We start from the raw sequence: 143271 nt of genomic DNA on the forward strand, positions 1-143271 counted from the left end.
CAGTTCAGTTCCTGCCCAAGGAGGGACGCTGCCCGAGGAAAATCGCCTGCAGCCTGGGAGCCCTTCCTTTCAAGTGCACTTGCGGATTTTGTCTAATTGGAACTCTCATAATGGCGCTCATGATTCTAGGCTGTATGTAGTAAGACCCTGCCATTTCCGTACATATCTACAGCTTCCAGGACCACAGTTCTTAGACACAAAATAAGCAGGTGTGATGAAAGGTGGTGACTCAACTCTTTAGATTTTAAGGACTTTTTTTTTAGCCAAGCTTTTGAGTCTTTCAGAGTCAAACACCGAAGGGAACGTGCCAGTGGGCTGGGTGGGGTAGCACGGTGCTTTACAGTGTACCCCACTGCACAGAAATTGAGGCTGGCATGTGACCTACTGTCAATCTGACATGCTCCATGACCAACTCATCCTCACATGGGAGCCCTGGCATTAGGTGGCAAGGGCTTACCAGCTTTTAAGTATTTGCCCCCTGCTCATCCATTCTGGGGCTTTGGGTTTCCAAGATATTCCCCTGAGCAAGAGCCTTTCCTAGAAAACACACTGGACCCGCCCCCGCCCCCCCGCCCCTGGCCAGTAACCACCTGGGACTGGAGACCACAGGGGCCAAACAAACAGGGAAGCAGGGACTCAGTCACCAGTAGTTCCCAGCAAGGAACTAGGGATTCCAACAGGGAAACTATGGGAAGTCAGTCAGACTGGGAGGCTCAAGGCAGAGAGCACATGGCTCAGGACCCAGAGGAACTCACCAACAGCCCTGAGATGGCGAGAAAGGCAGAGAACTCAGGGGCTCTGTGGGTAGCAAGCCTGTGTTTCCCGTTGTCCCTGAAGCCATCAGAAGTTTCCTTTGGATCCCATCACTGCCATCAAATCTGTGAAAAAAAAACCAATTCATCGAAAAAAAATTTTGAAGATAGTATTGGCTTTATTCAGTAATTTGTGAATTAGGCATCATCCCATTTGCAAATAGGGGCTTCAGAGAGGGATACAAAAAGGAAGGCTTTTATAAGCGAAAGGAAGTGGACAAGGAAGTTATTCTAGCAAAGAGCTGACTGTTTCAGGCAAGGTCATGTTCTTTTGGGGGACCAAGGAGTCCAGCAGGTGGATTACCATCCTTCTAGCACTAACCAGGTGATTCCAGGCTGACTAGTGTCCAGATTCCACTCCCAGGAGAGGCTGAAACTGCAATTAGATCAGGCATTAAGTCTGGGTTTGGTGAATGAGGCTTAGCACGAGTGACTCCATTTTGAGCCCGTTGCCTCTTTTTTACAGTCTGCAGTAATAACACCTTTCCAGTCCTCTTTAGTTACTCCTAAAGAACTCCACTGCCCCTTAGGCAGCATGCCAATGAGGACTTGCTGTCACAGGCTAACTGCAAGATCCTCAATTTGTGCTCACAAATTAAGCAATCAACTTTCCCTTATAGTACACAGATTTTGCCCCTGGATGAGGAATTTTTTAAACTTTAGAACCTACATACATGAGAATCAATTGGGAAGATTTTTAAGCTGAGAGAAGGGTCATGATATCCTCTCATGGTTCATGGGTTTTTACGGTGCCGGTATTTTTTTTAATCAAAGGTGAGATGGAGTCTCACTGGTCCTCCAGGCCACTTTCTATCTATTCCAAGTAGAACAATTGTTAGAAATCTTTAATTTCTGGACCTCCATTTCCTTGAAATAGAAACATTAGAAATGTGCAGCACTGGGGGATTCTATTCGGTCTGAAGCAGCACAGCAGAGAGCCGAGGAGGCTCCCCTCCCACGGCACATGGGCTATGTAGGTCTGAACAATTAGCTCACTAAGTAACTGTTAGATAATCTGGTTCTAAATGTTAATGACAATGATATACCAAATTGGCAAACATGGTACATTTTAAAAGCCAGATATATTTTTAAAAGATCATGCCTACAGTAAGTAAATCATGTAGTGACGGAACATCAGAACAAAGCTGATGAATAAGATGGCAAAAGTTCAGGAGTAAAAAGAACAGGACAGTTCTTTTTGTTTCTAATGTGGGAGGAAAGGGAAACAGGTATATGAAAATTTTTTTTCAGATGAAGGTTTCTGTCCGTTGGAACAGTTGACACTGGCTTCTTTCTCCCTGGTCCAAAGCAGTCTTTTCTTTCTCTGGCTCCCGAGGATGTATTTAGTCTTCTGCCATGTAGAGGCGATACATCAGAGCTACGGCCAGTGCGGAGATGGCTGGGATCATCCAGTTGGTCCACCAGCTGGAAAAAAAAACAATGCTTACATGGTAGTAGAGGCAGGGGACTTAAAACTTTCAGTCTTTTTAATCATAAAAATCACTATGGCATGTTTTATACCTATTTGGAAGAAAATAGCAACTCTCATTTTGGGAGAGCCATCAGCCAGCTCTACAGCCAAGGACCAACCACATCCCCTGAGCTGCAGAGTAAGGGTTCAAAGCACATGGTTACTAAGGTTGCTGCTAGAACCACAGTTGTACATTCTGTGATTCTGTTCTGAAAATCTTATCTTTACATGTGTATAGTAGGTTTACTGTGTTAAGAAACAGTACATCCGAACTACTTAATCCATGGTCCACTGGCATAAATTCAGGGAACAGCCCTAATTTATACATTATTCAGTTCTGATGCATAGGAATAAGTGACAGATTACAGATCAAATCAGGGACAGAGCCAGGAAGATCCTCAATTTAGATTTGAACCTATAATTTCTTAGCAAAGAGAAATTAATGTATAGGTTGTAGACTCTGAATAAAGCCAGATAACACCTCTGTATATATATATTTTCTGTCAAACTTTCTATCCTTTAGATATTCACACATCAACCCGTTCAAGGATCAACTCAACAGAAGGATTTCAATTGCGAAAGGATCACACGCACCCCTTTCATCTTGGCGGGGTTCTCAGTTTCCAGTCAGGAGACTGGCCTGTCAGTGAGAAGGCGAGTACAGTCCGAAGGCAAGAATGTGCCAGAACACCAACAGACCGGGGCAGGAGGCAATGAAAGAGACATACATGTGTGGGTTTGAGCTCAAGCCCGAAGAAAAAATACATAGGATAGTAATTATACAAGTCAACATGGCAGAGCTGCCAGAAGTGTCCGTGTGATCCTGGGACTGTACCAAAGGAATGTGGTCCCGAGAATGAGCGAGTCCTGCTGCGCTTGGATCACTGGGTCCAGTTCTAGGGCCAGCTCACGGAAAGGGACAAAGGAACACTGAGCAATGCTTAGGGAGATGGAATCACTGCAGGGTAAGAAACCAATCATGTTTCAAACATATCAAACAAGGAAGGAAAAGTTTGCCTGGAGAGTAAGATTACACAGGCCACGGGGCTACCACGAGGCAGAGGAGGGCCCGATGTACTTCGTAGGTTCCCTGGGCAGGTGCAGCTGGAGGGCAAGATCCGGGGTCACTCTAAAGAGCGCCCACTGAGCTCAGGCCACACTGAGTTGGCAGGGAATGCCCAGAGCAGCCTAGAGCAAAGGGGAGATGACCCCCGGCTGTCCCACGGGAGGGGGCACGGTGGGAGCCTGAGCATCAGAGAGGCGCCCCAGCGGGGAGAGGCCCCTAGTCCAACTCTGACCCCATGAGCCTTCTGATGACAATACTGTTTTAGAATAAAACTAACACATACCTGTAATTAGACTCAACAGTAGTAATAAGAGTCTCCTGAAACACAAGAGGAAAAAAAGTTGAAGGGAACATCTGACCTTAATTGTCTAAAAACCTGTTTTAAAATAAGCTCACAGTATTTTATTGAATGCCTTCTTCAAAACGCATTGAAAGGGAAACTTACATCAAGCTTTCCACTAAAATGCCTAATTTCACCATTTTTTCAGATTTTAATGATCTGTATCTAAATTACAAACATAACCTAGATAATTTGAAAGAAAATGCTAAAAATTAATAGACCACATAAAATATCCTCCATACAATACACATCTAAATACTTCATGTAGAAACTGAAATCAGATCTCATTTATTATCTGTACACACGACCTCATCCTTACCTTTAGGAAGAGCAGTTTAATTCTTCAAAAGCATGAATGAAACATTCCATGAAAACATTGGCTACTGCATTCAAATCTTATAGGCAGTAAAAACGGATCCACATTAAAAGGGCACGACCTCTGACAAGGACCTGACACTGCCACCTGCCAAGAACCTCCATGTCAGGATGCCCTCAGCGCCAGGCCCTTTCAGTCTAGGCCCACCTGACCTTCCAGCACCTGTTGACAGGCTTTCCCGCCAGCGCCATGAAAGGGGACTGACACCACCTCTGTAAAATGTGTACTTCCCCAAACAGCAAAATAACTGAGGTCTCAGGATATATGAACTTTTGTGCTTGATAACGTGTTAAGAAGCATTTTTTTGAAATTCCACACCAGCCAAAGTATTAGTGCCTCAGAGGAAGAAAGCCATAAATAAGGCAGCTCTATGCGGTCAACCTCTGCAGTTTCCCAAAGCACAGGTAAGACCCATGGCAATACACTCAGCGGTCTGCAGGGAAGCAAAGCTACCCCCAGCTGGGCATGTCAGGAAAGCCCCACGAAAAGGCAGAAACGTTTAGGGAAGAGCAAGCAAAGCAGTTAGGAGACCCACCAACCTGGAAACATGGCCTTCAAGATTCCTGACACGGTAGGGGGAAAAACAAATCATTTAAGAAGAAAATCTCACATTTATTATATTTTTAAGCAATGTTAAATATTAGACACAACATAAAGTATTCATAGCTCCTGCAAGCAAATAAGCTTGCGTATGTGAATAAGATTAACAAGGATTGCTAGTAATGACTGGGATATGCAAAAATAGTATTTAGCTGTTAGAGGAAACAGTTCTGAAACTGAAGCACAACAGTTCATTCAAAGCATTATCATTACACTAGAAAGTTAAGCCTGAACTGGTAAAAAGGCACAGATCTGTTATTTTGTTACACACCGAGCGGGAGCATTTCACCACACTTGCGGAGGGCTCTGTGCAGACAGCTGGCCTGCCCCTCCACCCCCACCCCACGGCCCTGAGTGCAGGTGCTGCTCGGGCAGCACACCACCACCAGCCAGGGAGCCGAGCACCTTCCAGAGCTGAACTTTCAGAGGCGTATACAGTTTGACTGCTTAGTATCTGTTACACATTCAACCAGGTCATCTCATTTCTAAGTTTGTGCAACTAAGCCCATTTCTTAATGGGAAGGCTTTTCTATCATACTGACAGCGATGCCTTTCCTGTGACATGCAGAGCCTTCATAGGAAGCTGGGGACTGCCACTGCCAGACCTGAAATGGGTGCGAGCGTGGGTGTGTGACCTTGAACAAGGTCAGATATGGAACAAGGTCTCAGCTTCATTGTTTTCACCTTCAGGATCCCTTCAGGACATCGTGAGGGTCAAATAAGGTCATTTACACAGCAATGCTTCAAAAACACCAACCAGGGAAAGGTGCCTCCATTAATATCCTCCATGTAAGCTAATCAGATACAGATTTGTTTAATTAAAAAATGCATCATTTCTATGCCCACAAAAACCTTAATTCAGCAACTTACCATGCTTTCCTTGGGCAGGTTCAAGCTAATAATCTTTGATGCATCTCATTTCACAATTCAACTAGGTATTTTAGGCAGAAAACATTTAAGAAATTCACACCAGGGCACACATTTATCAGTGTGGAGAAAGATGGACAGATATACAGATCGACAAGCAAATACAACGAAACAAGTATCTAAGGACACTCTCCTCTGGTAAACGAGAGGCACAAGAAAGATAAATCTACAAAAGTTGCCATGCGTTTTCTTTCAATGTATTTGCCTCTGGCCTCTAAGAAAAACACCAAGTTCTTATTCTATGTTCCTCCAGCTCATTCCTAATGAAAGCAAAGTCACATATGTCCTCATGGAGGAAAAGTCTGTCTTCCAGAAGGAAAGCAGTATTTCAGGAGGCAATCAGAACTGCCATCTGAGCCCTAACTAATGCTCTCTCCTCATAGGCACTGGAATCCAGGCCATGACTGGCCTTACCTTAGACCTAATTTTCACATGCTGACCCTTATCGGATTCTTGTTTTACTATAGTTGAATGATTTGCACCAAGATTATTAACACACTGAACACGTAACAGGAAGAAACACTTTTCCTGACAGACTTTGGAGAAAAAGCAGAACCCACGTGCATCACAGAACTACACTGTCCAGAGAGGAGCCTCAAGAAAGGTGAAACTGTATGAACAGCATGGATTCTAAGCAATGGTTAAAAAGGCAATACAACTACTAAAGTCCATTTTTTATCTCCCCAAAGTCCTCAGATCACCAACATTGAACTTAAGCCTTTGAATAGGGAAAGGAGTATAAATGAAATTGCTCCATACTAAAGCATGAAACAGGACTTTATTCTACCATCTGGGGCGCAGAGGAAATGTGGCCTTTATGCTCTATTGGATTGACTGCTTTGATTATGTGTGAAGACAATGCCTTGTCAGCAACAGCTAGTAAATGAGTTCCCAGTTCTTAAAACAAGGCTGTGGAGTCTTCCGTGTGCTCTAAGAAAACCAAGAGTATAACCCCAAACAAAGATATTTTCTTTCTCTCATTCGTTTTTAAGTAAAACTTTTCCCCTCGGTTATTTAATTACAGGCCAAGACCTATTGTTTACTTGTACTTTTCATCAATTTCTACTACGGATTTATCCTCATATGTAAGTGAGATCAGCTCAGAGAGGAGGCCTAGTGAACCAGGGTGTAAAATTAGTAGTACTAGATTTTCCTTTCCTAAGGAAAAGTGCATCAAACACTTATAAACATTAAATTCATCCAACAAATATTTGTGTAACACCATGTCCCAGAGAAGTGTAAAGGGAGACAACATAGAAAGTATCCTCAAAGGTTTCAGTATGAAAACTGCTGCTCAGATTTTAAATTCTCTGAAAATAAGGCTTGTCTCAAATCTTTCAGATCAGAAGCACAGTGCTACTTACAAAAAGGGGCTTTTCAAAAGGCATCTATTGATAATTGTGATGGAAAAGTTATCTTAGGTATGTGTCTTGCAAAGAGAACAAGCAAGCCATCCTAATGAAACATCATGACTGGTCTGTACAGATATTGCTGCATGAAGGTTACATACTCATCCAACCCAGAAAGACTTGTGTGGGTCACAGTCAAGCAAGACCTTTGCCCTCCAGCCTGCGAGGTACAAAACACAGTGATAACCACAGCCCGATACACAAGATGGTCACACTTACCGAAGGCTTAGTTAGCTTTGCTCTGTCATCCTGCAATAAAAAAATAAGGCGGGTTACAGAATGCAAACACACCTGCTGCCAAAGGGTCAAGTCCAAAGGGCTCACTTTCACTGAACTACTTTTTTAAAAACCACAGTCCAAAATAGAGTACATCTGAGAGCTGAGCCCAGGGGAGCCCAGGAGGCAGGTAAGGCAGGAATGCTGCAGGCACACCTGAAACCCACAGCCTGGCACCCAGCAGCTGAGGGTGGGAGGACTCAGGGCAGGAGGGCAGGTTCTAAGGGCCGGCCTCTGTGATTCCAACATAGCTCTACCGTGGTGAAGGTGAGTACAGGAATACAGGTGGGCAAGTAAACTTTGCAGCGCACCATCTCCTAGCACCACACACACACGTCCCCACGCACAGGAATTTCTCTAAGCAGGCCTTCCTGCTCTGTCTCATCAGTATGGCCATTAGGAGCAGCCGCTGACACCGCACCCCACCCTGCGCACAGCCACCCTCGGTGTTTCTCAGCGCACAGGTGGAGGCCGAGCGCCTGGTCTTCTGGTTGGAGCTCACCCCTCTGGCAGCGCCCCAACCCCCTGGAACTGTGAGCAGCGGAGGCAGGGCACTGCAAGAGGCCCGGTGCGCCCTGGAGGCAGGGGGCAGCCCCCTGCCCAGCACTTGCCTGGCTCGCCAGCCCCCGTTGCCCTCCCCATTCAGCGGCGCACCGGTGGCAGACTGCAAAGTCACAGGGTCATTTAAAATGGCCTCAGTACAGCCCTGGGCTTACAGAAAAGCTGAACTGGGCTGGTGTTTCCCCACAGTCAGCCCATGGATTGGTACCAAAGGCGACAGTCCCAAAGGTCGGGGAGAAAGTGCCAAGAATGAGGAAATTGTGTGGATTTTACAAAAAGGTTTTACATCCTTTGGGAATGTTCTCTCTGCTTCTCCATGAATTCTTGTAACAGAAATTTTTAAAAAATTTTAAGTCATCACTTAAAATGAAAACATCCCCAAGTCAACGAAAACAGGAGGGAGTTTATGAAAAAGACTTTGGTGAAAATATAAAAAAAAGTATGCTGGGCCAATACCCCATCCCTACCTGCTAAATTGTGTTGCTCTGTGACATTTCAGGGTCTGAGAGGCGCTGTGCCCTGGACATGACCCCAGGTTAGAGGGTTCTAAGTGCAAGTAAAAATGCAGACAGGGAAATGCAAAGAAGTCTCAGGTCAATTTGTTCACAAAAATGGTGCCCCACAATCAGGAGAAATTATTTTACTCCTTTGTTAACTTTTATTATATGCAGGTCTACAGATCTGAGTAAGGTCTACCACAGCCTCAAAGAGAAATAAGCAAAGGCCCGCAGAACGGCACTTACTGGGTGAAGCTCCCCAATGATGTACGTTTTGGACAATTCTCGAGCATCGGTAGAGTGCCCGATATCCTCGAAGTTTTCAGTAGCATCCCCTCCGGCTTGTTCTCGGAGGACCTCTTCCCCACCAGGATGCTGTTCAAAAGATGAATACAAGAAATACATATTTTTCTAGGCAATTGAGTTAAAAGGAAGTGGCCAGTTTAACCAAACAGGCTGCTTCAGAAGTCATGACGATAATGTGTGCATATAGCTCATTCACATTGTGGATGAAAACAACATATACCTTTGTATTCAGTTTCCTTCTTCAAGGTGCAGTAGAATCCTTCTCAAAAAAAAAAAAGATGTTATTTATATGGCATTAAAAGCATTAGGCACATATTATTCATCCTTTGGGAATGTTCTCTTTACTTTCCATGAATTCAGCTCTCCCAGTTGTTCTAAATCGTTACCATTTTTGAGTCCTGGACCTGGACCTTTGACTTTCAGTCTAAGTGTGGAGTCGGCCATTATTAGATGATGATAATGTTAGGATGATTATTCACCTTTGAAAAGACTAACAGCCTGTTAGGCAAGCAAGCCTCTTGCAGGACTTATTTTCTAGCAGGAAGAAAAAGAAAAGCAGGAAGAAGGGGGACTTGCTCAAGATGCTGCCATGGTCATATCTGATTGACAGGAAACAATGGAGGCAAAGAAGGAAGAGATCAGTTCCACACCGGGGAAGGGCAGGGAGCCTTCTGTGGAACAAAAGCACTTTACAGCTCTTAGCTGCTTTAATTAGCAAAACAAAGGATGATCACAAAGCAGGGAGTGAGGCTGACAGCAGGCCCAGTTAGGGACAGACAGGAAGACTTCCAGGTATTCTCAAGACAAGGGTAGGAGTTCTCAGTCAAGTAAGAAGAAAGTGTGTGGTTATATCCCCCAAACACTTCTGTAGGGGAAAAGACTTCAGTTCATCTTAGATCAAATTCACGCTGCCCTTGAACAAATCACCTTTAAGGGTCCAATAACTGAACAGAATTCTCCCTTGCATAACAGACTGCAGTCTATTAATTTTTCCCAATAATGGAAGGCACAGCCATGGGGCATTTCAGAAGAGTACACAAGTATTCCGTGTTGAAACCTATTTCTCCTCCTCCTGTTTAAACATACCTAGTGCTGAAGTCACTTTCTCTACTCCTTTCTCTACTGTTTGTAAAAGTTACCCATCTACATTACAGAAAAACTGGAAAGCACAAATTAAAAAAATCACCTAAATCACCCATGATCTGCCATCTAGGGAGAGCTGGATATACATATATGTGTATTTTATGTGTGAATGATTTTGAAAGAAAATTGTGTTCATTACCTTATGCATGCCGTTAGACACAAACTAGATTACAACACATGGTACAGAGACATCGCCTAGTGGTTACTACTGCAGGAACTTTGGAAAGTGGTATTTGCCTCAGTTTTTGATGCATTAGTATATGTCCAGCATATAACATGATCAGTAAGTTTTATCCAGAATTTTCATTAAATATTTTCCAATGTCATTAAGTATCTTTCCTCAATATGACTTTTTAAATGACTACATAATGCTACATCCTTCAGGCATTTCCAAATGTAAGATTTCACTTTAATCTGAAGAGTACTCAGGGCAGGTGGAGTTCAAGGGCTCTCGGGATTGCTTCCTTCAGCTGGGCGACCAACCACCTTGTCAAGGCCTGTCAGGGTCACCCCCCCTACTCAGCCGCCCCTCGGAGACCACACACACTCACTCATAAGTTCCAAGAACCTCACTGATAAGATGTGGCCTGTGACACTACAGAAGCTCGAGGGTTTGACCTCTGTCACTGCAAAGAAGAACATGTCCCAAATCTGATGGGCAAGACTCCCAAGGCCACTGCTGTCACAGAACTGCAGCAACATTCAAGCGGTGGCAGCCAGTCCTCAGAGGGCTTCCAGCAGCCCTGGCCCCCAGAGGGTCTCTGCTCCAGGAGTAACGAGCGGAGAGAAACCACCTACCACACACAGTGCCCCCTACAGCACAACTCTACTCAAACTCCACTAGTTCCCATACACAGGGGGGAAAAAAAAAGGTACAATAGCAGAGAGGCTTTATACCAGGGCAAACAGCAAATGCAGAGCCAGGTTCGGGTGACGGCAGTCAGCGAAGGAAAGGCCTTGGGTTACCTGTGTATGTTCAGAGGCCAAGAACGAGAAATCATACTGAAAGTGATGCCGCAAATCCTTTTCATTTAGAATGAGGCCACAGAGAAATGCTGACTAAAGGAATAAATACATTACTAGAGATGCCGTGGTATCCAGGGTTTTTTTTTTAGTTTCAGGAAAATTCTATTTCACAAATAAAGTGTATCACTACACATTAAAAATGGATCTATAAAAACTGGCAAGAGAAAACTCAGATACGACTCGATACAGATGTTCAGTAAATAGGAAGGCAATAATCTTAATGAGAAAAATATTTTAAGTAAAATCAAAGTCACTCCAGATGCAGATGCACAATGCACAACTACTAGTAATTCAGAAATGGATTATCAAGTAAAAACTCTTCAGCCCTATTCTTCACTCCTTTTTGTTTCCATCTCTAACCAGAAAAAGGTAATTCCAAAAATGTAATTTCTACTTATCTTTGCTAGTTAATACAAATAACAAATGAAATAGTCTTAGGCGTGACCCAACAGTTTTGCGTAGTCTTTGACCTTAACATTCTGTACTTTAATAAAATTTCTAGATTTTAGTGGCTTTGGAAGAACAAGTTATAAAATTGCAGTCAGAGGTTGAGAGTCTTGTTCACGTGACAGAAAAGCCTCCCGCTCTTGTAAATAAAACCGAAGCGCTTCTTGAGTTCATGGTTCCAGCCATCAGGCTGGTCTTCCCCTGTCCAGCCCCTCCCCCATGCTAAACCATCTTAAAAACTACTAGAATATTCATCCTTAAGTACCATTTTGACCATTGCATGTACCCTACTCAAAATCTACAATGAAATTTCTGCAGGCAAATCAAATGCCTCCTGAATATCTCAACAAAGTTTCAACCTCCGCACAGCATAGAAAGGGCCCTCAGCGACAGGACACAGCCGCTGGGGAAAAGACTGCTCACCGATCCTTTCCCCACTTACTTTCATCTGGGAAACAGCTACTTAGAAGAGATATTCCCAGCCTCTCTTGCAGCTGGTACCCCACATGATTAAATCCCAACTAACGGAATATAGGTGTCTGGAGTAGCTTCCAGAAGCCTTCACTGTGGAGTGGTGTGCTCCCTTTGCCCTCCTCATCCTGCCGTCTGCAGTGGGGATGGTGCCTTTGAACCTGAGGGTGAGGACCACACTGGGGGAGACTGAGAACAGCCTGCACACCAGACCTGGGCTATGAAGCTCATTACTTCTTGACAGCTGAGTACACCTCCATGCTGTTGGAGCAGTTATTTGGAGTTCTTCTGAGCTTAATTCTGATTACTACAGAGATCATTTTGCCAAGAAATACCACCCTCTGGCACTACCCAAATCCTGACGCACAAAAAGGATATGACCACAGTTCTGGGTGTCAAAAAACTTGAACCAAATTAGGACAATGGTTGGCACAGACATTAAACAGAGACATTTTAAGGAACCAGCCTGATTGTTGACCTGAACAGAGAAGTCTAAAAAGGTAGAAGCTTTTAAAAAGCAGTTTAGGCCCCTCTAGTAGGGTGAGAATTTGAGTGAACAGAGTCGATGCAGCAGCCCGAGAAAGCATGAGCACCGAGGGGGGCTCCGGGCCGAAGTGCGCATGGCAAGCTGGCCGAGGGCGGGCGCAGGTCTGAGTAAAGCAAACTACGTGAGCTGTCTGAGGGGCCCCGGGTGCCCCGCCTGACCAGGCCCAGGGAGCCGGGGTAACACCCTATTCCCGGGCATGTCCTGGGAGGGTGTTTCTGCATGAGAGGAGCATTCCAACAGGTGGACTCAAGACTGCCTTCCGCAGTGTGGCTGGGCATCGTCCAGCCCACCGAGGGCTTGAACAGGACAAGAGGCGGAGCAGGGAGAGATCTGCCCCTTCCCTCTGCGTCGTCACTGGGTTTGGGGGTGTCCTCTCCTCCTGCCCTCAGACTGGGATTCACAGCCCCTGCTCTCAGGCCCACCAGCCAGGACTGAGTCACTCCAGCCGCTCTCCGGGGCCTCTGGCCTGGAGACAGCAGATGTTGGTACTCCTCGGGTTTCCTCACCATAAATCTCTATCTATATACACAGGTGTATCCAGTGTATTAGGTCTCCTGATGGTTCCATTTCTCTGGAGAACCTGGATACAGGCCAGTGGTCAGAATGGACCCAGTCATGTAGGGCTTGAATCGGTGGGAAGGTCATGGCGTTCCTGCGGAACCAAAGGACGACAGAATGTTGCCCGAACCTGTCAGGGTCAGCACAGAGGGGCGCAGAGCAGCCACGGGCATGCTGGGAGGGGGCTGGCCTACAGGGACGTCACAGCCATGCAGGCCTCCCGAAGCCCTCCACCTATCCCATGCTCCATTCTCAGTAACGAACTGCCCTCAGCTTCCTGAAAAGTCCAGCCTCCCCCACACCTAATCTGTGAGCCTGGCATCAAAAGCATAAAACTGAGCTGGAAATCTCACTTCAAAAGGGCAGACTGAAAAGCCCAGAAGGTCAGAGTTTAAAAGAACTTCAGAGCCTGACATTAATTCACAGATGGAGAAACTGAGGCCCAACATCACACTGACCATCATCAGAGAAGGCAGGACAAGAGCTGGTCTGGGACTTCTAGGTCAGCCCGCCTTCCTGCCTCCTGAGAACACACAAATTAAATGATGATTTTTATGTTTCTGAGCAAAGCAACTTCAGATATGATACCTTCAAAATAAGGTTTCTTTGGAAATTTCCCTTTCTGGAGTCTGAGGGGATATCCTTCTAGACCCCAAGAAATGTTGTCATTTGTCCTGCATTCCTGGACTTTACCAAACAAGATTCAAAGGCCACACGCACATACTACCTCAGGGCTTCATACGGCTACAAAGCTGCCCCTATAAAAACCCCAGACGGACATGCAGACCTATACTAAAGCATCATAAGTCAAAGTCACTTCCCCCGAGGGCTTAACCAGGCAAAACAATGAAAACCCCCAAGCCGCTTAAATGTAACCTTCTGTGAACCTGAAGTCTACCAGTTCTGGAGTTTTAAGATCTCCGAATCCAAACACTTAACACTGCCAAAAAAGGTGGAGGTAAACAGACTGTCCACAAAAAGTTTTCACAAACAATGACTAGGCAAAAAAAAAACGATTACCTGCAATAGTTAAACAAAAAGATTTCAAAGAGACCAATTTATACAAGGTTTAGAAAAAATGACATAGACAACTAAATGTTTTCTATCATTTCTAGATTTCTGAGAAGGTGAAGGGTGATGGCCTGAAAACGGACTGTGTCCCTGACTTCCAGCCCACCCTGCCGGGGCCCCACGAGGAAACTGACGTCCACACACCCAGGCCTACACGCACACTAGCGCTGGACCTTCAAAAGCCAAGGGACCAGAGGGCCACAGGCATCAGAATTACTTCTCCGTTCCACTCTGAGGATTGTGGGATGAAACTTAAAACAAGGCCCATCCACGCATTCACCCAGCTGGCCTGAGTTCACACATCTGCTAAAGGCCATGCTATGCTTTGCTGTTTCCAAGACGGGTAGGTAGGTGATGTCCCCGGCATCAGGAAATGACTACTAGACAGTGGACGGACCAGGAGACAAGAGCCGAGCACAGTAAGCAGAGGTATAGGAGCCATGGCCCAGCAGAGGGAGGGGTCCGCTCCCCGGGAGCTGGAGGCGAAGCAGGGGCCAGGGAGTTGTCACTAAGGACAGGATGCTCGGACCTGCGTGAGAGGTTCAAGAGTCGCTCCCCAAGTAAGGGGACTGACCGTTCGATGCGGAGGAAACGGACACCCGAAGGCCCAGAGGCAGAAACACGGTGGCGCCCCGGAACAGCAGCATGTCAACGATGGCTTCATGGGTATACAGATGCACTGCCTGATCAGCTTTCCACTTGTTTTTGTTACTGGGATGGGGGAGGCAATTAGAACTAAGCACATATCACCTCCCAACTACCTGATCAATAATCCGTTCCCGTCTGTCTCATCAGACCTTCCACTAGAGCCCCCAGGAGCCACGGGTTCAGCCCACACTCCCTGCAAGCCCTCCATGTGAGGCGCCTCCCTGACCTCAGCAGGCTCCAACATCTGCCCTACACTCCTCAGGACTTAGCATTCCAGAAGCCACGTCTTGCTCTCTGCTGTCAGAGCTTCTGTGTCCAGGAAGGACGGTGCTATGAAGCACAGTTTGGAAGAAACCTGAATTCAAGATCCAGCTCTGCCCGTCTTAGTGCAGAGACCCAAGGTGGTACTGGATCTTCGAGCCTCCCTTTCCCCATCACCAAACACCTCCCCATCCCCGTCTTAAACTACAGAGAAGACTAGCTGACGTAATTAGTAAACTGCCTGGCACATGATAGGCAATTGAGTAACATCAACTGAGTTCCCTTTCTTCACTGCTCCGATCTGATCTTGCCACAAGGACCCTGGTAAAACGCCAAGGCCAGTCCTGGCCCATGTAAACTTAAGGCCAAGTCCGGCACTAAACCCCAAGAGACCCCCTTCTTTCGGCCCCACATTTCATCTTCAAGAGATTTCTGTGGATCATCTACCCTGATTCTACTAAACTACAGAACAAATTAAAAGAGTTCACAGAAACAGAGTGCAGCCCAGGAACATTTCCTAAGTGAGACGTTCTGAAAGGGTGCTGGGCTGACGACAGAACGGTAGTACGGCTGTGAGCCTGTGTTCTCCCTGCAGAATGCCGTTACAGTTTCCTGTCATTGCAAAAGTAGTAACATGATTTTAAGAGTTGAGATAAATGTTTGGCGTGAAAGGTACCATGAATCAAAGAGTGATTCTGCATTTAATTTTACGCCCTGACCAGTGTTTTTAAGTCTTACCATTACTAAAGAGATCTCTTTAGGTAAAGGAAATGAGGTAACTAGGGACAGAACTATTCCCCTGCTCTCTGATGAGAACATTAAGTCCCTGATCCTGAGGTCACGACCTTGGGTAGAGGGAAGAGACAGGGACAGGCCCGCTTCTGAGGGACAAAAGCAGGGAACACGGAGCAGAACGGAGTTAGAAAGCACACCACCTGCCCTGAGACCCGGCTCAACCTCACATCCTCATGAGGAGGCGCCGAGCCGCCTGAATCAAGGACCTGGCGGCCAAGAGGTTATGTTGTAAGAGGGCTTCTTCCTTCTAACAACCCATCTGGAGTCAGAAGGCCAGACAGTGGGATGGCAGGACAGCCCATGTGCAGGACAAGGGCACATGACGAGGACTGGTGGGGGCAGTTCTGCCGCCTTCTGCCAAGTCACTGGGCCTATTTTCCCTTTTACATCTCGTGTGAAGAATAATAAATTTGGATAAAACATGCACCTGAGAAATAGCAGAAGCTGTCAGGAAATCATTCAAGATAGTCCAAAAGTCATTCTGCATCAATTTCTAATATTTTATAGGCATAAATTACCCATTTGATAAGGATTCACTGAGTCCTTTCCATGTGTTAAACACTGTTTCACTTACTGGATGTATCGAGGAATAAAGTAGAAAAAGATGCCTGCACACAGAGCACACAGTCCGGCAGACGCAGACAGAACAAGGAAATTATACAGTATATTAAGTGGTGACATGTGTACAGTAAAAGAAAAATGGAGCAGGGTAGTGGGGTCAGGGGTGGTCAGGACAGGCCTCATTGAGGAGTGGGCCATGCAGGTATCTGGGAGGAAGAGCCTTCCAGGGCACAAGAGTAAGGTGGGTACATTCCTGGCACATTAGCAGAAGAGCAGGGCCATCAGTGCAACTGAGGCAGACATGCCGGAGAAAGGCAGTGGGGATCCAGTAGCAGACGGAAGACCCTGCAGCCACTACACAGGCTTTGGCTTTAACCATCAAAGAGATGGGCAGCCACTGGAGGTGTTTTAACCCTATCAACATAGTTACACTCAAGTAGTTGTATGACATCTTTTGTAACCACACTGTGTAATCAAAACCACTGGCACGATTCAGTTCTGCATCCTGGTTTAGGCAGCTGTTGTGTGCACTCGCTTTGTGCATCTGAGTCCTGGCCGAGGCCCTGTACATGTAGATTCACATAATGCAGAACCGATTCGCCCCGACAAAGGGCTCCTCCTCCCACACCCCAGCCTCCCTCACCTGCCCTTCACCGCTGCAGCCTTGCCGATCCGTGGAACCACACTGTCTGTGATCTGAGATCGCCTTTCTCACTTAGCATAATGGTCCTGAGGTCAGAGCTGTAGTTCATGCTATACATGCACCACCCAAGCCCTAACTCACTGTTAGAGATGAGCCATTTCCAGTTTGGGGCTATTAGAAAAACAAAACTGCTAGCCCAACAGCCATTCTATATCAACTTTCTAACATTTTACACTTTTAAACTTTTAATTACTCATTCAATAAATAAAATCCTATGTGCCAGCATTGTTCCACTTGCTGGGATTTGTGTGCAAGCTTTTATGTGGACCTAGGTTTTCATTTCTTGGAGACGGCCAGGAGTGCAATTGCTGGGTCACATGGTAAACATTTAACTTTTAAAAAAAGGGATAGGTTGATTCCCAGATGAAACATTCTACCTTCGCACCAGCAACACGTCACAGACTTGACGTGTCCACATCCTCACCGGCATCTGAGTTACCTTTTCCCAGCAGAGCCATTCCAACCAGTACCCTCACTGTGGTTTTAATTTGCAGTCCCCTAGTAGCTAATGTTGGACATACTTCATGTGTTTACTTGCCACACAAATGTCTTTTTGGAAGAAAAATCTGCTCAAGTCTTTGCCCATTTTCAATTTGGATTATTTCCTCATTTAGAGAATTCTTTATATATTCTGGATATAAACCCTTTGTCAAGATAGTCCTTTAAAAGAATTTTGCTCCCAGTGGCATTTATCCTCCTCTTAAGGTTTTAAAGAAGTTTTTACTTCTCACAAAGTCAAATTTAGCCACTTTTTCCCTGAGACATGACAGCAAAAGCAGGGATCCATGTGAACTCCTTGGCTAATAGTAAGACTCTTCAAAGAAGTTAAGATTTTATATTTAGATTTATGACCCACTATGGGTTAATTTTTGTACAAAGTAGGAGGTTCAGGTCAAGATTTGACTACTGACATCCACTTGTTGCAGAACCACCTGTTGAAAAGGCTTCCCTCCCTCCATTATAGTACTTTTTCATCTCGGTCAGGTATCAGTTGGAAGAACCTGCCTGGGTCTATTTCTGGGTTGTCTGGTCCACTGAGTTAAGTATGTGATTACTGTAGCTACAGCCCAAGTCTTAGACAGTGTAATTACCCACTGGAGGGCCTGGGGAGGAAAGTGAGGCTCTCTTACGTCTTAAAATGTGCTCTACCATGGTGACAGTTCCATCAGGGCTAAGGACACCAGTGAGAGGTGACAGCACCCAGGCCAGGAAGATAGCAGTAAAGGTGGGCAGAACCAGTCAGGTGCTGACTATATTACAAGCTGAGCTCACAGGAGGTCCTGGTGGATTCAGAGTGGCGTCTGAGGGAAAGAGGCCAGGTATGACCCCAGGGCTTCCTACCTGAGTGAATAAGGGGAACTGTCATCAACTGAGATGGGGAAGGAGGACAGCGGAGCAGATTCTGCAAGGGAAGGTCAGTTCAGTTAACACGCTGGGTGCTGGGTCTGAGAAGCCCGTTAGACTCCTAAGGGAGAAGTGAAACAGACTGTGGATTCAAGGATGCCAAGTTTAGGAGAGGTCTGTTTACCCTGGAGATTAAAGCTCAGGAGCTGTCAGCACACAAATCCCTATGCTAGGTGAGAATGCCAAATGAAAGGGGGCACTTGGTGGGCACTCCAACACTGAGGCCAGAGGACACGGAACACATGAGCAGGGAGGCAGGAAGGAAATCAGGAGAGAACGGCAGCTAGAAGCCAAGTAAAAAAAGCATTCTGCCTGGTGCCAGGTACAGGGGCACGGGTTGGGAACCTAGAAGCAGAGCGCTGGAGACCTGCTCAGGAGCCGCCTGGTGAGCCAGCATGCTTCCTGCACACAGAGCCACAGAGGGCCTCAGAGAGCCAGAGCAATCCTGAGAAAGACCAAAGCTGGGAGGATTATGCTCCCTGACTTCAAGCTCTACTACAAAGCCACAGTAATCAGAACAGTACAGTACCAACACATGAGCAGACCCAGAGAGCCCAGACAGAAACACACACACACACGGTCAAAATTTACAACAAAGGAGCCATGAACATACAATGGGGAAAGGAGAGTCTCTTGAATAACTGGCATTGGGAAAACTGGACAGCTACATGCAAGAGAATGAAATTGGATTACTAACTCCATACTAAAAAGTAAACTTGAAATGGATTAAAGACCTAAATGCAAGACATGAAACCATAAAACTCCTAGAAGAAAACATAGGCAAAAATCTCTTGAAAATAAGCATGAGCAATCTTTTTCTGGACACATCTCCTTAGGCAAAGGAAACAAAAAAAATGAACAAGTGGGACTACATCAAACCAAAAAGCTTCTATACAGCCAAGGACACCAAGTAAACGAAAAGCATCTTATAGTATGGGAGAATATATTCATAAATGATTTATCCAATAAGGGGTTAACATCTAAAAATATATAAAGAACTCATATGCCTCAACATCAAAAATAATCTGATTAAAAAGGGGCTGAGGACCTGAACATTCTTCCAAAGATGACATACAGATGGCCAACAGGCACATGAAAAGATGCTCCACACAGCTAATCATCAGGGAAATGCACATCAAAACCACAATGAGATATCATGTCACACCAATCACTATCCAAAAGACAAGAAGTGTTGGCAAGGAAGTGGAGAAAAGGGAACCCTCCCACACTGTCGGTGGGAATGTCAACTGGTGCAGCCTGAAAATAGAACTACCAAACAACCCAGTAATCGTACTTCTAGGAATTTACCCAGAGAAAACAAAATCCCTGATTTGGAAAGATATATGCACCCCTATGTTTATTACTGCACTATTTACAATAGCCAAGATATGGAAGCAACCAGTGTCCATCAGTACATGAATGGATGAAGATGTGGTACATATACACAATGGAATATTATTCAGCCATAAAAAAGAAACCCTGTCATTTGTGACAACATGGATGGACCCAGATGGTATGCTAAGTGAAATAAGCCAGGCAGAAAAAGACAAACACACACCCTATTATTTTACTTATTCGTGCAATCTAAGAACAAAACAAAATGAACTCAGACTGATGGTTACCATGCAGGAGGGGTTGGGGTGGGCAGGGAGTGTGAGGAGAATGAAGGGGCACAAAAATTCTCAACCATAAGTTGGTCACAGGGATGGAAGTGCAGCATGGAGAATACAGCCAATGATTCTGTGACATCTATTTCGACAGTAACTGCACTAGTGGGGGTGAGGATTTAACAATATGGGTAACTGTTGAACCACTGTATCATCTACTTGAAACCAATATAAGACTGTAAATCAATAATACTTCAAAAAATTAAACTGGCAGAATTTAAAACAGAATAGAGATGATGCATGAAGGCAGCAAGTTCAACAGCCACTTCTGTGGGCTTTCCCACACACAGGAGCAGAAATCAGGCGGCCCAGAGGGCGAGTCTGGAGGCTGTGTGAGCGTGCGGGTTAAGGAGGGAGAAAACAGCAAACGAACACTGAGAACCATCCGGCGGGGGCCTTGTTCATGTAGAAGAACCGCAGGAGGCTGAAGACAGGCCCCTAAGTGAGAGAGGACAGGACCCCACATACAAGCAGAGGCCCTGGCTTCCGGCAGGACTACACGGCAAGGTGCAATCAGGAGTCCTCCCCGCCTCTTGTACTTACATCAATGAACCTTGCTCTCTGCCATTCCTGTGTGCTGTGCTCTGAGGCTGTTATAATCCAAATGGTCATAATAAATTCTGCTAGTTTGAGTGGTGAATTCTCTGGAACAGAATTCTAGGCAAATTTCTATAGACCGAGAAGAGATCACATGCTTCAGCTACTATATGCCATTTGTGTGGAAAAAGGAAAATAGAGGACAGGTTTGTGTCTGCGTTCCTCCCATGGACTCGCTCCTCGTCCACCCACTTAAGGAACACGGGGCATGGAAGATGTGCCAGGGCACGGAGCAGCGAGCCGGCTGCATGAGGGCCCGCTGCGTGGCGGAGAAAGGCAGCAAAGAGGTGGGGAACACAGCAGAGATCCACACAAGGATTAGAGGCGTAAGGCAGGACAAGGCGGGGAGGTCCTCCCTCTAGGAAAAGACCCTCAGCTGTGATGTGACCAGGTGACCAAGGCTGTACTAGGCAGAGGAGAAACTACTACAAAGGTTTTAAGGCAGAAACAGGTCTGACTTGAGAAACAGGGCCCAGTGGCAGGCCCGGAAGGCTGAGATGGGAGAGGGAGGCAGGGGCCAGCCACACAGAACTCACGGAGCAGGACAGAGATGTGCTTTTATTCTAAATGCAAAAGGGGAAGCTGCTGAAAGGAAGCAGAGAAATGACGATCTGTTTCCACAAAATGAACCTTTGTTTTCTCCTAGAAATTACATCCTTTAATGTAATAACAGCACACATTAGTTAAATTGAAAACTCATGCAGCAGTTGCCACTTGATAGGACCAGTGGAATCACACAGGACATGCGCTCTGACGAGCCCAGGACAGAACCACTGTGGTTGTGACAGGTGCATGGCAGGTGCTGAGATGAGACAGCAGCGTGAAAACGGGGTGTGAGGGTGAAGGAGGGAGGCTCCACAGGGGCACCCCTGGGACGACTTTTAAGTAGAATGGTGACCCGGGCAGATGAGGGCAGACAGGGTGTGTGGCCCACAGCTCAGAGGATGAGGAGCGAATCAGCAAGGGGTGGGAAGGGGCTGGCAGGGAGCTAGCAGACCCCGTGGCGGGACTACCAGAGCAGTGACCTCATCAGAGGTCCATACAGAACAATCCTCCCAGCAGTTAAGAGACCTTTCCAAAACATCTGACCTCTTCACACAACATATCTTGGTTAGACACTGATTCTTATGACCATCCAGATGTCACCTGTGTTAGGAACAGTCCTTGAAGACCCCATCAGGACTCTTAAAAAACTTGCCTATGAGACTCCGGCACTCCCTTCACCTTCCAGAAGGCAACAGTACAATGAAAACAGGTGGAAGGAAAGGCACATTCTCACCATTTAACCTTCCAAGGGCTCCCTTGTGTTCAGATCTGTCCATTCACAACTTTCCTTTGCTTTCTCCCAGGTTCCCAGAGATCAGGGAAGGGGGGTGGTGGTTGGGGTTGGAGGGGCAGTTTTGGAGCAAATAATATCCACTGTACCAACTGGGCAGCTTTTCAAGTGCTCCTGGGTATCTCGGGTCTCATGCCCTAGTCACAGAGTGACAGGACGGGGGGTCCTGAGTCCTAGACTCAACCCTGGCATCGTTCCTCACTGGCTATAGTGACTCAAGTCCGGACCTCCTAAGCCACATTTCTCTTACCTTTAAAAAGACCACCACCATCCCGAGAGGGCTGATAATTAAAAGTACAAACCAAAGGGTTTCGTGCATGAAAAGCATTTAGCTTGCTGTCTGGCACATATTCAGTAAGTGTCCACTACCACCTTTATGAGTAGCCCACTGGGGACTTCTACTGGGGGTAAGATGGAAAGGGGACAGCAAGCTGGATATATTTTGCGTCCCGGCCACATTTTGACACAGTGCGAAAAGCCTGCCAGTGATAAGCAAGAAAACAGGTAGAAGCTGACACTCCGAAGGCCTGCCCCTCGGGAGAGGGCCCTTCCCCTCCTCCCAGCGTCCACCCGGCTCCAGGTCCTCCCCAGCGCCAGCTCAAGCCGTCGTTCTGGACATGATGGACTCATGGGCCTGAGTGGGACTCAATTCTATGGATGTAAGCAGGTGACCCCATGCCATCATCATCCATGTGAAACATAAGGTCTCACTAGCAACCAGACGCCACTGACCTACGGGCTGTGCAGACCAAATTCTAGTCACCCTTCATGAACGGAGCTCCACATCTGCTCACTCTCCTGGTCCCCCATGGGATAAAAGACACAAGAAGCCAGTCAGTAAATGCAAGTGGGCGTACCCAGGAGAGCCAAGTTCTAAGATAAGGGAGAAGAAAAGCAGTTTATTAAGACAGAGAATGGCTTTGAGCCCCCGTTATTAAAAACCTCACTCAGTTTGCCGCCACCTCTAGCCCCTCTGAGCGCTTCGAAAACTACTGCTGATAACTGGCAATTTTAGGGGAAAACAGGTAATATTTACTGCAGCTGCACTTTTAAGAGAATTTAAACACTAAAGGGGCTAAAAAATGTCTCCAAATATTTTTCCCTTCTGAGAGAAATGTACACCCAAGGAATTCAGGGGAGGAGGTGGATCATCAACCAAGTCTCTCAGTTAACTAAAAAGAACTAAGACCTGAGGAAAACAGAGTCGCTGGTGTGGTTGGGGGTGGGGGCACCTCAACGGCAGGTCTCCCACTGGCTCTGGCTTTCCCAAGCCCCACCCAGGACTTTCCCAGGAGTGTCTAGTGGGACCAGGGTTGTTCAGACTCCATTACGTTAAAAGGTACTTATCGGTGGTCTTCTGTATTTCGGAGACTTGCAGGATAGATATCTGCACTACATAGATGTGAGCAGGACTTATTCCTTGGTTTACTCAAGCTGGCCTGCATAATCTGTTCTCTTATTTAGAATGTCCACTTATCTTAAAGATAAACAAAAAGCCAAACTTAATCCCAAGGTTTGTTTTGAACTAGCAAAAAAAAAAACTTGGAACTTCTTCTCAAAAGGGAAAAAACTGCCAAAAAAAAAAAAAGTAGGATGTGGCTCAGCCACGTTTATCCAAAACGCCCATACGACCTTTACCACCAAAAATCCCAGAGTTTCCTCCTATGGATTTCATACTTATTTACCAAATTACGTGTTAATAACATTCCCATTTCACACTCATCAAAGACATACTACTAAAAAGCTATGGTTGCAAACATGAGATTACGAACCTCTCTGAAAAAAGCAAAGGGATTTAGGGTTTTAGCCCTAAATATGGTGGCCCTATCAAGCATAAAGATAGTGTCCTTAACTGTGAAAAACACAGGACTGTGTAAGTGAAAGCATGTGCACTCTTGTCAGATGCCGGGGCACTTAGGTCCCCAGGCTCAGAACCACCCATCTCCGCTAAGCAGGCGGCTGTGTACAAGGAAAATAAAAGGTCAGCCCCTACGGCAAAACCTGCGGTGAACAACACTGCCTAAGCCTCCAAAAGGAAAAGTGAGTCGGCAGCCACCAACTCTGCAGGCGGAACGCTGTTAGGGACACCCCCAATGCACACAGGGAGCACCGGAATCCCAGGCTCGCCAGAAAATGTCCTACACAAACAGGTGCCCATTTGGACTAGGTAGAGGGGGCAACTTGGCACAAAGGCATGCTGCTTCACGTTTTTCAGGAAGAGGTCTCTTTCACAAATTAAACATCTACTAACATGAACTGAAAGCAACTTAACGTAAAGGTCATCAATTACACGATACTTTCTAAAACTGAATAAAGGCTGCTGCTCAAATCACAGAAGGGGAAGAGCAAATCATTTCTTTTCCTGGCCTCAAATGCCGACATTTTCATTTCAAATAACTGTTTCTCAAAGTTCTATCATCTTTAACCCTAATAATAAAATCAAGTATGACAAGACCCAACTGAGGAATAGAAATTCAAAAACTAACTCAGAATAGGGGGAAAGGGCTCAAAATATGTAGGCAACAAAGCTCATAATCTTACAGGTATTAGGTGGTAACTAAACACCTGCAGCTATTTAGCTAGCCATTAATGAGCTAGTCTCCCTCTCAGGTGTCTACCCTTTCCCTGAACAAAACAGCTTTAAAAGGCCTTTATTTCAGGAGACAGAGCTCACCACACAACTTAGAAATTTCACCTGTGTTCTTGACTGGAAGGATGTAATTTTTACAAAACTCCACATCACCTGCTAGATTTTCACCCTTACCTACAGTCTGTTAGCACTCAGCTGTATATGAGGCTACAGAAAGCCACCTCCCCACCCTGACCCACAGTTTACATTCACTGCACATGGACCACATGCCTGCTACAGTGCTATGTTTAACCAGCACCACTTTGCACAGTTCTTTACCTCATGAAGAAGGCACTATGTCATCTTCCCATTTAGCCTTAAAATAAGGCATCTAAGGCATAGAGTATAGGTAACAGACCAGGACCCCCCTTCCACCCATCACACTATTTTCTCAATATGAATGCAGACATGCACATAAATGTTCTGGAAAAGAGACAATACTCAACCATGAAAAAGACTTGCTGTCCATAAGGATGGGTGAATTCTTAGTATAAAAAGATCTAGCCCATAATGATTGAAAACTCATTTTAGAGGTAAGAAGGCCCTCACAAACCAACCTTTCCATACTTTGGTAAATTAGGGAAAACCATATTCTTTAACATGTAAAGGCTTCGTGAATTTCTGGAGCTTTCAAATGGTAGAAGGGGACAGGGCAAAGGGGGAAGAAAAAAAATTCCAGGCTCCTATTCCCAAGGATAGAAGAAAAACAGCATGGCCTATAAAAGTAAGGGAAACAAAGGATCTAGGAAAAGTAAAACATCTAGCCGAGTCTCCAACAGCAGCTCTCTGAATGAGATGTGTTTAAGATGCCAGAAGCCACTGACAGGCATCCTAGGATGGGGCATGTCCCAGGGAAGCCCGGTCATCCCTCTAGTCCATTCCATTTCAAAGCACCAGCCACCTTCCTCGTCTACCTTAACCCAGACCCGGCTCCGCGAGCCCATCTGTTCTCTCCACTCCTGCCCCGCCATTCAGTCCCCAGTGCTAGAGCCAGGACCAGCCACCTCTGCACTCTGCAGCCCAGCTTTCTGTGCCATGATCGTGTCCACGGCATTGTTTCCTGTGTTATTCCTGCTCTGAGAACAAAAATGTCTCCTCTCGGAGCCCAGTCTCTTGAGGGAGTTGACCGACAAGAGCTCACTCATACTGGACGGGTGATCAACGGGCGGGCGTGAACACCAGAGAGAACGCTGGCACCCCAAACGCGCATCACAGATCGGCTGTAAGGGGAGCATTTTACCAAGTACTGATTGAGAAAAGTGGATAGGAACCTGTAAACTTGTTTTAGCTCAGGGTTAGTTATCAAACATTACTGATAAACTCATAGCATTCACTTGAGGCACTTCCTCAAGCTACTTTGAGACGACTGAAAGCCCAGTGAGAAGGGAAAGGCATTTACTGTCAGCTAATCTACCCTCTGAAAAGCCTGTTTGCTTCTCTTTCAGTTTTATTCAAAAACATTGTGAAATGCCTTCTCCTGCTTGGTAAGAATGACCCGTAAAACTGCATAAAGTTTTAATAATCTTCCTTAAGTTTACCCTTAAAAGTTATGCAAAATATATTTTAGGGCAGTGATTCCTGACTAGGGGTGATTTTTGTCCCCATGGGGACACTGGCAGTATCTGTAGAGTTTAGGTTGCTACAGCTGGGCAAAGGGGTGCCGACACCTGGTTTGGGGGAGGTGGGGGACAGGGCACTCACAACACAATACAGGACAGAGCCCACAAAAAATAAAAAGTGGAGGCAAATGCTTCATAAAATACCCTATTCTTTTATAACTGCTTTTCTTTAATAGACAAAGCACAACTGAAACTCCCATCACTTATCACGGCAAGGGGAAGGAAAAGTAAGTAGACATTCGGATAGTTAGATGAAATTATTACGAGACAGTATTGCTAGTTCAAGGAGCTCTCGTGGCAAATAAGGTCAAAGCTCAGCAGAAGGGAAAGGTCAGGCCTATCACAAACCACTCCTAACTAAATCAGGACGCTGTTTTATCTTCCGGCACACCACCAAATGACACGAGGAAAATATCTTACTAATAACGCCAGTACTTTTTTTTTTAATGCTCTGCCAAAGTCCCATGATGTAAATGTGCTCCAGCTAAAACCGGCCCAGATTTTCCTTTTCTCCTCCAACTATGTAAACAATTCCCGCCACAAAACACACTCATTTAGTGTCTGGGGGACTGAAGGGTAAATGTTGCTTTGAGATTAATGATTCAAACTCCCCCAGTGATAAAACACATCCAAAGATAGCAAAGGAAGCCCCTTAGACTTTACTGCAAAAATTATAATCTAATGCAAAGAATCTTATCAAACGTTTTCCTTTAAGTTACGCAATTTTACCAACTCCGAAGTAAGGCTTAAGGATCAAGCACAACTGGCAGCGTGATTACTAGTCTGTCCGTCTCCTTCCTTCCCACCTCACGGAAGCCTCACACACCGCGGGGTTAACTTCTCAGCCCCAAAAGGCCAGCGCTGTACCTTAGTGCAAAGTCCGTGCTGGATACGCTTAGCAACCACCGTGCTCGGTCTAGACGGGCCTCTGGGTGCGAACCACCCCGACCTTGTAGCTCAGGGTCCCTTCTCATGGGATCCTACAGCTCTCCGGAATCCACTCCCGAAATAACAGAAGCGGGCTAGCCTATACAAACTCAAGGATAAAAGTTATCTTTCAAAACCCTTTCATAGCTGCGCCAACTCCTACGAAGGCAGCTCTGAATCCACTTTTGCTTCCCCCTAAGCTGGGGGCGATGCTCTTCTAACACGCCCGATAGCCAAGCAGCTCCAGCCCTGCAAGGGCACCGCAAGCTGCGAAAAAGGCTCGCCCACCCGCCGCTGGCCACGCGCCCGGGAGCGCTCCCTCGTGCGCACGCACAGGTACACACTCCGAGGGCGCACACGAGGGAAGCGCCGCCAGATGTGGACGCACAAGTGTTTGTAGAGGCGGGACTATTCCCAAGTGTGCAGATACAAGCGTGCACACTGAGGCGTGCGGCGCCGCGTAAGCACACTCGGGTGCGCGGACTGCCGCTCTGCGAACAGAGAATCCCAGCAGCGCCGCACCTCACCGACTCACCTCCTCCAAAAATGAGGTCAAATCGTACACCTTGTGGTGCAGAATCAGCCAGGTGCTCTTGCTGTGGTTGTGCTTCCGAATCTCTTCCAGGGTGTAGTACTTGATATTCTTATCCGACTGCTGGGCCATTTCGGAACACCGTGAGCCTCAGACACCGGGCGAGCTGGACGGAATCACGCTGCGCCTCTGAGACCCGGCCGGAACATTCCCGGCGTCCAGACCCGGCGCGAGACAGGGCCCCCAGCTCCGCTGAGGGGGCGGCCGCGCTGCACGGCTTCTGATGATTGGACAGAATTTGTGCCAGTCAAGGGGCCGGCCCTCAGCCGGCACCTCCCGCCAGCCCCGCGGGTCCCTGCCTAGCGCGTGTCTTTTGATTGGCTGAAGAAGGTGTCTTTCCTGATCATCATTATCGGAGCGCGCGGTGGGAGGGGCTGCGGGGCGGGGCTTTCCTGTATCTGCGTAGAAGACGGTAGGGCGTGGGGCGCGTGGGCCGTGGAGCCGGGCGGGGCCTCGGGGCACGGGGGGGGCGTGGAGCCGGGCGGGGGCACGGGGCACGGGGGGTGGCGTGGAACCGGGCGGGGGTCTCGGGGCACGGGGGGTAGCGTGGAAACGGGCGGGGGCGTGGGGCACGGGGGGGGGGGCGTGGAACCGGGCGGGGCCTCGGGGCACGGGGGACGTGGAACCGGGCGGGGCCCTCGGGGCACGGGGGGGCGTGGAACCGGGCGGGGCCCTCGGGGCACGGGGGGGGCGTGGAACCGGGCGGGGGTCTCGGGGCACGGGGGGGCGTGGAACCGGGCGGGGGTCTCGGGGCACGGGGGGGCGTGGAACCGGGCGGGGGGTCTCGGGGCACGGGGGTCGTGGAACCGGGCGGGGGGTCTCGGGGCACGGGGGTCGTGGAACCGGGCGGGGGGTCTCGGGGCACGGGGGTCGTGGAACCGGGCGGGGGGTCTCGGGGCACGGGGGTCGTGGAACCGGGCGGGGGGTCTCGGGGCACGGGGGGTCGTGGAACCGGGCGGGGGGTCTCGGGGTACGGGGGGTCGTGGAACCGGGCGGGGGGTCTCGGGGCACGGGGGGTCGTGGAGCCGGGCGGGGGCTCGGGGCTGGGGCGTGTGGAGCCGGGCGGGGGCGCTGGTGCGTCCACCGAAGCTCTCCCACCAGTTTCGCCGTGATTTCCCAGTCAGGTCAGATCAGTTAAACCTGGCCGTTAATTTGTAACAGTCATTCCGCTGTGGGTCTCAGGGGTAAACTGTTTACGTGGCAGGAGACAACCTAGCCTCGTGGGCATCAGAACAGGCAGCCCCATCACTCAGGACAGACAGCTGTGTGCCCAGGACTGCCTCTCGTAATTTGCTTGACAAGTCTCCCTCACCCGCCATCGCCCAGCTCTCCTAGGAAAGAAACTCAGGGAGATTTTTGTATGAAAAGCAAAAACGCCCTAATTATGCCTGTAACTCTGAAGTTACTTCCCCACTGACCACTGACTAGACGAGTCCTTGTATTAGTGTCCTCCTGGTTTTGTCCCAACAGTATATTGTTTAAGGTGAATCCTGAATGATTGATGGCACGTGTAAGTCTCAACAGTACCTCCCCAGCTGGGCACTCAGAGGAAGATTTACAAATGTTTGAGGGAAAAACAAACAGAAACAAAACGGTAAAACCCCAGCATATTAAAAAGCCATCTGGTATTTGTCTAGGCCCTTTTCAGCAATGATAAATTCCATAAACTACACATTTGGTACATGTAGGTTATCGTCTGAGGGACTCAGCACAGTTCTTAGACATTAGGAGCCTCATGGATGTTAATTCCCTCCTCCAGCTCACAGCCCTGTAGGAGTGCATGCCATTGAGAAGAAAACATTTTTCCAAGCATTCCAAATATTGTTTAGCCTTTATGTATGATGGAATATGTTGATTTTTCAAATACTGAACCAACCGTGTATCTTTGGAATAAACCACGCTTGTTCATGGTGTATAATTCTTTTTATGTATTGCCAAATTGTATTTTGTTAAAAATGTTTCATATGAGAGATACTGGTGTGTAGTTTTCTTTTTATGCATTGTGTATGTCTGGTTGAGGTACTAGAGTAATACTGGCTTCATAAAATGAGTTGGAAGTACTCACTTTTCTTCAATTTTCCTGAAAGAGATTGTGTAGAATTGGTGTTACTCTTTAAAAGTTTGGTAGAATTTCCCAGTGAAACCATATGGAATGACAGATTTCTTTTTCAGTAGTTTGTAACTATGAATTTAATTTCTGTAACAATTACAGAATTATTCAAGTTACCTGTTTCATACTGGGTAAGTTGTGATAGTTTGTGCTTTTTGAGGAATTGGTCCGTTTCATGTAAATTGGCAAAAAGAAATCTATGAAGAGATCTTCACAGCAGTCCTTCATTATCCTTTTGATGTCTGTAAGTTCTGCAGTGATATCCTCTTTAATTCCTGAGACCTGTTTAATAGTTTTATGACCTCTCATTTTTTTGTTGTCAGTCTTGCTAGAAATTTGTCAGTTTTATCTTTTCAAAGAGCCAGTATTGTCTCTTATTTTCTCTGCTTTTAAATGTCATTGGTTTGGTTTTTGTTAGTTCCTTCTGCTTGCTTTCTATTTATTTTTCCTTTTATCCCCCCTTATTTCTTGAGGTAGGGGTTTAGATTATTGATTTGAGACTTTTCCTCTCTTCAAATGTATATATATATATAATGTCATAACTTTCTTCTACTCTTTAAAAATAGTAAACCAGATCATACTGTTTCCCTAACAGTTTCCACGAGTGCTGACTCTCCCAGGGAAGAGCAATGAGTCTCTTGAATGCATGGCTGCTTCTATACTACAATGTCGATTGTTTCAGGTTTCATTCCCAGTTCCAAATAACTCCAGAGGTGGTTAGAAACAAAACTTAGGCACCAGTGACTAGAATCTGTCACTGGTTTAGGGACATCAGATGCATCACCATAAGCTACTCAGCTGTCCTAAGCCACTGCTTATAAAATGCTTAGCACAGGTTCTGGCACATAAAAAGCAATAAAATTTTAGCTAACGCTATTATTATTCAACAAGACTTCTTGTTCTAAAACACAGGTATGAGGAAACAGTATCTGGCAGGTGCTCTAAGGTGAAGTAATTCTAGGCAGATTTTTTACCTGTGTATATGTATAACACTAGAATATCAATGGGATTGCAGAGGCAGAAATAAGCAGAGTGCAATGGATATTATGTGATCACTAAGCTAATGCAAACATCTTAAGTTCATTGCTAAGGTAGGGCAATTTTCCTCAGTAAGCTGACAACAAATTAGATGTAGAACATTTTATTGTAAATATAGACTTAGGCATATTTTCACTGTATGTCCATCTTTAAGTAGGAGCAAGGAAATGAGAGTGATTGTAGAACATGGTTGCAATATTAATTTAGAATCTGTTTCAAGTAAATAGAACAATAGTAAAATGGTATGGATAAGGGAAATTCCAGATACCTATCTAACTTTGTTATCCTTATTAACTTTCAAGGTTCCAGGCAGTTTTAAGAAATGCAGCTGCTGGTGTTATCAAGTCACCCAAGTCAGAAGCTTGGGAATATCTACATCCTCAAAACTGAGTCTATCACCAAGTAAGTTCAACCAATTTTTCCTCCTAAGTCCCTAATCAGTGCTTTCCTCTTTATGCCCAGTACTATTGCCCCAGATCTATCTGCCTTTCATGATTACCTGCCTACCTGGTTTCAGTAACTTCCTAACAGGTTCTTCTGCCTCTAGTCTTGAACTTATCAGACCCATCTTCCCCAGGAGAGTCCAGTTAAAATCTGATCACATCACTACCTGCCTAAGACTTTCCAATGTTTCCCAGTAACTAAAGTTCAAATCCCTTACCAGATCCAAGATCATTTAAAATCTGCCCCTCTACCTTCATCCTTTGTCATTTTGGCCTCAAACCCTGTAGCTTAGCAACAGTGAGCTATTTTTGGATGGGAAACACAATGACCTTTTCTCACTTCCATGCCCTTGCTCAAGCCCTCTCCACCACATACCTGCCTTTTTCCCACTTTATCCTGGCCAAATACTATGGGCCCTTTTGGACTCAGCTCTAGAGGAGGCATATGCTAACCACTCCCTCTCCCCCACTAGTGCCCTTGGTACTCCATCATTCCCAGATCAAGGCATACAAAGTCATCAGTCCACATGTCTGTCTTTCTCACTGGACCAAGTGTTCTGCAAGAGCAGGGACACATCTGTATCCCCACCACTTAGCACAGTGTCTGACACTCAGCGCGCACCAATAAATGTTGAGTAAGGATATATATGTGATACAGACTAGTGTCTAAGTGCTTAGAAAAATAATTTTACTCTCTCATACTAAGAAATTTAGATTAATTTATCAGAGCCCACATCAATCCATATCCAAAGCCTATTAGATTTAATTCAAAGTATCTTCATTGTCCAATCCCATTTCATCACCTTTCCTATCACTACCCAGACCCAAACCAAACCCTCTGTCCTGGGTCATTGCCATGCCTCCTCACCGCTCTCCTTCCTGTGCCTGTCTCCTTCAGTCCCCTTCTCAGCAGAGAAGCCTGGGTGCACCTGTTAACAGCATACAGGCTTGTCAGGCCCAGTACTATTCCTCCCACTTTAACTGCTCTGGCCTCAAGTCGCTACTTCTCTTTCCAGCTCCACTGCAGCCAAGTGGTTGCCCTCCGGCCTTTGCAGTTAATTCACTTTTTAAATGTTTTCCCCTGACATCCATATGGTCACCCCCTCCCATTTCCTTCATGTCTCACAAACATGTCACCCTCTCCATGAGGCCTTCTCACCTCTCCAACGACCTCTCCCAATGCTCCCTGTCTCCCTGGTCGGCCTAATTTTTTCCAACTCACCTATCACCAACTACCACACTAATACTTTGCTCATTTGCCTCCCTGTCCCGCAACCCCCAAGTAAAGTGTTAGCTCCATAAGGGCAGATAATGTTTGCTTAATGTTCCATCACTAAGTCCTAGAAAAGCGCCAGGCACACAGCACATGCTTAACCAGTTGCTAAATGCACGAGAGATGCCTGGCGTGCACTTGCATCAGGCTTTACTCCACACTCCGTTGCAGGACGTTCCAGTCCTGGGTGAACAGGCCACCGCAGGTCTTAGGGGGCGCAGTAGGCGGCCTTGTGTGATACCCAGCTGAGGCCACACGGCGGGTTCAGAGCGGAGCTTCGACGCCCGCGGCTCCCCACCAGCCACACTACACTGCACAGATGCAGTTTTCCCCTCCCCGGACGATGGCACGGGCTTGGTGCCAGGCCCAGCTCTTAAGGAGACGCCCGCCTGCCCAACCGTATCAGCGTTAGCGGGAAAGCAGGGCACCCAAGGCGTTCGGGGGTGCAAGGGCATGCCGGGCTGGGGGCGAGCTGGGCGCATGGTGCGCGGGGCATGCCGGGCTGGCGGGGAGCCGGGGCGCAAGGTGCGCGGGGCATGCTGGGGGCAGCATCCGGGGACCGCCTGAGCGCTCTAGGAGCTCGGCCCCGCGCGGCCGGCGGAGGGTCCCTGAGAGGCAGCGGGCCTGACGGGGACACTGCCCGGGGGGCCAGCGGGACCGCCGCGGGCCCGGCCGCCCACCGCTCCGCCTCCTCAGCCTGAGGGGCGGGCGCCAGCCGCAGCCTCGGGAGGTGACAGGTTTGAAGGCGTTGTTTTTAGGTTTTAGAAGCCCGCAGGGGTCCCGCGTGGCGGGACGCGGGTGAGCGCGGGAGGGGCGCGCCCGGAGGCGGCTCCGGAGCTCCCAGCGCCACCGTCCCCTCGAGGTGCGCTCGCCGAGTAAAGGCCTCGGGGGTCTCCCCGAGCCCCACGCTGCGCGGAGCCGAGGAGGCGCCGACCCGGGCCCCCCAGGACCCCGGGCCCCCCGGCCCCGCCGGGTGCGGTCGCCGCCCGGACACGTGGTGGCGCTGCCGTCCGGGCAGCCGCCAGGCTTGGCGCTCCGCGGCCCAGCTCGCGCGCGGTGTAGGAACCGACAGCAAACTCTTCATCTGCGGCCTTACCAGTTGTACCTACTGAAATTTTAAACGTATTGTAAATAATAAAAATAAATCCTTGCCTATTCCCGAATGGACCAATGATGCTTGCGTGCACTGTTCTAATCTGTTTTTGAAGATTTGCCAAAGGAGCGGAGAAGGGCCCAGGGGACTCTGTTCGTGGCTCTGCTGAAAGATATTTAAAGGGAAAACGAGGCAGAAGGGAATTTCAGTGGTAAATGTTTTAGAAATGAAAGTAACACGTGGCAAACCTTGCTTATGTCCTTGACCTATTTTCTTTAGAATACGCACACTTGTACCTCTGAGCCCAAGCCGTAATTAATTCTTTGAGTTATATTTTCATTATTGATGCCCTTTACTAGAGTGCCTCAGAGGAAGTGAATTTTAGGCAAAATCGTGAAGTAAGGCGTGTCTGCCCTGGAGCTTTGTACTTTTTTAATTTTTCACAACAGTATGCACTGAAACAAAGGAGAAAAGCAGAAGAAAGTGATGTTTTTATTTTTAATATCCTAAGTCATCTCAATTCGGTCACTAACACCCTGTGTGAATTTGTGTTAACCATTCTAAAAATATTTCCACTTTAAAATATTTAGAGAACCAAGTGGTTCTCTAAAAGATGAGCATTTCAAACACTGTAGTCCTTGAGTAACAGATTCATGAGAGGCCATGGCATCCCCCGCATTCCTCAAATGACACAGGCGTTTGGTTCCTGAGATCAGATTTAGGAACAGTCACACTCTAGATTACTGGGCTGAGAGGTGAGTACTTTTCTTCTTGCAGAAAATAGGTTGAGAAGTCTGAAGTACTGGAATCTGTTGCCTTTCCCTGCCTTATGTGCACATTAAAGTTGAGCTTTAATCAGCTGCTTTACTTTTACATTCCAGTATTTTTTCTGATACATAAGACTTCAAAGGTATGTCCTGTGAGTTATCAACAGTAAATGTGTCCCAAATGGAAGTTTTAAAGCCAGATAATTAGTGGAAATGGAAACTAGGTAACAATTGGAAATCTCAGAAAACCTTTGTTTCCGTGTGAAATGATGAAAAATATATTCCTCACCTTTAAAGGGCTTTACAGAGATAACTTGAAACAAAAGACTTTGCTATACTTTTTTAAGAAATTATTATTGTCAAAGGAAAGATTTTGCTTTTCTGAAAACAAAATGAATCTTAACAATAGCCAGGAACTTATAATTTATTAAATGCAATATGGCAGAGATGTATCTAGTATCTAGAGCAGAGTAGGCATTTAATCAAGTAGCTGATTTTCTGTATTTGTACTCAAATTAATTCTATTTATGATACAGACTGCAGGCTTAAAATTCTAGATTATCTTTTTAGGCTGATGAAACTGTCTAAAATGTGTTATGGTTGCATAACTGAATATAGTAAAACCCATTGAATTATACAATTTAAATAGGTGAATTGTATGTTATTGGAATTACATCTTAATAGAACTTGTATCAAAATATTCTAGATTATAATTAGAAGACCTTAAAGGTAAAACATTAATGATATTTAACTACTGAAGACTACTAGTTTGTTTTATCTTATTCCAACATAATATCAAATATATTCTATAGTGGGTTGGTATTAAAACCCTATTAGTAAGATAATTTGCTACCATTATATCGCTGTTTGTTTTTAAAGGCCTGATTGCTGAGATATTCAGTCGACAGGAAAATATGAATGATTCTAGGCAGCAGTCACTGTTCTTCATCACACTTCCAGATTTACACAAACTCTGTGCTGTCAGGATAATATTGAGTAATGGGATGGCAGATACTGAGATTCGGAGTACACAAATGAAGATGTGCAGGTAAAAAATACATTTTGTAACTAACATTTTTGAGCCTTATAAGAGCTGTTTTAGAAGTATCACCCTTAAAGAACTTTAAGGTAAAACTTCCTTTAAAGTAAAAGATGAGTATTCACTCAATCTGTATATGATTTTAAATTAAAGGAATTCAGTTTTGTTCTTCCCAGGTATATTTAGGGAGGAACTTAAAATACTTGAGATTGAATATATCACTATCGAATTTTTACATTTGTGATTTCTTGTGTGAGCTTTTTAACTTAAAATTTTTAGATATTGATGAATTAAATCAGGATCTCAAAATCTTAGAGATAATAAGTATTTGAGTACCAGTTGTTTATGGGGCACTTTGAGATATTGTATACATTTTAGATTAATATAGTTTGATTTTCATGTCAATACAAGAGTATTTCTCTAAAAGCTATCTTGAAATGTCTGACTGTTTCAAAGATAGACTTTGATTACATTGTTTTTCAAAGACTAACACATAACTCATTGTTATGGAGGATCCACTATTAGTCCCTTAAATTGTTTGAGGTATTCAACAAAGGACTCATACATGGCAAGATTATATCCATAACTGAATCTCTTGGAGAGAAACACTATGACTCCTTTTGGAAACAAATAGGTAGGAAACCTTAAGTGAGATTTTCTGCTGTTTGCCCCCAAATTGAAGGTGGCTGTGCCCACAGAGCCTTGGGTGTGTTGGCTCACTACACTAGTATCTGGCAGAGGCTGGAATAGATTGAGCGGACACCTGGCTATGTCAGAAAAAAGGCCTTGCAAAACCAAGGACCTGCTGCACCAAGGTTCCGACAAACATGAGGCCACCAGGAACAGGCTGGCCCATCGTTTTGAGGTCACACCCCGCACCACCACCACCACCACCACACACACACAATCACTCATGGGGTTTTTTTGTTTCCTTGATGCTTATTACTTTTGAAAATTTTCATATTTCTGGTTCTGTTCTCTTTTGCGCTTCTCCCACCTTTTCCTTGACCTTTGAAGCAAAATTATTGGTAGTGATTTGAATTGCGGTGATTTGGCAAAATCATCACACTTTGTTTAATTAAACTAAAACTACTACCCATTTCATTCTCACTTGGAAAGGGAATTTCCATTTTGAAGGAAAAGAATATAGTCAAAATTTCTAAGTCGAAACAATTGATGACTTCACTGATAGATGAATTCTTAAGACTCTAGCCTGCAGGAACCCCTGACCACCACTTAAAAAAAGGAAAATGGAAGAAACAGGAGTTAAAAGAACTGAATTCTTTACAGTGTTTTGACTTCAGGTATATATGTAGGGCAGAGATGGAATTTTAAGAGGGATTCGCAGATCAAACAGGTTGGAAAGTTCAGATGCAGGAGCAAGTTTTCATATTAATATCAATATGTAAAACTTTTGTAATTATCTTAATTGAAATTTTGGATCTGTGCCTACAGTGTTGAAAATACCATAGTAATTGTGGGGAGACATATAGAAGAAATCTAGTATAATACTTTCCTAGAAGAACCTTAAACTTTTTAAAATTTTCTGATAGAGTAAAATCAGACAATGGGAAAGTCCACTTTAAAATGAATGTATTTCATCTCTACAGACAGTTGCTGTTTTTGCACCAAGATATTCTTGCATCACCTGTACCAGGAATATTAAGCCAAATTTGGGTAGTGATGGCGGTTAGTATTCAAACATTTTATGAAGTATTATTACTAGTTATTGGGAACAAGATTGATAATTATTCAGGTATCATAGCACAAATAAAGATGGTTTATGAAGACAAATTAGACTTACAGTTTGACTTAACCATTTTCAGATGTTAACTTTGATAGACCATGTTTAAAATCTTTGTGGTTCCAATTTAATACTTGTTTTCTCTGTCATAAATGCTAAGATAAAGACTATTAATAAAATGTTGTAGAATAAATTTTTAAGAAAGTATGGGCTTAATTCTTATGTTTATTCTTTGGAATTAACACTTGATATAAAGAACTTACCATTTCTCCAGTTTTTAAAGAACTTAGATCAACATTTTTTTATTTGGAAATTTTATTTTAAAACATTTTCTACACTCAATAAAATTAGAATGAGAAACATATTTCCCAGTGCTTTATGTAACTGGAAATGGTAATAAAGTGCCAAAAAGCTTTATAAAAATTACATTATCCTGAGTTTTTTTGTCAAAAAATTTTCTGAAAATCCTCTGATTCTGAGATATTAATTCCTCAGGATCCAGTGGAATGAACATTTATTAGCAGTGCTAATTATCCACCCCAAACTGTCAGTTTTTATTTTTCGTCTAAGTTCTATGATTATATGCCCATCTTTTATCTTCTTGTTCTTAGTACAGTTTTTAAGAAAGACGGGTTAACAAGTAGATCCTAATACCTCTTATTTTCTTTTCTGCTGGAGAATCTTTATGGAACAAGTAGGACATTGTTTTAGAGTTCTCATAAATTCAAGTATCCTAATCTTACTAGGCATAATAAGAGGAAAGTAGCTGTCTAAAAATACGTTTTGCTTTCTTACAAAGATTCTACATGCTGTACGAAAATTTATAAAAATACTTAAATAGAAAATGGGATTATTATACATACTATTTTGAAACTTGCCTTTCATTTCCCCTTGAATGGCCTCTCGTGGATATTGTTCTTCATCAGTATATTTATTTTTAGGGCTGTGAAATATTTCATTGTATGGGTGTTTAACACTTTCTAATGCACATCTGAGTTTCTAGTGCTATTAAAACAGTGCTTCAGAAAGCATTGCTGAAATTATTTTTATTTGGTAGTTTCTATGGGTTAAATTCCTAGAAATGGGATTACAGTTCATTTTAAACTGTAAAGTAATTATTGCTTAAATTGCTCTCTGAAAAGCTTGTACTAGGTTACATTGTAATAAATGGTGTATGAGAAAACCTGTATTTCTACATCCTAATAAAACTGGATATTAGCAAACTTCACATATCTACCAATCTGTTAGGTAAAAATACTATATTTTAATTTGTTTCTCATTGGTAAAGTGGAGCACCTTGGCCTTTTGAACTTTCCCTTAATCTCCCATTCTTGTTCATTTTCCTTATTCGTGTCTAGGACCTTGTATATTAAGAAAGGTATTAACTATTTATATATGACATTTATTGGCCTTTTCCTTTGTATGGTTTCTGTGTTCACATTAGTCCCAGAAAGGCTTTCCTCACCCTGAGAATGTACCCACAGATGATATTTCGGGGCAGGAATGATCAGTCATTTGCTTCTCTAAGGCATAGAAGCTGTTAGGGTGATGGCTTGATTGCTGTGCCCTTTACTGTGGTATGTTTAAATTCTTTATGTACTGCAGTATTTAATAGCATATTTGTCATTTTAATAAATGGATTTTTGTTATAGATACCATTTTATACAGCTGGAAAACTTAATTCCTATATTGAAAAATATGGAGCTAAGGTAAGTTTAAAAAAATAATTCCAGATGCTGCTTATATTGATTTTGTTTTGTCAGCTAACAAAATCAGAGTGTCTTTCTTATAAAATATTGCTACGCATGTGAAAGAACCCAACAATTTTTTCCCAAATAATTATTTTGTGCACATTTAGTAGATAAAGAGAGTAAGAGACTTAATTTTTGTCAAGTACTTAATTGCAGGCATTTTATGTGGCATAATCTCATTTACCATGTGTATCTTCCAAGAAGTGAATATCCCCATTTTTACAGATGAAGAAAACGAAACCTAGAGAGATATTAATATTGTTCACCATCATATAGGTAACAAGTGGAGGAGCAAAACAGTATAGACTGCATTCTCCATGATGCTGAATGTCTGATCTTGGTGAGGAAAATGAATAAGTGGGGCTGAGTACCTCTCCCTTCCTCAGGTCGTGGAGGCGTTGCTGGAGCTCCCTTTGTGTCTCTGCATGTACCTGAGTCACTGTATCCTTGGTTTTCTAGCAGCCTGTGCAGGCGTCACTGTTGACTTCCATTCCAAGATCTAGTGGGGTTCAGGATAATGAGGTTTCTGGTCATCTCCAAGATGAGATGCTTTCTTTTGGTTCTAGGAGGATGATGAGGCTCAGCAATGCCTAGGGCTGTTTTGCAGTTCCCTAAGAAATCTTTGAATAACCTGGTTTGAAAGCTGGTGTCAACCATCATTCATAATCTGTGGGAAAGCAGTATTCTTTAGGAGCAAAGAAGAAGTATTTTAGTTAAATCTTTTTGCTGGGAGGAGTCTGTGGCCACCTAAAGAATCTAGGTGTCCTGAGAAGGCCATGTGTGAACTGGGAGAATCAAATTTATAGTATATTATTTATTGAGAACTAGAATCTAGGTCTTCTAGACATTCCTACAAAATTTTGTCCTCTATTATGGAAAGTATCTTATGGTTTAGCAGAGACCCCTTTGCTGGCTTTTGAACTTCTTTGGAGAATTTAATCTTATTAATATATTGACTTAAAGGTCAAAATTGTTTTTTGAAAAAAATACAGTATAATTTTAGAAATGAATTCAAAAGATTCAGTTATTTTCTGAACATAGCAATAGATATTTATCCCAAGTACCATTTTATATATATATATCTTAAGATTATAAGAAATAATGAAAAATTAAGAAAGATATCACCCATAGTCCTTATGCATTAATAAAAAACACTTGGTGATGTAATTACTTCTAGATTTTTCATTTTCACATTTTGTTTCACTACAAGGTATCTCATACTCAAAATATTAGCAGTCCTTTTGTTTACAATCTTATCCTTTTCCCACTTCTCCCAGTTCCTCATTCCTACTAAATAAACAGATTTTGTCCCTTTCACCAGACTTCCAAATCCTGAGTTCTTTGTTGGTCATGAGCTTTCTTCCACCTAATTTGCTTTCCTACCCCAGTTGAACCTTCATGATCATGCTCAATTTTTCTTTGTCTTGATACTTTGCATGTAATAGTAATCACAGCAGGTATTTATTGAACATCTGCAATACATTGAGCACTCTGCTTGTTTCTGGAGAGAAACCTCTGAACCAAATAAACTCCCTGCCTCAGGAATCATATATTAGGAAAAAAATCCCTCCTTTTTAAGGTTTTGGAGTTTGTGTAGAATTTTTATTAGTTCTTCCATAAAATTCAAATTATCTGGGCCTGGAGTTTTACGTATGAGAAGTTTTTAAACTACAATTTAAATTTCTTTAATGGATAATAGTCATTCAAGTTGTCTTTTTCAAGGAATATATCCATTTCATCTAAGTCGTCATATTTATTGTCAAAATTATAATATTCCCTATTTCCCCTTGTGGACTGTGTAGTGATGTCACCTCTCTCATTCCTGATATTGGTAATGCATGTCTTTTTTTCCCCTCTCCCTAGTCTTGCTAGATATTTAGCAGTCTTACTGATTTCAAAGAACAGGTTTTGGGTTTTGTTGATTTTTCTCTTACTTTACTGTTTTGTGTCTTACTGATTTTCATTTGGACCTTCTTATGCTTTTTTGGGTTGCTTTGCTTTTTTTCTAGTTTCTTAAGGTGGGAGCTGAGTTTGTTGATTTGAGTATTTCTTTTCTAGTATAGAGACAGTGCTATAAATTTCCTCCTAAGTATATGTTTTGTTATGTTTTCCTCAGTTCAAAATATTTTCTAATTCTCCTTTGATTTCTCCTTAGATCTATGGGTTGAAATTGTGTTATGTAGCTTCCACATATTTGGGGATTTTCCAGGGATCTTTCTGTTACTGCTTTCTAATTTATAGAGAAGATGTTTAAACAACTTCATCTTTTTAAATTTGAGACTTGTTTTATGACGCAGAATATGGTCTTACTAAATGTTTCGTGTCCACTTGAGAAGAACGTGTATTCTATTGTTGTATCAAGTAGTCTATCAATGTTCATTGGGTCACATGTTCAATAGCTTTGTTAAACTACTATATTTTTAGGTTCTGTCAACCTATTATATCAATTGAGAAATAATTTGTACTGAACTTGTCCCTGAGTTTAGCTGTAGTGACTAATGATGCCATCTTTGCCCTGGAAGGAATCCAAGTCACCAGTCAGGATAGTTATGGATGGTGAGATTGGGGCAGTCTTCCAGTCTGCGTGGCAAGGCTGAGTGCGTGCTGATATGTCCTGCTGTATCTGAGTTAATCCCCTGGGCCAGTGGGAAAGGCAATAGAGAATCAAGGGAAAGCCAGCTGGTTTCTAAGGTAGATTCTGATCGTTTGTGGGATTTGTTCAGTTGGATGGGGCCGAGACCCTGAAAGGGATGGTTGAGGTAAACATTGCAGGTTGACCTCATTCTGTTGCTTGAAGTTCTATTGACAGTAGCCTTAATTAAATTCTCCATGAGACAAATTGAACAAATCTGGTCTTGTGCCCTGCCAACAGACTAATTACTTGTATCTTGGGAAAATTTACCAGAAGCCAAAATGGTCCAAAATCGATGGATGGGTAATGTTGCAAGAGAATCCCCCTTGGTGCTCTCACTTCTGTGTATCTTGCTAGCAGAAGCAATGACAAAGTTTTCTTTACTGTATCTGCAAGGATGTTTATGTACAGTTTTTTTCCCCAGCTCTGGGCAGTTTCTTGACATGTGTGTGCTAATTCATACTTAGCTAAGCACTTGAGAAGTACTCTTCTGACATCATAGTTTGCTTTCTGTGTACTGTCTCCTCTCTAGCACTTTACCTCTGAAACTGTAGCTTCCTTGGCCTCCCTGGACTTGTAGCTCTGTCTTCCCACCCCAGGAACCCACTGGCTCTTCCAGGATTCCTCCTCTCTAATCAGTAGGCTGGGGTAATCATACATTTCTAATCACTTAGGGATTGCTCTTTGTTGCTTGATGTCCAACATCTTGTGAACTACTGTTGCATAAAACTTGATGAGTTTTTTAGTTATTTCAAGTGAGAGGATAAAGATGGATCCTATTATTTCTTACTGGTCATAGGTAAATGTCCTGGTTTTTTAAAATTCTATACAAGTAGAAATACTCTGCTGGTTGCATGTGTGCCATGTAAGTATTTAATTTTTCTTTGGTGTTGAACTAGAGTAAAACTAATGAAAAATATTACAATACAGTCTGGTCAGATTTCCTCTGTAGAGCAGAATACAAAATAAATTTAAGATTCTACAGAAGCTCTAAAAGTTTAGGCTTATTGGGTCAGGATAAGCAAGTAGAATCTGGCCAATATAGCACGACAGTAGTCATGATTTCAAAGTAAATATTTCAACACTTCTTTAACATTAGAACGAAATAGGATTAGCTATAGGGATGACTAGAACATATCCAGAATAACCCAGTTTGTTGGGTGGTGATCTAAACACACATTTTCTGTGAGTTTACAGGGACATGCCAACTGCTATATATTTGCCCATGTTTTGTCCTTTTAATATTTTTAGGTGGAGGCTCCACAAAGAGTAATTCCTGTAATTCTTCAAAACTGCCTTTCATATTCACTCACAGCTAGACTTGCTCCAGCCTGGAATAAAACTGGCCATGTCTTAGTGAAAGGTGACTTTACCTCTTTCAGTCATTGGGGCTTTCTCAACTAGATTACTTCTATTAGGCGCATCTGTTTTTACAGTACAGCCTGAACCAAGCACTCTCCAGTAAGCCCACAACAACATAAATGGCATCTCCCTACTTTAGGATTATGTCCAGAGGCTTGCTGATGTTTCTTTAAAGAAAAAAAATTTTTATATAAAATTTGATGCTTAGAAGGGAATAAATGTAAATTATTGAGCATTATAATACAATGAACATAGATTATCGATATTGTTGTAACCAAAGGCTATTCTGAATTTTCTGTTGAGGTCTGACCCTTTTGTAAATACTTTATGCTAGGAAGAAAGTATTCAAATTAAGAATTGGGTATTTCTGTCCCTTTAATTGAAGAAGTATTTTTTGAATGATTATATTTTTTCTCTGAGCTGTCATCAGACATTCCTATATATAAAACTGCATTTTAAAGCATTTTCCTTAGCTTTGATAATTTGATATAAAAATTGTAATTATCAAGCATTATTTGAGATAATAATATGTCATATCTTATGACTTTTTTAAGGAAGAGAGTTTCTTTCTCAGATGGGAAAGCAAAGTGCTATTGGTAAGTAAAAATGCATAAGTCAATAGATAAAATATTAAGTTTAAAAAACAGTGCTATCAGTTGTTGGAGTGTTACAATTTTGATGATGAGGTTCTAGAAGAATTTAATCAGATACTACTATAATTACAATTTCACCCAGGAAATCACCTCTGGTTCAGAATACACTAGCCCTATGAGAAAACATCCACTTACCTTCATTGGAATAAAAGCTGTATTTTTCATTTCTCTACTTAAGGAAAATTATGAGTGTGAAAGATTTTAATCCTGCAGGCATTTATAATGTATAGCTTCCAGAATCATATCATCAAATCTTTTTTATTAAAAGATTTATAAGTAAGATTTATAAAGATGTCTAAAGAGACAAAGATCTAACATAGTTTGACATCATGTAAGCATTTCATTGATGTGCATGGCAATATTGTAGGTATTCATATTCCTAAACATTAGTGCAGAGAGAGCAGACAGGTGGAAATCATGAGCCCAACTAGACTTTATTGATCGTGGCAGCTTTCAGCACTATTTGCGCATAGCCTTCAATCCTGGGCTAGCATCTGCACTCCACAGCTATTCCGTCTGAGTTTATTTTCAAGCTGAAGCCTATTTGCCCTCCTTGCACTAGTTTTATGTTTAAATTGGTCAGTGGCAGTCACTGTGCTCTAACTCTGGATGAATGGATTCATTACTGAAATTCAGTTTCATCCCAAGCACCGTCAGACTACAACTGTTGGAGATTAAAGATAACAGTTTGAGGAGAACAAATTTCCCCATTCCTGTTAGTTTTACCTTTAGTTTTACCAAATATTCCACAGCAAAACTGGATATATACTTCAAATATATAGTTCATTGGATTTTCACAAACTAAACATATCCTTATAACCAATTCTGAGATCAAAAACAACATTGCCAGTACCTCCGAAGCCCCCTTATCCTTTCTTCCAGGTACCTCCCCTTCCCAAGATAACCACTAGCTGCCTTGTGTTAAGTAATTTTAATTATGAGAAAGCGAGGTGCAAGCCTTGAAGCTCTATGAGATCTGGAACAAATCAGTATATTTGAGGACGTTTGTTAGTGAAAGACTGCTGATGTCAGAAGCATGTCATGATTACTTCTCCTGATTTAGGAAGAAGGCAGCCTCAATTTTTCACGTGTAATAGATGTCAGACTTGTACAAGGTGTTAGTTGAGTTTTCCTCATTAGAAAAATGTCTCATGTTTCTTATTGCAACCCTATCCTATGAACCCCTGACCACATGCATATCCATGTGGTTTCTATCCTCACCATCTTTTATCCATGTCTCCTTTTCAGGCTGTCAGATATTATATAGTGTTATTTGAATTTTACCATGTGTGAAAAAAGTGTTCTTAACTGAGTTTCTCACTTGAATAAATTAATATCTTTTGTTACTAAAATATTCAATTTGTTAAGATGGAGTAATAATTCCAGACTGTTGACAGTTAAATATTTTATTTTCAGTATTAGACATCAATGTAACAGAAACTCAAGTTTGTCTAAGCATAGAAGCTTACACAGTCAGACTGCCACCACCTGAGGTACCTCATATTTTGATTTCTATAGTTAACTTTACTACATTTACTATATACTTATGACATTTATTATTATTGCCAATATGCTAGTAAGTTTTAATATTTAACAAGAAGAATGATAAGGTTTTTTAAGATCCATATTATTAAATGTTTGATACATTAATATTCTAAATCTGTTTAACTAATCTAAATATCCTATCAGTTTAACACAGATCTAATCATGTTATTCCTTGCTCAAAAATCCTTTTATGTGACACTCAAGGCTCCAAAACCCTCCTCTGCCTCAGCACCCCCTTTTTGCCTCTTTTTCTACCAAATACTGAAAGCACTATGTCAGCTCACACTAAATGTAATATTGCCCCTTTAGCATTCTGTTAACATTGTTTTTACATCAATTTTTTACATAATATCTAAGAAGGCCAAAAGGTTATCTTTTATTTTGCTAGTTTTCATGGCACCCAGAATAGACTTACGGATTAATGGTAACCCAATAAATATTTTTCTTCTATGTCAGTGGTTCTCAGTAGAGTGAATGGAAGGGAAAATGAGTGATTTTGTCCCCCACAAGACATTTTTTAATGTCTGGAGAAAATTTTGGTTATTGTAAAGGGGAAGGGGGTGAATTGCTACTGGCATGTAGTGGATGGAAGCCAAGTTTTAAGATATTCATCATAATTCATGATGAGAAATGTGATTTTAGTCCTTTGGAATTTAAATGGGCATCAAAATGAAGTATTTGAAAGAAAATTTACTTATCAAATTGTAGACTGTATTAAACTTTAATACTTTCTTAGAAATCCAGTTGTTTAGAAAGGAATTTATATGCATAAACCCATTTTGTTGGTTGATGCATTAAGATTATAACTGAATTCACAGTTACAAGAGGGATATATTGTACCAAAAATGTTATATAATCTTAAAACTATATGCCTTGAAGATTTAATTACATGGCATATCTGGGAAATGGACACCTTGAAACAAACTTGTTTTTATTGCATAAATAGCTATGCACTGAGTTGTCATTACATATATGTAGAAGTTGCTGGTAGAAAACTTACAGAAGTTTTATTTTTGTCAGAAAAGAAGGCATGTACACAAAACTTACCAGGAGAAAGAAACATTTACTGAGCACGGGTTAAATACAGACCCAAAAAATTCAGTGTAGGCTTAGAATCACATTAAAATCCCCAGTTCTGCACTTATTAGCAGTGCCTCTTTGGGCATGATATTTAATCTTCCTGGATCTCAATTGGTATTGTAAACTTGGGATAATGGTACCTATCTCATAATGTTGGGGGGTTAATGGGATAGAGTACAGTAGGTGTTCAAACAGGATAGCTGCTATTTTGTAAGTAAACTGAGACAGAGTTTAAGTAATTTCCTCTGGGTCACAAAGGTAGTGAGAGATTCAGAATTTAAAGTTTGGCCATCAATGCTGTTCATTCTGCTACATTACTTATTCCTCCTTCACCTGGCCTTAGGTTCTTTGGCTCAGATTTGTATGTCTCATAGCACCTTACAGAAGTGGATACCTAATATGTCTGGGAAAAACAGAGCAACCAATGGGGTTTGGCAATATAGTGTTCAAAATAAGTGTTATAGGAACTTTATTACTTTAGATGTTCAGAGAAAAAGATGTCTGAGGTAATTCACATTTGAAACCTTTGGAATTTTGACACCGCTTTCTGCCCTTTCCGTGAAATCATTTTTTTGGATTTCTCTGAAACTGCTTTTCTCAGAATCTCCTTTCCTTCAGTCATGGTCGTCACTGTTCTTCTTTCTCTTACTATTCTTCTAATGTTGCTGTTCCCTCTGGTTCCATTTTCAGCCCACTGTTCCTTCCCTTGGCAGCTCTCCTGTCCCAGTGGTGAGCGTACACGCTGACACGTCCCAAATATTCTTGTATGGTTGCAGCTTCTCTGTCCTCTCTAGCATGCTTTCACATGTATGTACTTACGATACTCAGACTCAGTTATGTCTGAACTTATTTGTTGCCCTCCCCATCCCCAAGTCTGCTCTTTTGCATTTGTTTTTTTGGTTACTGGCAGCAACAGCCAAAGTTGCCCAGCTAGAGACTTCAGGGTCATCCGTGGCTTTTCCCCCCTATACCCACTCAGTCTCCAGTAGCCTGCCTTGGTCTCTGAAATCTCCTCTCTGTCCCCATTTCTGCTGTTCTAGTTAGACTCCCTTCTTTTGCTTCAACTATTATAATGGTTTCCATATTAGCCTTCTTGTTTAAAGCCTTCCTCTATTTATTCTCTATTTCTTCCTCACAGTGACAACAGAACCTCTTTCTAAAACAGCAGCCCCCAACCTAAACATCTAGTATCTCAACACTGCTTAGAGAAAATAAAGTCTGAATTGTTTAGATTGGCTATAATTATAAGGAGGAAATGATATCAAGCACCTTATCACTACAGGTTTGTTCAAGTAAGGACACATCATGAATATTAAGTAAATAAATTCTAGTGATTAACAGTCTCTTGGGGCATATGGTGAATAGTTGGGTAGTTTGCCAGTCTCTAGAAAACTGTGTTGAGAAAGACCAATATATTTAAGTGCTGGTACCATGGAGATCCTGCAGCCATTGGCTTGAGTCTTTTAATACTGTGGAAAATGCCCAGAAGGATACAAAACTCCAACAGTATAAGTAGGTGTATGTGAGAACCCATAAACTGTGTGAGCCTTTGAATCTGAGACCTACCTTCTTTGACTTCAATTTTAGGTTCTGTGTTCCTTCAAATAATCTATTTATCCACCTGCAGGCAGATTTTTCTGATGTTCATTGCTATCCTGCAGTGACCATCCTTTCTTATCACATAGCTTAGGCCACTTATCTCTTAAGCACAGTACATCACAGCACAATATTTACCTCCAGTGAACAGGACAACACCTAGCCTTGTTCATTCTTAGCATCCTTGCTCTCTGACTTCACAACATAACCAACACTTCATCTTCCTACAATCTTTTCTACCCTACCCTGCTCCCCCATTTCCATTACCCTTAGTGTTATAGGAATTCAGAGAAGGATTAGTTGCTGAATCTAGAGGAGATGGATCCCTATCTAGGGTAGAACACGGATAAATCAGAATGGAGGCAGTGCTTTAAGCAAATGTGTTGTTAAAATGCTTATTACTTGCCCAGGAAATTTAAAAATTGGCCAGTTTAGCAGGAGTTCATTGAAAAGCAATAAGCAATGAAGTTAAACATTGTTCCCCAAAAGCTGTATGATGATTGGTTCATAAACTTTCATCCCCCCTTTTAACCTTTCTAATCCTAGCAGTGTTCTCTAGGCCATTAAGAAAGACTTTATTCTTCACCTCACTTGAGGTCTCTCCGTATCTTTGACTCACAAAAACATGCCCCAGGGGGTGAGAAAACTGTAAGTGGCAAATAGCTGTCGGTTAACTACAAGCTTTGATACCCTGGACGTCTAGGGCACCTGAGGACCAGAGGAAAAAGCTTCCCAGCGGGTGGAAGAGATGCAGAAGGAAAGCTGGGGATACTGGCTCTTCTCCGAAAGGCCAGATTGTGGTGTGACTTTTGAACTCATCCTCCAGTTAAAAAATCAGAAAATTTAGCTAACATGCTATTCTTATAAAATGCAAATACTTCCTTTGGAGGGGATTCAGTTTCCTAGGAATTAATGCAATCAAACTGAAAACCACGTGAAATATGTATAACACAGGAGTTTAGGTTTGGAAGATAAGAAAAGCCTGAAATGCCAGCCATACCACACAGAGGAGAAACACGGTGGGCTGACATTCTGATTATGTCATTCCAGGTGGCCGTGCATGACGCAGAGGGACTTAAGTTTTTTAAACTACTCTGTGTGTATGTAATAAAATAATCTTTTTCTTTACAAATTCTTTTGAGGACTTATGCATTGCAATCTTATTTCCATTAAAAGCTAAGAGAATTTGATATTTCTCAGAGTATTATAAAGGATTTTGATATTACCAAGGATGCTGTCATTAAGGGACATTCAATTTTAAGCAGCTGGTGCTATGTTTTGCCAAGGTAAGATTTCAAATTTTAGTATCTAAGGTGGGTTCAAGATACAGTAGTTCGTATTTGGCTTCAACATTGATATGTGCATAAGTATAGTCCATTTTTATGAATTTTTGAAACTGGTAACTTAGAAAAAGTATTGAAATATTGTCATACAGAAGCCATTAATTTCCTTTATCAAATTACTTAATTATACATTTACATTTTTGTTAGATCTAATTTTTTAAAATTTCTAGATATCTTATGAAATTATAAGTATTATTACAACCTTATAAACTTATATATATAATTAATGATTCATTATCTTTTGATGATGATATGAGCTAAGTTTTAAGTTCGTACTATATTTAGAAAAAATGGCTTTAACTATTGGGATGAAATCTTAGGAACAAGAACTTAAGCAGCCAATAATTTAATCACTGAAGCAAAGAAGGAGGTAGACAGGGAACATAGATTTAACTGATTCATTCAGTCTGACATTTACCAGGCATCTCTGTGTGGCAATGTTTTATTAGCCATTATTTTGTGTTTATAGTTGGCACATTGTTTGCATCAGTTCTGTCTAGTTTTTCCTAATAATTCTAGCTAAGATTGAATACAATGTGTATTTGAAACTAGAAGCAGCTGCCTATTTATTACTTATGTGCTGATAGTTGCTAACTCTTTTGGAACACTTCCTAAATCACACAGTTAACTAAAACTATATACAAGCATTGGCTATAAAGTTTTACCAACTCTTATTTTTTATAGTATGAAAATGGGGCAAATAATAAGTATTCTTCACACCATACCCCCTGACTGTCCTTTTCACTCATATGAAGATTTGCAGATGTACTGGGATGACCTGGTAAGGGGTAGAAATATACATTATGGTAAAAGTTATTTGATTTTGCTTCTTAGAATTTAGCTTAGCTTCCTCTCAAGAATTTCAACTTTGTTCTTAATTTTTAGTATGGCTATAAACTTCCAGAAGATGATGGAAATATTAAAACATACTGCAGCATCTACTTCAAAATGCTAGAAGGAAGGACCTTCACGTATCCTTTATGCACACTTGTAACATGCTCTCTGCCCACCTTATGATCTAGCTGTACTTTGCCCTTGATTTCATCATCATTTTCCATCTTCTGTTTGTCTAAATGAAACTACTTTCCCCTCTACTCCTTTCCCCTCTACTCCTTTTTATCTGCTTGAGCATTTGTTTTCCTTAGAATTTTCCTATGTTTATTTGAGGATGAGCCTCATGATGGTAATTTTTCCTTGAATACTATTGCAATATTAGACAGCAAAAGGAACTTCAGACAGAAAAAAGTTTTACATGATTCCTGGTAGAAAGAATCAGGGTTCTCCTTAGCTGAGGGCTCCCTCCAGTGGCATTTTGGATGTTAATGAAAGGGTGGAATTTTTAAAGAATTAGTCATTTAACAAATATGTCTCTTTTTGGAAGATTATTTAATTTTACAGGCAAAGCTTAGAGGATTTGACTTGCACTTATACACTCCATTAACATTTTTTTAAATTCACACAAGTAAAGCACCCTCGTGCTAAGGTGAAACTCCGGTCTTAACTCGTACTGATTTCACAGTTTGCATCTCTGTATTCTCAACAGCTGTTTCAGAATGGAAGCAGGAACGGCCGTAATGTTCTTTCTTCATATTCCATGTTTCCTAACCCAAATCTTAGTGTGGAACTGAGACTGACAGACATCAGCCATTCCCTTTCATTAGGTGCCAAGATATTATTCCAAGTCTTCAGAATATTTTCTCAAACAACTGCCTTTAGCAGGTGGATAGAATTGAGATGCATTGTTTGTACTGAGATTTTACTGCTTTTGGAGATGAAACCTGATGATTACTATAAACACTTATTTTTATAATTTATAAAGGTCATAATGTCTGTCTTATAAATCATTTTGGGAAGATATGTATAGAAATCCCTGTAAGGACACAGTGCGTTGTCTTGGATCCCTGTGAGAAAACATGCTTTTTAGCTTTGGATAATATGGAATAAGCAATATCTAAAACACTTAGGATTTAGTTATGTGTGCCTTTTTGACAGTTACTATTTTAATAGTTTAGTTCCATAGAACTTGCTATCTTATATGTACAAAAATGTTCCATTGTTCTTTAACATCGTTCAGATACCCTCTCAGCTGCATCAGAAGTCAGCCCATACAGTTCTTCCCAAGGGTAGACTTGGAAGGTGTGTTGAAAAGTTTTCTTTTAGATTTAAAATCTAAACTGCCCCACATATGTGGATTTCCCATAAAGATGACAACTAAACCATGCTACTACACACACGACCTAATTAAGCCTCATGTGCAGGTAAGAGACTGCATGTCCTGTGGAGTACACCTGTCTTCCTGCGTCTCTTGCCTTCTGTGATGGACTGCCTAACCCATTTGCTGTAACTCTTGTCTCTCAGCTCAGTGTTTCCCTAATACTATGTGTTATTATTGTACCTAACCATTTGTCACTGCCATTTGTTACTATTAATGTATTTAACTTGACATTATGGTTGTTTATGGGTCTATTTTTTCTAACTTGGCATGACCTCTCAGAGGGTAGAGATCATATGCATCTTATGTCAAGTGTCTGCTATATAATTGGTGTTGATTAATTTTTTTGACGAATAAATGATCTTACAGTTTGGAAACATTTGCCTCATAGAAATCCAAGTTCACTTTGAAATTCTGCTACTTCATTTGAGTCTGATTGATCAAAAAGCCTTTGAATAATTCCCTTTATAGAAATTGAATTAATGACATTTTTGTTGTATATACTAAGTGGAATATATATACTAAGATGATACACTAAGTGGAATCTTATTTATGAAAAAAAGTAGCAAGTAAGCAAAACTGATGAAGAAAATATGTTGACCCATCCTCTACACTCACTAGAACAAGATTTCTTTGTAAAACAAAACCCCCCACAAAATTTAAAGGGAAGTTTCTGAAAAACCTAAGAAAATTTAATAAAATTTTTCAGTGATCTTTCTTTTAAATGACAATTATGCATTATATCAAAAGGAAAGACAAAAATTTGAACAATTTGAAAAGTTTAAAATACACTGAATTATCTATTTCTGTGTCAGCTCCATCTCCCTCCTTGATTTACGAGTGCCGTCTGCTTATTGCGGTTTCTCCACTGATGACCGTTTTCATGTGGGGTTGATTTGCTGTGATTCAAATGCTATGATTCATGGTATTTTTTCAGCTTTATCCACCATGCTAATAGTCTCACTTTCTTTTAATCCTCAACTAAAATCCACCAGAACCTGTGTCTGTCTGACCCCAGGTCACGTCATCTGTCACTCACCAGCTTGTGGATTCCCTATCCATGAGTCAGGGGCCAACACCTTGTATAGATGATACACATGATAGCCTAGAAGTCAGGGCATAGGCAAGCCATTTGCTTAGAAGGGAGTGTGGGTGGACAAACACTAGTTGACAGCTTTATGATAATAAATCTTAAAGCTTTGCCCAGACATAAAATTTTTTAAAGTTTAGTTGCTGGCCAACTCCAAATCTGAGGAATTTAAAAGAAGATATGTCATTGCATCATGCATTTTTATTGGATATATTTATTGAATATTGAATATTTCCAGCCCATGTCTGTTTTAGAAATCATGCATCTGGACAGTATGCTTGTGAAAGTTTGTTTCTTAAATGTAAAATAATGCTTAATTGAAAATTCTGGCCTTTATATTGCTCCTGACATTTGAGAGCCTGACAATAAGAATTTATCCTGCTCAGTTTCATTGCATGCCCTCTTTGTGCCAGCTGCTTTTATGTGCATTATCTCATTTAATCATCAGACTCTTGGGATAAAGAATTTCTTTCACAATTGCTGTGTCCTTCACACTACTTCACAGAGGTTTTGTGTTTGGTTTTAGGATTAGATAATACTTAGAACAGTTCTTTGTACTGAGTGAACTTTCAATAAATGGTAGGTCCTATTCTGTACGTTAGCTGTAACATCCATGCAGTGCTAAAATGCATATGTTTAAAAAGTGAAAAATATATTGGTGAGGCTATGTGATAAAATTCAGCTGACTTTAAAAAATTAGCAGGAGTACTTGGCCAATCTAGTTTCCCTTTAAGCTTGTGGAAATTCTTAAAGATAAAAAGAAATTAGGCATATGAAAGTTCATTATACTATCATTGAACTCGTGACATTTTTCTGAGTTGGGGGATACACTGGAATATTTTTAAACAAATCCAAGATAGGTTATTTCATCCATAAAGGCTTTAATATGCATCACTATCTGATAAGAGCTTCTTGAACAATTATTTCACAGTAATTTCTTAGTATCTAATAGTAGCTCATATTCCCATTCCTTATTTATCTCAAAGATTTATTTTAGAAGTTTTATTTAAATCAGAATCCAAGCAAGGCCCACATAATTTTGGTTGTTATCTCTCTTAGGTCTCTTAATCTATAACATTCCAAATCCTCTTCCCTTTTGTTTATGCCAGTTACTTGCTGAAAAAATTGGACCATTTGCTGTGGAGAATGTCCCATATTCTGGATTTGACTGGTTCCTTCCTTGTTTCATGCCATTTAAAGTCAATATCTTTCTGAACTCCATATTTCCTGTAAACGTGGTTAGATCTAAGCTTAAATGAACCGTCAACTTTAAACCAGAAACACAATGCACAGAACCAGCTTTTAATAGATAAGACAAATTTGATCAGTAATCTTAGTCCTCAAATTTCATCTTCTAGGCCTCCACTAGATATCCATTCATATTTGAATATAGATTAAAGCTTTTGTTTTTCCTTTATAATTTTATGTTTACATGCAACTTATGTAATTTTGTATATAAAGTTCTAGGAACTAAAGGTACACCAACATTTGACAGTGACACCTGGCAGAATAATGGTAATAATGTAGCAAAGCATGTGTTTTTTGTTGGGTTATGAATTCATAAAGCTTTAGTTTGTTAACCATTAAGCATTTTAAGATTTGTGAATTATTTATGATCTCATCTGCTGTTTACCTAGACCCTTTTTGTAGTCTTTATAAATTTGAATATAAACCAAGAGGTTTTCCCCTTTGGGTTATTTACTATATTTTAGAAACCAGAAGAATTAGTAAATAATACATTGACAGGCTAGGGGGCAAAACAAGCTCTTGGAAATTATATTCATGGGATGTGTATTTCTGAGAGATGAAGGTGAAATGGTGCGAATGTAAACATCTCAGGCACATATTCTAAATGAATTTTATGTCAGCATACACATAATCTATTCTGATAGGAACTGCCTACAACAAGTGTGTATGTTGTTGACAAGTTACTATTAGTACATGAGAGCCAAGGATCCCTCAGAATGGCTGTTCTTTGATTTGAATTTAGTTCTTGTACCCTTTTTTTTCAAATAGAAAAACATTCAATGTAGAACTTCAAGATGACCCAGTCACTTGTGACAAATTATCCCTTTGAGGTAGAATTTCATTCAGATTTAAGAAGCGTTCTCGGTGTGACAGCGTCTGTGTGCAGGGGAAAGCTGGGGTAGGATAGTGGGTGGCGGGCATCAGGCGGTGTGGACCACGTCAGCAGAGTGACCCCTGAGCTTTGTTTCTGGACACCCTCAGAGCAGTGGCTTCGTGGGCAGCTGCTAACCTTGCAACTGAAACACCAAAGGCATTCGTGATTCAGCTTTTCAGCCGACTTTGCAGAAGTATGACTACCACACTTCTTCCTGCCAAATACTGTGGGAGTGTATCTGGTTTGTTGACCCTAAAAGTATCCTGAACCCTAGCTGCAAAGGAGAAGATGACCATTTTTGGTTTCCAGGCACTAGCTCAGGAAGGAGCATTAGGAGGGGGCTGGAATGAGTGTCGACCCCCAGACCATGCCTCCCATTGCCCAGTCACAGCTGGGTAATGGGAGTGGTCACTTCTTGACCTGGGTCGGTCTGATATTGGCTGTGTCTGCTCATAAGGAGTTTGGTGAAGACGGTGTACGAGGTTTTCTCTTAGCTCCCTTGTGGAGAGGGTTTTCAGAAGCACAGCTGCATCCCTTCCTCAGTCTTTCCAGAGGTACATGTCAAACCCTATTATGGATTGAATTGTGTCCCCCTCTTTCCAGACTCACGTTAAAATCCTAACCCTCAGTATCTCAGGATGTGACCTCATTTGAAATAGAGTCATTGCATCTATAATTAAGATGAGGTCATACTGGAGCCCCTAATCCAACATGACCAGTATTCCTATGAAGGGAGATCGGAGACACACATGCAGGGGGATACCATCTGAGGATGGCTGCCAACAGCCGAGGGGCCAGGCCTCACCAGGTCCCTTCCTCACGGCCCTGACTCTGCTCCATTGTGGTGGCAGCCTTCCAGCCTCCAGGGCGTGGACACGTTTCTGTTGTTCAGGCCCCCAGTTTGTGGTCCTTTGCTGCAGCAGCCCTAGCAGACTGACACAGACCTTGCACTGGGGGCCTTGTCCTTCAGGCTGGCCATTTCCAGGGGCAACCAGCCAGCTCATTCCTCAGGGAACCTTTGCATCCCTTTGCTCGGGCTCATGAAACCCAGCTGGGGCCTCTTCTGTGCCCTCTGAAAATTGGGGGGGGAAGGAAAGAGAAAGGTCATTTTGCCCTACTGATGTGGATAAGCCTCCAGCTCCAGAAACCTACAGACAAGAAGTGATCCTGGGTCACCTCTTTTCAGCGTCACCCCAGATCTCACCCAAGAATTTTTTGGGTCTCCCCACTACTCCCAAGAATAGTCAAGGGGGGGGAGGAGTATTCTCTGTGGTGACTTTGTAATATGTCAGCTTGAGTATGCTGAAATATGCTTCCCTGAACTCCTTTCTCCGTACGGTCCTGGCATAGCAGGAACACGTGATGGGGAGGCGTGGCGAAGCAGGGCCATGTTCACACTTGGAAAGCCTGTGTGAGGCCAGTGGGGCCCTCAGGCTCTGGGCACGCACGTTAGCAGCCCGCTTGTGTGAAGCAAGAGCTGGGCTGTGGCTCCTCCACCTCCCACAGCCTCTCTGAGCCCTGTTGAGGTTTGTGTGCAGCTCCATTACAGGGAACTCCAGCCCTTCCCTCTGCACCTAGACGATGACATTGGGGGCCGGGAGGCGGTGAGGGACTGGCATGGGTTCTGGCTGGAGACGGACTGCACTCGGGATCCGCAGGCCCTTCCGACCAGTGGCAACACTCCTTTTGCCATATGGAGCCTGTTCCTCCTCTTGGGCCCGGGAGGGCCTGCGATGGAAGTCGTGCTGCGTGGCTTCCAAGGCCAGGTTACTGGGGTGAAAACAGCTTCTCCGTCTCTCTTGGGAGGCTTGGCCCTGGAGCTCACTTGGTACGTGGGAGGGTTGCCTGGCCCCACGAGGAGGCTCCCATCATTCCGGTTTGCAGCCAGCACCAGTCGTCACAGTGACGCCAGCCCAGAGCCCTCCACCCCAGCTGCCCCAGAGACTCTGAGCTGAGTCACGTCAGCGCCCGGGTCAGGAGAGAGAAAACATGACTACTGTTGTTTTAAGCCACTAAGTTTTAGTGTGGTTTATTTTGCCTAATAGCTAACTGAATCACTCTCTTAACTTTTCTTCTGCCTGTTTACAGCTGTTATCTCCCAACACCTGTCCTACTCTCTGTTCAGTTCCACTCAACAAATGAATCTCTAATACTGGAAAGAAAAACCAGTTGTCCTGCTTTGCATATTATTCCTAGCAGTTTTTAAAATTTTACTGCAAGTTGTGAATCTGTGTTTTTGATGTGGGAAGGGAACTCTGAGGGAAAAGAACTTTGTGTGCCATGTTTCAGATTATTGTCATGTTAGTCACAGACTCTTAAGACTCAATGGGTCTATAATTTAAAAGACTATAAACACCTCCCATCACCAGGTGGGTAGATAAGCAAATGCATGTCCATGCAGTGGAATATCATTCAGTCTTACAAGGAAAGGGAATTCTGACGCACATTACAATGTGCATGAACCTTGAAAACTCCATGCTAAGTGAAGTCAGTCGGTCACAAAAGACATACTGTATGATCCCACTGATACTGGATACCTAGAGGGGGCAACTGCAGAGACAGGAGGTGGGTTAGATCACTAAGGGGCTGCCCGGAGAAGGAAGTGGGGTCACTACTTCGACCACAAAGTTTCTTTGGGATGAAGAAGAGGTTTTAGAAATGGGGGTGATGGTTACACAACAGAAGTACTTAATGCCACTGAATTGTGTACTTAAAAATGGTGTAAAATCGATAAATCTTGTATTTTATACATATTACCCTAATTCTTTCAAAAGTCTACAAACACTTTCTGCCACGTGTCTGACAAGTCAGTGTGAGTCCCACTCGCGAACTGCTTGCAGGCCAGCGCTCTGGTAGGCAGTGAGAATGCAAATGATGAAGCCATAGCCAGCCTCTGCTGTACAGGCAAAACCCCGTTTATGCTTGAAGGCCCAGTGTCAATGCAGCCACCGCCTCCATTAATTTACTTTCTTTAAACAGGTATTTTGTAGTAAATGGGTGACATTTAAGGATGTGAAAGATAGAAGAATAGGTCATGGTTCCTATTCTCAAAGAATCTAGAATCCACGTAGGGCAATGGAACATGCAAGCTAAAGTAGAAGAGGGCTACTTTTTACTATTTTTTGGTGATAAACAAATACTGATAGCAGGTCCTTGCGAAACTGAGGGGCAAAGCTATGGCAAGAGGGGAAGATGTCCTGAGCAGGAGAGCGGCACGGCACTGCTGGCGGGCACTCCGTAGCCGACCTCAGCCTTTACAGTTGGTTTAGGCACAGCTTAGCACATATCTTTTTTTTTCTTGGTATCATTAATGTACAATCACATGAGCAACATTATGGTTACTAGACTCCCCCCATTATCAAGTCCCCCCCACATACCCCATTACAGTCACTGCCCATCAGCGTAGTAAGATGCTATAGAATCACCACTTGTCTTCTCTGTGCTATACTGCCCTCCCCGTGCCCTCCCTATGTTATATGTGCTAATCATAATGCCCATTATTCCCCTTCTCATTCCCTTCCCACCCACCCTCCCCAGTCCCTTTCCCTTTGGTAACTGTTAGTCCATTCTTGGGTTCTGTGATTCTGCTGCTGTTTTGTTCCTTCAGTTTTTGCTTTGTTCTTATGCTCCACAGATGAGTAAAATCATTTGATACTTGTCTTTCTCTGCCTGACTTATTATAACATCTTTATCTTAAAATACTATCTTGAAGGGATTGTTTCTAAAGAAGGGTACAAACCTTAAGAAATGTATATGTTTCCTCAAGAAGGCTCATTTGATTTTTGTTTTTCTTTATCTGTCAGATATTGTAGTGTTACTTTATATTCTTATTTTTATGATATTTTATGTTTTCCTTCTTTTCTATCAAGGGCATTATTACATTTTTTAAATATCTTAATCTCTCTCCTTTCAGGTAAACAAAGTCAAGCCACCCAATCTGACCACTAAACAAATGTTCAGGTCCTCTCTGACTGAAGCTGCTTCCACAAAACCCGCCCTGGCTCAGCGTCTCACACCGTGTTCAGCAGCCATGAGCCACACGGTGGAGCTTTCTGTCAGCCACCCGAAGCGCTGTGTGTCCTCAGCCCTGCAGCTCCAGCCACAGTCCATTCAGAGCAGAAGGAAACCCGGGTCTGACAGGGCACCACCAGTAGCTCTGGGGGCGCCAAAGCCCAGCAGAGGAAACCCTCAAGTTCAGGGCACAGCCTTTAGCTCTCAAAATAATACTGCCCCTAAAGTCATACCAGTTTTTAAAAACTGGTCATTACAAGTGAACAAAAATATCTTAGAACCTGGCAACCTGAAAAGAAAACAGCATGTTGTTGCAGAATCTAAGTTGTCTTCACTTAAAACTAGTGTGATCCAGGGTGACAAACGGAACTCAGATCGAGGTGTGAAAAAAAGACCTAATCATAAAATTCAGATGAATGCTAGAAATTTGAATCTGAAGACATCTAGACCTCTGCAAGAAGAAAACACTGAACCCTGTGAAAGTATGACAAAATGTCCCCCTTCTAATGGAAAACCATTGACCAGGAGTTTAAATGAAAGTACACAACTATCTAGTCATTCGGTATCTCAGATGTCAGCCAGCAATTTAGGCGTAATGAAGAATGCTGTTGATTTCCAAGTAGGCGGAAAAGAAAATTTAGCAGGCAAATATATAGCACAGATTTTAGGGAGAGGCCACAGTCCCCTCAAAGGGAAGAGACAACCACACATATTTGAATCAGACACAGAAACAGAAGATGCCCAACTAGTACAGAAACAATCAGCAAATGAAACCAAAGAAACTGGTGTGAGTGACCTCAGGCTGGGAATAAGCGGAACAGCCCACAGGCCTAAAAGGTAACTACATCAGGAATTTTCAGACACTTCAGAGGCCTCATTCCAATACTGTCCGTTTTGAATAATCCAGTTCTAGAAGCCAGGTAAAAATTGTTATCTGGAGATGTGTATCACATGATAGACCTTTAAAACCACTAAATAAAGATTTAAATTATTTGCTCAAGTTCATCTAGAAACACATTAAGAAACAGAATAACCTAACCAACTGCAAGTATATATGGTTAATTTATAGCAAAATGTGATTCCTTAATATGATTACAGATACATGACGACAAATCGAAACCCAAGACTCTCTTATCATCCCTAAAGTTTAGGATGTGGATGTGAAAGAAGAAATGTTCACCAGGTAACTTAGTTGATACCTTTTTATTTTTTGTTAATTATCCAAATTGGAATTGCTAGGTTTAGGGGTCTGCCATGTCTTGGTAAGCAGGAGCTACTTTTAAATTCCTTGAAGCTTAAAATCAGCAAGGAATTAGGAGATGTTGGGAGTGACACAGCCCTTGAGTAAGGACTGTACACAGCAGCCATCATGTGTAGTAAGGGCCCCCAGAGGAGGAGGCGGAGGGAGGTCCCGCTGCACTTCCTCCCGCTCTGCTCCAGGGTGTGTGGGAGCGCACAGCACAGACTACCGAAAGGTATCAGACTCCACGGCCGCTAGAACACATGCCCAAGATAATTAACCTTACAATATGTTTCAAAGGTTAATAAGTTAAAATTTACTCCAAACACTGTTGGAGTACTGGCCAAAGTTGAACTTGAGATTTAGCTGATAATGCTAAGTCCACAGCACTGGATTCACAAAACCATACATCTGGAAATTACATTTTATTCCATTCTGTTTGATAGTATTCCATCTGTTTTATACTAAGAAAAAACATATTACTAAAACATCCAAAAATACTTTTTTGCACAGAATTTTTGGAATATTTTCAATTAAAATTCCTTATGAACAAACTAGAAAACATTTTGTTTTCTCTTTCAAATGCTTTTCTTTCTATAATTAATAGAATTTTCAGCCTGATTTGAATTCATAGAAAGGTACTTGCTACTCCTATTTATTTTGTAATGTTCTGTTTCATGTCATTTTTGACATAATTTAATGTAGTCAGGTGGTTGAGAAAAAATATTGTGTTAGGATGCCTTTAAAGTTTTCATTTTTAAAAATCTATTTCAGATTTTATAATCTTTTAGAAGTATAGCACTTTCCCACTTTAAATTAAGACCTAAAACAGTTACTAAATTAAAAAGCTATTCCATCACCTAGAAAGAATACATAAAGAGAAAAACTATAATATGTTACTATGGAAAATAACGCCCCTCCAAACATGAAATTAACATATGCCCCTATAAAAAAGTGGTACAAAACATTTTCAAGAGAAAAGTAACAAGAAAAAACAACTGGTAAGAGTGTATATCAATAATATCTTAATAAAAAATTACAATAAAAAATGTAAAAAGCACAGTGCAAGACAACAAACAATAAGAAAAAAGAAAAAAAAAACATCTGCAGCTGCTCTTTGTAGAGATAACCACTCTGACCAGTGGACACACACTCACACCCATGGCTGTGAACATGGAACCAGGCTCCACACATTACTGTGGAACCACATTTTCATTTGACAGTCTTATTTGTCATGGCTGCATAGTATTCCACAGCATGTGGGTATCCTGGGTGCACTGTTCCTGCGGATTGACACTTCAGTTTTCCCAGGTTTTCACTATGGTAACAATGTTGTGTATAGTCTTGTACAGATCTTTGCAAAATATCCAACTATATAGTTAGATAACATCCTTATTTTGCCTTAACTATTTTTATTATTAAAATTCATTCGAATTATTTTTAGTAAACTTTTGAAACTACAAAGTACAGAAAATAGTATAAAGAACATCTAAGTAGCTATCACCCAGCTTCAACAATTATTTGTATTTTACCACTGTTTTGTGTATTTCCCACAGATATACTTTTTTTAACCATTTTAAAGCAAATACATCATATAATTTCACCCATGAACACTTTAGTATATATTCCACCAGATAAGGGATAGCATATTTTTAAAGAAAAATAATGTGTATATATACATTTCATTTGTTTATGTTACATTACATACATTACCGTATCTTTATTGACCTAAATTTCACTTTAGTTTTAACATGCCAACAGGAAGCCCTCAGTAAATGTAGAACCTATTTCACAGAAGAACTAGAGCTTTCAGTTATTTACCAAAATACTGGAGTCAAGATTTATGTGTTCAGCCACATTCATCAAGCATCCGCCTCCTGCCATCAGTGGGCTCAGCACTGGGCTTCTGAAACGACCAGACTGCCGTTGGCCATGTCACCTGGGTCCTGGCAGAGATGTAGGAGTCAACACTGAAGGACATGTCAACACGGACCTTTGGTCCACATTATGAATAAATTAACATATATAAAAAGAAACCGAAGTGAGCTGCTCACCTAACTAGTATCATTCTGACTTTCAAACGTTTTAGATGTTTAATTTACAAAATATATAACTGTGTAACAAAAGAAATAAAAATCTACATTAATATTCCAGTGAAATAAAGACCCAGCAGAGAACCCAATATAAGCTGAACTTGATTTTTTAATGTAATTCGCTGTTTGTGAAACTTCACTAAACCATTGCAGTTAAAGGCAAAAATGAGCACAGCTCTACTTCAAAACTGTAAATACAATGCTTGCTCTTGAAATTGTGCCTAGTAATTAACTTATTATAGATCTTCCTTGTAAGCCCTTCTGTTGTTCAGAATTATCTCAATAATTATTTTACCATTTTTAAATGGAAATACATCTGGCTTAAAGCCCATTTTGAGTGTACCTTTCTCATTCTAAAGCTAATATGGTAGACAATTAGTGGACTGCATTTTGTAAGCCTCTGATAAAAATACTTGTTTATGAAAGTGCTGTTAACTTTACCTGGTCGCCCAGTTGTCAGCAGCATGTCCTCATCCTTGAAGCCAGTCCACCCCTCTTCTCCGTGTATTCCTAGGCCTTCTGCTACTGTCCAGTAATCAGGCCATAGGGAACGAAGACTTATTATTAGACTAAGCAAAATAATTAAAAAGATAAATCCACTGCTTAAGTGATGTACATTATCTTCCAATTCTTCATATAAATGATCTGGCTAGCTCCTCCTCCACTGTTAGTGTCTAGACCTTACCGGTCGTAGAATTGCATTTCATTCAGACAAATGTTAACCTACATGGTGACTCCTGCTTATGTTAGGTGCAGTCTACTTTCTGGTGTAAAGGAGGTTATTTTTCATCTTAAAACATTCATCCTAGTGAAAGTTCACCCCCCAAAATATATATACATATAAATGTGTGTGTGTGTGTGTATATGATTTACTACAGAGATAACATAGGTTGTTTATCTACTATTCTATGTTCAGAGAAGAGGTTCCAGACCAAATCGCTGGATTCACATTCACTGGAGAAATCAATGAAGATTTTGGTTCATTTTGAAGCTTGTAATTTTGAATTCCAGGATGACTCCAGTTTTATTAGGGAAAGCTCTATTTCCTTAAGCATTTGGTGATTTATACACATTGTGGACCATCCCCCTACCTTGCCCCCAAATCGTTCTTCACATTCCAGTTGTGTGTTAGTCTTAAAACCATTATAATTTTAAAACCATTTAAGTAAAATAAAAAAATGATTTTATTTTAGGATTCTATATCCAGAATCCTAAAAGATCAGCTATTGCATTTGAAAACCTGTGGCAATATGTCAGAATCGATGCTCAAAATCATTTTCATAGAGATGTAAAAATGCCTCTGTTGCTCACTGTATTTGTCTACTATGCACCTACTACAATTATTTGTATTTGTTGCTCACTGTAGCAAATAGGTAAAAAATATGGGTTTGTCAATGATTTTTGACAAAATCAAAAAATTTAGATTTTATTTGACTAATCAGTTCACTAATCATTTTTTTGCTCTTTTTTAAAATTGTCCATCATCTAGTATTATGGTGGAACTGACAGTATATTGGGTATCTGTTGGTACTTAAGAATGCTCAATATTTATAAATGTTTAAAAATATCATGGTCATTGTTTACTGATGCTTAAAATGTCAATGTATCCTATGTCATATATTATTTTAAATGTAAAAAAGGTATTTCAAATATGTGTATTTTTCACATGTCAGAATGACTGTATAGGTATGGAAGGGCTTAGATAAACTACCAATTATTTTGCGTCTGTGGCTCCATTTCTTCAGACGCTTTTGCTGCTGGGCCGTGTGAACCAGTGCAGGTCCTCGCCGCTTCACACTTTGTTCTCAGAGGCCTTCCTTCTTCCACCTGACGGATGCTTAGTGCCTGGCACTAGTGTAGATACTTGGGATTTGTCAGTGAGCGCCGCCCTTACATTCTAGGTGAGACAGACGATAAACATAAATACATTTTAGAGTGTATTAGCAAGTGACAGTATAGGAGAAAGGAAAACCAGAGCCACCCAAGACAGAGTGAAGGTCGGCTTCCTCGGGCGGTAACCCGGGCAAAGATGGAGTGGCCGGTGCCACCGCGGTGGCGGCAGAGGAAATGGGAGGTGGCGGTTCTGGGCATATTGTGAAGGGTAGAGCCCATTGGATCTGATATTTGAGGAAAGAGGGGTACTGAGGGTGATTCCAAGGCGTTGGGCTGGATCACGCGGGAGGAGGGAGTTACTACCCACTGGGTGGAGGGGGCCGGCTGTGGTCTCACAGGAGGCTGGGAGTCCACGACTGGATCTCACACTGCGGTCGTTGAGGACCCTGAGCAGCAGTGTCCGTGCCGTGATGGAGCTGCGGGGCTAGTGGATTCAAGGGGGAAGGATCAGAAATCATGGGCGGGGAGGCTCTTCTGATGAGAGTCAGTGCACTTTTCTAAATCCCTGTTTTCATTTACCTTTTAACAGTACTGTTCTTTGATTATCCCCCTCCTGAAAAGAGGATTCTCCCCTGGCCCCTTAGTCACCTACCTAGGGACACAATTTTCCTGTTGCCTGCTGACAGGCATTGAGTGCCCCCGGGACCCTGAAGGGTGGGACGCCCGGGGAATGGGAAGAGGGCATTCCAGAAAGAAGAAACGAAACGGGCAAAGAGGGCCCTGTGTTGAGGGCAGAGAGAGAACCGATTCTGGGGTGTTTGGGCATGTGCTTCGTGGGGGGCCCGAGTGCCTGCAGGCCCGGCCGTCCGCAGCGGTGAGGGAGTTCTGTGCAGGCGGTGAAACCCCCTGGAGACTGTCCCAGAAACAGGATGGAGAGACAATACCAGCCTAGGAACGACCTGTCGGGGCCGTGGCTGTAGGTGGTGCCTTACTGGGCGCCGAGGTCCTGGGTGAAGTGGATCTTTAGTCTTGAACTGTTGCAAGAAGAATGTTGCTTTTTAAAAATACAGAAGGTGGAAGAGAGGTGGGGACAACATAGCAAGAAGACGGCTGACTCCATTCATGCTGGGCCGGGTTGGTTTGCTTGGAAGGTCCAGGTGAAGACAGCCCAGAGATAGGGCGGTACGGTCTGGGCAGCCGTGCACGCAGGACTGTTAGTTGAAGGTGCATGTGAGGGCACAGGGGGCGAAGAGAGGAACACAAATGACAGTCCTCAGTGCATGAGATGCACACGGAGAGAGTGGTGAGAAGGAGAAGGTGTGGAGGCTGGAGGTGCAGTCAGGTAAGGTCAGAAAGCAGAGATTTCTAGTCCAGAGCCCAGGACAGGATGGCAAGGTCAGTGTCAGTAAAACGTCCAGGAGAAGGAGGCCTGGGGGAAGTGGGCTTTGGTCTCGGAGGTCCGTGGTGGCGGCTGCAATTCGAGGGAGATGCAGCAGATACAGCAGGAGTGCAGCACGCAAGCCCAGAGCCCTCCTCAAACATCCGCGTGTGGCGGGAGCGGGGACGTTGGAAGGGACAGCGAGGTCGCAGGGACATCGGTGATCTGGGCAGAAGGACACCACCGTTCAATACAACCAGGAAATAAATACCTGGGGAGAGTATATCTAATGGGAATAGGATATTTCAACTCTAAGCTCTTGCTCTGTGAGTTTTTTAATTTCTGGAAACTGCTGTCACTAAACATTAACAGAAAAACAGTTGGTCATCTTAGCTTATCAGCTTTTTTTTAAGATGAAAGCTCGTGATTGATTTTTAAAATACTACATGTATCTTTCACTCTCTTTCCTGTCAGGGAAAATTTTCCCAGTCTCCATAAAAAATAAAATGCATTAATGTTTATTATATTCCACAAAGATCACCCTGGCTACTACTGTATACTCATTATTAAATTTCTGAGCTCAAGTATTCAAAGAATGTTTTGCTATTGACATTCAGAGATAAAAGAAATTACATGTAGTATGTGTATAATAAATTTTTATTCCACTAGTTTTTTCCAGAATGATAGGATTTCTAACTGGTAGCCTGTGTCCCTGTATTAAAAGTAAAAATCTGCAGACTTATTCAAGGAGATATTTGGCAAATCATAATTGGTTCTGTGGTTTATTATATATCTACTTATCTTACCACTAAAATAATTTAGGGATAAAATATTTAAATCTCTGAAGAACATGAGTTAAGCTGCCTTGAAATAAAATTCTGGGTCTGTACTTATGGGGAACATATGTCAATATAATCATTTAGCTAAAATGAATATGGGACTTTCTTGAGGCAAACAGAGCCTCCCCCACCTTCTTTTCCCTTCAGTTCTGAACTTGATGAATGCTTGTTTGGGTCTGAATCAGACTTAAAATCTAGCTACTGTGTTGGAGCTCCTGTTTTTAATAATGGCAGACTAGGTTATTCAACCTCCTTACAGAAAACAAGAATGTTTGGACAAATATTTCTATGTTTCTATGGACAGAGTTCATAGAAACATTCAAGAACCAAAATGACATAAGGAATTACCAGTATAAACCCTGAAAAAAACCCAGAAATGTAAACATAATTTAAAATCACTTTTGCTCTCAAGCTGTCTGATGACCCAGACTTGAAACGAAGCCTCATTTTGATGATGTTGAGTCAGCAAAGCAGAAATGGAAAAGCCCAGGGCCTGATGAGGGCAGGATCCTACCCGGGATGCCCACCTCACCCTGCACCTCTCACATGATTCAGTGGGACCCCAGGGCTGTGCCCTATGGTAAAGGTAAGCCATCAGTAACCGCCCCGTCCCTCCCCCAAGGGACTGTGGGGTGTCCTGCCTGAGTGTGATAGGACTAGAGGCAAAATCCCTGAAAAGGATCCCCCGTGCATCCCTGCCCAGATTAGCCAAGGTGAGCCAAGAAACCCAATCCAAGAATTTAGTTTATAATATCAAAAATAATAAAAGTATCAGAAGCGTTGTCAAAAACTTTAGGGAGAAATATCAAAGTACATGGAGAGCTATACCATGTTCTCTCGATAATGGGAAGATTCAATGCGATTTTGATCCCAATTTCAACTTGTTTATTTTTAGAACTTGATAAGCCTATTCTAAAATTGATATAGGAATGCAGAAGTCAAGAATAAACAGACTTTTAAAAATAAGAGAGGAGGACTTGCTCTTCAGAAAGCAAAATTAATACATAACTATCATAAAATACATGGTATTGGCGTCCAGACTGACAAAGCACTGGGACAGAATAGAGTCCAGAAATAGATTCACACATCTAAGATTTCAGGCTGTTACTGTTCACAATGGCTCAGACATTCTAAATGGCCCTTATGAACCTTACAAATAATAAGATGCAAAACATGCATTAGTTTCCCTTCATGGGAAGCTCAAAACCAGGAAAAATTCAACCATACTATTTAAGAATTTTTTTTTGCATTAAATATTTTATTCTTCCTATCGATACTGTTTAAAGCTTCCAACACTGTAGACAAAGAAATCTTTGATAACATAAGTGTCAGTTCACTGGAGAAACCACATAATTCTTTAAAACTGCATAAACATTTCTATACACAAGATTGAGGTTTCTGCAGCCTATATATGCCTCCTTTGGGAAAAAAGAAAAAACAATGTATTGACAGCAATCCAATTGCTTTTTAAATTCCTTAATGGTTTTCTTACCAAACTTGAATGTACTGTAAATGAACCTATCTGTTAGAGCGGTTCCAGTGTACTGTGGAAAATGAACCAAAAACCAAAAACAACAAGAAACCATGTGAGTTCTGAGAAAAGCAATAGTTTATACTTTCTGTTTCAAACTTAGTTTAATTCAATACTTACCACATAATAAGAATGTTAAGAGATCGGCCTTTGGAGTCCCCTGACAAGCTACTTGTGACCAATATCAATCTAAGGTGTTATTTTATAACTTCAACCACCTGCTTCAGGGTTAAGTGCTTAAAGAACAACAGTGCATCAGAATGTATTCCTTTATTAATGTGAAAAGCAAATACGAGTACGTAAGTGTGCAATAGGAAGGTTATTAAGAAATGGCCGGCTCCTAGCATATCATATGCACTTTAAAGAGAGAGGCGTGCAATTCCCCCATGCACCCCAAATAATCCAGAGAAACAGGAAATAGTTACCAAAAAGCTGAACTGTTTGAGAAAGATGGGAACAGAACGCGCAGTCATGTTGGTATTGCGCGTGGGAAGAGGAGAATGATTGGGGAACGGAACTCAGCCCGTGTCTTAGGCGTGTTGCCGGGAGCTCCCAGGGATGCCCGCCTCCTGCCCATGCCTGTGTGGCCTCTTCCCACAGCTAGGCCACGAGCAAGGCTTCCAGAGTCTATCCGTGCCAGCACACATCCCTGCTGATCCTCCGCAGACCAGGCAGTTGCTGTGTAGACAGCAGAGCCCTGGGGCAGCCAGGGGCACCAGTGCTCCCTGCGGCCGTGCGATCTGCCTCCTCGGGAGCTCAGCAGGCTTGCTCGGGCCCAGGGTGACTATAAAGTCAGTGATTATGACCTAGACTTTCATGCTATATCTATAAAACAAAGACCTTTTATGTGTAATAAAACAGAGCAAGCTCTGTTTCCAAGAGCACAAAATTCAGCCTGCCTTTTTCTTCCTAAGAACTCATTTTTAGACTTCATAAACTTAAAGTAAGCCACACTGTATATGGAGCTACTGAGATGAAACAAACGAAGTATTTTTTAGTCCTATGTCTCTTTAACCAGATTTACCGCATTGCATTGCTGTGCTGCCTACTATTGCTCTGTGGTCCCGAAGGAAATAATGGCATGAGGTTGAGAATAAAAACATCATAAAGTAGGATACTCAATACCCCAGATGGCATGTATGCAGTCAGGTCATTCAACAATGATTAAATTTAGCTCTAGTCAACCTGATTTCAAGTGCAGATCAACTTGGGGGGTTAGGAGAAATTGAATGCTTGTTCTACATTAGCAGAAAATACGTATATGGAAGCATATGGTTTTGAGTTTCCCTGCCATCTGAAAACATTAACTCACAACGGGCAGGTTCTCCTTTGAGAGACCACTGAAAATTGTATTTGTGCTTTCACCTTGGCAAGAAGGGCCATGGAGAGCGGGAGCCCCCTTCCTGGAAGCCCCCCCTCCAGACGCCCCTTCGGCTCCCTGCTGCAGCTCTGCCCTGCTGTGCTGTTGGGGGGACGGGGTTCCATCGGGGTGCTGGGACCGTGACATTTCTGGCAGGAGCTCCCAGAACTTTTCAACTTTGAGTGCATTGTCTCATTGTCAGAGAAAAGGCCCCAAAGTATAGAGCATCTGTGAAAGTCAAAAGAAAGAATTTTTCAGACATACAGGGTTGACTTTAGAACAAGGCTGTGTAATTTCTTCCGGGGAAAGGGAGAGTGGGATTCCCAGATCAAATTGGTTCTCTTTCGCCGGGGCTGGTTTTAATTAACTGGCCATTCTTCTGGAAAGCATGGAGATAGACCAGATGTGCTCTCAAGGTTCCTGCGGACCTGCCTGCTCTTTGCTGGGTGACAGAACGTAGAACGAAGAGATCTCAGCCCGCAAATCCAATGCCTTCACTTCATGGCAAGGGACCTGAGACACTCGGAGTCAAGGTAGAGATCACATTCTTTTTATGATCATGAGGAAAAACAATTATGCTGTTGTGTAGTCCCATCCTGTTAAAAAACTTTTTATCGTGAAAAATATGGATTCAAAAGAGTTTATAAAGTATATATATGCAATTCAAGCATAAAAATGTAGCAAAGTCTTCGCCATCCCAGTCGAGAGGCACTCCGCCACCAGGACCTCCACTTCCGTTAGCGCCTCCTCCTGATCTCATTTCCGTCCTGCCCGCACTCTTGAGCAGTTTGTTGATCTTGTCTTTAGAGTTGTATCACTTACGTGCATATATGTTCCTATACAGTATGCTTGTGCATAAATTAACTCAATATCCTATGTATTCTGTGACTTTCAGTCAATGTTACTTCTGGAAGTCTGACCACGTTGACGCTCTCCGTGTAGCGGTCATTTCTCCCTCCCTCTGCTGTCCTACTTCACTGTGTGATTAATACCATGATTTACCCATTCGAGTGTCGGTGGGCTTTGGATGTTTTCAGTTGGCATTTTTGTTTATTTTTATTTGTTTTTGGGTGATTACATATATGTGCGACTTTCTCAGACTCTGGAGTTGATATATGAAGGGAGAGCCAACTTTTAATTGGAAAAGTGACCTGTGAGCTGAGACCTAGATGGTAAGAGGGAGGCAGTCATGTGTAGAAGGGGAGAAGAATATTCCAAGGAGAAGGAACAGCAAGCGCAGAGGCTCTTGGGTGGGAACTCTTGGCGTGCTAGGGGGAGAGCAAGAGGCCCAGGGGGCTGGAGCGCTAGGAGCCCCCGGGAGAGCAGCCGCAGGCGAGATGGAAAAGGCAGTGCAAGGCGGGCCTTTACACACCGTGTCAAGTCCAGACGCAGCGGGCGCCGGTGAAGCGGGCCCTCCGGGTGACGCGTGGAGAATGGGCTGTACAGGGACGGGACGTAAAGCCTGGAGGGCAGTGGGTAGGCCGCTGAGGTCGTGCAGCCAAGACGTGGGGGAGGCTTAGGAAAGAAAAGGGTACTGGAGGCGTAGAGACACGACCGAACTCAGAAATGTTTTGTGGACAGAGAAATGGACCTCATGGCGGGTTGGATATGAAGGCAAGAAAAAGAGAAATGCAGCCCGAGTCCTACATGTCTGCCCCGCAGAACCAGGTGGCTCGCCATGGTAGTTACTAGCAGAAGGCTGCAGGAAGGGCGGAGGACAGAGGACAGAGGCGCTCGGGAGGGGAAGTAAGGGCTTTGTTTGAGCGGGGCTGCGTTTGAAATGCCCGAAGACGTCCAGGGAATACCAGGTGGGCAGGTAGATCTGTGAGCCTGGAGAAAGGTCTGGCCTGAAGAGGGAGTAAGTTTGGAGTCACCAGCACACCCCTGGTAGTGCCGGTCCTGGGGGAGAACAAGAGGACCAGAGAAGGTGCAGACGGGCGGAGGCCCAAGACCTCCTCCTGAGGTGCCCCAGCACCTGGGCACAGGCCGAGGACGAAGAGCCAGAAAGGATGTGGGAGGAGGAGGAGAACCGCGAAGGGACGCATCCTGGAAGCTGGGAGCCGGGACTTTCTGGAAGGAAGGTGTGCCCGGCTGAGCGCTGCCAGGTCGGAGGCATGAGGACGGAGAAGGGGGCGGGGGGCAGAGGCGGAGGGCAACCTTGAAGAGGGCTCTTTTGCCTGGGGAGTGGGGACGATGCCCAAAGGAGCGGTCCGAGCGATAGAGAAGGAAGGGGTGGGGGGGCTGTCGCCAAGGTCAAATGAAGGGGAATAGATCAATGCAGGGAAGTGGAGAAAGGGAGGGGCCGGCACGGGGCAGTGTGAGAGGGGCTCTTGTTTGTTCAGGATGGAGGAAAGAGGGGGACTGCCGCTGTGTGTGCCCCAGGGAGGCGGGCTGCGCCCAGGGGCCTCCTCCAGGAAGGAGGGCAGGGTCCCCACGCGGGAGCGGCCGCCTGGGAGGCAGGAGGGGCGCGCAGAGACGCGCTAGAGACGTGCTAGAGACGCGCTCATGCAGGGGGCTCCCCCGGTCAGTCAGGACCTGGAAACCTACATGTTCCAACAACAGAAAAATAGTTTCTTAAAAGTTACAGCATATCCACAACATGGAAAGTTATAAAAAAGTCATGTATGTGAACAAAAATAATATACAAAACACATACCTTTGAATTTTGAACAGGAAAACATGCCTCTGTGTTACATGTACAAAAATATCTGAAAGGAAATGCATCCGAACATGACCAATGGCTACTTTGCGTATTGTTTTGGGTAATCCCTTTGCTTTATATATTTTTTAAATGTCCAAATTGTCCATAATGAACATGAATTATTTGTATTATTGGGAGAAACAGAATTCATGCAATTTTTTAAAATAGATGAAGCAAGACACAGCATTTCCTCTTTTGGTCAGACAGCCAGTTTCTTTTCCTTGATTCAAGCAGAACTATCGCAGGACTGGTGCTGCTTAGATTTAGATAAATTCCACTTTGGTTTTCCTTTTTTCATGCGCATCTGTTTCATGTTCTCACCATGTTAGGCATGTTTCACTCACACTTGTGCCAAGTTACTGCTTTTGCTCTTGTCGGGCACTGGGCGAGCACCCAGATCCTTTGCAAGAGTCCCACCAGAAAAGCCTGGCAGATTCACTGCCAGAGAGCTGCCCCGGTACCTTCCGTGATGGGACGATGACGAAACGGGAGGCCCTGGAGCCTCGCAGGGAATCCCAATAACCCTCGCGATGGAGGAACCACTGTCTCAAGCAGCTGAAGCCGCGAGAGCAGATGAGCTTTCTCAGTGGTAGGTATTTAAGTAACCACAGGAGCCAGCGTAAGTGTGTGCTCCCCAGGAGCCACACGGGTCCCCAGATGGAATTCAGGGCTGTTGTTAAGCTAAAAGAGCGATTGGATGCTGGGAAGTGACCAGTGTTGACCAAAGTCAGGAATGCATGGAGGACAGTGGAGCAGCAGGTGCAGGTGTACAGAAGGGACTGAGATGTGGGGTTGGAGGAAAACAGGACTGGAGACGGGGGGTTGGTTAGGAGGCTATGGTACGACAGAGAAAAGTAAACCAATTTAAGACATATTTAGGAAGTAGAACTGACAGGGCTTTGTGATTGCTGATATGGTGAAAGCTTAGATGCCTGACATTAGATATCCCCTTTTCTTAATACAGGCATTTAGTATAAATGTTCTTGCAATTTTGACACATTTTATTTTCATCTTTATTCAGTTTAAAATACTTTCAAGCTCCTCTTTAGAAGCTTTTTATTTAATTTCCAAATATTTGTGGCTTTTCTAGATTGCTTTCTGTTATCACTTTCTAGTTTAATTCCACTGTGGTCATTCATTTTAAATTTGCTGAGACCCGTTTACTGAGTCTAGTACATGTCTCTGGGCCTCTCAGCTAGGCCACCCCAAGCCCAGGGACCCCACCCCCTTTTGTATCTGGCCCTACCTTGCTTCCTGACTTTTTCTTCTTTATCAGTGGCCTCCCCTGCCATGCAGAGAAGTGAAGGCCAGGCCTGCACAGATTTCCTGTAGTTTATAGACCTTTTCTCGACACTGCCTGTAAGGAAATATGCACCAACTCCACAAAAATTTGTAAGAAATAAAACATTGGCACATTGTAGCCTAAATCCACATTTGGGAAAGAAAATTAAAGAATCACAATATGCAGAGATGTGACTCTGACCACAAAAATTACAGCCTTTACATTATTATGCAAAAGAGTTTAACTCCCTGCAGCCTGAGCCCAATGGTCTCAAATATCTCCTTCCCAGAGAGGGTCAGTTCCCACCGGGGTGGCTTCCCAGAAGACTTTTGGCCTCAAAGACAAACTCAACCTCTTATCTCTTAAGAGGCAGGAAATTGCAGAAACTTTAAAATTACAACCTTTTTCCATCCTCTCTTCATTAAGGACGTAGACATGTGAGCTGGGAGTTGTAGACCCTGCTTTTTCTAAGTCGCTGGAATATAACATAACTTTTGAATCCCCACTGGTGCCTACTGATCTCTAATGCAACTCCTAACCCCCTGCCTTCTAGGTCCCCACCCTGTGAACAAATAACCAAAGGAACAGGTAGTAAAAATGAGTGAAGAAATTCTGGGGTCGGTAGTTTGAATTCCTGTTAAGTCCTTTCAAATTCATAGTAGTATTTAAAGGAAAGAAAACAAAGATGCTTTTTCCCCATCATTCAGAATGTTGTGCTTTGAAAGAGGAAGAGGGATAGAGAAAGGACCACAGTGGGTTAAGAAGCTATGGGGTGACCTGAAACACCTTCAGTATCGAAGAACGTGAGGGCTCTTCGCGTGCTCTCGACTGTTGCCCCCTCCTGGGGTCAGAACACTGTACTGTCTGCCCACACATTGTCCCTCGTCTGAGCCGCCATCGGTTCTCCGTAAGTCGTGCTGTAGCCGTCACCCTCACATTTTATTCTCTTTCTCCACGGGGCTCCAGTTGTGAATTCCACCCATCCTGGCCTAACCTCAGCCCGATGAGGGGAGAAGTCATGATTTCTCTCTCTCTAACTGATAGACATCTCCACGTCTCACAAGGCTGCCAAGCCAGGACAATAGCTCGGCTTCTCTCCAAATGAGTATGTCACCCTCCTTACACTACTGGCCCAGCAGCCACCCGGTCACCACAGCCCCACGACAATCACAGGGAACCTTTACTCAAGTTTTCTAAAGATCGTTACCTAAATGTCACTGTCAACTACACTCAAGTTCAGAGTTCTTAGTCTTTATCTGCATTTGTACCTTAGAAGTTTCTATTGGCTTCTGTTGAGCAATCCTTAGCTCTCCAGGTGGATTTGGCAGCTTCTGTCAGGATGTAAGATACTGTGGGAGCCCCACAGTTTATTCTAAGGTGGCTCCACAGAAGAAATCCAGAAGAGACTATGTTTTTAAGAACGCAATGGTGGAAAATCCTGGATAGGATTGGGGTCCAGCAAGGCATGCCACTGAGGCTATTTCCTCAGCCCCTGATGACAGTCACCACCCACATGCTCATAGTGCTAAGGTCGAGGACCCTGAGCTAGGAAGACCCAGGTGTGCCCTCTGACCAGCCTCTCCCAGGGGTTACAGTGTTGCAAGAGTTACATTTTCTCTAACCCAGAGTTAAGAGAAACTAGGGCCTGTATCCCAGGATCTACTCACATGGGAACAACTCTGACATAGAGCATACCTACTGAACACCTACATGGAGTGCAGACAATAGGGGCTCTAGGAGTTCAGAGGGCAGAGACTCCTCCTGGGACCTGCCTTCTCTCTGGGTACTTAGAGAAGCCCCCTCTGAACTTGAGACCTGAGGAAAGCCATGGGAAATGGGTGGGAGAAGCCAAAGAAGGTCATTTCCAAGCACAGCGTTGGAAGGTCAGAAACGGGTTTGCAGCTGATGTAGACCAGGTGGAAGATGAGGAAAAGACGATGCCTGCGGCCCTCGGGCCTGCCCTGGCAGAGTCACGCCCCCTCCCCTCCTGGGGCTGAAGGCAGGTGCCGCCGCCCATGGGAGCAGAGCCTGGGGAAGCCTGGCACCTGGCACGGTAGGGCCACACCTGCCCTCCTCCGGCTCCAACCTGCCCCCAGGAACTGGGACCTCCGGGCAGCATATGAGATTACATGTATTACACTGTTATGTATTCTATACGTTGTATATAACATGCAAGAATCTATTTGTACATAGTCACACAGAATGATATGATGCATGTAACACATGTATCCCTTCCTGTCCAAGTTCCTGCTGCCGCTTGACTGCTGGCTCATCGCCTTTGACCTGGATTCCTGCTACAGTGCTCAGACTGGCTCCTTACCTCCACTCTGGCCCCGCCAGGAGCCATTCTTGTGCTGCGGGCTGATTTCCTGTGTCCATTTCCCAGACCGATGAGCATGTGATCCCTCCAGAGCTCTCAGGACATCACTTGGAGCTCCTGGCCGCACTGCTCGCCTCACTTCCCCCGACTCCCCGATTGCCGGCAGCCCTTGATTCCGGCTGCAGCCAAGGCCCGCTTGCCTGTTGCTCTGGTAGGTTTGCGAGCCTCTCCCTTGGCCAGAGAGGTGAGTCTCTCCAAGCTGCCTCGCTTCAAATCCATGCGTGGAGCCTCCCCGTTGCCCCCGCCCCAGGCTGGAGGCTCTGCCGTCACCTCCGGCTCACTCAGGCCTACTGACCCTCCCAGGCCAGCAGCTCCTGGGGGCTGATCTGGGTCTTACTGATCTTTTTGCCCCCAGCACCTAAGGAAATGTCTAAAGAACTTCAGAAGTTGTACAATGAGCTGCTTTTTTTAAGCTATGTTGGTTATTATTTGTGTTAATCAACTGCTGCATGAGTGAGCAGACGCCTCCTTTACTGTCGGGGCTGGGCCGCTGCAGGCCTGTCTGCAGAATGAGCAGACGTGGCGGGGCCCTAAATGCGCGTCTCCCACAAGGCGGCCCAGCGAGGGACAAACGCGGATGGTAGCCCTCTCCCCGCGTGCACACTGTGTCCTGCCTATATCAGTAGGTTTCATAGTAATCAGGATTATCAATTAGATGTGAGATAAATATTAGGCAATCACAAGGCGGCGCCAGTAAATGTCAATCAGTGACCGAGAGCGAGAGGCTGGGCAGGCTTTCAAGCTCCTGCTTGGAGAGCAACCAGTCGTCCTCACCAGTCCTTGGGCCTGCCTGGGACCGGTCTGCACAGCTGACCGTCGTGCCTGCGAGGACGGGTTGGGGTGTGATAAATGGAAGAGTGGATGCAAAAGAGATCTGGAATCTGGAAAACCCAAGCAGCGCTGAGGGCAGAGGTTGGTTAACACATTACCTTGCAGAATGTGACGTGTGCGTTGCACGGATCTAGGGGCATTTATGCCGTTTAGCTCCGTCTTGGGTGGTGGTGGCCGGAGGACACCGGGCGAGCGCCCAGCTCCACCTGTGTGGACAGTGCAGTCTGGAGAGGGTGGGCAGAAAGGCCTTCTAGCCACCGCTGGGGAATGTGTCCACCTGGGGCTGGACATTGAGGACCCTTATGATGGAGGTTCCTCGACCAGCGCTGGCCCCTTAGTCCCGCTGCTCTTTGCTTGACCTGGAGCTCCGCGAAGGGCCGGCAGGCTCCCTCGCAAGGGCTCCGGCGCAATGTCAGGAGCGTGGGCGCCGGGGCCACCGTCCCCTCCTCGGCGGCAAGACCATGGTGCTCCCATCTGTTCTCAGGCTGAGTGTGGGGCTGCCGGCCCGTCGGTGATGCTTAGGGTCCTTCCCTGCCCTTCACTGCCACAGGGTGAACCCTGGCAGGATATGAAGGACCTGTGAATGTCACACTTCCTTGGGATTTCATTGGTGTTGAGGTCTGTTCCCATAGCAAAATGGCTCTTTTCAAGAAGTCTGCTCAGCTTCTTGGAAGAAAATTGAGTTTCTTCTCATCTTCATTCATCACCCGATAATCACGAGCAAACTCTCCCGTCATTTGCCACCTTCCCACCTGGGCCCCCCGGTGATTAATGTTTGACCCTACAGGCTTCCCCAGACCGAGGAGGGAAGGAGTCCCAGGGCCCGCCTGCCGTTGGAAGGGCCCCAGGGCTGCGTTTCTGGGCTGGGGCCAGGGAGCTGCCAGCGGGCTGGCCGGACCCCAGACTAGGAGCCTGGGAGCCCAGCCACCGAAGGGCAGGATGGCTGCTCGCCTGCTCCCCGCGGGGCGCCCTGGTGTGCGGGCCACGAGCCTCTAGGTCACCGCGTGTCCCAACTGCTCCTCTGATCAGGCACAAACTGCATTTGGGGTTGGTTGGTTCTGATTTCTAAATAAAACCACCAGAGAATTATCTAAAGGAACAATGCAGGCATTAGAACAAGGATCCAACACAGTTTCTATAAATATTTATTGAGTGAATATGTGTTTTGTGTAAAATACTATAAAAGCCACATTATAGTAAGTTTGGAAAACAAATAGGAAAAAATTACTCATAACCCTCCACCATAACACAGCTACAGTGGTTCTGTGGTTTTCTTTATTTGTCATGTGCCTGTTGTGCTGCTCATCACGGTCCAGCAGTCTCGCTCTTCCCCAACTTAACTTTATACCATGTCAGCCTCCCGTGTTACCCATATAAGCTACAGGATTATCATTCTGATGACTGAGCACAGTTCTCAGATCACTGGGATGCTGTCCCGTTATGAACTCATATTTGTCTAATGTTGGGCACTTACGGTACTTCCAATTCTTGCCATTTTACGTAGTGCTGTGAGGAACATCTTACTGCATATAACTTGGTTAATGATCTGTATTAAAAATTTTATACAGCCAAAGAAAATCTGGGTTTTATAATACTTGTCATTCTGACAACAAGCTCTTAGGCCATATAGTAAAGAGAGAAAAAGACATTTCAAATGATAGTAAATCAATAAAAACTCTCGTGTTTAACTGATTGAATTCAGATGAACTGGGGGGAGCTGAGGCTAAATTAGTGCATCTGATCTAGAGACTGTTTTATTATTTTTAATTACACAGAAATGCAAGCTCAGTTTTTCCAAACAGAAATCCTTCAAGATTTTTAAGTACTATTTAATTCAAGAGGCTCATTTAGGACTTTCAAACTGACAGCAAATGGACACTAACAAACTGTTTACAAAGAAGTTGATTTAGTCAAGAGCCAACATGATTTTAAAATCTGTAAAGTGTATAGACAGTTGACAAACGACTCAGCATGTCGGGGAAGGAGCAGGGTAAACCGAGGCAGTAAAATACATGGGTTTGTCTTGAAGCGAGCCCCTATGTGTCCCTATTTTGCTATCCGGATGACCTAACACTCTCCTCCCCAGGAAGGGCTGAGGTTCCCTGCTCTGCGGAGGGTGAATGGCCCACCTGAGAGACACCACACACAGTAAGAGCAGGACCACCAGGCTGAAGAGAAAACTAAAGGCCAAGAACAATCAACCAGCTGCTCAATAGTGACTGAATTAATTATTGGTTATTGATTAATTACAGCCTAATCAGATAGGGTGGCTGTGGTAGTTTGTCTTATGTGTCAGCTTGGCTCAGCCATAGACCCCAGATACTTAATCAAACCCTAAGTGTAGGCGAAGGTATTTTGTAGATGTGGAGAACATCTACCGTCAGGCCTCATCCAATCAGCTGGAGGCCTTAGGAGCAAAGCTGAGGTTTCCCAGAAGAAATTCTGCTCCAAGACTGTAACATCAACTCCTGCCTGAGTTGCCAGCCTGCCAGCCTGCCCTATGGATTTCAGAAGTGCCAGGTCCATAATCACATAAGCCAATTCCTTAAAATGCCTTTATACATATGTACAGCCTACTGGTTCTGTCTCTCAGGAGAGCCCTGACAGACACAGAGACCCTCAGCTTTCTTCCCCCAGGCTGCTCCCAGACCTCCAGCACCAGGCCTGAGTCCTCCAGGCAAGAGATTGAAAGACACTTTTCTTGGGAAGCTGACCAGACTTAAGAGGAACTTCCTAAACATGAACACTGGCCTCACATTTACAAAGCTCAGCAGATCTCCCCACCGTGAACCCTACTTCCACAAAACCCACCTACATCCTCAGAGTGTCTAGTCAGCTTCTTAGTCCCCAGTACTTTGACTTAAGGACCAGCTGATATCTGCCTCTCTGACATGAAAGATAGAAACCAACACAGACCGGAGACAGCTAAGGGAAGAGACAGACACTGCAGGGGAAAGAACACTTCAGAAATGCTATCATTAGAATTCTCAGAGAGATAAGGGTAAGTATTTTAACTATGAGCAAGATACTGTTTTTCAACAAAGGAAAACTCAGAGAATAACAATGAAAGAACTCTTGGATATTAAAAAATGACAGCTAAATGGAAAACTCAATAGAAGAATTAGAAGGCAAAAGTGAGGAAATTCCCAGAAAAGAGAGCTAAAAAAATATGGAAAAGAGGAAGAAAAGATAATACAGCAGAGAATAAGTTCAGAAGGCCTAATATCTGAAAAGGAAATACAAACACTATCTATAAGGGCAGAAATCACCAAGAAACTAATTCAAGAAAATGTCCTACAAGTAAAAGACATAAGTTTCCTGACCAAAAGGACCCACTGAGTACCCAACATGGTGGAAGAAATGTTAGAACATTGGAGGCAAAGAAAACATGTTACAAATGTCCGGAAAGAAAAAATAGGTGACATATAAATGAGCAGGTATCAGAAAAGCTTCATCATTTAACAGCAGACACTAAAATGCAATGGAACCCCATTCTCCAGTATTCTGAAGGAAAACTAAATGTCCAACTTAGAAGTCTATGTCCAGCCAAACTGTTAACCAATGGGTCACAGAAAGAGAGATCCAAGATATTTTAGACAGGCAAGCTCTAAAATAAATCAACTCCCATGCTCCCCTGTTTAAAAAGCTACTGGAAAATGTGCTCCCCCAAAACAAGAAAGCAGATGTGGGCTACAGGAAGTAAGATCCAGCTCAAAGTGTGGTCCCAGACGCTGCTGCCCACCTGACCCCGAGGCCACCGTCAGATTGGAGCCGAGTGGGGGGCGGGTCCCAAAGAGACACACTCAGGAAAACAAAACTGATGCTTCCAGATGTCTTGAGAGGAGATTTGGGCAGAGAACAGTTTGATGATGAATTCATAGTAAAAACATGTAAGCTAAGCAAAGAAAAAAGATTGTCATGAAGTTCAGGGGAAAACACTTTGTACAGCAAATGGCTCATGGCTCACCTGTGAGTGGTCTTAAGTCATAATAATGTAATATTACACACTGACCTAAACAAAATCGTAGTCGAAGAGGACTGGGGAGGTGCACACAGGTAGATCCCGCAAGCACGTGCACCTCCTCTAGACCAGCCAGGGACGGGACGGAGAGTCCCAACCTGTGTGAGTGAAGGAGAGAAAAGTGCTTCACCCCTCTAGCACACGTGGGACCCTCCCATTTCTTAGATTCGGAAACCTTTGCCCTGGTCCAGGTCTCTGGCGCTGTCTGAAGGAGCACAGCTCCTTACGTCTGTTGGGCGAGCTCCCAGCCAGAGCACGGTCCAGTACTTAGGATTCCAATTTGTGTATTGTGGTCTCATGTTTCCCAACACGAAATACCACAGTTAATATATCAACAGTAAAAATGCAGCGCTCAAGGTAGTTGTTAATGTTTAACTCAATCTCACATTTCTCTGGCACCTGAAGAAATTAGGAACCTGGGAAAAATAGTGACTAGCAAGCATTTGCACCTTAGAACACCCTGCAATTGCAAAAAAGCACTTTAAAATGCTTTTTAAGACACTTATTTCTCAGCACCTCTCCTGCGGAGAAGGTGGCTCTACTCCAGAAAAGTTAGGCTAGGTGATTTCCACGAAGCCGTTGTACATACGTGAAGGATTCCCAATCCAGGTTCATCTGTCTGTGCAAAATTTGTGAAGGGGCCCTTCTTCAGCTCAAGGCTGGATACAAACACGGTATTAAGTGGTTAGCCTTTGTGACTTCCCACCCGCTTAGTGACAATAGGAGGAGACCCTTCACCCTGGCATGCTTTCATACGGACCATGTACAAATCACTTGTATTATTTTCCTCTGAAGTAGTGAATCCCAGTTTCCTGCTGCTTTTTCATCTCATTCCATAACATTAAGACAGTATTGTTTAGAAGGCCGATGCTTTAAAATGATCCTACGTGTCCCACGTGGAGCTGTGACTCTTTCTCTTCAGTTGTGCAATGAAAGCAGCTGCGGGCCCGAGGGCCACAGGCAGGCCGGAGGAAGAGCACAACAGAGGTGACAATGTTTCTCGGGTCTCCCCTGTTTTAAAAGGGGAGGTAATGCCTCAAATAAAAGGAATGCATTGCAAATTGCGGAATTTCATGTGCCCACGGGGTTGGGGGAAGGTAGGCAGAGGGGTCTGTTCCTGAGTCTCTCAGCTCAGAGGGGAAGCTGGCCCTGGAGACGACCTGGGCTCCTCGTGCTGGGGGAGGGTGGTTCTCGACGTGTCAGTCTGGGCTGGGACTGCCCTTCTGCCACGTTGCCCGGTGGTACTTCCAGAGCTGGGAGAAGCACCCCTGGCCTTGCCCAGGACCCAAGGCGGTAGGCCTGGCTTCCCTCGCTCCTGCCAAGCGCTGGATTGGAGCCCCAGGTGCACTGCAATTCCCACCCCGCTCCCACATTTTCTGTCTACTGTACTTAAAGTGATTATGTGAAATCATTTAAGGGGGGAGAAGGTTTTAAGGTACAAAAAATAGAAATGATGAACTGCTTTGGATTTTGTTTTTAAAGAGAATTCCTAGGCTTTGAAACTATCACCTTAAGACAGAATAATGGCCATACGTACCTGCTGAGAATCTCCAGCTACCCAAGCCATGCGTTCTCTTTCTGTTTCCTACTCTGAAAATTCACATTTCCTAACAACCGCTGAGCTGAGCTTGTCTTTCCAACCACAGATTACGTGAGGGCTGTTATTTTTTTAAAGAAAGCGCAGAGGACCATTAAAGAACCGAGGCTAAAAGAGGAAAGAGCCAGCAGATGCAGAAATGATTTGAAGTTCCAGCACATGCTTAAAATAATCCAGTTCCAGAGTGCCCACGTGCCCGTAATCGGCCTCCTGACCCCAGCCTTGGTGGCACTGGGGCACAGGGCCCGAAGAACACTGCTCCTCGGGAGCGGCCCTTCTCTCCCTGCTCCTTTGTAAGTTCAGAAGTTTCTCATGCAATCAACAAACACAAAAGGAGGCGGACGCCAGTAACAGAAGTCAGGATAAAAACCAAAGAAGGTGGAGGGAGGGACACAGGCTCTCTGAAGATGGTGTGGCTGCCACCCTGCAGGGAAAGTCAGCCCTCAAGGGAAGCTGTCACTGGGCTCCGTCCTCTACCCTTGACTAGCCATCTGGGGCTTGTGCCGGAATTCATGGGGAGTGCGGGGAGACAGAAACTGCAGAGGTCAACACAGGCCTTGCCTGCAGGGTCTCCAGTGCCCAGGGGGGCAAGCAGGATGCCAGCCCCATGAAGACACCCGTCCCGATCCCCAGAAGCCCTGGCCCTGAGTGTGTTACCTTCTGTGGCATAAAGCACCCTGCAGATTAAAGTAGGGATCTTGAGACGAGGACACTATCTTGGAACACGTGGGTGAGCCCAAGGTCATCATGAGGGTCCTTCTTAAGGAAAGGAGGTGGGAGAGCCGAAGAAGACGTGAGGAGGGAGCAGAGGAGGGAGAGGTCAGGGGATGGCACGCTTCTGGCTTCGAAGATGGGAAGGAGCCACAGGCCAAGGAGCTGGCAGCCTTGGATGCTGGAGACAGCAGGGGGGCGCACCCTCCCTGGAGCCTCCAGGACCCCCACACCTCGAGTTCAGCTGTCAGCCCCGAGGCAGACTTCTCTAGAGCTGCATGGTCGGTGATCTCTGTTGTTGCAAGCATTTTGTGGTGATTTGCTACAGCAGCAAAAGGTAACCCATGGGGGGAAACGGAACAAGAGGGAAAACACCGCAGAGCCGGAGCGCACACCCCCCAGCACAGCCCGGACCAGGGCCTGAGTGCAGTGACCCGGCCCTTTCTGCAGCGGGGACGCTGACCTGGGTTTGCATTTGCAGCAGAAGCAACGCCGCCCAGGGGCTTTCTTCGCCCTCAGAACGTGTGGTTGGCCCACTTCCACTCTTGTCCACAAATCTTCAGAGACTCCCAAGGCCTGATGCTAATCTGGTAGGTCAAATGCTGCAGGAACAGTCCTTTTCAGAGCCTCCCCCACTGTGGAAACGTCTCCTGAGAAACGGTCTCTCCCGGAGAAGGCGCACAGGGTCCCTCCCTGTCTGGCTAGGGAGACAGGCCGTATGCAGCTCCCAGGAGGAGAGAGCTGGGCTAGGGACAGAAAGATTTATTAACAAGACACTTTCCAATAATACTGTAAGTACTGCATGTGGACAAGCCCTATATTAAGCATTTGGAACAGGAGAAATTGATTTAAAGCCATTCGCAGAATGAGCCAAAAATAATTGCCCAAGAGGCTTGGGATAAAGCCAGTGAAAGCCCAGAGAAAGCCCTAGACGCACATTTGCTGCGCAATCTGTAGCTTGCAGGCCAGTTGAAGTTGGTCCGCCCTGTCCCGCACCCTGTTAGCAGGGAGCCAAAACGGAGGTAACATACAGCCCCCCAAGTTCGGGTCAAGGGGAGTGAAGAACTGCAGCAGCCTAGAGCATAACCTTGGTGCGGTAAAGATCTCAAACTTCATTTACTCTCTGCAAGAACGGCAGGTGCAGCAGGACAGAGGACCCCTCATGCTGCAAGGGTGCCAGATGCTCCTCTGGGCACTGGGCAGCTCTGGGCACTGCAGGACCCCTCTCCACACACACACATGAGGTCAGGGGCAGAAGTGAATGGCTGGAGAGATGCAGTAATTGGTTATAATCTCAAATGCAGGAGAAGGACCTGAGGCTCCCTGGGGACACACTGCATGAGCAACTGGACATCCTGCCATGCTCAGCTGACAGCTGGGCCAGTGCACAGGTTGATAAAACTGAGGGCAGGCTGGGAAGCGAGTGGCTGGTTAAGTTCTAAAGATTTGGAGGGGGTGGGAGAGAGAATAGGGATGAATGACATAGCTGCTACAGGAAAAGAACATCAAAGAAAGAACAGAATTGTTTTAAAGGGGATCTTAGGAATCACATGATTTGTGATATAACGTCTTTCTCTAGCATTCAGGAAAATGACATACTCATCCATGCTTCTGGGGTTTTGGAGGGAGTTTGAGGGTTCAAGAATTTGCAAGTGTATCACTTAGAATTCAATTTGGGCTGGGTATAACAGAAAAATCCAAAATAATAGTGGTTTAAAAGACACGGATGTTTATTCCTCTTTCATGAAAAGGAAATCCATGCTGAATGCTAGTGTGAGAGGTCCGTGATTATAATGTCCAGGTTCCTTTAAGTTTTCTGCTCCACTGTCCAAGTGGTGGCATTCATACACAAGAACACCTTATTATTCAAGAGGGTTGCTGGAGCTCCAGTCATCACATCTGTCTTCCAGGCAGCTGGAACTAGGAAGGGGGGAGGGCAAAAGGGGTTCATCAACTCTATTAATAAAATTAGGGTGCTGTTATTAAGGAAGAAGGGAATGGCCATTGAGGGTCAGCTATGTTGTCTCTGATGCACCTCCTCTGGCCTCAAGGTGGGGTTGGAGTGAAAACAAGAAGGGCAGCCCCAGAATCCCCAGGTGCTTCTGACATGACCAGGTGCACTGGTGTCACTCCCCATTCCCTCTGCCCTGAGCCACTGGCCACCACTGGCTGCTTTCTGTCTCTATGGACTTGCCAACTCTGGACATGTCCCTTGAGAAGAATCACACGATGTGTGGCCTTTGGTATCTGGCTTCTCTCATGGAGCACCCCCAGGTTCATCCCCATGGTGGCGTGTGTCAGTGCCTCTGTCCTTCCCGTGGCTGTGTAACAGACCACTGGGTAGATGCACCACATTGTGTTTATCTCGTCATCCCTTCAGGGACATTTCCAGTGTTTCTGCCTCCTGGCTGCTGAGAATAATGCCGTGATGACCATCCATGTACAAGTACTTGTTTGAGTGATGCTTTCTGTTTTTTTCAGGATAGACGTAGGAGTGGAATTGCTGGATCATACGGTCATTCTGTCTCACTTTTTGAGGACCTGCCAAACCGTTTTCCATAGCGGCTGCATCATTCTACATTCCCAGCAGCAGCATATATGGGTTCCAGTTTCTCTACATCTTTGCCAACACTTGTACTTTTCCACTGTTTTTTATGACAGCCACCCTCATGCGTGTGGAGTGGTGTTTCGCAGTGGTTTTGACTAGCTGACTATTTCCTGCTAATTGGTGGTGTTAAGCGTCTCTCCATGTGGTTGTTGGTCATTTATAGTCTAGTCAGCAATTTTTAAAAAGTTGCTATTTGGTCATATTTGAAGGTCAACTGGAGCCAAATTAACCTGTGCCACTAGTTTTCTTTTTCTTTTTCCTGTCCTTCTCTAAAAGATATGAAGTGAGGTCCTCTCATTTTGAGGACTTTTCCTCAAATCAAATGCAAATGCACATATATCATCAGCAAAAGGAAAGGTGAGAGAGTGAATTCCATTGAGAAGCTGTCAGTTTTGCAATAATCCTGGGCTTTTTACCACATGAACAATTGACTAAACATTCTCTCGGTTACCAGCAAATGAAGGGAGAGGCTTGGTTCTGTTTGGTTGTTTTCCTGCATGCAGGACCCTTGCCGGCAAAGAGAGAGTGATCCGGAGACCCACAAAGCGAGAATCAGTGTGCACGGTGCTCACCACTCTCCTTCTAAAAACGTCAATGCCATTTTCTCTCCAGCTGCTTCACGTGTGCACGTTCTCTGTTTCCCAAAGCGGGAAATAAATGCACACTTTTAGCTTACATAATAATAGAGCAAACCAAGAAGATAAGTAGGCTGTGTAGGTTTATAATACACAGACATGCATTTGTACTGAAAAGTGAAAGAGAAAATAAAAACAAACCATGGAGAGATCACAGCACAAATAAACACTAGTGGACAAACTGCTCATCACCACGTATATGTGAGTGATACGAATGGAACATTCTCTTTTACTCTCTAGGACCACTTCATTTTTCTTTGAACAACATACATGTGTTATTGGTGGTAATAGGAACATTCTTGCACCATGAAGACCCAGAATTTTCTAAACTGGGATCAAATGTCAGGTGCATACTCCTGCTCAGCACCCAGAGCATCCCATGGGCAGGAGCTCAAGGTGATGCAGAGACCAGGGGCCACCCTCGAGGGAAGGTGACACCTTGATCTTCCTGACTCATGGAGGGAGGACCGTCACCACTGTGTGCTTCCCCAGCTGTTAGGTTTAGAGTCTGTGAGCATAAAATTGGTTCATTTTTAATGCCTCTAAATTTAGAGTGTTTTTATACACAGCAGTAGCCACTAGGAGAGAAAATGGACATATTTATACTGTCTTTGAATACATGATCTTTGTAGCCTTTATGCTATGTCTCCTTTATGGCCTTGCTTAAAATTATGCAATTTTCTTCAAAAATAGTGTACACATCTTTTATTAGATTTATTGGTAAATATTTTATTTTGTTGCTGTTTTTCCTATTACTAATAGCATCTCTATCCATTACATCTCCTAATCATTTGTTGCCTCCAGCAAAATGGATACATTTTATATTAATGATAATTTGTGATTGATACTTTTTATTCTTTAATTCTTTTGCACCTTCTAAGTAATAAATTCGGTATGATCTGAAAAATAATGACAGCTTTCGTTCTCCCAGTTTTTATCACAATGTACAAACATCACCTCTAATTCTTGTAACTTTTGGATGTTTTCAACCCTCCTTAAAAAATTCGGGACTGGGACCCAGACAGAGATTAGTCACTTGTCCAAGTTCACACAACAAGAAAATGGCAAAGCTGGGAATTCTGCCTGAGGTCTGAGTCCAGGGTCCCTGTTTTTGTCACTACTGTAACATGTAACTCTGGGACCTTCCAAACGTCTGCTGAACAAAGACACTTCAGCATGATCTCAGTGATCAAGTAAGATCAGTGGGCAGAAGCTACATGGAAACTGATTTTGACTCATGCAAGGAATTTTTATGCCAGTTAAAATGTCCAGATGGGCCCCCTTGGAATAGTTCAGGTGTTGGCTGGATACCTGGCCGACGACTTGGAGAGGGAATTCCACCACCTGACAGTGAGCAGTTCAACTGGCTGGCTGTCGGCGCTTTCCACCCCAGGATTCAGGTAATCTGGGACTCTAGCAAAAGCTGTTTTCTCATCTGTTCAGGGCCTGCCACTCATGGGACTACAATGCCGTGTTTGAGCCGATGCCCCAAATAGCTCTAGGCTCCGCGGTGCCCACCCACTATGCAGGGCATCCAGTTCCTGGAGCTGCTCTCTGCACAGCGGGCACTGCATGGTGGTCCTGCGGTCGGATAAAGGAGCCCTTTGGCTGTTGGGCCCCAGCCTGTCCCCACGTGACACCCTCACAACCTTGCCAGGGCATAGAGGGGAGTAGAACTGAGGAGAGGAGACAAGAGAAGAAAGGGGAGAAGGGCTGGGGGCCCAGGCAGAAGAGAGCCAGCCTTTTGAAAGTGTTTTCCACCCTTGATTTTGATTGCCTCCCACCTGCCCCTCTGCAGAAGGGCGCTCAGGGCTCAGGTGACAGTATTGAGGCCCAGTTTTGCCCCCGTTCAAGAACAGTGATTAGCTCCCTGCTCGGCTGTCCCCAAGGCAGGACGTGCCAGTCACCAGGGTGAGGGGAGCAAAGCCCCCAGGGTGAACGTCCCCAGGCTTCCTGGAGAGTAGGGCTGCCAGCTCCAGCTCCAGCTCCAGCTCTGTGGATTTTTGCACTGTTCACCATGTTCCACACCCTGTGTCTGAGCCCTGGGGGTCCCGGGGCCACGATGCATGGGACAGGGAGCCGCCTCACCCACCCCACCTGCACTGCACGCAGTGCCTTCACCCCCACAGCCCTGCCTCCCCAGAGGCCCTGGTCTCTGTCTTTACCCCACTGTAGAGCAAATGGTAGTTCCATGACCAGGATTCTCACCTGACCCTGGTCTGCTCGCCCACTGAGCACATACAGTGCTCACAGGCGCAGGCGTGCACACGTGTGGGCAATGAGCTGTTATCGACTCTATAGAAAGAACTCTGCCCAGTGCCCTGGGGCTGCCAGGTGGTGGAGGGGCCTGGGGACAGTGACCGGCTTGCTGCGTGCGGACTGCCCTGGAGGCCGACGTGATTCTAGCGCTTGACCAGCCAGCATCTGCTAATGCTGGGCACAAACGCTTTTACCTGCAATGTCCCCTTGCCATCTGTCAGTCTCACCGGATCCAGAGTGAACGTGCCCAGGGCTCAGCCCTCAGGCGAGACGGCCACCTGGCAGCGCCCGGACGCTGGGAATGTGCTCCTCATGCCCCCGCAGGACCCCCATCTTAGCGGGGCCCCCATGATATGGGCACCCCCAAGGGGGCAGTGGGTGAAGAACAAGCAAAAAGCAGCAACAACAGGTAACAGCACTGAAAAGCCTCTTTCGCTGATTATCCATAAAGGCAATGACTAGAATTAGCAAAGCAGTTGCAGTTGTAAGCAGGAAATACCAGCTTTCACCCAACTTTCAGCCTGCCCTGGTGAGGCCTCCTGGAGAGCCCAGGGCACCTGGCTGCCCGCCGGTCCTCCCGCCCCGAGCCGGGCCAGCTGCCAGGGGAGGGCGGTGACCAGCACGGGGGGTTCTGACCCAGCAGGCTGTCCTGCGCAGGACGGAAGCTTCGGGACCCACATTCTAAGGAGCATCTGCTATGGCCTGAAAGTCTGTTGAATCCGCAAAATTCACAAGTCGAAACCTGCGGTTGCCCAGGGATGGTATCGAGAGGTGGGGCCTTCGGGGTGACCAGGGTCATGGAGGGGACCCGTGTCCTTATGAAAGGGACCCCGCCCCCGAGCTCGCTTGCCCTCCTCCAGAGGACGCGGAAGGAGGCCTCTGGGACCCGGAGGAGCGCCCTTCCTGCGCCCCGAATCGGCCTGGGCCTGGGACACCCAGCCTCAGGGACTGCGAGAAATACACGCGTTTCCAGGCCCCCAGGCCGTGGCGCTCCGCGGCGGAGGCCCAGACGGCGGGACGGACGTGCTGCTTTCTGTCTGTCTGTCCACCGCTCAGGGTCAGGCCCCCGGGGCGCCCCGCGGCCCGGCCACCGCCGCCAGGCACGGGCCGTTTGCTCCTGCTCCCCGAGCCCTGGCTCCCGTCCTCCGGCCTCTCCCCAGCCTGTCCCCGGCCCGCGGGGCGCCTGCGGCGGCGATGAATGCTGCGGCGGGGTCCCCCCGAGGGCGCGGGGGCCGCTGTGGCTGCGCCCGCACCTGGCCCGGCTCCGCGCTAGGGGAGCCGTGGAGGCCGAGCCGAGGGGAGGGACCCCGCGGTCCGGCGGGGCGGGGCGTCACTGCGTGGAATTTTCCCTCCAAACCGCACTCGTTTCTTCCAGGGGGTCCCGCACGGGGAGGACCCCCACGGCGCCGCTGCAATTTTGTAGGTGGGACTCGCGGTGATCCTGCGAGGATCCCGCGGGCTCTGCGGCAGGGACTCAGCCCCCAGGACCCAGGGAAACGCCTTGTGAGCGGACAGGGGGCCCCGTCCTCGAATCCCCCCGGGGCTCTCAGGGCCCCTGAACCCGCCTCCGCTTCTCCAGCTGCTGCCGTTTGAGTTGGACGCTGGCCGGACCCCAGAGCCTCTGCTGATGTTGTCGTTGGTGGCCGGCCACGGGCATCTCTGAGCCAAAGGCCCCCGAGCAGAGCCAGGACGTGGAAGGCCCCAGATCAAGTCTCTTCCCAGGGAGGCAAGGATCTCGGTGCTGCAGCCTGGGAGCCACCGCTGCTTTGCCTCCAGCCAAGGGCCCCTTGGGGGACTGCAGGGCAGCCCCTGACCAGAGCCGCAGGCGGGGGGCAGGCAAGGGGAGGAGGGGCCCCAGTGTCAGGGCCCCATCAGCTGGCATCCCCCACCATGACCCCACTGCTGACTTTGGGGTGAATAATGATCCCCGTGTTGCCATGTTGTGTGAGGGTAACAGCCTTACGTGTCGCCAAGAAGCAGGGAGAGCGGCCGTTCCCAAGCAGGAAGCCAAGTGCCCGGCTGTCGGCAGTCAGCCGGCTGGAGGCCCAGCTCCTCCCCTCAGTCACAGAGCCTCTGGTTTGGGAAACACTGTCCTGGCCACTTGGCTAACAGTCCTCTGTGCACCAGCTCCATGCCAGGCTGAGTAGTGCCCAGTGCAGGCAGTGACAGGCACTCGAAGCCGTGGCTGTCATCAGGGGTGACAGCATTGATCTCAGATGGGGAAACTGAGGCACACACGTGCGGGGTGACGTGATTTGAATCTGTGTGCACGCTTCAGCACTAGGCTTTACTGCCTTCAGACCCCTATGACATTTGGGGGCACTGGATTCTGCCTTAAGCAAACAAAAACAAGGCCGAGAAAGAGTCGGTGTTTCATGATTACCCACCCAGGCGGTCTGGGTGCTGGGCTTCAGAGCCCCAGGCCAGTCCAGGAGTGCCATGCCGGCCACTGGGCTTCCTGCTGTGACGTGAGGTGAATCTTGTTTTGCAAGCAGGCTGGAAGTGCTGGCGGCGGGCAGACTGTCTTCCCCCGGGGAGTCACACATTGATCATAGCAGCGCCTTCCTCTGGGATGCAGATGTAAGAGGTTCCTTCTGCCCGCTCCCCACTCTCCCGGGGCACTGGTGGGTGGCCTCTCTGGGACCCTCCTCTCAGCTTCACGCGGCTCCGCAGCCCCCTTCCCTATGGGAAGCTTGCAAGAGAACACATTCCCACACACTCCGACCAGGCCCAGGGGCACTGGTTTCTAAGTCAGTTCCAAGCGTTAGCAGCTCAAAGGAATCTAAAATGACTTTATTTGGTGTCAAAGACAAAAGCATTATTACTCAGTTACTGCTTTAAGGAAAAGAATGTCTCTCTTTTTAATAGTTATCTAAGTTGAGTGACTTTCTATTCATAATCTTGAGGTGCTTTGAAAAAATATTCCCTTCCTTTCAACCTCCCCGAAAAGGCCTTGTCGAAAGGCTCTTGGTGATTTGTACGCCATGAGCCTCCATTCTAGTATTTGTACCTGTTGTGCTTAGAAACGCTCCGGTTCATGCAGTAATATCTTGCTTCAGAGAAGAATGAAGTTTCTCAGAGCTGTGTGGCTTTAGGGGAAAAGGACAAAACAAAGTGAAAATCTAGTATTTCCGTTTGGAAACGTGATAGCTCAGCATAGAACCAGTCCTCGTTATTCTGAAGCGATGACGGTAATAACCAACATGTGGCCAAAGCTCTCGGCTTTCTGCCAGCCTCGCAGTCAGGCACAGCAGTCAGCAGAGACATTCCCAGCACTGGCCTTTTCCCGGCCACGTCCCTGTGGAAGCAGGTGCCACCTGCCCCTGGCGCTCTGCTGCCCTTGTCTCCCCAGTACCCCCGGGCTCCTCTCCGTCAGACCCAGGCAGCCTCGGCTGGGCATGCAGCGCACAGTACCCCCGCGGCTGGACTGCTGCCTTCTCATCAAGCAAACTGCTCATCGCTCCAAGCAGCTGATTTTAGTTGCTGAGGAGGTGAGTGAACCTGTCAAATGCCTGCGTTTGTTCCTTCATCTAGACTGCTGACCCCTCGATGTCCATGCCCTAATCCTTGGAAGCTTTAATGACAGGAGGGACTTGGCAGGTGTGGTCACATTAAGGGCCTTGAGGTGGAGAGAGGATCCTGGGCCACCTAGTGGCCCTACACGAAATCCCAAGTGTCCTTTAATAGGAGGAGGTGGTGTGACCACGCAGAGGTGGGAGTCACACGACCCCAGGCCCAGGAACACAGCAGCCCCAGAAGCAGGATGGAGTGAGGAACAGGACTGTCCCCGGGGGCCTCAGGAGGAGCCGGCCTCCTGCCAACACCCTGACGCCAGCCAGGAGGAGCAGATGTTGGCCCTCTAGCCTCCAGGACTGCAGGGGAATAAGTTTGTGTCTTTTTAAGCCACTAAGGTAGCGCTACTTTGTTACAGCCCCCGCAGGGACTAACACAGGGGGACCTCAGGATGGCTCCGCCTTCCTGAAATGCAGTCTTTGCTTCTGTAGAGAACATCCTTGAAACTGGAAATCAATGAGCAGGTTGAGGACAGTTCGGCAGATTGGTGAGGGGTCCCCCTTCATGGCTTTCGGGAGCCCTGGCCTCAGCTTATAGTGTCAAGGCGGCCCCCCAGCCCCCACAAAGAACTACTCCAAAGGCACTTTAAACACATTGGTGTTAGTTTTTATTCCAAATGGTGGTATAAAAATATAATCAAGTGGGACATCTTTACAAAAACAATTCAACACACATTTTGTGAGCCCTAGAAATGCAGGGTATCCAGTGAGTAAACAGTTTCTTGAATATTATCTGGTGAGGAAAGCAGTGCTGTGTGCAGTTAGCTCTAAAAACGGAGGCAGGCCTAGCGGAAGAGAATGAACACGGTTCAGTGATTCCCCAAGCTGGCTGAGGACAAGCCTCCCAGGAGCACAGAGGGATCTCGGGGTAACTCTGGAGTCCACTTTTTTTTTACCCTGATGTAGATGATGGACTTTGAGGGTAGTGTCAGTGCTGGTTCATTAGTGATCCCAGACACACTGCTCTTGGGAGTGGGGGTGCTGGTAGTGGGGAGCCTGAATGTTTGGGGGCAGGGAGTATATGGAAACTATCTTCTGCTCAATTTTTCTGTGAACATAAAACTGCTCTAAAAAGTTTTCTTGTTTTTAAGGACATGGCTTTGTGCAGAGCTACGATGATTCAATTTAACACAGATACTCTGAATACTCACAATACTCTAGCCAGCATTTGGACTTTTCTATAGTCAATGGGGATTTTAAAGCAGAAAAATGGTGAGGGCTTTAGTGGGTTTTAGGGAGCTGGCGTCACTGCATTCACATTGTCTCTGTCTCCTTTGCTGCCTTAATCTTTGGGTCAAAAAACTTCTCAGAGCTGCCCTGTGCACAGGCTTGTTAAGCATCAAAAGGAATTTTTCTCACAGCTTAAGATGATGCAAACAGCCCCTTATCTGAAACTCGCCTCTTCCAGGAGATAAGGAGGCACGAACAAAAATGACTGGATTGTCAAGGACTTACAAGAACGTCATGGCCAAACTCATGTCAACAAAATGACTGGAGTCAACTGGTCAGGGACAAGGAATTTCATCCTCTCCTCAGGCCCTTGCTGATACCCAGGATGTCTGAGGTCAGTCAAGCCCTCCTGACTTCTACCCACTCCTGTTCCTCTCCTTCCCTAATATAAAATAAGCTTGAAATCAGCCCTAAGTTAAGATGACAGTTTGGGACATTAGTCCGCCATCTTCTTGGACTGCTGGTTTTCCCAATAAAGTGCTTCCCATGCCCTGACACCTTGTCTCTTACAGGCACGTCATGTGGTAAGTGGAAGACCTTGGACTCCGTGACAACTCCCAAATTATCTTCCTTTTTAAGGCCAGAGCAGCAAAATACTTCATGGCCCACAGATGGCTCCAGTCTACCTTCTTTTGTCACTAAATGTTGCCGTTAACAGATTCTTGGCATCCCTTTCCTGAGTGGGAGATGAAGCTTCCAGGACTGGGCTAACACGTGGATGAGCTCCGCCCATGAGTCACCGAACTTCACCGACAGCTCCCCTAGAGCACCGCCATGCACGCCCGCAGCACCGCTCACGGCTGTCCGGGATTTTGTCTTCCCCTTATGAATGACTGATAAATCCTCCTGTCATATCTCTGAGGGTCCCCCCCTAACACTGCAGCTAGTAGGAGTGGTATCAGTATTACTTGTGGATACTCTTTTCCACTCAAATGTGTCTCCACCATTTTTCATTTATTTTTAATATTTTTCTTTCCCAACCCGTTTCTTTGTTTAGGCCCCAATGAGCCTTATTTTACTGATTCCCATTTATTCCTTTCAAGGAATCAGAAAAGGCTTAATGTCAATTCCAATTTCCAAAGCGGGTAGCAATTGAGGAAAGTGCTTTCTTCAGATCAATACTTCCTCCTGACTTGACACTGAGCTATTAATAATTTCTTGGCATATGATTTCACTGGGAAAAAAACAGGAGCCCACAGAGCTTTAGGACATGGATGTAAAACTAGCTGGTTCTCTCTGAGACAGGGTTTATGGGGAGGCCACAAAGGCTCAGCAGAAGCAGAGAGAGACCCTAGTCTCTGCGGCCCCGGTGTCCACCAAAGCTGATTTTCACATGCCCAGAGATTAGGCCCATCTGGCGACAATCCCTTCACCGATTTGTTCTGCTGAGTCTGTCTGAACACCTCGTCTTGCTCTCTGTGATTTCAAATGGGTGTATCTGCTGCCTTCAGTAATTCACTCAGCCTTGTAAGTTGTGGACGTTCGTTAACTGACCAGCTGGGGTGCCCCTCAGCCGGCGGCTCCAAGCTAAGTGTGAGTGCAGTCACCCCTCGGGGGCGGCCTGGGTCTGCGTCGCCCCTCAGAGGTGCCCCTCCTTCCAGGCTTCTCTGAAGAACCCCAGTCCCAGTCTTGGGGACCCGGGTGCTCCTCTCCCAGGCAAAGCCGGGGGTGACGGTGGCTGCTGCCCCGGCTCCCCACGCCAGCACAGGCGGCTGCAGGGGACTCCCCGCCAGGCTTAGAACAACTTAGGGGACTTCTGAGGCAGAAGAGGGAGACCGAACCGCAGGACAAGAGAGCACCACCGCCAAGGTCCCAGAGGAAGAGCGCTACAAAGGCAAGCCCTTCCCCAGCCCCACGCCTACCCCTCCGGCCTGCAGCAGAACGACTACGCTGAGCCCAGCCGTACCTGGGCCCCTGTAGGACTGCGCTTCAGGTTGTGCCCTGAGGGTGCTGGAGGGCTGGGCTGGCGTGGCTCCCTGCAGTAGGCCCCTCGAGGACTCCTCGTCCTTTTCTTCTTAACACTGAGCTGGTACCAACCGGTGCAACACACATGATCATACATGCACACATGTGCACACATGCACAAAGATGCATGTGCAGATCCCAAAGGAGGAATGCATGTACTTCCCTAAGAACTCCACAGACGGCAGGGTCCTGGTGCCGAGGAAGCAGTGTCCCTCAGGCACAGGGCATCACCCACCCACCAACAGAAGCATTTCAGGTTATGCCTCCTTGGGCCTGCCGAGAATAAGAAATGGACACATTTCTGAGGCAGACCCTATTACCCAGTCCAAGTTGTGCCACTCCCCACATGACATGCCAGTAAGTCAAAGACAAGGTGTTGGGACAAAACGATTTTATTTGAAAAGCCAGCAGACTGAGAAGATGGAGGACTAATGTCCCCAGGCTTCATCTTAGGTTGATTTCAAGCCCCTTTGATATTAGGGAAGGAGGGGAGCAGGAGAGGGTGGAGGTCAGGAGGTGATGACCAGCCTCAGACATCCGGGCACCAGCAAGGGCCTGAGGAGTCCCTGGCCAGTTGAGTCCAGTCATTTTGTTGGCAAGTCTGGCCGTGATGTTCCTACACGTCCTTGACAACCCAGTCGTCACTTTTGTCCATACTTCCTTATCTCCTGGGGGAGGCGAGTCTTGGGTAAGGGGCTGTTTGCATCAATCTTAAGCCGTGAGCAAAATTCCTTCTGATGTTTAACAAGCCTGGGTGCAGGGCCGCAAGGCTGAGCAAAAGCTTTTTGACCCAAAATAAAGGCAGCAAAGGAGACAAATACACCGTGAAGACAGAGGCGCCGAGTTTTTTCACTCCATCACGCTTCCTAAGGCCCGCTGCCTTGACCTCACGAAGACCCAGCTACAGCTTTAAAAGGTATGTTTACAAAGGCCCAAGAGGCTGGGGCCCCAGGGGAAGAGGGAGGCCGGGGCAATGCGGTTCGTTGTTTCATGTGCACGTGGAGGGCTTGTGTCTTATTAGAAAACTCCCATGGTGGGGAGTGGGGTCAGGGAGGACTTCACCCCAGTCCCCTGCCTCCTCAGTGTCTCGCTCCCGGCACCGGGTGTTCTGCCAACTTCCGGCTGATGGGCTCCACCAGTGTATTGATGAAGGCTTGGCACCCAGACTGTGGGAAGCTCCCAAGTCCCGTGCTAGTCTATGGCATTTATACTTTCAGCATCTCCATGGACGCTATTTCCCAAAAATAGTGCCATCTTACTTAATATTTTCTTTTCAACTCTTGTGAAATTATCTCTTTTTTAAGGAAATACTATCATAAAAAAATAGATGATTGATGATGGATAGACAGACAGACAGACATAGATGGTGAATGGATGGATGGGTAACTGAAACAATAGCTTCTCTCTCCAATCCTAACATATTCCAGATCTTTCCTTAGAGCATCTAAACCTTCTGGCTGTTTACCAGCTGGAACTGGGTCTCCTGCTTTAGTGTTCAGACTCAGCTGTTGAGTCAAGCTACAGAGACGCCTGCACTGGCGGCTTCAGGAGGGATCTCAGACCTCTGTGTCCCAAGGAAAACCCACATTAGAATGCATCACGAGCCCACATGGACCCTGGGAACAGCTGTATTCTGAGGCCCGTGTCAACTGACCTGAAAAGTAGTTGCACCATTGACTTCAAGTAGAAAGTTTTTCACCCACCCACCCTGCCATGAACTTTCCAAATCACCATCTGGTGCTTCCTGTCCTCCCGTGAGCCCCTCCTGTTACAGTCCCCCTGGGGGGAGGTTCCAGCCCCATGAAGCTTTGGAAAACAGTCGCAAAGATGGATCCAAGAGCAAAGGTCTGGCCGAGACCAGATGTGCTTGTGCGCGTTTCCAACAAACTCCAGCACCTCCAGCTCATGCTGGGCCCAAGAAGAGGAGCTTTGCCGGCCCTCTCCTCCATCCTAAAGGACTGTAGGTGGGTCACGACAGCTGTGGCCCTGGCTTGGGAGTAAATATATTCTCAGTGTCCTCAAGCAGGAAAATCAGAAGCCAAACTAAGAGTATCAAAGACCCTAAACATACTTCCAGTGAGTTTCCGTCACAAGATTTACAAACCCGCCCTCTTGGCCTGCTATTTCTGTTTTTCATTACCTGTATCTTGAAAGTCTTAAGGAAAGGCTTCATGACTCCAGTGGCCTTGACCAGTTACGCGGTAACGACATCCACAAACGTGCCCCAGGTCTCTGGAGAAAGACAGGACTCTAAAGACATGTCATTTGTCTCTATTTATATTTAGGTATATAGCCTGCTTATCATAAAAAAAAATAGATTAATTACTTCATAAAATTACAAAACAAGAAAAGGTAATATCAGAAGTAAAGTCAAATTCCATCCAGTCAATGTATTTGGGTAAATAGTGCCTTGAATTTTAAGGCATTCTAAGAACAAGCAGCAGGCTCAAATAGTGCAGTTTTCCCTCAAAATGAGCATAGCCTATCAGAGCATCTGTGTTTATGTGGGGTCATATTCACAAATACAAATTTTGGTTTCAGAAAACACAACATCAAGCCTCTTACACTGACATGAATGCTGTTTCTGATGTTATTCTAAGACAGGTAGCACATATTTTGAGTGTGAGAGCAGAATCACTTGGTTTCCCGATCCACAGAACAACTCCATACTAAGGATTTGGGCAAAAATAACCTTGATTTTTATAGACTTGTATTTTCTTCCAAGGTCTTGGCCCATAATCTTATTAAATTTGACAGTTCAAAATAAGTTTCCCTGGGAAAGTTTGAAAACTGACTCTTAGAAAACTTTGCAAACATTGACTTTTAAAATATATATTATTAATTTTCAATTACTACAAATGATTATTACAAAGAATCTGAACTATTCAATGCACAAGAATATAATTTATGGGGTAAATATCCATCCCACCCTCCCTCAGATAATCACCATCAGTTGTTGTGTATGTATACTTTCAGAGTTTTATATAAATTGGAACATGCATGTTCTAAATGACTGTGGAGTCCCGTGCTAATGAGCTAGAGGGCATTAACTTTCTTGCACAGGAGGCACCTCCCCCAGAATCAGACAGGACTTCAGCTGCGTGGCATCCCTTCCAGTTCTTCGGACTTAGTCAGTGCCCAGACCCTCAGGGCCGTCGGGGTGGGGAGGGCCTCCATTGTATTTCCACAGCTACCCTGCCCGGCTCCTGTTCCCGCCCACCGTCTAAGAACATCTTCCAGAACCCGCTCCAGTGACGATGCATCTCTGTCCCAGCAGGATGCACTGGCACCCCACCTCCATGACACCACTGTCCCCTGGAGCTCCATGGTGCGGGTCACATCCATCCAGGCCCTGGAACCGCACGCTGCAGCTCCCGGCTGGGCCTCGTCTTCATCCCGCCGCAAGCTCCCAGGACCCCAGCCACATCTTCCTGGCCTGGTCCCCAGACCACAGTGTTTAACTGCATCGTGTCCACATGGTCTCCACCTCAGGTGGCAGGGCCCGAGGCCACCAAGGACACAGGAGGTGAGGGAGCACAGAGCCTCCTCGGAGCACGGGAGGCAGGCACCGAGAGCGCCGGCTTCTGTGCAGCCCAGGCCCCAGTCACTTGACGCAGCCCCCACGGTGACCCACGCTGCCTGGTTTCTTCCTGCCGACAAGACTGGAAAGCAAACACCACCTGCGCTCCAGGCCTCGGGCTTTGCTGGATGCTGAACAATTCTGCAGGAGTGTGGGCCAGGCACCTGAGGGGCCTGGCATCCCTTTGCTTGCTAACGCCAAATTTGAAGCCCCAGCTCAGAAGCAGCATCTGGTGGTTATTGCTACTCCGGCCCTGAGAGCTTTGGAGCCAGACAGCCCGGGGCCCCACAGCAGGTGCGAGCTGGGTGAGTTCAGCTATGGGCCCTCCTCACATGCATGCTGGTGGTCCATCCCTGTGACAGACGACATGGCACCATGGGTGCCCAATAGGCGGTGCCCAGGCAATGTCAGGCACTGTTACTACTACAGCCTGTTCTTCCATCTAGCAGCCTTGACACTGTGCGTGAGATGCCGAGGACTTGGTAGGTGCAGACGGGGTACAAAGGGCACGAGTTAGCATGGTCCTCACAGCCCTGCTAAGATGCCAGATCAGTGTGGGGACCAGGCACCCTACACGTATGTCGCCCGGGTCATCGTGCTGGGCTGTTCCCAGGTCTTTACTGTTAGCCAGCCTGCTCCCGGCACAGCCTGGTGGTTGTCTTGAGCTTGCATCCCAGGCCTTCTAGGAGTTTGGATTCACCAGCAGCGCTCCTGACACATTGGGTGCCAAACACGAGCTCGAGCCCGAAGAGAGGTTACCGCAGCTCCGTCGTGCCTACACGCTGGGACGCCCGTGGAGGCCCCCAGGTAAGCGTTTATCACCAGTCGGCATAGAGGTCCCGAGCTCTCTGAGCACTGCCATCAGCCACAGATGGCCCCACACAGGACACATAGGTGGACTTCAGTGAAGCATTTCATCTCAGCGCACTGGAGGCGAAGGTCCAAGCTGGGCTTGGGAGTCCGAATCTACTAGTCATTCTGTTTCCAGTATGAGCGAGTTCCAGCCTCAGGGTGTGAGGGGAAGTACATGAGTCATGTTTGTGAAGCACCTGGACACCGCATGATCCTGCACTACAGCAGATGGCCAGGAGGTGGTGACAGGCACCACTGTTGTGTGCCGAACCCCCCCTACCCCCCACCCCCCCACCCCCTGGGCGGCGACTGCACTTGAGCAGACAGCAGCCCTGAGGGCAGCAGAGTCCCCAGCCTGCACGCCCGCAGGCTGGGCGCCTCAGTCAGTTCCTGTGCACGTCACCGGGGGCCAGTAGGGACAGGCTGGACAGACGGAGGCCCTTGTCTTCCTCCCGTCCTGTCTAGGGCCCCACCCCTCGTTCAGGGTCACCAGCACTTGGCTTCGGGAGAAAAGCAACTTGACAGCTAGAAAGACAGGTTTTTTCTTTTTGGTTTCCTCTTTGACTAAGTTATTAATTACACGTGTTTAAAACGGAATACACGCATAGGTACAAATTAAGTAGTGACCCAGCAATTCACCCAAGTGTCAGTGTGACTGAGTCATGAATAGGGTGAATGGCAGGGACAACCCTTTGCAGTCCACCCTGACTGTCACCCTGCCCGTCTGTTTCCAGCTATCATTCCTTCACCTCATGGGCTTTTGCTCTTGTCACCTATAAGGACAGATTGAAACACTTGCTCCCTAATTTCTCAATTCTTACGATGTTTCCATGGCATTAACGTCTAGTGCAATTCATCATAGGCAATAATGTAAGTCCTTTGTCCCTTTCTCTCTTTCTATTCTCAGGGAAGCTTCCCTCCACCTTCCACCTGTGTGCATGTGCCTGTCTGTGCATGTGTGTCTGTGCACATGCGTGTGTGCTTGTGTGCACATGCACGTACATGAAACAGACTTGGCCTGCCCTGTCCACTGCACTGACAGGCAATCCTGGCCTGGATGTTGAAAGTCTTTCTAGTACTTTCTCTCACTGCCTGAAATACCGGTCAGGCGGCACAGCCTCTCATCGTGGTGCTGAGTTCTCAATACAAGCTTCTGTCCTAAAGGACTTCCTACTAACCGGGAAGAAGATGTTTAGTTCACCCTAAGCCCTGACCTCCCCCTTCCCGGGTGACAGAAGGCTCTCCCTGTGCCTCTCTGCCTTTTGCACTGTTTGGATCCCGTCCACCTGGGTGTGCACAGCCCTTCCGGCTCAGGAGGTGCTGCTGGCCTTTGCAGCCCCTGCCGGTTGCCCCTCTCCTCCTGCGTCTCTCTCACTGTGAGGCCCAGCACCTCACCCAGCTGTCTTCAGGGTCCCCAAATACTGCCCCCGACCCAGAGCAAACCTGCCGCCACACTGCTGGTGTCCCCTTCAATGTGACTCAAGTACGCGCCCCCTTCTCCACCTGCCAGACACCAGCAGACTGTCAGAGGCCCCCTGGACCTGCGTCTCCTCTGGCCTGTCCTCCCTCGGGTCAGAGGGTCTCTGTCACAGTCAGATCAGCGATGCCGCTGAAGGGCATCAGCCCGCTGGCCCCCAGGCTTCCGCTGGCCCCCAGGCTCCCGCTGGCCCCCAGGCTCCCGCTGGCCCCCAGGCTCCCGCTGGCTCCTTCTCCAGCTGCCACGGTCCGTCATCGTCCTACCTCTCTCGTGACTCTTGGGGGCCCAGATCCCAAGGTTTGGGCCCCACCCTCATAACCTCATGACCTCCCCAAGGCCCCACTTCCTACTCCCATCACATGGGCTTTAGGTTTCTGCAAATATGCCGTCCATAGCAGAGGCTCTCTACCGGCTTCCAGACCTGCGATGTGCCGGTTCCCCTGGATACGAGGCAGAATGTGACCCCCTCGGCTGAGGAGCAGGATTAGGACTGGCCTGTGTGACATGACCTCAGGAGCTGGCGACTGGGGACTGGGGACACAGCATCAGAACCTTGGACAAAGGTGAGAAGGAGCCTTTAGGGGCCCGGGAGAAAGGTGGGCAAGGGAAGCAGGAGGGATCCCATCCTCCATGGAGGCCAGCCTTGGCATCACTGATAAATAAGAAGCTATAGAGCTCTCGAGGTGTGTCCACACACCATGCACTGTCCCATTAGTCCTCACAAATGTCCTTATCCAGACAAGGAATTACAGCCACCAATATGCTTACAGACGGGGAAGCTAAGGCCCAGAGAAGTGAAGTGACTCGCCTAATGTCACAAAGCTGATCAGTGATCAATAGTGTCACTGTGATAGAGCTTCAGACTGTCTGATCTCAGAGGCCAAGCCTTGAACCACTAGTCCAGGGGAACCACTAGTCCAGGGGAACCGCTAGTCCATGGGGACTGGCAGCTCTTCAAGAGAAGAAAGGGGGCTGAACACCATGTGCCCCAAGGAAGAGGCAGAGAAGGGTGGGCATGTTTCTGAAGTTCGGAGGCATCTCCTAAAGACAGGAAGGAAACCCCCAGACTCCTGACATCTGTTGCCCCCCCAAGAACCTCAGAGTAGGCTGGCAGCACCCACTCTGCTCTTGACATTTTTCTGTAGGATTTCTCATGAACTTCGCCTCGGCAGTCATATGACATCATAAACATACTCCACTGGAAAATGCATGGGTGAGGCCAATGTCAGGTACCAAAGGCTTCAATACAGGTCTCACCATCCAAAAGGTGGGACAGATTACATTGGTTATGAGCCAGGGTGACATTTTTTTACCAACTGTCGGGTGCAAGCACAGTAAATAAACTTCATATGGCCACTGGTTTTGGAATTTCCAGCCAAAGTCCTCCACTCCCAGCTACTAAAAAACAGCCTCTAAATCAAGTTTTAAAAATAGCTGCTCTTCCAATAATTTCACACCCTGGACATTCATCCTGAGCAGGCAGGTGCTGAGCAAGGGGCAGGACCCATGGGAGGCAAGCCAAGAGGCCTTCCCGGTGGTGGCACATACATGAACTGCTTGCTGCTGACTTCCTGTGAGGAGAAGAACATTGAGAGGAGGGTCTGGCAGTGTTCGTAGCTGTGTGATGTTGCTGGGACGTCCAGTCAGGCACCACCCAGGTGCTCAATGACACATGGCCAGAATGCTTCCAACTTCTGTGCAGTTAAGGTTTGTCAGCTGTAACCCAGCGGGGCATAAAATCTGGAATTGCTTCATCAAAAGATATTTTTAACTAAAATTTATTAAGATAAATTGTGAAAATTAACTTCTGAGGGACTGGATGTGAATAAAGCACTCTTTGTTTTAACGTGGATAAAACTTTAGAAGGACTAGCCTGTGCTTGGTGATCTTTATAATCTCCTCGTCGATTCCATCAACAGATCTCTCAGTGTTTTGTCTACTCTGCAAGTTATTAAAACAAAACATAGAAATCATTTAGGTAGAAGCATTCATCTCCAAGCAGGGTGGGTGCTCAATCAGATAAGCAAGAAACACCTCACTTGTCCCATTAACAAACAATACAACAGTGTTTGTTTATTGTATTATTTTAAAGTATTATTTTGTAAGGGTTTGAAATAAAAAAACAAAACAAAACCTGGACTTCACCACAGATAGTTTAAGAGACACTGCAGTAAATGCAATCTCCAGGCCGGATGAGAAAGGGGTGTGTGTGTGTGTGTGTGTGCGTGTGCGTGTGCATGTGTGTGTGTGTGTGTGTGTCGGGGGTGTGTGTTTGGGGTGGTCAAACAAGGGTGGGGAAGGGATAAAGCTGCTCCTTTGCAATAATAAAAGCACTATTGTTTTGGGTAATTACATATTGCACAGTCTCCAGAATAAACAAAAACATTTGTTTCCATTTTGGTGGAAATGAAAATGAGCTTTTCTTCTGCCAGCCAGCTCTGCTGCCAGGCAAGTTAGCTCAGAGCCAGCGCTAATGAGGCTTTGTAATCCCTGGGTCAGCCCACAGGAGACCCATTTGCCCTCATGATGCAAAAGCCAACAGTTCTAAGGGCACAGACCACAAAACCTCGGTTGCTCCCTGCCTCTGCTTCTATCTCACACCCATCTTCAGGGAAACCTTTTGCTCATAAAGATGGTCCCTGTGTTTGGGAAGCCTTCCACAACCGCAGAAAACAAGCTCATAGGGCACACAGCTCTGGAGAAACAGGAGCCTCCACTCAGTACACGGAAGCCAATTCTCTTCTTTCAGAATCTACTAGTCCAAGGCCCGCATCAATCTGTGGTTTTAATTAACTCTGCTGCAGAATGACTGACATGGGTGCTTTCTTCCTGCCAAAGAATGCAAATGCAGAGTGACTCATAAGCATGAGAGAGAAGACCCCGAGGGATTTCAGTCACTTGGAAAAATGCCAGAGGTGTGGGATGAGGGGTTGGGAATAGCACATAGCCATGCCCCTCCGAACAAACGTGTGTGGGAGCCGCAGAATTCAGAAGCCCTGGGCCTTAGGTTATCTTCTCCCTCCCGCGTGATTCCTCGGTGGGCCTGGCGCTGACCCGGCGGCCCGGCTGGAGCAGTGCATCCTAACGAGCATCAGCAGGCGATTCCCCTTGGTCTGATCAGAAGGGGTTTGAGCAAGGAAACGAGAAAGACCTTGGAATTTGTCAATTTGTGATTTTTTTTTTTAACTCCAGATTAATTTGTCTTTTCGAGTTGTAAACTGCCAACAGATTTTCCTTATTCTCTCTCAGTGTCCTCCTCAGCCCACCAGTAAGGTGACCAGCTGAGGGTTTGCCGAGCACTGCCTGTCTCCTGGACGAGGTCTCTCCAGGCTGTGCCTGGGGACCTGGGGTTTCGCCGCCTGTCCCTCCCGGGAGTGACCAGAATGCATCTCCTCCGGCCTGAGCCTCCCACACCAGCGCTCCACCAGGAGCTCCACTGAAAGCGAGTCCACAGAGTGTGAGGCGGTGCCAGGGCTGCTCTGCATTCAACAGGCACACGGGTGCTGGCCTCCCTCCTGCCCATACTGTAGTCAGTGGTCACGCGGGACCCGCTCTCCTTCCAGGTCCCGAGGGGCCGGACCCCCTGGAACTGGGCGAACCTGTGTCGGGCGCTGAGGGCTCCCTGCAGTGGTAAGTGCCCCCTGACTCACGGACACTTCAAAACGGGAACCGTGAGAAGCTGCCCTTCACACACTCTCCAGCCAAATTACATTTCCCGAAGTTGCAGCTCTCTCTCCATTGTCTTTAACTCGCTCTCCTCGGCTAGCTGGGCGAGCTGTCCCAGAGTACATGCTAGGGAGCCCAGCACACACACATGGCACGCTCACTTGCTCACGTAGGTGTGTGCACACACCCCACACCTGCAACTCACACACCTGTACAACATGCATGCTCACACACACACATGCACGCTCACATACACGTACACACGGTCACAGGTGTCAAAGGAGAGACGGGCCTTCGCTGTGGTCAAGCGAGTGGGGCCTGGAGAGGAGCTGGAGGAGGGCAGCTAACGTGCCCTGAGACAGCTTGAAGCGATGTCACGCTTCAGGCCGCAGTGGTGTCTTCGAGACAGCTCGTTTGCATAGTAAAAATGTCTCTTTACAACGCGCAAGGGTCTCAGCTGAAGGTCACCTCCCAGCGAGCATCTTGAAGGCCAGGTGTGACTACTTCTCCGCCTCCTGCAGTTCCCTCAGCGAGGCTTGGAGGAGGTGCTGAAGCTTCCAGAACACAGCAGGGGCTGGTCCCGGGGAGCTCCCAGCAGGGCCTCCTGGGTGCGCACATTCCTCTGCTGCCTCTTGGAGCTGCAGCTGCAGCTGGAAGGAAATGGCAGAGCTCTTGAGAGTTGAGGAAAACCAATGGCGGAAAATTTTGTCACAGATGACCTGAGAGGAAGGAAAGTGAGTGTCAGTTCAGGGCAGCATGCCTCCCGTGCGAGCCTCCGGCAACTGGTCCTCACACAGACCTTTGCTGTTCTCCCACATCCCCCGTTCCTTCAGGGAGGGCACCACAGAGATGGAGCCTAAAAAGTGCTGCCCTCCCAGAGCTTAATCTACTCGGTTTCGTGAACAAACTGTGCCAAAGAGGAGCACGCCACCTCCATGTGAAGTAGAAAATTCCATTTCCAGGCTCAGAGAGGAGAAAGTCCTGGGTGGCACCTCAGAAAGGTCTGAGTACATTTCTGAAGAGAAAAGGGAGACTGTGCCAGAGGCAGGAACCACTGCGTAAAGAACGTGCCCTTGGGCAGGTGCCACAGACAGTAACTGCTGCGTAAGGAGCGGCTCCTGGGCAGATCTGAGGGCAGCTGGCCTCGCTTGGTCACCCCATCCACAAGCTGGTCACAGTAACAGGGTTGTCCCGAGGGCCCCAAGACGTGTTGGTGAGAAGTCAGATGCTCCGGGAGGGAAGGCTCTTGTAAGCGGCCTTCAAAATGCTTTATTTCAGGAGCAGCAGAAGCCCCCACCTCACAGCCTTTCATTCTAACAGGGTACGGAATTCACCAATGCTGAAGCTCTTTAAATTCTCAATTTAAACATGCTGTTATTTTACTGCTTTCATGGTTTCCTGCCTGTTGGGAGAGCCTCATAATTAATAGTGCTTTATTTTTCTGTTTCACACAATATTGGGCTCATCTAACACACGCCCCCACTTCACAGAGCTACTGCCTCACAGAGGACAGAGGACTTTACTCTCCACTTCCCATCCCCTGCAGGGGTGAGGACTTTTTTTAAAAACAAGTCATCTCATTCCTTCTTTGAATCGGCACTACATTTTCATGTGCAAAATTTAAGATGTCCCAAAAGACAGACTCTGATCTTAGTCTCCATCCCACCCCTGACAGCCACACACCGCGCTCCCGGCTCCGAGCGGCCACCACTTCCTTGGATTCTGGGGGGAGCTGTGCATACAGCATGTACGTGCATTCCCTTCCCTTTAGATTCCTTGTTCCTGTGACAGCCTCTGAGCTTTGTTCATACTTTGAAAGGCCTTCTTTACTCTAGGGTAATATCTGAAATTCTTCCAGTTCTTTTCTGGTACACTTAGGATTTCATTTCTTGTCAGTATTGAACCATCAGGAATGCAGTTTGATGTAAGGTGTGAAATAGGAGTTGACTTGCTCATTTGTTGTGCCCAGCTGCCCACTCGCTCACGCCGTGCACTGCGTGACACAGCTCCTCTCGCACCGGCCTGAGGGCTGCCTGTGTCACCTGCGACTCTGTGAGGTGAGTAGGCCCCAGTGTGATTAGGTCTATTTCTGAAATTTTAGAAAACTCAATTCTTTCCATCTCTCCATTTATGCAGGGCAGGGATTTTTTATTTTAAATAAAATTTTAAGGTAGAACAGTAATACAGAACCACCATAGAAAATTTATAAAGTGGAGAAAAGATGAAAATAAAAGGTATCTGAAATCTTACCATCCACAGATAATTGCTTTCAACGTTTTGGTGTCTATCTTTCCAGTCACATACTATTTAATAAAAACAGGATCCTATGGTAAATACTGATTTATAGCCTGCATTTTTCCACTTAATGAGTGGTTCATATTTTCTCATATCCTTAATGTATAATTTGATTTCTAGGATTTTATTCAAAGGCAATAATCAGGTATGTGTGCAAACCAAACCGCTCAGTTAAAGAGTGTGAATACTTCTAACAACCACACACCCTCCAAAGAGATGTAGAAATTTATAGTCACATTAACAATATAGATGTGTATCTATTTTCCTGATGCTTTTCCTATTAATAAATAGCATTTTAAAACAATTCCCAATGGTCAAAAATGAAAAATTATTACCATTGAGCTTTAATTTGCACGTCTTTGATTAAGATTAGATAATTTTCCAGGTTCTATGGCCCTGTGGATTTCATCCCTTGGGTATTTGTTACATGTTTGTCTTGCCAGTTCTGTGTGTATGTTCCCCTTGCCTCTCAAATGGGTCTGTAAGAGCCCTTGACGTCTTAAAGCTGGTAACCTTAGACTCTCATTGTGCTGCGAAGGGCAGGCCTTAGTGCTTCCACCTGTGGGGTGAGACCACCAGATTAGCACCATAGCTGCCCCAGTCTCTGAGATCTGTGCTCCCTTATGGCATGAACCAGCACCAGGCTGTGGGCTGCTCTAAGTCCTTATCACGGGGTCCACATCGGGGTCACACTGGCCTTTCAGATTGTAGGACTGACTGTAGGGAGGAGTGGCCTACTGTGGAGGTGAGGAGAATGAAAGGGCAGGAAGGCAGGGGTAAGAGCACAGATCAACAATTGCCCGCAACTAGGCTGTGGCGGGGGGGTGGGGGGAGCCTAGCTTCTCTGCCATGACCTCTTTGGGCTGCACTCAACACGTGTGGGCCCAGGTTCATCCACACCTGCCTGAGAGCTTCGAGATTCTGCCTAATGAGAGATGTTTCCCACCGATGGGGTATCAGCCCTGCACTGGGGATCCCCGGACGTCTAGACTCAACTCAGCGCCTGGGCCCAGATTCAATTCCTGCATGTTGCTGGTCTTTCTCCCTCTGTACCCACTGGCTGGCCCTAACCTCTTGCCTGTCTGGGCCAGTTTTTCAGGACTCATCTGTGCTCTTTTCAGCTTGTCTTTGATGGATCAGCCTTTGGGCACTTGTGTGTGTGTGTGTGTGTGTGTGATTTTGTAGATGCAGAAACGAGACCTAGAGAAAACAGCCATCCAAGTCCCTGTGGCTGGGGCAGCTTGCTGGGAGCCCCGCCCGTTAGATCCCACAGGGTCACTGGGCCAGCAGCCCCATGGGGTTGACAGCAAAGAACAAATGATTACTCTGTGTCCCACCGTCCCTGCCCTTACCAAACACACTGAGCCCAGGTGGCGTGGAAAAGGTGACCTTCGGCCGCACTGACGGGAGGCTCCGCGGTGGCCGCAGAGGCAGCCGGGAGTGAGGACACCCCAGCCCCGGCTCACCTGCAGGTTGCTGTTGACTCGTTGTGCTCCACACTTGTTGACTCGCAAATCACACTTGGAAAAACAGTCAAAGAAATTGCAGTCTTCGTCGCCTGTGCAGTTCTGCTCAAGAATTTCCCTCATTTTAGGTTCAAAAAAGGCCATGTCCACATCAATAGCCACCACCTGTAACCAAACGAGCACACAGCTATGAAAGGACCCACAGGGCTCAGCACAGGGGCACAGGGGCCGGCGCACGGCAGGGGCCACAGAGCTCTGCCAGCCGGAAGAGCCCAGGAGCTGGGGAGCTGCTCCCTTCATTTACGCAAGGATCTGGCCCAGCTTATATTGCAAGGCGTTAGTGCAGGCGGCACCTTTGCTGTCAGTAGTGAAGGCCTGGGATTCAGAACTAGTGCCATTAAGTGTGGCTTTTCAACTTTAAACATTTTCTCAACTTTAAAAGTAGAATTTCTGAAATGTCTTAAAAGTGAATCGAATCCCCCTTCCTCACTTTGGTCTCTGGCCTTCAAGGGTCAGGGTCATAAAAGCTGTGAGATGCCAGGGATCTGCTGCATGAACACAGGCAATAAAAGGGAACTCCGCAGGTGCAGGTGTGAGGGTGGCATGGTGGAAATGAGGTGGGCAGGACCTAAGCTGCCTCTGGAGATCTGTTACCTGATCAACTGATTTCCAATAACTGGTTGGATGGAAGTGTAGGGGGAAAGAGCAGCATCAAAGTTCTCGAATTAGGACTGATACCCAAGGACCCTGATCCAATGGTGTCCAATACAGAACCCCACAGTCAGCAGGAGAAGGTGGTGACCCCCTGGAATTCCAGATTTATCTTCCTGGCTTCAAACCAAATAAACTTCAAAACCAGAAAAAGAATGACATCTACATTGTGTGGATTTTCCTGCACCACCTGAATTTTAATAAAAGAGAGAGATGCGCTCGAACTTGATAAGACCTGGAGTCTGCCCAAATCAAGCAGTTTATAGCTTCAAGGCATTAAAGCGCTATTAGAAGAGTCTCCAGATTTGACAGGGGTCTGTGGCATTTCACAAGCCTTCACAGGTCAGTGTGGAAATCCCAGCCCTTCCTTCTGCCCTTTGGTAGCATCTCAGGAAGGCTCCTAGGTCGGTGTTCACTTCCCCCTCCATTCTAGGCACTACTGGGGGGCACACTCCCCAGGTTTGCTTTTGGCTTTTTTTAAATTCAGGATCGATGTGGGAAGGCAGCAAAATTTCTTGGGGACTATCCAGTAAAACAGAGGAGGGAAAATAATTTATCTCAAAATGTGTGGAGAATGAGGAAAATAAAGAACTGGGTACTTTCCTCTATTTAAGAGCTTTGCCTAATTGCCAGTTCAGGCACAGCAAAGAGAAATGATCATTTTAATCAAATTTTCCCCTCTCATTACTTAGCCAAAAGAAATAGCTCATTTCATTATTTATACTGGTTAATACACTAAGAATGTATTAGGCCACGCTAACGGGCCCACTGTCTTTATGATTCATTACTTGGACTCCAGGACCCTCCTCTTCTCTCTGTGGTTTCTGGCGGTCTCCCCAGCTTCCCCTGTTCCCTAGATGGATTTCAGCTCCTTGTAACTTCTGTCTCCCATTTCTGACTGTTCCCTTCTCATCTCCCGGGGAGATGAGATTTATTTTTTAATTTTTAGCATGTGGTGTAGAATGGATTGCAGCGATTGTAAGCATGACTCTGTGCACCTAAAATATGAACAGTGACAAAACAAACAGGAAAACCTGAACGGGGTTTCTTACATAGTATCAGGAGAGTAATAAAACTCCTCCTGCTTGAAAAGTATCTGACTCACCCCGTCAAACTTCGACCCAGCATCAGACTAGAAAGGGTGGGTGAGAATTCCCTCATTCTCCCATGAGAAGTGCGGCTCTGGAGCAGGAAACAGCCCCTGTTCGTAAGGAGCGCGTGCTGGCGACGGCGACGAACACGAAGGAGTGCGTCCAGGTGCTCGCTCGCAGCCGCTGGGTGAATGCTCCCCGCCTGCCAGGGGGACCTGGAGAGAGCGAACGGCTGGGAGCCCCGTCCCGCCCCGCAGCTCACCGTGAGGTCGCTCCTGATGGCGAAGTTCTCGGGCTTGACGTCACAGAGGTGCAGGCGGTGGGAGAAGTCGTGGTCGAAGTGGCGCACCATGTCCAGGAAGCTGAGCGCCATGCCGCTGACGGCCCTGGCCTGGCCCCGGGGGGCGCCGGCGGCCCGGCCAATGGGGAAGAGGGCCCCGAGCCGCGGGCTGCCGGCCGCCAGGAGCTCCACGGCGTAGAAGTGGCCGCAGGAGCCCAGCACGGGCGGGGCGTGCGGGCTGAGGCCCTGCAGCACGCTGAGGAGCGCGAACTCCTCCTGCCGCAGCAGCGCCCACAGGCTGGCCAGCCGCCCGCGCCGGCCGGGGCCCCGCCGCCCCAGCCCCAGCGGCCCCAGGCTGCGGCTGGACAGCTCCAGGCCCAGCGTGCTCTTGACCTCGCCGGCCACCAGCAGCAGGAGGTCTGCCTCCGAGAGGTCCTGGCCCGCCTCCTCCAGGCCGTCCTCAAGCAAGCCGAGCGGCTGGAAGCTGGAGAAGGCCTCCTCCTTGGACTTGAGGATGACGGGCCGGCCGCGCCAGTCGGCTTGCAGCACCTTCTTGCCCCGCTCGTAGTACAGACAGCGCCGGTACAGCAGCTTCCCCGCCACGCACAGGTCCTCGCACAGGTCCCCCTCCAGCTCGCCGCCGCGGTAGCCCCGGCACTGGAAGGAACAGGCAGCGTCAGGCGCAGGGGCAGGCGGCAGCGCTGGCCCTCCAGCTGGGGTGCGGCTAGCCAGCTGCCGAGGGCGACCTCACAGACGTGAGCCACAGGCTAGCTGGGACAGTGAGTGATCAAGAGACCGAGCTAAAGGCCAAGCCGTATTTACGACACTGCCCGGCGCAGAGCACAGGCTCCAGCCTCAGGACACTGGAGGTGCCAGGGAAGGCTGGGCCTGGTTGGTAGTTCTCAGCTCTGACCACACACTGGGCCACCTGGCCAGCTTTTAACGCCACTGCCCAAGAGTGGCCAGGTCAGACCTGGGGGGACGAGGGCCAGGGAGCCCCCGCTGGTGCCAGGCTCCGCCACAGCCACGACCCTCCCCACAGGCACACACCCTGAGCCTGCTGTTCCACGTGAGTGGCGTGGCCTGCAAGGCCAGCGGACCCTGCAAGGATTATGCAGTTTCAGAGGAGAACCCTATGCAGGAAACAGGAGTCAAAACAGGCCTCATGGCTGGCAGTGCAGAACTGGGGGGACAGCAGGCGCCAGGGACACTTTCAGAGTGTCGGAGCCATGTGGGTGAGCTCTGGAGGCCCGGGGAGGACTCGGTTCCCAGCAGTACTGAGGAGGACTGTCCAGAAGCCCCCGGGTTGGGTGGTTCTCCTAAAGCTCAGGGGTTCCTGGGGTGCATCCCACCCGAAGGGCTCTGGTGACCCCTCGTGCTGTATGAACATCCCTGAGCAGAAACGGCCCAGCCAGGCCCTGGCCCCTGGTCCTGGAACCCAACGAATGCGAGGATTATTACTCCGTCCTTTTGTGTCTCTTTCAGGAAACCAAAACCTCTAGACCCACGTTCATCTGGGCTGAGCATATTGTCCAACCACCTGCTCTGGCCTGAGGCACCTCCTCCTACCTGGGCAAACACAGGCCTCCCTCCCAGCATGTCTGCAGCCCATGAAACAAGGGGTCGCCGCAGTTCTCACAAGGCAATAAGACAAGTGCAAAACAGAGGTCTGCCTTCTTCACTCCACCTGTTTATTATAAATGATCAGCTGGAGCCAACGGGCAGTGTGGTGCAGAGAATACGGGATTGGACCGGGAGCCCGAAAGCCTGGATTCTGGCACTGGCTATGCAGCAACATCCTCACAGGCCTCTGGACCCAGCAGAGCCTCAGACTTCTCCTGTGTCACCCTGTCTGCCTCCTTTGCATGGTTTTCAGACAGGCTGGGTGAGAAAAGTGTGTGTGGTGGGGTTTGAGGGGACCGGCATTAAATGTATCCAAGTGCAGGCATCCCGACGGCCCTTGAGCAGTGGCCAGGCATGGAGTTGTGTGCTCCTCAGAGACCCTCTGTTGCTGGTGCAGGTCAGCTTTATTAACCCCAAGCAGATAATAAGCAGCTCAGAGTCAGAAAACATACCTCCAATGCCTGGATATATGGACAATTCCAAAATCCAAAACACTGAAAACTACCAGTTTTTCATGAATCATTTGGCCTCATGTGGTATCAAAACCCAACTGAAAAGATGTAAGGCTATTTATAGTCTGAATATATTTGACTTGGTGTGAATCTGCATATATTTTGCTTCAGGATTATTAATTCGTTTGATGATGCTGCTGCCTCATATGTAAAATAGAAGGTATATGCTCATATTATCTGTCCAAAAAAGCGTGAATTCGAAAATATGCCTGGCTCCAAAATGTTAGTTAAAGGATTGTGTACCTATATAAATACTGTAGGCTAATTGTTCAAAGCAGGTATTGCCAAAATGCTCACTAAAAGAAATACTGCCAGTGCTGAAAACAAGTATGAGGATTTTCAGGGCCATTTCAGGCAATAACTGGACAATAGCCTGAAAGACCCAAGTCAAGCCATCCAATCCAGCCTTCAGGCTTCCTGGGAAGGCTCTCCTGCTATTTCTCAGTGTGTCATGCTGGGTGGGCGGAGCTTCGCGACTGCTGAGCACGAAGATGCCAGCGACAGAGACCTGTCGGTAGCCGAGGACCCGATCCTGGCGCTTGGGAATGCCGGCCCCTGTGCGGGGCTGGCTTTGTGTCTTGGGAAAGCAAACACCCATGATGAAGCTGTGTCCGTGAACACCCACATGACTGTTTCAACACGCTTGATGCTGTGTTCGTCTTGCAGTTTAACTCAAACAATGTTGACAAAATGCCATCTCTTTACTTGTAATCCTGCTCCTCTTTCCAAAACTCGGGGTCATGAAATGAGCATCAAGATCATCAGAACCCCTTGGGTCACTCGCTCGTTGCTTAGAATTGCGTCCATGTCGCCCCTTGCAAGAAGAGAGGCCCTGCCCGAAGCTCCGCTGAGACCCTGCAGGATAGTCTTGGAGGGAACGTGAGGGTGAAAGTCTTGAATGTTGAGACAACCAGATGTAAGAAGATTTGAATGATAGAAATAACATGGGGTGTTTGTTTTATTTTACTTGTCGCAGTTTTTTTTACTTTATCTGGTAATTATAGTTTTACCTCTTTAACGAGCCTGATAAGAAAATGCAAGATTTTTTCTAGATTTCCCTATAAAGCCCCAAACCCCTTGAAGTATGACATCCAAAATGGTTTGATTCAATTCCATAAACATTCTTAGAATGTTATCACATTTACGATTTAATCAGACGTACTTTTGTGTGGAGTACAGAACAGAATCGAAAAGAAAAGCAGGTGACAGAACCGGTCTGGTAGGAGGAGGTGGGTCCTGAGCCCAGAGCTTCAGATCCTGCGGTGATGAGCAGAAAAAGGGAGCCAGAGGAGGGGGCACGAGGAGCAGTGTGGGGCAGGTCAGGGGCGTGCACCCCGCTGTCTGCTGCATGGTGCGCATGGGCACCAGGGGCCGGGACTCTCCTCGGCTGGAAGGGCAGCTGAAATTGCCTCTGGCCGGGACACACCTGTGGGCCAGGAGCCCGCTCCACTGGCCACATTCATATCAACAACGTCACTTCCTGAACTTAGCCCAGCTGTACAGGAGCTGAGCGGTGAACTACTACAGGTACCAGGCTCAGGAGTTTTCAGAACAGAGGAGGCTGCCTTCAAAACTCATAAACGACTGCAGAGCATAACAAATTCAAGAAAGGAACCCAGCAGGCTTGGCTTTGGGGCAGCCTGGGTTTGCCTCTGGGCGCTGCCCTCACTAGCTGTGTGGCTTGTTTCCAGGTAGGTAACAAGGGAGAGGATACTGTGTCCCTGGAGACTTGTGAAGGTCAACCAAGGTCACAGGTACAGAGGACCTAGAACTAGTAAATGCTAGTTCCCTCCCGCCTTTTCCAATCCTCATCAGTAGAAGGCAGAGGCCTCGGAAGCTTCTTCCTGGAGCAATGCAATTGAGCTCAATTTTGAAAGATAAGTTGCAAGTTTGCCTAGCAGGCAAGGAGGGAGAGGGCAGCTCCATGCAGGGAATGACAGGTGCAGAGGCCGAGAGTTGCAAAGCAGGGCGGTGTGAACCCAGACCCGGTTCAGGGGAAGGAGAGCAAAACAGGAGCAAAGGCCCTGTGTGTGCCAGACTGGGGTATCCTATCAGAAATGCCCTTCCCTGTGTCTGCACTTGACAGAAGTGCCTCCTACCCTGCAAGGGGCAGATTAGCCTTCCCCGGGACACAGCCACACTGGCCAGAGGGAATGCCTGTCTCTGTCCTCTGTCCCCAGCCCTCCCTGAACCATCCTTATGAATTCCTTGTGCCAGACCCTTGCCTGCTGCCTCCCCATAGCACAGTTTTCTACAAAACTGTACCACGCCAATGAAATCAAATTCAAATCAAATCAAAATCCATATGAGATATGCCCCTGCAAATTTGGAAGGCAATTCCAAACAAGAGTTGCAAGACATGTTGAACGACGGTATAATCATTGAATTTGGTGTATAGGCTATTGATTCTGGAGGGAACATTAATCCTGGGCTGTATTTCTGAAGCTCAGCACATTGAGGTACACGTGTACCTCCCACATGGCTGCCACTGGGGGGATGCAGTGTTATGTATCAGAAAGGGCAGAAGTGGAGCTGAATGCCCAGAACCCGGGGCCATGAGGTCTTAGGGTTATGACTTCATGTCCAATGCCCTGGATTCCCCATTTGTCATAGGAGATAGTTTACATTAAAGCAAAGTATACATGGTGCAGTCATCACAGGGCTGTTCTTTATCATCCTTTATGATGAGGTATTTCTGGCACTTCAGTTCCTGTTCTTACATAGAATGTAAAATTCGTCCACTATGGTTGTTCTGGTTGCCAGCGTCAGAGTGAATCTGCAGGATTTTTTGCACATCTGTGTCCACTAAACACAGGCAAAGACATAATCTAGCATTTAAAAAACAGTGAGTTTAAAGAACAAATTAAAAGTGTACAAGCTAATTAAAAATTGTCATGTTAGAGATAATAGGAAAATCATTTTATTAGCAGCATGTCCTAGTGAAGTAGCTATTTTTTTACTCAGTAAAAGTGGCTTATTTACTTTAACTCCATTTTTAAAATCACTTTTCTCTGAGTATAACTAGCTGCCAGCTTGAAGGAAGGTACATCTCTGTGTGCCTACAAAAGCCATGAGATTTTAAAATTAAATTTAAAAGTCTCATTGTAGATACCAGCATTTTTAAATTCATTAAACTCAGAGTGGATCAGAGCTTCTCAAAGACAGTGTCGTGCATACAAATGCACGTCCCCAGCTTCCCCGGTGCTGATAGGAAGCATCTTAGCAGTTCTTGCTTAGAATCTCTGCAGCTTGTATCACGGTTCTCAGGCAAAAACAAAACCTGTCCACCCTAGCCTGGGAAACCATTGACAGGGTGTCAGAGGTCATGCCTAAGGGCTGGGTTTTCTTTTGTGTGTGTGTTTTGTTTTTAAGGAGCATTAAATGCCTCTGTGGTTAGCAACAATCCACACCCACAATGGAATTCTTTCCCCAAGAAGTAACACTGGGCATTGTGAAAATTCAGAGGAATTAGCCAGTCTGCCATGCAACCCCTCTTGAGCCCCGGATGGCTTAAATGATACACAGTACGAATGTGGCCAAAGCACTTCGGAACACGGAGTCATTCCGTGTTGTAAAATCTTTCCGGGTTTTGTGCTCTGGGTGCTGCAGTTCCCTAGGGCACTGGCTCCTATCACAGCAAAGGAAGATAAGCCTGTCCTATCAAAAAGGAATCCCAGTGCAGGCAACTGTATTAAATCACATCAAGACCTAACTAGTCAAAAGGGAGTTAAGCCTTCTGAATAACAGAGTCTGTGGGAATATTTTTGAGATGCTTTGAAAATGATACACTTTGGAAAGGTTACTGGAAGTACTATACCCAGTTGTTACTTAGGGTTTTCATTATTGGAAAAGCCACTTACTGTCACGGTGTTCCCACTATCAGATTGCACAGGGTCATGTCTTGGCTCCACAATGCACTGACCACGTGATTCAGGGTGAGTTTCTTTACCTCTCTGAGGCTCGGTTTGCCATTTGTGAGGTGGATATGGTAAAGGCATGTATATCCGGAAGGTGGTTGTAGGGAGTAAATGAAGCAATGCACCTAAAAATACTAGCACAGTGCCTGCCCGGAGTGAGCATCAGCGGGCACCTGCAGCCCCCGTCCCTCTGCCGCTGTGGGCAGTGCTCTGCCTGCAGAACAAGGAGCCAGGCTTATGAGTTTCCAAGCATGGCATAGCGCCCGTCAGCCTGGCACGGCCTCGGGACACAGGCCACTGGAAAAGTAGGGCTTTTGAAACCTCAGAGAGAAGTCCAGGAGGGCCTACGGATGTCTTGATTATGAGATGTGCTGAAAAGCCACAGCTAAGAGGAGCCCTGCAGTCTGACTAGAAAAACCCAAAGCTGGCAGACCCACTGCGCAACTCTTTGGAACGACTCCAGCTGGCTCTTCCAACCGCCCGTCTCGGGGGTGGTGGCGTGTGATGGGTTCCCTCGGGAGGTGGGTGGGGCTTGCAGTACGAGCAGACCTGTCTCCCAGCTACTGAGCAGCTCTTCAGCGTTACCTGTGGACTTCCCTGCAGGCCAGCAATGCCACCTGCTGCGCCGGAGGGCCTGGGAACGCTAGCAGGCGTCCACCACAGCTCCATGGGCGCCGTGGAGGGAAAGAGGGCTCCCTTTGGCTCAGCTGCAGTCCTCCTGTGCTCTGGCATTCAGAGGGAAAACTAATGAGAGTCTGGAGGCCAGTCAGAAAATAACAGCCAGTTTTATTATGGAGGATAAAAGCCAGGCAGAATGAATTGAAAGTGCTTGGAAAGCCAGGAGACAGAGGCCTGATTCAGCTCGCATCCTGGGAGGCCACATTGCCAGCCTCTGCAGCAGCCGGGGCCACCAGAGTCTGGGTCGTGGAGACTGGGGTTGTATTCAACCTCGGTCTAGTTTAGCGTCTTGGGTAAAAGTGAGCCAGGGTGCTGTGTGGGGCTCCCATCAGCAAATCCAGAATGGAGAAGGTAGGAAAGGGTGCGACAGGAGAGACTGAGTCGAGTCTTTCACAAATGAGAAATAACCGTCTCAGACCGGACACCGCCTGACGCTCCCGAACAGTCAGTCCACTGAGACATCAGGTGGACTTTAAGAAGACAGACAGACAGACAGACCTGGTGTTTCAAATAGTTCTTTTGGCCATAGGAAAGAATTGAGAGGCTTCATAAGAATAACCATCTCTTCAGCTTATATCAGACTAAAAACACCCCATATGGCTGCCACTGGAGATATATCGGTACAGCCTGTAATCAGAACTGGTTTTAACCTATAAGCTGGGATGCTGGGAAAGTTATGATTAACAATTACTTAAATTATATTAGGCTATTTAATTTCCATTAGGCCTTTTCCTACTTAACCAAAGGTAAATAAATGAAAATTGGTGTTTGTTTTTTATTTTAATGTAAAATATTATTATATTATTTTTGTAAATAAGTATTTCATTCTGGACAAACTATTAATTTTTGTTCACTACAATTAGCTAATAAGGCCCCGCCCAACCCCCCCCCCCAAACAGAGGGAAAATAATCTTTATAAGTGAAAGGAATTTTTAGATGGGTTACTGAGAAAATCAGTGAGCTCTTGCAACTGAAGAAAACTTGGTAGAACTTCACTATAATAATGGATTAATGGATGGTCAGACGGATGGAAGGATGGATGGATAGGTGATTGATAAGATGTAGCGAATCAGTGGTGAGTGTCCCAACTGCATGAAGGTCAGTTCATGATGACTCATGTCAGACTCAGGAAATATGATTTGTCTTAGCCTGTAGATTTCACTCATTATTTCTTTAATTTTTCCAATCTCACTTGAAAAATAATTTAAAATCTTCATGCTACCATGTTTTGAAAACCTACAAGCTCAAAAGGCCCACCCAGGTGTAAGCAATTGGACTGAAAACTTCCCACGCATTTCCTGAAGATTTCTTAGAAAACAGATCACTTTCACACCAAATGCTTAGGTCAGTGTTTTAAGAAGGGAATAATCACTTTAAAAATCAAAAGTAATTGCCACTATTTTCCCCTTTCTTGGCTTTCCTTTTGGGGAGTCCTACCTTTCTTCGTGTCCTAATGCTCATTGCCTCTGAACCAAACGGGAACACTAAGGAGCAGCCCGCCCTTGGCACCAGCTAAGGGGCCTCAGGAGCCCAGTGGGCGCAGCAGCCTGCCAGCCGGGCGCTCCTTTCCCTCCTAGTTGCCCAGCCCAGCTCGGGAGGGCTCAGGGCCCCCTGCTAGGAGACGGCCGTCCCCGCCCCAGGACCCGTCGGCGCGGGCCCGAGCCGCCCCTGGCGCCCGCGGAGGAGAGGATCGCGCCCGGCGGCGGGTCCCGCAGACCGCTCCGGGGGAGCTGCGGCTTTGGGGCGCAGGGAACCCGCCGGCCGTCTGCATCAGGCTTGGCGAGATGCAGCCCACGTTGGAATCACAGAACTGAGGCCAAGCGAGGCAGAGGCGTGGTCGCCGCCGCCCCGGACCCCGCACCCGCCCGCGTCCCGGCCAGCGCCCCAGCCCAGCGGCGGCACTCGGGACGCGGGCACCCGGGGGCTGTCGGGAGACCCGGAGCAGAGCCGCAAACTTTCTTCAGGAGCGTGGGCTCGGGGGCGGCGGAGGAGCAGCTGGGCAGGAAGACTATCTTGGGACAAAAGACCAATTTTGGCGAAATGGGGAGAGAGCCCCGCGCGCCCACAGAGGACTCCAGGCGGAGCCCCCACTCCGGAGGCCGGGTCGTGCGCGTCGGGCATCGCCCGCACGGTGTCGGGAACCCCCAGCCCGCCCCGCCGTGGGGGCCTCGGCCCCCGGGGCCAGCGGGGTGTCCCTCCCACGGCCGCGGCGCCGCGCAGGGCAGTGGGGCGGGGGGACCTACCAGCGCGGCCAGGATGCGCCGGCTCTTCTCGTCCGTGCAGCGCTCGGAGAGGGCGCCCGGGTGCGCGCGGAGCAGGAGCGCGGCCGCCAGCACCCAGCCCGCGGCCCACGCGGCGCAGGCCAGCAGCGCGCCCCGCCCGCAGCGCCCGCGCCGCCCGCAGCGCCCGCGCCCGCCCCGCGCCATGGCCCGCGCCCGGCCCGGCTCTGCTCGGCCGGCGCCCGGCAGGCTCGGCGGAGGGGGCGCGGGGGCGAGGCCGCGCGGGGGGTGGGGGGAGCTGGCGGCGCCCGGCCGCCCTGAGGGGGGGGGTCCCGCGGCCTCAGCCCCGGGAGGGGTGCCGCGCTGCACCCCTGCTCCCCCCGCCGCGCCGCGCCGCGCCGCCCGCTCACTTTTTATTTTTTTCACCTTTGCGCCCAAGCCCCTCTCCCTTCTTAACCCGAAGCCGCGCAGATTCAAACTCCCCCGGGTTGGACTCCTGGCCCCTCTGGCAACACGTCTTTTCTCAGACGAGCTCGTCCCTTCCCTGGGCGGCTGCTCAGCGCCCCGCACTCTTCACAGACGCCCCCCGAGACCCCCGGTAGCTCTCGGCTGCACGCCCCCTTTACCTGCCTACCGGAGTCCCCTCTCCTGACTGTGCCCCAGCTTGGGTACCCTCCGCCCTCCCCTCTGGGAGACCCTGAGGGTCCGGGACAGTCTGGGACGTCGAGGCGACCCCCCCCCCACTCCAGGCACCCCCTGGGTGGGCCGCCCGCACCGGCTGCCGGGACCCCCGTAACCGTCCCGCTTGCCCCCGGGAGGAGAGGGCTTTCACCGTGTCCACATCCGTGTTGCGACGTGCGTTGGTACCATCATCTCGGGCAGATGCTTCAATGTGCAAACACGGGCGTCTCAGGAGCCCGGCGCCCGGCTGGCCGAGCGGCCGCGGGTCCTCCCAGGGCGCCCCGCATCCTCCTTCCCGGAGGCGCCCCCCAGGCGCGGAGGCAAGCCTCGTCCCAGGCCCCGGGAGCCGCGGCGCGGGGGGCTCGCGCGTTCAGTCCACCAACGCTCATCCCGCCCCGCTCCGGCCAGCCCGCCGCGGATCGCCCTGCGCCCAGGCTGTGCCTGAGTTTCACACCCCCATTCCTGAGTGTAGGGACGGCAGGAATCACTCTCGCCCAGATCATTCTGTGATGAAGCCTGGGGACCTGGTTTCTTAACTTCGCCTGTTCTGCAGCTCGCTGGCCTAAGTTTCAAGGCTCCAAGGCGGAAATCTCCGGGAAGGACGAAGCATCGAATTATCAAAGGTTCACCCCTAAGGGTACACCGCAAACAGTCCTTAATGCAACAGGAACCTGACATTTGGGGGTCACTCAGTCAGCAGCGGCCATGCCTGTTGGAGCTCCTGCCCTACGACCTACCGGGGCCCGGAGTCCGCCCTGCCCCCAGGGCGCACCCATCCTGAGGCACTACCGGGATCTCCTCCTGGGCCGACTGGACCAGAACTCGGTCGTCTCATTTCACAATGGTTCTGGATCACAGGAGGCATACTAGGACACGGCTTTAAAGCCCAGACTTGAGGGTGGCAAGTTAATTCCCAAAAATTTTATTGGGAGAGGGCAGGGATAGGAAGAATGAGATAAGGAAGGGTGAACAATTATCCTGAACACCAACGAATGAAAGTCACAGGAGGAAAGCAGAACTTGAAATCAAAATTAACCGCATTAGGATTTGCAAGGTAGGTTTTACTTTTGCAAGCTTATGCATTAATCATCACACTTCTTTTGGCATTATATGGAAAGAAATATACAGAAGAAAAATACCGTAATCACACAATAAAGAGATCCTTTCAACATTCAGTATTGTTTCAAAAAAGTTTTTGGACTCTCCAGAGCCAAAAGAAAGTCCCGAGAAAACAGGACCTGCCCAGAGCAGCCATCCTGCTGTGCAGTTTGCACAAAGCTGTGGAGAGGCAGATGGGGCTGAAGCCCACCAGAGCTCAGCTCACCAAGCCTCCTCCTGGGGGCACTTGGGGGTGAGGAAGGGTGGCTGGCACCTTTTTAAATTACTTGTCCGAACGGGGCTTTTGGGGTATTCACATGAAGGAGCCTTGCCGGTCAACTGTACCCTTTCGTACTAAATACACTCCCCAGAGAAGCAAAGATAAATAAATAAATAATTATATTAACAACAAAATGTGAACGTTTGGCTTAAGGAACAAGTTAAAAAAGAGTTTGGTTTCATCCCTGAGGAGCCCCGCCTCCTGCATGTCCTTGGCTGATGCCACCAGCAGGATTCTGCAATTCCGCCCTGTGATTTGGGATGACTGGCAGCCATGAAGGGGCCTGGCAGGGGGCCTGCAGGTCAGCCCTTAGGGTTTGAGCAGAGCTGGAGGAGCAGCCTGGCCCAGAGCCGGCTTCACATCTAATTGACTTGAATAGGCTTTCACTCCTTAAAAAGTGTATGAAATCCAAGAACTACTTCCCCTACTCCCTCACCTATACTGTGAAAACTGAAGTCATAATATTAGAAAGAGCTCACTATGATAATCCTGCCAACCATACTTGATTCACACAAAAATCCACGAGGTAGTTATCCTCTGGACATTTAGCTCTGTCTCACTATGCAGGGTGAGTCCTGTGAGTGGACGGAAGACACTGGTGTTCTAGAGTCCAGGAAGACTGGCCCGGGCCAAGGGCTTAGGCACCCAGCAGAGCGGAGCAGAGGGAACACACTCCGCGATCCAGGCTTGCTCGTTTTAATTGAGCACTTAAACTAGACTGTATTTATTCATTTATTCCTTCCATCAGACCACAGGCTGCTTGAGGGTAAGGACTGTGTCTTATTTTAGGTTGTAATCTGGTACTTGACCCAAAGAATGCCCTTAAATATCTGCTGAAGAAATGTGTGGATTATATAATTCTAGCATTTCATCTGAAAGCTCAGAAAACTGAGCATTCTGTGGAATTTTTCTTGAGAAAGTGGTTATAACGCATAAATATTTCATTCTAATTTCCTGAGGCGAAATTGAGCAATTCAGACACATCACAGGGTCAGGAATACGTCTGAACATATCCTTGGGGTTCCGGACTCGTCTACCCGCAGTTGAACTTGTCACTGAGAACAGACGATGAATATTTTGCTGATAAGCTATTGCTGGAAGAAAAAGTAAAATTCTACAATTTCCTGACTCTGAGTACTAGACAAACAGGTTTAATAATACTCGATTCTGCTATGCTGAGCTTATAAAAATATTTTTCTTCCTAAAAGGACTTTGACAACCACAGATATACTATGTTTGTACAGTACTCAGTATATTAGCGTGCATTCACTCATACACGGTTCCCAGCCACCCAAGCGGGTGCAGTGAGTGAGCGTCATTATGCAACCTGTCATGGGAAAGGGTGCGGCCTCTTTTATGCAATCTGTTTCTGGGGTCACAGGGTAGAGGCCCGCTCACTCACTTCCAGGTCTGGTTTTGAATTCCTGTTTCCCTGTTGGGGTTGCCGGCGCCAGAAACAAGAGTGTCACGATCGTTCAGTACCCAGGAAAGTTTCAAACACTTGCCAGACTTTCCAGTCATTTGCAGTTATCAGCAGACAAGATTCTATTCACACTTAGCTTCTCCTGGTCCATCCCTGTAGCCCCTCCCAGCAGGACACCCTGCTCACCCAGCAGTGAGAGGGGTGGCCACCTTCCCCAGGGGGCATGTCCTGATCACCTGCCATGGGCTTATGGGGTGAGGCAGGGTAGGCCTGAGAAAGATAAGGGATGGCCAAATGCTCCCCCCACTCAGGACGTCTCCCCTCCAACACTCCACAGTCTAGGAAGGCCAACTAGACCACCCTTTGGGTTTTACTGCAGCCAGGTGCTTACCTCATTTTGTCCTAAGTGAGATCAGCCCTATTACATAATGAGAGTGAGTATTTTGGAGAGGAGAGGGCAGCCCAGGTGGGGAGTTCAAGTGTAGGTCTGCCTAGGAGCCCTTTGCAACCAAGCCAGAGATACAAGGCAGGAGGAGACGGGAGCTTGGGCTCAGAGCTATCTGGTCTGTAAAGTTCCACCCCTGGTTTACCCCGACTTCAGAGAATCAAGAGCCAAGCAAAGGAGTCGTATCAGGCTCTGCTTTACGGCACAGGTCAGCACGGCAATGCCTCGGAAGGAGCCTGAGTGTGTGGAGCAGGGACTGGTTAATAGGCCTCAGTCAGTGGTGAGTGGAAAATGTGAACCGTCATGAAAGCCTGTGACGCGACGTGCATGTTGATAGGAAAGTATAGTAGGAGCTGTTGTTGCTTTTCCCAGCCCTGCCTTCCTCCCCCCCAGGGCACACCCCGCTTTCCTTGGGGGTCACTCCCTGTGGTATGTCCCCACTGGCAGTCGGGGGTGGGCTCGTGACAGCTGAGGAAGTGCCACTTTCCCCAAGCTCAGGGGTGGCGCAGGGCAGCCCAGGCCTCAGTGGACGCAGAGCCACGGGCATCGGGCACAGGCTGAGCAGCAGTGCTGGGAGGAGGAGGAGGCCTCTTTCTCTGAGGCTGCCGGGGTCTGCGGATGCTGGGGCCCCCGCGGGAGGACCTGCTGGAGAATCAGGCCTGCCTGGAGGAGGGGGGCTGTGGAGAGCAGGATTCCTGGGAGCTTCAGCTGAGCGCCTGACTTTTCAGTTACCCCCTGGACAAATGCCCCTTGTGGCTAAGCCCCTGGGGTTGGACTTCTCTCACTTACCGTGGAAAGAGTTCTGACTAGTGCTGACAGTCATGATCGATCACTGAGAGGAAAAGCAGGTTTCAAAACATTAGATTCCATCTCACACTTTTTTTTGAGCATACCATATATTTCTGTATATACATGAAAAGTCCTGGAGACAGACATGGAAGTGTTTATAGTGTGATCTCTAGGTGGAGGAACGCCAGGTGGTGTTTATTTCATCCTCTTTGCTTTGGGTCAGTTATGTAGTTTTATTTTAGACAAGTGTGCATTATCTGTGTAACAAAAAAGCATTGTTATTTAAAGAGATGGACTGCCAGAAGAGAAGCTCTGGTGTCCTCCGCAGCTGGTGGTCTCAGAGCTGCCGCAGGGCTGGGCTCGGCCATCCTGACCCACTTTCTAAGTGCTGTTTCTTCGTCTTCCACCATCTCCCAGCTGTGCTCATTTTTGGGTAGTAATACCTCCGTGGTGGGAGTTCACTCGTTCTTCAGGCAGCACTACTGAGGTGTGGATGACGTAGAGATGAATGAAACAGGCCCCGGCCCTTCTTGGCTGGGACTATCTGCAGAGGGGTGCGCTGTATCCCTGCTCCCCTTTGTTGCCACCTCCTGCGGCTTGTACCCCGAGGGACCTGCCAGAAGACAGGTCTGTGGCTGCTGCCGGTCCCACGACCACCTGCTAGGTGCCGCCCTCCAAACATACACAGCGATCCCCAAAAAGACTTGAGTGGAAGCCATAGTGGTGGGGGATTGTGGGCCAAGCCATAGGGTTATGGAATTTCCTTTCCTTTATCCTTGTCATCTCACAGGGGCCAGGAAAGCCTCTGACTCTGCCCAGAAACCCGGGACCGTGCTTCCTGCCCCCCTCCCAACTCTCGCCTGTGTAAAGAGGGAACACAATTTCCTCCTTTCCGAGGGCAAGTGACCTCCTAACACCAGAGGTCCTCCAAACCACAGGGTCTGAGATTGCTGCGTTAGTCATCACCATTATTTTAGGCAGAATTATTGAAACCTAATTACATACTATAAAATCCCCCCCGTTTTAGGTACGTAATTCAATGATTTATAGTGCATTTTCAGAGCTGTGCACCCATCACCACGGTCCTGTTTGGGGACATCTCTATTAGCCCAGAAAGGCCACTCCTGCTAATTTGCATTGGCTCTCTGATCCCACCCCCAGCTCCCAGCAGCCACTAACCTGTTTACATACATAGATTTGGGTTTTTTTGGGACATTTTATGCAAATAGAATCATCTAACAGGTGTCTTTTGCACCTGGCATCTTTTGCTTAGTTTAATGTTCATCCATGTTGTCAATGCATTAGTACTTCATTTCTTTTGTATTACTGTTTATCCATTCATTAGTTGATGAACATTTGGGTTTTTCTGCTTGTTGGTGGTTGTGAATAATGCTATTATGTACATTTAGGTACATGTCTTCCTGTGTGCATATATTTTTATTTTTCTTGAATTCCTAGGAATGAAATTACTAGGTCTTAAATACATGTTTAGCTTAAGAAACCACACCCTGTTTTCCAAAGTGGTTGCACTATTTTATGTTCCCCGTCAGTGATGCACGAGGATTTCAGTCTCTCCACATCCTCACCAACACTTGTTATATTGGTGATAGTCATTGCTCTGGACGTAAAGTGGTGTTTCACTGTGATTTTTAAGTGCTTTCCCCCATTGAAGAGTCTTCACTTTTATTCTCAATGGCCAGAGAGGCCCTGCAATGTAGGAATAACCTTCCTTTCATTGTCCTGCAATTAAGTCCTTTTCTGTTAGAGTCACATTTTAGAACCTGTAGTCTGGGTTCTCGTGACTGTGTGACCTGCCCGCTTCTCGGTAGTGGGGAGAGCCCGTGTGGTGGGTGAGGGAACCAGGGCTCCCCGGGTTTGTCAGTGGGGCCCGAGCCAGAGGAGTGCCTGTCTCCTTTGTGGGTCCCATGGGACTTCGGCCCCACGAGGCACACGGGCAGCCTTGGCCTTCATAGACAGGCTACCAGTGATATGGGTCAAAGCTGGTGAATTGGTAAGTGCGGGCACGTACCATTATTTCCCGTACTGTGTGGAACATCGGACCCCCAGAATCACCCCTGTAGTCTTCTCTGTGCTATTTTGCTAGATGCCTTTGTTGTCTGAAGTTGACCAGAAATCTTTACGCAAAATGAATCACTGTGTTCCGTGCAGGGCCTTGGTTTATAAGCCTCTGGGATTTCCCAACCACCTCCACACTTGCACCACACTGTTTGGGACAAACTTAAGGAAATTTCTAACCTTTTTTTGGCCTCTTTCTCATATTTTCATTTCAACTCAAGACACAGCTGCTTGTTGGGACTCCCTCTGGTGTGAGCGGAGAGCTGGGGGTGCCCACACCCAGTGCTAATCCCTCCTCCTCTCACCCTGCACCCTGTTTCCTTTCCCAGTGTGCACTTTACACACTGTCTTCACATGAGCACATGGAAACATCAGTACCAAGGTCATTCTATTCATGTGAAAGCAGTTCACACGGGAAAAAACATATCATGCTGTTTGGCCTCACGACTCCTTAGGAAAGGGTGACATCCCAGAAGTGGTTTTCCTTTTGGCAAGTGACAGGCAACTCTGCAGAGAGCAGTGCTCCACCAAAGAGCGTGCCTGGGGTAGACCGCAGCCCTAACTGCTCCCCTAACTGTGGAACTGGGTCCAAGACGTGGGTCTTTTTCATTCACAGATGAAAGGAGAAGGCCCTCCGCTCTCTCATGGGTCCAGGGTAATAAAACTGGGAAAGCCTAAATGCCTCGGCTGTGACTGCTTTATCAAAGAAACAGCCTAAAAAATACTGGTGGTCCTGGAATTAGAATCTCCTCGTCACAGTTTATTTAGGGTCAGCATGTGAGAAGCCACAGTGTCCAATCAACCCTGCCTCCCCGCACCCCCAATACTCCTGGGTCTCCAGGTGCTGTGGAGGAACAGCGGGGCCTTGCAGCAGAAATACTGCACTGTGATGGAAGATGGCGTCCCACCCGGGCCCTGCTCTCCACATCTCGCGGCCTCCGCTGGCCTCGCCTGTCATTCACTTTCTCTGCCCCATACACTCCTTCTGGGGGCCTTCAATCCACAATGAATCATAGTCCACCTAGAACCTCCTGGAGTAATCTTTGGTCCTATCCTTTCACACCCAACACTGGACTTAAAAAAAATAAAAGCTATTCTTTGTTGTTTAGAGAAGTTTTGGGTTTACAGCAAAATTGAGAGGAAGGTATAGAGATTTCCCATATTTCCCCTTACCCCACACATGCACAGCCTCTCCCACTGTCAACATCCCCACTAGAGTGGACTTCGTAGCAATGGATGAACCTGCATGGACACACCATTTCACCCAGAGCCCATAGCTGTCCTTAGGTTCACTCTGGGTCTTGCCCATTCTGTGGGTTTGGACAAAAGTGTGATGACACTATCCACCATTAGGATATCAGACATAGTAGCTTCACTACCCTGCGAATCCCCTGCCCCCGTCTGGTCATTCTTCCCCCCACCGCACCTGGCAACTACTGATCTTTACTCTCTCCATAGTTTTGCCTTTTCCAGAATGTCATATACCTGGAATCATGCTGTCTGTAGCCTTTTTATATTGACTTCTTTCACTTAGTGATACGCATTTAAGGTTCCTCCATGTCTTGTCATGGTTTGAGAGCTCGTTTCTTTTTAGGGCTGAATCATGGTCCATTGTCTGGACGGACCCAGCTTATTTATCCATCACCTACTGACATGTTGGTTGCTTCTGAGTGTTGGCAATTATGAATAAAGCTGCTATAAATGTCCACATGCAGATTTTCATGTGGACATAATTCCTTTTGATAGATACCAAGGAGTGCGATTGCTGGATTGTATGGTCAGAGTGTGTTTAGTTTTGTAAGAAGCCACCAAACTGTCTTGCAGGGTGGCTGCGTGCTTCTGCGTTCCCACCAGCAGTGCAGACGAGCTCCTGTTGCTCCACATCCCCCACAGCATGTGGTGTCGTCAGTGTTCTGGGTCTTGGCCACTCTAACAGATGGGTAGTGGTGTCTCATACTGTTTCTTTTTTCTTTTTTTTTTTGTTAAGGCATCATTGATATACAATTTTATGAAGGTTTCATGTGAGCAACATTGTGGTTAGTCCAGTCACCCATATTATGAAGTCACTCCCACCCCACTGCAGTCACTGTCCATCAGCATAGTAAGATGCCACAAAGTCACTACTTGTCTTCTCTGTGCTGTACTGTCTTCCCTGTGACCCCACACACCATGTGTGCTGATAATAATGCCCCTTAATCCCGTTCTCCCTCCCTCCCCACCAGGCCTGCCCCACCCCTCCCCTTAGGTAACTGCTAGTCCTTTCTTGGAGTCTGTGCATCTGCTGCTGTTTTGTTCCTTCAGTTTTCCTTTGTTCTTATACTCCACAAATGAGAGAAATCATTTGGTACTTGTCTTTCTCCGCCTGACTTATTTCACTGAGCATAATATCCCCCAGCTCCATCCATGTTGTGGCAAATGGTAGAATTTTTTTCTTCTTATGGCTGAATAATATTCCATTGTGTATATGCACCACATCTTCTTTATCCATTCATCTACCGATGGACATTTAGGTCGCTTCCAATTCTTGGCTATTGTAAATAGTGCTGCGATAAACATAGGGGTGCATCTGTCTTTTTCAAACTGGGCTGCTGCATTCTTAGGGTAAATTCCTAGAAGTGGAATTTCTGGGTCAAATGGTATTTCTATTTTTAGTTTTTTGAGGAGCCTCCATACTGCTTTCCACAATGGTTGAACGCGTTTACATTCCCACCGGCAGTGCAGGAGGGCTCCCCCGTCTCATATTGTCTTAAACTGCATTCCCTGATGACATATGACGGGAAGCAGAGTTTCCACTGGGCATTGTTAGCACACGCTTAGGGCACATGAACGTCACCCAACTCACAGTATTTGTTGAAAGTATTTTAAATAATTTTATTTTGGGCATTTCATGAAAAGCAATGAAATACTCATATGGGGAAAGCTAAGTTAGACTTCTATGCAGTTAATTTATGGTTGAGGGCTATTTTTATGCTGACTCAGTGTTGGGGAAACCCCCGTCCTTTCAGTGCTTTGGGCCACTAAAGGTGTTCCCTGGCCTTCTCGGCCTCACATCTGTGAGCAAGTCCCACCCAGGCCTTCCTCTTTCCAAAGGCTGCCTCCAGTCCCGTCTCAGCAAGCTATGACTTACTGTCTTGGTGAAGGACATGCTCAGTTCCAGAGCCATTTGGCCTGCTGCTGGCGGTGTCACCCGGAGTCCTGCTGCCCGGCGGCTTGCCTGCTCTCCCGGTGCCTGTCACTGTGGAGCCCCTGAGTCCTCCTTCCTTCCTGGTGGTCCCTGCTCATCCCTCCAGACCCACTGCCAATACCCCCTCCTAGGGGCTCACCGGGCTCCCCTCACCCCCACCCTGCCCTGTCCCAACACCTTCCCACTGCTTTGCCGGTGTGTGTGTGTGTGTGTGTGTGTGTGTGTGTGAGAGAGAGAGAGAAAGAGAGAGAGAGAGAGAGAGAGAGAGAGAGAGAGAGAGAGAGAGAGAAGTGTCTGGGTCTCCCACGAAGCCGGGCACTTCTGGACGGAAAGGCCGCGTCTCACTGTCTTGGGTTCCTCAGCCCCCAGCCGGCCGCTCTGAGCAGGTCTCAGGGGTCAGTGGGAGGAGGGTCCTGCCAGCCCCTCTCATCCACCGCTATCTCAGGATTCAGAATCAGTAGAAAGGCCTTCAGAAGAACACTACAGAGAGTCCACCTGTGGAAGACAGCAGCCTGGAGATGATACAGGGAAATGAAGCAGTTTCAAGGGAAGGTGGCTAAAGAATTACGTTGTTTCTGTGGGTTTCCATTGATACTCCTGCGGCAAACAGAGCAACAGAGGCAGGTTCTCATCTCCCAAGGCCTCCTCTCCGAACCCACCACGAGTTACGGTTTTTACAGAACTAGACGGAACTTTACAAAGAACAGCAAAGGGAGTCACAGCATTGCTTCCCAGACCAATGTGCACTTCGGCAAGTTTTCTAGATAGTTCTGGCATTGAACAAATGAGCAAAGGAGAAAAATAGTTAAGGATACACTGTGAAACTGGCTCACAAATAGACTGATGAAATTGTCTAATTTTCTTTGGTGATATTAAGTTTTAATAAGGCAAGTGCCTGGAAGATATATAATTCTGCATTAGACAAATGATTTCTTTATTGTGGTAAAATATGTATAACATACAATTTACCATTTTAACCATTTTTCAGTATATACTTCAATGGCATTGTGTATATTCACACCATTGGGCAGCTGTCACCACCATCATCTCCAGAAATGTCCATCTTCCCAAACTGACACTCTGTCCCCATGAAACACGACTCCCTTCCCCTTCTCCCAGCCCCTGGGAGCCGCTTACTATTCTACCTCCCGTCTCTGTGAGTTTGATCAGTCCAGGGACCTCATAAGTGTGATCCTGCAGTATTTGTCTGTCTGGCTTATTTCTCTCAGCATAATGTCCGCAAGGATCATCCTCATTGTAGCATTATGTCCCTTCCTTTTCAAGGCTGAATAATATTCCACTGTAAGGACAGACCACCTTGTGTTTATCCATTCATCTGTCCTTGAACCCCTGAGTTGATTTCATCTTTTGGCCACTGTGAATAATGCTACTACGAACGTGCACATACAAAGATCTGTTTGAGTGCGTGACTGTTAATAAAGGAATATATCCAGCAATAATGAATGATGCTTTCCAATAAAACACAGGTGCTTCTGTGAAATCAGGAAATAGATTCTCTATAAGGCACGGATTATGACTGCAACTAACATATACCCACAGTGTTTTTTTAAAGTTACAAAAACTGCATTCTATGCTTGCCAAGGTACAGGGTTATTAGGAAGAAAATCTCATACAACATATGCCAGTCAATGCAAGCCATCAGGTGACTTCAGCCAAACAAGAAGTTGCCTTTCATCCCTGCAGACCAATTAACCCAACAGCCTCTTCGCCTGCTGCCTCACTGCCGCCTCCCTCCTGGCTGCAGGTCCCGCTTTCCAGTCTCACTGCCAAGTTCTCGTGCTCTCCTGTAATTTTTTCCCTTATTCACCCATTCCTTCTGCCAAATGCACTTAGCCTTTGTTTTTCTTTATGGACCACAGTTCCAATGGCAAAGTTTGGCTTACTGGTCTCTAAGCCTTACAGCCCCTTCACAGCACTGTTGCCTTGGCCTGGAAATTCCAGGAGGGCAGGGAAGGCACTAGTGGTATTTATTTCGAGCTGAGAAGTTGCCCGCCCTTCCTGCTCCTCCCGCAGCGGCGATGTGTGAGTGTGCTTCAGGGAGCATCTTGGAGCAGGTGCTGGGCCCCGGGGCTTTGCTGCTTCCAGCACATCAGAGGGCTGCCCTCCCCTGGCACAGGAAACCAGCTAGTCCTGTTGTGGGCAATCAGGAGCCCATTCCCAGGGGTTCCCGTTGTGGTCAGTACTCCCAGCTTCTGACTTGAGGCAATTCTCATCACCAAGTCCCTGCCGGTGCTAAACAACAGCCTCTTTTCTGGTGGTTGAGTCTGGTCCTGCTTTACACTAGCACTGAAGAGCTCACGTACAGATTCCCTCCTTTCTGGGCTCAGGGCAGCCTCGGACCAGGACACCCTCTCCAAGAAAAGCTGCGGTGGTTTCTCTGTATTTCTTAGTCTCCCTCCTCCCTGCTTGCAGAGCATGATGGCTCCATTTCCTCCTCTCCAACCCTTATGTCTTAAATTTTTTTGCAACTCCAGTCACTGACTCATTCCTACATTATTTTTTTTCCTGTGACTAAATCAAATATTTAATTTGTATGCAGAAGGAATTGTACAACGGGTATTGGGAGCCTTAGGGAATCCTGCTGTAGGACCTGGCTGATACCTGTCATTTGAACAGCACTGGAATATAGTAAACAGTATTGTAATGACTTCATATGGTGACAGATGGGTAACTAAACTTCTGCGGTGACCATTTCATAATGTATGTAAGCATCAAATCATGATGCTGTACACCAGAAACTAATATAATATTGTGTGTTAATTATCCTTTAGTTAAAAATAAATAAGAGTGCATAATATTCACTGTTAGAAGTTCTAACTGATATTAGCTTCTACAATTTTTAAATTGACATGCAGGATTGACTTTTGTGTGAGCATGTGTACCATTATATCAGTTTTAGCACACGTAGAGGTGGGTGTGACCATGTGTACAGAATAGTTCCGCCATCCCTAACATTCCCTGTGCTGTCCTTTTATATTTATCTCTTCCTCTACCCTTGCCCCAGGGAATCACAGAGTTTTGAACTTTTGAGAATCAGTGAATCTATCAATATAGAGTCATCACTAGCGTTTTGCCCTTTTGAAAATGTCATAGAAATGGAATCATATATTTTTGAACCAGCTTCTTTCACTCAACATAATGTTTCTGAGATGCATGCAAGTTGTTGCATGTAACAGTAACTCAGTCATTTTTATTATTGAGTCATATTCCCTTGTATGAATGTACCAGTTGGTTTATCCGTTCAGCTTTTGAAGAACATTTGAGTTGTTTCCAGTTTGGAGTGAATATGAATAGAGCTGCTGTGCATATTCATGTCCAAGACTTTGTGTGAAAATACATTTTGATTTTTTTAGGAATTTCATACTTAGGAATGGGATTGCTTATGTTTGTAAGAAACTGCCAACCTGTCTTCCAGCGCTGTGCATGCTGCATCCCCACTGGCAACGAGGGCATTTCAGTTGCTCTGCATCCTCGCTAGGACTTGTTACTGTGAGTACTTTTTATTCTAGCCATTCTAACAGGGTAAATTCCCTGCTCTCTTGGAATGCACAGTCTAAGACAACATGAGTGTGAAAGGGTGTGGAAGGCTTACAGACAACACACAGTGGTATTAATTTTAATTTGCATTCCCCTAACATCTAAAGATGGTGAATATCTTTTTATGTGCTTATTTGCCATCCACATATCCTCTTTAGCAAAGTATCTGTTCAAGTCTTTTGCCCATTTTTAAATAGATTTTCTGTTGAAATTGAGAGTTCTTTATATATTCTAGATAAAGTCCTTTATTGGACATGTGGTGTATAAACATTTTCTCAATAAAAAGAGCTTGTCTTTTTACTCTCCTAACAGCTGATTTCATGCTGAGTTAGTTCTTGAATATAAAGCCTGAGGCCGAGAATCCTTTTACTGCATATGGACGCCCAATTGTTCGAACACCCTTTGTTGAAAAAGATGGTCCTGTTTCCAGTGAACTGCTGTTCTACCCCTGTTAAAACTTTGCTGGCCTATTTATGTGGGTCTAATTCTAGACTCTATTCTGTGCCATTGATCTATGTGCTTTTCCCTCAGCCAAGCTGTACTACTGTGATTATTGTTGTGTTACAGTAAGTCATAAAGTAGGGTATTGTGATTCCTCCTTATTCTTCTTTTTTGAAATTGTATCGATTACTCTAATTATTTTGCTTTTCCATATAACTTTTATAATTAGATTGTTTATATCTGCAAAATAATCCTCCTGGGATTTGGTTCAGAACTGCATTAAATCTGCAGATCATTTTTGGGAGGAACTGATACCTTTGCTATTTTGAGTCTTCTAATCCTCAGACAGAATATATTTCACCACTTATCTGCACACTCTTTGATTTCTTTCAACACTCTGTCCTTGGCAGCATTCAGATTCCGTAGGTTCAGCACACAGATCCTCTATTCGCAGATTATGCTGTTTCTACCTTTAAAGGGAATCATTCTACTAGTTTCCCATTTATGATGAGTTCTGTTGTAAGTTTTTAAATAGATATCCTTTATCAAGTTAACGTGCTTTTTAAAATCATGAATGGGTGTTGAATTTTATTAAGTGCTTTTTTTCTGCATCTATTGATATGATCATATGGTTTATTTCATTTGATCTTTTAATGTAGTAAATCAAATGTACAGATAAGCAAATATTAAAGAAGCTTTGAATTCCTGTGAATCCAACTTGATCATTGCCTGTTTTTTTTTTAGATGCAGTTGGAGTCAGTCTATTAATATTTTATTAGAACTTTTCATCTATATTCATGAATAAAATCAGGCTCTGATTTCCATTTTATATACTTTTTTCATCTGGGGTTGGTATCAAAATTATGTTGGCCCACGGAATCATGTAGAGAGAATTTCTCTGGGAGAGACTGTATAAATTTGGAATGATCTGTTTCTTCAAAATTTGGTAGATTTCTTCTGTAAAACCTTTTGGACCTGGTGCTGAGAGGACCACGGTTCTCTCAGGGGAGCACTTTTAGTTCCTCCTCCATTTCTACAACAGGACTCCCCAGCTTTGTGTTTCTTTTGGAGGCATGTGTAACAAACTATTGTTCCTAATAGGTCCTCTACCTAGTCAGGTCCTCTTTTTCATTTATAATATTATTTATTTGCAACTGCTGTTCTTTTTCCTGTGCAACCTGCCAGGAGTTTAAAGGTGGTATGATCAGGCTGCATCTTAGAGCTTTGTTTTCTGTAGCAATGTATGTTTTTTGTTTGTTTGTTTATCATCTCCTTCTTTAGACTTTTTGGAGCTCTCTTGTTCTTCTAACTTCTTACGTTGGAAACTTAGCTAACTGGCTTTTTTACTTTCTTCTTTTTAAAAGATTTAAGTATTTAAGGCTATAAATATATGCACATTTATATAAATACATACTATAAATATAAAGGCTCTGAAGCCTACCTATAATCTTACTGGGATAAATCCCACTTGCTTATGTTATATCATTATTTTTATAATTGCTACACTCAGTTGGCTGGTATTTTGAGGATTTTTGTGCTGATATACCATAAGGAATATTGATCTTTAGTTTTCTTTTCTTGTGATCTTTGTCTGGTTTTGATATCCATTTAATACTGGCTTCTTAAAATAATATTTAAAGTATTTGCTCCTCTTCCATTTTTTGGAAGACCTTGGAAGAACTGGTATCAATTTTTCTTTTAATGTACTGTTGAATTCACCAGTGAAGCCGAGAGATCCTAGGTTTTCTTTGTGGGAAGTTTTAAAATTACTATTTAAATCTCTTTGCCTGTTACAGGAACATGCACATCTTCTATTTCTTCCAGAGTAATTTTCAGTAGTTTCTGCCTACCTAGGAATTTATCTATTTTTCAGGTTGTCTTATTTATTGGCATATAATTGCTCATAGTATTCCCTTATTATCCTTTTTATTTCTGTAGAGTTGGTAGTGGTGTCCCCTCTTTCATTCTTGATTTTAATAATTTATATCATCTTTACTTTTATCTTGGTCAGTCTAGCTAAAGATTTGCTAATTTTACAGATATTTCCAAAGAACCAACTTGGGTTTTGTTAATTTTATCTGTGGTGGTTTTGTTGTTTATTTCATTTATTTATTCTAGAATCTCCATTTTCTTCCTTCTGCTTGCTTTGGATTTTGTTTAGTTTTCTTTTTCTTATTTCTTAAGGTAGAAGATTGAGTCATTGATTTGAGATCATTCTCTTTTTTTAATATAATCACTTACAGCTATAAACTTCTCTCCAATTATTGCTTTTGTTGCATCCCATAATTTTGTCATGTTGTATTTTTGTTCTAATTCCGCTCAAAGTATTTTCTGACGCTCTTATGATTCGTTCCTTGCCCAGTTGATTACTAGGGAGTGTGATCTTTAATTTCTACATATTTGTGAATTTCTCAACTTGTCTTCATGTATTGACTTCTTATTTCATTCCACTGTGGGCAGAGAACATACTTTTATGATTTCAGTCCTTTCAAGCTGATTGAGTCTTGCTTCACAGTCTAACACATCGCCACATCCCGGAGAATGTTCCCACGTAATCGAGGAGCATATGTTTTGGGCTGTTATTGGAGGGACTGTTGTGTGTATGTCTGTTTGGGGTAATTGATTCTTTGTGGTGTTCAAGTCTTATATTTCTTTATTGATCTTCTGCCTTTTTGTTCAGCATTATTGAAATTGGAGAATGTAAGTCTCCAGCTGTTACTATGGAATTGTCTATTTCTCCCTTCAATTCTGTCAGTTTTTGCTTCTTGTACTTTGGAGCGCCACTGTTAGCTACACATATGTTTATAATTATAATGTGTTCCTGATAATTTACCTTCTTATCATTATAGCATGTCGTCTTTGTCTGTAATAACAATTTAGCCTTAAAATCTTCTTTGTCTAGTATCAGAATTGCCACTCCAGCTCTCTTTGGGGTATTGTTTGCATGGTATATCTTTTTAAATTCTTTTATTTTCAACTTGCTTATGTCTCTGAATCTAAAGTGTGTCTCCTGTGGACAGCATATGGCTGGATGATATTTCTGTGTCCATTCTGCCAACCTCTGCCTTCTCATTTGCATGGTTAATTCATTTACCTCAGTCCTTGGACTTCTTGTTTCTGTCTATACTCAGTCCCCAATGACTTTGTTCATTTTTGTGGCTTTCAATAGCCTCTCTGTGCTGCTGACATTCCACATTGTATCTCCAGCCCCTACCTGTGACCGGAACTCCTGAGCTGTTAACCTCCCTCCAACAAGATAACTGGTAGGCATCTCAGACCTAAACCAGCTCAAAAACTGAGCTCTTTAATATCCCTAATATTCCTTAGTATTTCCTCCTAACTATTCCTTCTGCGTGTCTCTCAGCAAACAGCAACTTCTTTCCTGCCGTTTCTCAGGCAACAGTCCTCGGAGTCATCCTTGACTTCTGTCTTATCTAATCCATTATCCAAACCTACTGGCTCTACCTCAACATATATCCCAGAGTCAGTCACCACCTACCACCCCCCCCTCCAGGCCTGTGCATCTCTGCTCACAATTACCCACCCACCAGCCTCTCCCTGGCCCTCCTGCAGTTCATTCTCAAGGACAGATAGGTATTCCTCTGCTTGGGGCCCCCAGTGGCTTTTCATCTCGCTAACAGTAAACAGTAGAGCCTTATCATATTCTTTGTGACCCGCTCTCGATTAATTCCCTGCCCCATCTCCCAACTCTCTTCTCCTCCTTCCGTCCATTGTAGCCTGGTAGCCCCTCTGGCCTCTTGCTGTTCTTTGGAAACACCCGGCACCCCTCCACCGAAGGGCCTTTGCACATGCTGTCCCTGCTCATGAGTACAGGGATTTTTGTTCCATTTTGCCATTGCGGTATCCAGTGTCCAGATTGGTGCCTGGCGCAGGGGACATCTGGCAAATACTTGTTGAGTAAATAAAAGAATGAATTGGCTCCTTACTCAGCGCAGCCTTGGTGCTGCCCTGATCCCACTCCCGTGGGCACCTCCCTCACTGGCATGGGCAATGGTGACTCAAGGGAAGGAGTGCGAGAGGCAAGAGCCGGACTTAAGCTGCCTTTCCCTTCCCTCCCCCTTCCTTGGTCACCGCCAGCCGCTCTGTCCCACAGCAGCACTGTGCCCCCCTCCACCCACCCAAGCCTTCAGTCTCCCAGGGGAGTCCCACTTGTTTGTTGTTTGAGTCATTTCTCTCTCTATAATCCAAGATTGATCTATGGGAAGACAGCCAGAAGCCCATGCTCAATCTCCATGTGCAGGGACCCGCAACCCCTCCTCACTAGCTGGCTGGTGTTTCAGGACCTTGCAGGTGTGGAACAGGGGGTGGGAGGGGCAGGGTGTGCACTGCACAACTCCATGGGGTGACTGTCACATGCACATGGCAGCCTTGGCAGGGAAAGGTCTTACTGGATGAGGATGGTTTTACCTTGACATTGGGGCCCTTGAGATACAGCATTTTTCAAAATCTGATTTTCTTTCCTCAAGAGATGCTTTTATGAGCCCTTCAGAGATAGCTCTGCCAGGGCTGAGGGTCTGTCACCCAAAATTTCCTTGAGAGTCTGCTATTTCCTGCGGCTGCTTCCCCTTCATCTGCCTCCCTTTTTCTGGAAGCAGTGCCTCCGGTGGTCGATTCTCTCTCAAGATGAATCCAGTCTGGTTCCCTCCTGCAGGACCCACATCTGGCCCACAGAAAACTCTGGCGCTAACTGTTCCCATCCGGGCCACCTCCTAGAGTTCTCCTCGGGCAGCCAGTGTTCAGCTGACCAACTTTTCCAGCATGAATCAGACACTCTGGCCAGTAGACTCAGCAGGCCCAGAGGGAGCAGAGAGCAGATACCCAGCACCCCAGCCACTTGCTCCAAAGAGCTGCTCCTCAACTGCCTTTCAGCCTCCCTGAACAGTCAGGCTTTGCTTGTAGGCTGGCGGCAGAGAGGACCTTCTGTAGGAGCCCTGCTTGGCCCCTCACACTAGGCTGTCAGAGATCCTGGGCCGACCGGATCGTTCTCCCTTAGATGTTTCTGTCTCAGCTCCAAGATCACAAGAAGTCACATTGAACGTCCAGTCACACACATCAAACAAGACAGTTACCAACAAAAGGAAGAACGGAGAAGAAAGGCTGAGCATCTCCACTGAAGTGAGTAAATTCAAAGGGAGCCCCAGGCCAGGCTGAGAACCCCGGGGCAGGAGCCCGGAGCCCCAAGAGGTCGTCCAGGACATTGCAAAATTGACTGTCCTGATGGGTCTTTGATGGGAGTTTGTTCATGTCCTGGGAGATTTTCCACCACGTTACACATGGTGGGAGGCTGAATAATGACCCCACACACAAAATAGATGACCACATCCTAATCACTGGGACCTGAGATAGGTCACCCTAATGGCAAAGGGGACTTTGCAAGTTAAGGGAAGGGTCTTGAGATGGGAGATCATCCTTGATCACCCTCGGACCCTACACAATCACAGAATCCTGGTAAAAGGGAGGAAAGAGCGTCAAAGCCCAACAAGAAGACAACGTCATGGAGCCAGTGCTGGAGTCGTGCACGCTGAAGGGGGAGGAAAGGGCCAGGGCGGAGGGACACGGGGCCTCTAGAAGCTGGTAGAGGCGAGGGCGTAGCCCCCAGAGAGAAGCACCCTGCTCACACCTTGACTGCAGACTTCTCGCCTAGACCTGTGAGAGAATGGATTGCTCTTAAGTCATTATGTTTGCAGTTATAATAGCCCCGGGAAATCAGTACACACACAGCTCTTACTTGCCTGAAAGGAGGAGTATTCTCCAGGAATCCCAGGCAGTTAGAGGGCGTAATGCGCTGTAGGAGGCGCCTAAATGCAAATGGGGCTTCAGCTGGTTCCTATAGATTGTCACAGACCTGGAGGGAAAACGGGAGCTCTTTGACATTTAGGAGATGTTCCGTCCTGAGCATGTGTGCCAATGAGTTCCTCACGTCTGTAAGTCCAGGTACCATTTCCGTTTTTCTTTCTTTTAGAGCCACAATGAATATGACACTTGAATTCTGAATAGCAGCAATTGCTTACAGTTTGAAAACCTGCAAAACAATCCAGGAGCAGATTGTGTCTATGAACTCAGTGTCTTGTTTTTCTGGCCCATGTTTGCCCAATAGGAAACAAATGTTTTAAAGGGGTGTTTTGTGCAGGGCTCCCAGCAGCACTTAACAACTGAACCCCATCTGTTCAATAAAAGCTTTAATTGGGGATGTGTTTTCTTTGATTGCATCCAGGGAGGAGGGAGTTCTTTCATCCAGCAAACTAAAGGAGAAGTTCATGTCAGCGTAGCCCTGTGGCCCAGGTCCTGGTAGACCGTGACTGCAAAGCGGGGACACACATCCGCTCCCCATATGTCATGTGCCACGGTTCCCCAGCTGCCTGGTGCTGTAGATGTGGCCACCTCGTGGTGCCCCAGGTACTTAGTGTCTCTGATGGGGTGACCCAAGCCTCACGCTGTCCACTGCCTGCAGGCAGCACCCTGCCCCCAGTCCCTCCCTCAGCTCCAACACCGGATGCCTCATTGCTCTGTGGGCAGAGTCCCTCAGCACAGCCTTGCCCATCACAGGGACACCCCCTCTGGGAGCTGACATCAGGGGTCAGGGCCAGGGTGCTGCTGGCCTAGGGGTGCAGGCAAGTGAACAGCTCCCCCCAGCTCCGTAGCAGTGCCTGAAGAAAAGCAATCCCACCCTGGGTGCTCTTCAGTCGGCCCCCCACAGGTGCTCAGACCCCATCCTCAGCCCTGAGCCCCTGCACTAGCCACCTGCTCCAAGTCCTCCCTGGGTCCGCAGTCCCCAAGGAAGAAAAGAATCTCAAAAACAGATCTTGAAGGAAGTGTGGCCGGGGGAAGAGACCTTCCCGTCTCATCTCCCCCTGCTGTGCTCCTGGCCCTCATCCCCCGTGGACAGAAATGTCCTCCCTTCTTCTGTGGACAGCCTGTCCTGGCCACACGACCACACCAGGGAGACAAGGGGGATCCTATCAGGGGCCCCCCAACTGGGAGGCCTGCGAGCCTGGGGAGCCCTGACTCTCTCTCAGGTTGCAGCACACACCAGTTATACGAGACCCACCAGAAGCCCAGGGGGAGACGACTGTATTTACGAAGGCTTCCCAGGGACCTGTGCATGGGCTGGGCAGCTCTCCAAGGTAGTCAAGAGCCCAGGCTAAAACTATGAGTGGACATGCAAAGCTAAATGGCGATGGCATGACTAAATCACAAGGAGATGGCGGAAGCCTCCAGAATGAAGACCACATGTCTGCCCTGATGGCCACTAGAGGCGGCAGCAGGGGCCCAGGGCTGGGGTGCCTCAGACATCCTGCCTGCTGTTCTGAGCAGCTCTGCCATCCTTAGCCCAGCAGGACCCAGGTTTGTGGGACCTGAAGGATTCGGAATTTAGGGGGTCTCTGTAAGAAAAGGAACACAGATTAGGAGTAAGAATTAGGCACAAAGGGGGCCTGTGAGTTAGAAGGGGCTGAGGGAGAGGCGCCTTGAACCTCAAATGTCAGTAATTTCATGGGGAATCACTTGTCTGGGTAGGCCCAAATATTCCTCACAGGCTGGCTGGCTCTGGGCCGATCAAGCGGGCCTGTGCTGACGCTCTGACCGGCGTGGCTTCCTCACTGGCTGGCAGGGCGGCCTTCAGCCCTCAGGGGAGGGACTCACAGGAGCCCTGTTCACTCTGTTCTCGAATGCGAGCAGCCAGACTTTGGCTTCAGCTTTATCTGCACACCTGTCCCCCTTCCCCCAGGGAGTACCTGGGCCTGCTCGCAGCACACAACACAGAACAAATGCTCCATGTACAGCCCCCCCTTGAATGAAATTGGTGGAAATCTCCATCGCTGGCATCATTTCACCTGCACTTTTGTGCTTCACAGGTGTGCATACGCCCGTGGATGGCAGGCTGTGCCATTCCCGCTCTCATGGCCAGGATGCCAGCAGCAGGGCCCTCTCCTTCCTCATTGTCTCATCTCCACTAGGTGTTCTTTTTTCCCCATTTTTTTCCTATTTCTCTTCTTCCATCTGGAAGTACCAGTAGACACCAAATACTGCTCTGGACACTGATTACGGGTGTGTGTGTTTGGCCAGCCCAGAGGGTGGAGATCTGGCTGAGTGAGGGGGGCCGTCGACAGTAACTCAGCTGTGGCTTCCTCAGGGATAGGACACGGAATGTGAAGTTTTGTGTCTGCACACAGTAGGTGAATGTGAAATATGTTTACTGGGTTGAATAGTGTCCCCCAAAATTCATGTCCACCTGGGATCTCAGTGTGGGTTTGAAATAGGGTTTTGTGAATGTAACTGATTCAGATGAGGTGTTACTGACTTGGGAGGAGGACCTGAAATCCAATGACTGTGTCCTTAAAGAAGAGGACAGGGCACATAGAGGAACACACAGAGACAAGGCCATGTGAAGACAGGGGCAGAGACTGGAGGGTACTACTGCACTGGGCCCCACTGAGCCCCACCAAGCCCCACCAGGAGCCGCCAGGAGCCGGGGTCATGGCCTGCCGCCTGATGTCCTACTTCTCCAGAACCGTGCGATAAGACATTTCCATTGTCACAAGCCACCCACTTTGTGGTAATTTGTTACTGCAGCCCTAGGGATCCGATATACATGTAAATAAATTACATAGAAAAAATAGTCTCAGTGTGGCTGGGCGTGCATCTGGTACTGAGAGAGAAAAACACCCCACTTGTATGTTGATGCTTGAAGCTTTTTTACAGGTCTTTTGTTCTACAATTAGAGGTGAGACCTAAAGGGGAATCGGCCAGGAGAGATAATATATTGATTTAACTTAGATCAACTGAAAATGACCTCTGAGTCAACCATCATTTTGGAAATCTTACGTGGAACACCGACGGTACCAGGTGCCTGAATGCAAACAAATAATTCAATCACGCCACGGAACCCTTCGCTGTGCACTGGGTCACTTCGCTAAGCCTGAGGAAGCAAGTCAAGTTTGCAGTCTGCATTTGCAGATTTTGTGCAGTAAATACACAGGGCGCAGAGCCGCACGGTGCATCCTGCCTCCCCCCGCCCTCCCATTCCTCCAGCCTGTGGACTGATCGCTATCACCTTAAACGCACAGAACTCTCGACATCTGCTGGAATGACAGACGGGTTCAATTTCCCTTTGCTTAGCCAACGGTTTTAGACGTTGATATTCTGAAACAGAATAGGTTGGTCTTTTCTTTCTTTCACATAAAAACAAGCAGGGAAAATAGCTTCAGACTACCAGTGAAATGTGAACAAATGGTGGATTTTAAAAAATCCCCAAATTTATGCTTCCTTTCTCAAACAAGAGAATGAAAGGTGACAGGTGAGGCAGTGAATCAAATAAAGGAAAATTGAAACCCTTCTCTCCTACCTGTCCTTACGTCATAAGAATAAACCGCTCTGGTTTAGAAACAGGTGGAGACGTAAAACATCGAGGACCTCTGTGTACAACGTGTGACAGCTGTTTTGGCAGAATCCACTGTGAGTTCCTGGTCAGTGGGTATAACTTTTGGTGAACACATATGTGTCTGTTATGTTTTATACCCTTTATTTTAAGTCAAGTCAGCGGCAGTGAGAGTCGTATGCTTCTATTTAAACTCAGCATTTGGATCCTCTCTAAATAATCAGTGCAAGATTGGAAGGGAGGGAGCAGGATTCAAATGTTTCTTCTTGATCAATTAGTAAACATAATCCTTACATATTTGTATCTTTTTAAATGTAATTGAGACATTAATAATGGTATTCTCGAAACCAAGACAACTGATATAAACTGAGAAGGCTCATCACCTGCTCACATGCGAATCCTGACAATTTGTCACTTTATAAAATGACAATTTCCAATCACCATAATTAGTTGCAAAGCTCCAAAATCAGTCTGAAATTCTTACCGCACTGTGGAAATTCACACTAGAGTGAGGAGTAAATCCTTTTTATTCATGTTGGTGTTATAATAAAGTAGTACCCTGTAAATGAACGTGAGAACCCATCCTCTCTCCTATTCGAGATCTTTCTGCTGTGGTGTCACGTGACCGCAGCCCCGCTCTCAAAGCTCGCGCCCTCTGCTGGCGGGTGGGGCGGAAGAGCCCAGCTCGGAGTCTCCTTCAGATCTCCAAGAGTTCTAGAAACTTCCTTTCATATTACGGGCCACAACACACTTCAATTCTCTCTCTACTTTTTCAGGCACCTACTGTGCTTCCAAACGCAGTGACACAGTGTCTCTTTCTGGATTGAGAAGTCAACGTTTTTCTCAAAGTATGAAGCATGAAGAGTTTTGTGAAATCTGTACTTAAAAATGCCAAATGGTAATTAAAATAATTTTTGGA

The 143271-nt window shown here is 46.5% G+C and overlaps 3 protein-coding genes and 2 long non-coding RNA genes across 15 annotated transcripts; 3 read left to right on the forward strand and 2 right to left on the reverse strand.

The window, feature by feature from the left end:
* Positions 1-911: 911 nt before the first annotated feature.
* Positions 912-27841, reverse strand: CYB5A (cytochrome b5 type A). Its single transcript, XM_017663281.3, has 5 exons — positions 27587-27841; positions 8582-8710; positions 7221-7250; positions 3633-3667; positions 912-2237 (listed from the first exon to the last, which is right to left on the reverse strand). The coding sequence occupies exons 1-5, from the start codon at positions 27713-27715 to the stop codon at positions 2156-2158; spliced, it is 405 nt and encodes a 134-aa protein (XP_017518770.3). The 5' UTR covers positions 27716-27841; the 3' UTR covers positions 912-2155.
* Positions 7263-8711, forward strand: LOC118970406 (uncharacterized). Its single transcript, XR_005058320.1, has 2 exons — positions 7263-7407; positions 8510-8711. It is a non-coding gene; the product is annotated as an uncharacterized lncRNA (long non-coding RNA).
* Positions 27842-28013: 172 nt separating the features above from the next.
* C9H18orf63 (chromosome 9 C18orf63 homolog) lies at positions 28014-63595 on the forward strand. Of its 11 annotated transcripts, XM_073213226.1 has the most exons (16): positions 28676-29237; positions 31094-31193; positions 31708-33811; positions 35247-35415; positions 37017-37095; positions 38803-38859; positions 42785-42896; positions 43450-43491; positions 44965-45041; positions 48946-49055; positions 49797-49893; positions 49998-50083; positions 51187-51370; positions 58450-59384; positions 59646-59730; positions 62797-63595. In XM_073213226.1, the coding sequence occupies exons 4-15, from the start codon at positions 35282-35284 to the stop codon at positions 59689-59691; spliced, it is 1959 nt and encodes a 652-aa protein (XP_073069327.1). In that variant the 5' UTR covers positions 28676-29237; positions 31094-31193; positions 31708-33811; positions 35247-35281; the 3' UTR covers positions 59692-59730; positions 62797-63595. The 11 variants fall into 11 exon arrangements, with proteins under 11 accessions (XP_036863266.1, XP_073069327.1, XP_073069323.1 ...); XM_037007371.2 differs by lacking the exons at positions 28676-29237; positions 31708-33811 and adding an exon at positions 28014-28055; XM_073213222.1 differs by lacking the exons at positions 31708-33811; positions 62797-63595 and adding an exon at positions 61532-62779.
* A 24712-nt stretch (positions 63596-88307) lies between these two features.
* LOC108389658 (uncharacterized) lies at positions 88308-99315 on the forward strand. Its single transcript, XR_001851314.3, has 3 exons — positions 88308-91337; positions 92827-92982; positions 93161-99315. It is a non-coding gene; the product is annotated as an uncharacterized lncRNA (long non-coding RNA).
* Positions 99316-99368: 53 nt separating this feature from the next.
* On the reverse strand, positions 99369-123730 carry DIPK1C (divergent protein kinase domain 1C). Its single transcript, XM_073213298.1, has 6 exons — positions 123697-123730; positions 119725-119865; positions 119005-119297; positions 110014-110688; positions 107950-108114; positions 99369-104907 (listed from the first exon to the last, which is right to left on the reverse strand). The coding sequence occupies exons 1-6, from the start codon at positions 123728-123730 to the stop codon at positions 104689-104691; spliced, it is 1527 nt and encodes a 508-aa protein (XP_073069399.1). The 3' UTR covers positions 99369-104688.
* Positions 123731-143271: the final 19541 nt, after the last annotated feature.

This window comes from Manis javanica, chromosome 9 (genome assembly GCF_040802235.1).
Source record: "Manis javanica isolate MJ-LG chromosome 9, MJ_LKY, whole genome shotgun sequence".
Lineage (NCBI taxonomy): Eukaryota > Metazoa > Chordata > Mammalia > Pholidota > Manidae > Manis > Manis javanica.

Coding starts and splice junctions, on each gene's coding strand:
- CYB5A (XM_017663281.3), bottom strand. CDS start 27,715: ATGGCCCAGCAGTCGGATAAGAATATCAAGTACTACACCCTGGAAGAG. Junction 8,711..27,586: donor TGACCTCATTTTTGGAGGAG/GTGAGTCGGTGA, acceptor TCTTTTGAACAG/CATCCTGGTGGGGAAGAGGT. Junction 3,668..7,220: donor CAAAGCTAACTAAGCCTTCG/GTAAGTGTGACC, acceptor CTTGTGTTTCAG/GAGACTCTTATTACTACTGT.
- C9H18orf63 (XM_073213222.1), top strand. CDS start 29,145: ATGGCACGTGTAAGTCTCAACAGTACCTCCCCAGCTGGGCACTCAGAG. Junction 35,416..37,016: donor ACACAAATGAAGATGTGCAG/GTAAAAAATACA, acceptor TCATCTCTACAG/ACAGTTGCTGTTTTTGCACC. Junction 50,084..51,186: donor CTAGAAGGAAGGACCTTCAC/GTATCCTTTATG, acceptor AACATCGTTCAG/ATACCCTCTCAGCTGCATCA.
- DIPK1C (XM_073213298.1), bottom strand. CDS start 123,730: ATGACTGTCAGCACTAGTCAGAACTCTTTCCACG. Junction 119,298..119,724: donor CCACCCAGGGGGTGCCTGGA/GTGGGGGGGGGG, acceptor CCCCCCCCTCAG/GGCGGCCGGGCGCCGCCAGC. Junction 104,908..107,949: donor GAGTCAACAGCAACCTGCAG/GTGAGCCGGGGC, acceptor CCTTCCTCTCAG/GTCATCTGTGACAAAATTTT.